This window comes from Brassica napus, chromosome A1 (genome assembly GCF_020379485.1).
Source record: "Brassica napus cultivar Da-Ae chromosome A1, Da-Ae, whole genome shotgun sequence".
NCBI lineage: Eukaryota > Viridiplantae > Streptophyta > Magnoliopsida > Brassicales > Brassicaceae > Brassica > Brassica napus.
This window is the reverse complement of record NC_063434.1, coordinates 23,460,904-23,603,933: the sequence shown is the minus strand read 5'-3', so window position 1 is coordinate 23,603,933 and position 143,030 is coordinate 23,460,904. Positions and strand designations below refer to the sequence as shown.

Genomic DNA, 143,030 nt, shown 5'->3' with positions numbered 1-143,030 from the left:
ATTCATTATCTTTAACTACACATCATTCGAATAACTATTTGTACGCAACCTAGTTTTAAAAAGTCGAACTAGATTCCACCAAACATGTTATGTGGAACTGGATAATGAATCTTTGGCGGAAACAAATGACTTATGAAAGATGAACCTGGCAACTGCAGATATCAAAAGGGGCATCCTCTTCAAGAATCTTGTCTAGTTCTACCTGAGATTGACAACAAATGAAGCTTTGACTTCCCTGATAGTATCATGACAAGAAACTAAAATCTAGGAGCTTATACCTCAAAACAATCACCACATAACAAACGGGAGGGAAAGCTGAACTTCTTACGGCGTTGGTGATGGTCTGCGTCCCCATTATAACGCGTTCGACAATCTTCAATCTGTCCCACATAAAATCATTACACATATCTATATATAGAGATACAGAAAAAGAACACATACCGAGCCTTCAGCAATATCGATTCCAACATAGTACCCGATCCTTGCCTTGTCCCACTTGATCAAATCACCACCCTGGCAGATGATAAAGCAATCAGTCTTAAGAAACATGAACACAACAAGAGTACAATAACCTTCCCACAGGCAAGGTCTAGAACAGCATCGTCAGGACGAGCATAAAGCTGGATCAACACACTTTTAATCTGTTTCGTTTTTGCAAAGAGAACAACAAATAATCAATATATATCATTGAAACAACAAAGAGCGGAGTGAGTCATCAGCAAACCCAATTGTTAAGTTTCTTCAAATGAATGATGGGACTAGCTTCTCTCTCTTCCAAGGTTTGGTTGGTTCTTCGACTGTAATTGTTTAAGGTGAGTTTGGTCTCGGTGAAGTAAACAATACTAAAAATGGGTCGAACAGAGGCGTTTATTAGATTTCGAGATGATGTTACAAAGGTGGAGAAAGTAAAAGCAGGCCGGAGCTCGTGAGAGCTTAAACCGGAAAAGTACAAATAGCAGAGAGATGATTGTACGGATGATAAACCCTAATCTCGCCGCTAAGTTTGTGTAGCTCAGTGTTCATGATCTTTCTCCTTTGCTTTCCTCTCCTTTTATACTCTGTTCGATTACCTTAACCTAATCTCTTTTTACTGATTGGGCTTTGTCGGCCCTTCGGGCCTGATTATGAGGCGCTCGTTCCGAGCCGTTTAGTCGATCAGCCTCGCTTCGCTTGCTCTCCGCTTCGACTAACGGCGCTTCCTGGTTAAGTTGAAGCCTCGAGAATCGGCTTCTGCGCCGACGTCGACTCGGTTTGCTGGATTGGGCCTTTTGTTCGATGGGCTTTGTGGATGGGTTAAATCCATCCCCAACAGTAAGTCCCCCCCCAGTTTATTGATGGTCGAGCAATCGATCCTCGATGAATTTGGTGTCTGTGGTTCGGAGAACAAAAGGTTCAACCCGAGCAAGCGACTGACCGTTGAGGAGTCGACCCGTTCAATCGATACTTCTCGATCGAGAGAGTGGATTGACGCGTCCGTTTTTCACGCGTTGCGATCGTGAGATAAATGCTTACGGGTCGAGAAGACGGACCGGCGCATCTGTCGACCACGCGCCTGATATCTTGCATATTTGCATTGTTTTATCCATTCATCCATTAGCATTTTCATCATATAGATTAGGATTTAGCCATGTCTAGGTTGCATTTTGCATTCATTGTCCTCATTAGGTGTTGGAGTGCCACATGGAGTTCTTGGGGACATTTGGATGCATTTGGAGCTTAAAGGACGTGAAACAGGTGATCATTGGACGAGCAGAGCATGGGAGCGAGGTTCCGCAGCGACGTCATGAGGTCGCTCCAAAGCACCTCTCAGAGCGACCTAGCTAGAGCGACCCCGTGAAGTCGCTCGCCATATTCATCCCGTAGGAAGCTAGAGCGACTTGCCCAGAGCGACGCACCGAGGTCGCTCGCATCTCACACCCTTCTCGGAGCGACCTCCCAAAGCGACGCACCGAGGTCGCTCGCATCTCACACCCTTCTCGGAGCGACCTCCCAAAGCGACACCCCGAGGTCGCTCGCGTCTCTATGGCGAGACGACACGAAGCGAAGCCTGGAGCGACCTCTCAGAGCGACCTACCAAGGTCGCTCCCGATCCAGAGCGACCCGTTGGAGCGACACACCAAAGTCGCTCGCGACCTCTCGCCCGGACACACCAAAAATCGGCCCTGGAGCGACTTCCCGGAGCGACACCTGCAAGTCGCTCCGCGTTATTTTGCTGCCGAAAATCATGATTTCTTAAGGACCTTTTTGCAATTTATTTTGGACGTTTTGCACTTGGAAAAACCTATGTTTTAAACATCTTTTGTAGCCACCAGTGGCAGATTATCTTTTATCTTTTGATCTATTGAGAAATACACAAGAACTCTCTTGAGAAGTTCATCTTTTGGATTTTGATTGTTATGTTCTTGTGTTCTTGTTGATTTCTTATCTATTTCTTTACATGATTAATCTGAAATCCAATATGGGTTTAAGAGGAATCATGGAGATTAGTGAGTAATCACCTTTTGAATTCATGGGTTAGGGAGATTAAGGGTGATTAGGTTAGAGCTAGGATGTTTTAGTGTAGATCATTCATATTTCCTTGCTAGTAGAGTAATCATAATGCATCTTCTGAGTTGGCCACTCAGTTGTTGATCCTTAGGCATTTCTCACCCGAAAGGTGTTCGATGAAATGCCCGAGACAACTCTCCTAGGCTTTTAGTATACTTTGCCAAAGACATTTGTTGTTAAAGATGCTAAGATAGCTAATAGACTTGTTAGTAATGATTGCTTTCATATTATTCAACCAAAGACATTTGATGTTTGAGATATGTTAGCAAATGAGCATTCATCTAGACATAGAGCTTGCTTAGAATTGTGTCTAGGCTTAAGGTTGATAGTTTGATTGATCATTTGCCATCCTTAATTCGATACTTGATCACCCAAGGTCTAATCCCTATGCCCATGAGTTCTCTTTTCCCTTAGTTAAGAAAGTATCATTCTGTTATTGCATTCTAGTTTAGTAGTAGTTTAAAACCCATCGAAATCATTGGTTGCACTTAGATTAAGTGAGTACTTGCATTCTCAGTGCTTTGATATCCCTCAGAACTGGTTCGACAATCTTTTATACTACAACATTTGTCTTAGGAGCCTTGAAAACTCCTAACATCAAATTGGCGCCGTTGCCAAATTCTGAGTAGATTTAAACATTGAGATTTAGTCACTTGCTTGAGACTAAGTCATTTTTATTTTCTTTTGTTACTGATTCTTCTTCACCTCCCTTTAATCTACAGGTGTATGCACTTGAGGAGCAGGGGTCCATCAAACCTAGTTCCAAGAGCTGCAGATATCAGAGCTTTAGAGAGAGAGTGTGCTAGAAAGAGAAGAGAAGAAGAGCAACAGGCTCACTTGCAGAGATTGGATACTGATATGGAAGACAAGATCGACCTTCTCATTGCTGAAAAAGCCACCCAAGAGCAGCTGAAGTTTGTTGGTAACTCCAGGCAGGAAGATCCACTTGCTGTCAATGAGGTTGAGGGTTTGGAAGGTCAGGAAGAGTTGTGCTTCATCAACAACAATGGTAGCTGGTACAAAAAGGAGCCCAACTTTCAGTACAACAACTACCAACAGAAATCCTATCCCAACAACCAACAGAGTGGTTATCCGCCTAGAAACAACCAGCAAGGCAGCTATCAGCCTCAGCAAAACCCCTCGTCTGGCTCCTCTGCTCCTCAAGAGAGCAGCACTGATACCTTACTGAAACAAATCTTGGAGTCTCAGACTAGAAGTGAGAAGCATGTTGGTTATGAGTTGAAGAACCTTCATACCAAGATTGATGGGAGCTACAATGAGCTCAACAACAAATTCTCTCACCTTGCTTCTACAGTCAGGAATTTAGAGAATCAGTTTGCTTCCATGAACACTCACCAGAATCGCCAGCAAGGATCTCTACCTGGAAAGTCTGACCAAAACCCCAAGGAGGCCAAAGCTATCACCCTTAGGAGTGGTAAACAGTTACCTCCTAAAACCCTCACCAAGGATGCTGAGAAACTAGGTGAGGGGGTTGCCATCAACATAGATGATGAAGTGGTGATTGTTGATGAGAAGATCAATGACGAGATCTTGGAAAAGATAGTAGAAGCCAAAGGTAAAGGAAAGGTTGGGGAAGAGAAGAAGACAGTAAAAGATGGTGAAGTTGTTACTCCAGCAAGTGAAAGTTCTTTTGTTCCTCCTCCCTATGAACCCAAACTACCATTCCCTGGTAGATTCAAGAGGCAGCTGCTAGAGAAATACAAGGCTCTGTTTGAGAAGCAAATGAGTGAAGCTCAGGTTGCAATGCCCATCATCGATGCTTTTATGTTGATTCCTCAATACAGCAAGTTCTTGAAAGATGCTGTAGCTGCAAAGAAGAAGGAGATGGAAGGCATGATGATTCTTACCCATGAGTGCAATGCCATCATCCAGAGGCTTGATGCTTTAGAGAAATTAGAGGATCCAGGAAGCTTCACACTACCTTGTGCTCTTGGACCTATGGTATTTGAGAAAAGTCTCTGCGATTTGGGAGCTAGTGTCAGCTTGATGCCTTTGTCTGTTGCAAAGAAGCTTGGATTCACCCAGTTCAAGAAGTGTAGACTCTCTCTGGTGTTAGCTGATCGTTCAGTGAAGTATCCTGTGGGCATCTTAGAGGACCTCCCTGTGAAGATTGGAAGGTATGAGATACCTACAGATTTTGTGGTGCTTGAGATGGGTGAGGAGGCTCAAGATCCATTGATTCTAGGAAGACCATTCTTAGCTACAGCAGGAGCTATTGTTAATGTGAAGGAAGGCACGATTGATCTCCATTTGGGTAAAGAGAACATCCTCCACTTTGACATCAAGAGGAAAATGAGGAAACCAACTGTGTTCGGGCAAGCCTTCTACATTGAAGAGATGGACACCCCTGCTGATGAGCACCTTGAAGAGTTACCACCTGAGGACGACGAGGAGGGAGCATCTCCCTCTACTCATTCCATATAGAAGGTAACCCACCACACTCCCTTGTATATACCATTTCATTTTTGCATATTAGTCTTCTTTTCGGTATCTCTCTCTCTACTTGACGACACAGAGACTGTGTCACTCAAGTTTGGGGGAGGTACCAAGTATTTGATCATGTTTGCTTTGATGTTGTTTCATTGAGTCATGCATGGCATACCTATTTGCATAGATAAAAAAAAAAAAATCAATCATTTAGTTTGCATCATTTGCATTTTTAGGAGAGTCTAGAGCATATAGGTTGCATTCACTTGCATTGGGAGCAATGATTTGAATGCCTTGTAAAGAACACTACGTTGCACTTGACTAGCTTTTGCACCTCTCAAAAAGACTTGTATGTTTCGAGCCTTGAAAACTCTTCCTGAAACTTGTTGATTGCTGAAACTCAGTCTTTGAAGCCAACTACAACCTTATTAGAAATGAATGAACTTAATGCTTCTTGCTTAGGGTCCCTTGTGTACTGAGTCATGGCTATACACACTGGAGTTGTCACATCTTTTATGCCAATCTTTTTGACAAACTCTAGTGGTAGACCACTCCCAAAACCTTTCCTTCCTTTTAAGCTTTCATTGTTTGATGAGTGAGGCCTTCTTCGGAAAGTCTTACATGCGCATAATGTTGAGAGTATCGGGAACGACAATGCTTGATCTTCATTTTTGCTAGATTGGACACTCTTTTGTCTAGCTATAGGTGGGAGGGTGAGTGTTGTGATCATGATTTGGGAGAAATGAAAAATAAAAAGGATAGACTCTTTGTGCTTAAGTGAATCGATTTTCTGGGATAAGTAGAGAACCTCTAGCTCTAGTTTTGAAAAGTCTTGGCCCCCAACCTAAAAAAAAAAAAAAATAAAAAAAAATAAAAAAAAAAAAGAAATAGAAAAAAAAAAAAAAAAAAAAAAAAAAAAAAGAAAAAGGGGGGCTAGCAAAGTTGTTAGGAGCTAAGAAATGTTTTGAGGTTGTGAAAAATCCCTTGTAGATTTCAAAGAGAAGGAGTTAAAGTTCTTAGGATCTTTTGGTGAGAGATGTGAGTAGGGTTTGACATTGGGAAATGATTGTGTGATTTGTATGTTTGGGAAAAGGGTAGAACAATGGAGATTGAGCATTGTATGCATGAGTTGGTCCCTTTCTTAGATATATTATGTGCAATGTCAAGGCTACTTGTTTTGAGAGTAAACCACCTTAAAGATCATATGTTTTGAACCTCTTGAATCACTTGAATAAAAGCCTTCCCTTACCCAACCAAATGACTTGGACCAACTGACCATTTGCAAGAATTCACCTGATGTTTTGTGCTTAATGAATGTGAGAGTTGGTTGATTTGAATGTGTGGATGCTTGATGATGAGTGTAAGAACAAAAAGAGTTAAGATAGGCCTAGAGAAGCTAGAGTGTAATAAGAGAGTGTGCTAGTTGTGTTTCTTTTGGCTATGTGCTCCCACCTTCAACCTCTCTCCCTATGAGTTCTAGAAAGTTCACTTGTGGACAAGTAAAAGAACAAGTTTGGGGGAGTTGATATCTTGCATATTTGCATTGTTTTATCCATTCATCCATTAGCATTTTCATCATATAGATTAGGATTTAGCCATGTCTAGGTTGCATTTTGCATTCATTGTCCTCATTAGGTGTTGGAGTGCCACATGGAGTTCTTGGGGACATTTGGATGCATTTGGAGCTTAAAGGACGTGAAACAGGTGATCATTGGACGAGCAGAGCATGGGAGCGAGGTTCCGCAGCGACGTCATGAGGTCGCTCCAAAGCACCTCTCAGAGCGACCTAGCTAGAGCGACCCCGTGAAGTCGCTCGCCATATTCATCCCGTAGGAAGCTAGAGCGACTTGCCCAGAGCGACGCACCGAGGTCGCTCGCATCTCACACCCTTCTCGGAGCGACCTCCCAAAGCGACGCACCGAGGTCGCTCGCATCTCACACCCTTCTCGGAGCGACCTCCCAAAGCGACACCCCGAGGTCGCTCGCGTCTCTATGGCGAGACGACACGAAGCGAAGCCTGGAGCGACCTCTCAGAGCGACCTACCAAGGTCGCTCCCGATCCAGAGCGACCCGTTGGAGCGACACACCAAAGTCGCTCGCGACCTCTCGCCCGGACACACCAAAAATCGGCCCTGGAGCGACTTCCCGGAGCGACACCTGCAAGTCGCTCCGCGTTATTTTGCTGCCGAAAATCATGATTTCTTAAGGACCTTTTTGCAATTTATTTTGGACGTTTTGCACTTGGAAAAACCTATGTTTTAAACATCTTTTGTAGCCACCAGTGGCAGATTATCTTTTATCTTTTGATCTATTGAGAAATACACAAGAACTCTCTTGAGAAGTTCATCTTTTGGATTTTGATTGTTATGTTCTTGTGTTCTTGTTGATTTCTTATCTATTTCTTTACATGATTAATCTGAAATCCAATATGGGTTTAAGAGGAATCATGGAGATTAGTGAGTAATCACCTTTTGAATTCATGGGTTAGGGAGATTAAGGGTGATTAGGTTAGAGCTAGGATGTTTTAGTGTAGATCATTCATATTTCCTTGCTAGTAGAGTAATCATAATGCATCTTCTGAGTTGGCCACTCAGTTGTTGATCCTTAGGCATTTCTCACCCGAAAGGTGTTCGATGAAATGCCCGAGACAACTCTCCTAGGCTTTTAGTATACTTTGCCAAAGACATTTGTTGTTAAAGATGCTAAGATAGCTAATAGACTTGTTAGTAATGATTGCTTTCATATTATTCAACCAAAGACATTTGATGTTTGAGATATGTTAGCAAATGAGCATTCATCTAGACATAGAGCTTGCTTAGAATTGTGTCTAGGCTTAAGGTTGATAGTTTGATTGATCATTTGCCATCCTTAATTCGATACTTGATCACCCAAGGTCTAATCCCTATGCCCATGAGTTCTCTTTTCCCTTAGTTAAGAAAGTATCATTCTGTTATTGCATTCTAGTTTAGTAGTAGTTTAAAACCCATCGAAATCATTGGTTGCACTTAGATTAAGTGAGTACTTGCATTCTCAGTGCTTTGATATCCCTCAGAACTGGTTCGACAATCTTTTATACTACAACATTTGTCTTAGGAGCCTTGAAAACTCCTAACATCAGCGCCTAATTGGGTTTAGGCCCAATTAGGCCTTATTAGGCGTAATGATGGCGCCTTGATCTCCGCGCTTATCTTTTCTTATAAATAGCTCCCCCCCTCTCCACTTCTTTTCATTTCTCTCCGCAGCGCTAAAGGTACTTTCTCTCTCTACGCTCCTTCTCTCTCTTTATCTTTGTTTTTAGATCTGCGATTATCCGAGATGTCGTCACCCCGTCGTTTGACGCGAGAACAAAAGGGAAAGGGGGCGGTATCTTCTCGGGATTCTGACGATACCCATCACGAAGCGATGATGGATTCGGAAAATATGAACTTATCGCAGCGTCTCTTGGTCTCGGAAGCGAGGGAACAGTTCCGGGGCGATGACGACGGTCAGGAAGCGGTCGACACCTCGATTGTTCCGATCAGCTATTATCCCGGGAACATCTTCGCCGAGGAGAGTCCAATGGAGGTTTGGAGAATTCGACCTTCGGTCGTCGACGGACAAGATTGGTCCAACGTCGAGAGGACGAAGTCCACCGTGGAGTCGGTGGAAGCTATCCTCCGAGATCTCAACGCACACGGGGTCTCGTTCATCATTCCAAAGCGGGACCAGAGGCCTTGGTCGCCTCCGAAGGGATATCAGTGCATCTACGAGTCGTATTTCAGGAACGACACGAAATTATGGTTCCCGATTCCTCGAATCGTCACGGCTTACGCGTTCCGCAGAGGAGTCGCTTTGAGCCAGTTGATGAACGGTTCTCTCCGGTTGATGGTCGTTTTATCGGTGATCGCGGCTGAGGCGGGGACATCGATGAGTGTGAGGTCGTTTGAGGAATTGACTTCAGTTTCGATTTCCGACGATGGGCTCGTCTCGACGAGAATGCGCCCAAACTATAACGTGGTCACGGGTTATCCGACCAAAACTTCAGACTGGCAGCGCTCGTACTTCTACGTGAAGTCGAACAGGTCGGCGTTCGAAGAGCCGCCGAAGTCTGGTTACCGCGTTCTCTGGAATGCAGAGATGGGTACTGCACGCTATCTTATGTGACGATTGTGGTGTGTGCTCGTCTAACGCTTATATTTTCTTTTTGTAGTTGGTCATCCGAATCTCGCTACGTACCCCGAGGATTGGAAGGAGAGTGCTCGGATTGTCGCGTTGCAGAAGCAAGATCACTGGGAGGATTTTACTCGGGAGAGAATTCAAAGATCTGTAGAACGGATTGCGAGTCGTAAGTTCTCGCTCCTCCTTTATGTTTCCTATCAAGCGAACAAAGTCTTATTGGGATTTTTCTTTGTTTTTCGCAGAGCGTTGGGTTTCGGACTTGCTTCCTCTCATCAACCGATCGACCCTGAAACGGTTGTCTCTTTTTACCCGAGCCGAGCAAAAGGAAATCAATCAAGCCCGAACAATGAAGCAATTGCCCGATCTGAGCCTTATTACGGCGGGGAAGATAGGTGCCAAAAAGGGTACTGACGGCTCTGCGGGAGTCGAGATTACGGACGTCGTCCCCGTTATCGCCGAGCAGGCGCCCGCTGGCGGTTCTTCTCAGGGAAAGGCCTCGAAGAAGAAGAGAGGCAAGGAGACTCGGAAAGAGTCTGACGAGATAGGTCAAACCGATCCGGATAATCCCTCGAAGAAGAGTAGTAAGAAGAGGAAAGCCGCGGAACCACCTGTGGAAGACGTTCCCAGAAAAAAGAAAACGAAGAAGCAAGACTTCTCCGCGCCCCGACCATCCTCGGTTTGCGAAGAGGAACTCCGAGCCTTGGTCCCTGACGCTACTCCCGAGGTTGGGACCTCGGATGATGACGAGAATGAGACCATCGCTTTGCGTCGGAGAAGACGAGAAGGCTCTCAGCAGAATCGCGGAGCCTTAGTGGGTGATCAAGGCCTCTCTGAGACTCCGAGGGAATTGCCAGCCTCTGAAAGACCGCGAGTCCCTCTGAGGGGCGATTCTTCGGCTCATATCACGGAAGGTTCCGAAACCCGTGTGTCCGGCCGTCCCAAGGAGACCCCGGAGGATGGGTTTAAGTTCGAGTTCAGCCGAGAACTCCCGCTGGCCTGTTACCCGGAGGATTGCGCTCGCTTGCTGCGACTAGTCAAAGGCGGTCCTGACTTGCTTCCTTCAGTGGGGGACCTCATCTTTAAAGATGAGTATGAACATGCTTCTTGCTCGTCGGTAAAGGTACGCGGTTGCTTGTTTCCTTCTTTCCTGAGCCTAAAATTATTTTGGCTAAGTCTCTCCTTTTTTTTTTTAATCAGAGTCACGGCGACTGGAATGTTTTGATCGGGAAGTATGACTCGGCCCTTAGGCGGGCCAGAGAGCAGATCCGCGAGAGCGAAGAAGCCAAGAAGAAAGTGGAGGAGGCTCTTCGGGTGTCTTCGCAAGAAAAGACTGAGGCCGTTGCTCGGGAGAGGTCTCTCAGGAAAGCGTTTGTCGAGACGCGAACATCTGACGCAGCTGAATTGCAGATGTGTAAGGAAGCGATGAACAACCTCGAGGTTGTGGTAGATAAGCAGCGGAAGGAAAAGGTCGACCTAGAAAGGAGGATAGCCGCGGAATCGCTTAGGCATTCCGAGGAGATGACCAGGCTTCGGAAATCTCGTAGGTACGAGGTTACGCACGAGAGGATTCGCGTGTTGATCGCCATGATTGCTAAGGCTGAGAAACGCTTCCATAGGATTTCTCTTCGTGAGGATCAACGGGACAAGTATGACGATGCTAGGTGCCTCTACAGCCAAGCCTTCGGAACGAGGAAATGTCTCGAGCAGATTAAGGCCTCAGGCGTCGAGATCCCGCAGGAAACCATCGATTTCTTCGCTGAGCAAGAGAGGCACTATGAAGAGGAAGCAGAACGCTTGGAAGTAAAGGAAATTCCGGCAGAAGACCTTCGCCTCTCCCCGTTAGTGTTGGAATCCCGGTTTCTGATCGAAGAGATTTGGCGTCAGCTCGACCCGTTTGGATCGAACATTGGTTTAATCGATTCAGAGGCTGCCATCGCTCTTCGTACTCCCCTCGCCGACCGAAATCCCCAATCGGCAGACCCGACGGAGAAACCTGCTCAAACGGCCGTATCGTCCAATCAGAATATCGACCAAGGCGTCGATCCAACGGGGCGAACATCAGAGGGACCGGTTGTCCAGAAAGACGGGGCTGTGCCTACCATCGTGCTGACTGATTCCTCTGCAAAGGCGTCGAAGAACGCCAGCTCGTCGGCTTCCTCGTCAGAAGACCCGGGGAAGGGAGGCGACCTTCCAACCGAGACGCCAGCCGCGAATGTTACCGAGGCAATCCCAACGAAGTTTGGCCGCGTATCGGGTCCCGGAGAGGGTGACGGCAGTGGCGACAAGGATCTTCCTGTGGTCGATTGATAATCCATGTTGTTTGTTGTAACTTCTTTTACTCTTTTTTTTTGTTGCCTTGATTCCTCGGAATCTATGAATTCGGCATTCTGTAGAAACTTTGAAATTCCTATTAAGTGTTTATTTGGCTTCGAATCGTAATTCGTTTCTCATTAAGTTGTTCCTGACAACCTTGTCCGTAATTGAATATCAAAGATATATAACAAGAAAAAACAAGGCAAGGAGTTTTAACGAGTTTCCGAGGAAAAGGTATCTGGATGCTCCGCGGTAACCGAGAGAGATTTGGTCGGCCAACTCATTATTCTCTGATTTGCGATAAGATCCAGAAATTTCGCTCGTGAGTCGGTCAATGCCTCAAGCATCGGTGACGCGGGACTCTGTTTTTCCCGTCGTTTGATATCTGATCAGGATATCTTCGACCAAGTGGGATGAGTGCTCGTGCGCCGCTTTCGAGTTAAGGGGCTAGCATCATTTGATGGGTCTTTTACTCGGGAGAGTGAGACGAAATGTGTTTTTGTTAGGTTGGGGCTGGACCCCGTAGAGGGGATGCCTACGTACCTCCGGGGAGGATCAAGCCTTTCGTAGTTCATTTTGGTCCAAGTAAAAGTGACTTGGTAGTCATTTACTTGGACGAGTAGAAGTGACCGTAGGGTGCATCTACTCGGGTTTTTTTTTTTTTTTTTTTTTTTTTTTGGGAGTAAAACGGTGATGTAAATCATTTTACTCGTTCCGACAGGTTACTCGTTTTACGAATAGAAGCGACGAAGATGCATGGAGTTCCAAGCTCGTGGAACTGCTTCTCCGTGGGAAGTCTCGAGTCGGTATACTCCTGGTTTGACGACTCGAGTGATCTTATATGGTCCTTCCCAATTTGCGCCGAGTTTTCCAGCGTTGGGTTCCTTGGTGTTCTCAAAGACTTTTCTCATAACCAGATCGCCGAGCTCGAGGGGACGCGAGCGGACCTTTTTGTTATAGTAGCTCTCGATTTGGTTTTGGTAGTTTTGGATTCGGAGTAAGGCTTGGTCGCGCTTTTCCTCTAGCCCGTCGAGGGCATCTAGCAGCATTTCTTGATTAAGTTCGACATGCTGAGGCATCTTGGACCGGCGGAGACTTGTTACATTGACCTCGGCTGGAGCCATTGCTTCCATCCCGTAAGCGAGCGAGAAAGGGGTAGATTTTGTCGCTCCTCGGGGGGTTGTCCGGTGCGACCAGAGCACGCCGTCGAGTTCATCAGCCCAATGTCCCTTTTTGAGATCGAGGCGCTTCTTGATTCCGTCGATGATGATCTTATTCGAGGATTCTGCTTGTCCGTTTCCTTGAGGATACCTCGGCGTTGAAGGGCTTAGTCGGATGTTCCACTTATTGCAGAAATCTTTAAAGTTTCCGGACATAAACTGTGATCCGTTGTCCGTCACGATCTCGTATGGCAGGCCGTGGCGACAGATAATGTTCTTCCAAACAAAGCCGCGAACCTCCTTCTCTGTAACCTGCGCGAAGGCTTCTGCTTCAATCCATTTGGTGAAATAGTCGGTCAATACCAGCACGAAACGACGTTGGCGAGAATTCGGCATTGGTCCGATGATATCCATCCCCCATCGCATGAATGGGTAAGGTGCTGCGGAAGTTCGCAGTAGCTCGGTTGGACTGTGGATACTCGGAGCGTGTCGTTGGCATTTGTCGCATCGTCGGGCATATGCTTCGCAGTCGGTATTCATAGTTGGCCAGAAAAATCCCAAGTTCCGAATCTTCAGGGCTAGTGACCGACCTCCGGAATGGTTTCCACCTGCTCCTTCGTGAGTCTCCGCCATTACTAGCTGCGTTTGCTCGGCAAAAATGCATTTCAGGAGGACCTTGTTAGCCGTTACTCGGTGGAGTTCTCCTTCCATGACGACATAGTGCGCGCTGCGCCTCTTTAATCGTCTTGCGGCCCATTTATCCGTTGGAAGTGTGCCCGCGGTGAGATATTGGATGAATTCAGTCCTCCAGTCGGGTAGTAGCTGATCTTGGTCTATCATCTCGGAGTCGTCGTTGGTCTCTGATAAGGGCGTTGTTTCGGGTTCTGTGGTGACGAAGTTAGCCGACTCCGTCGAGATGTCGATGCTTGGCTTCTCGATTCGGTGGATTGGAATAGTTCTTTTGACTTGATCGCGTAGCTTGCTTCCGAGTGCTGCGAGCGCATCCGCACAGACGTTTTCTCCACGAGGAACCTTGGTGAGCTCGAAGAATTCGAATTCTTTAGCCAATGCTTGTACGACTCGGAGATAAGCATCCATTCTGTCGTTGCGCGCATCGTAATCACCGCTGAACTGACTGGCGACAAGCTGTGAGTCGCAGTATGCACTGAGTCGCTTTGCCTTGACTGCTTTGGCGAGGCGAAGGCCCGCGATGAGTGACTCGTATTCTGCTTCGTTGTTTGATGCTGGGAAACCGAAGCTGAACGACTGTCGAATGAGCTCTCCCGATGGGGATTGAAGCTGAACTCCTGCTCCAGAGCCTTTGTTCGTCGAGGAACCGTCGACATGCAGGATCCATGTTGAATCCGAGGTTTCCAAATCTTGAGCGAGTTCCGGAGATAACTCCACGAGAAAATCGGCGAGGACTTGAGCCTTAGCAGCGGTTCTGCACTTATAGGTGATGTCGAGCTCTCCGAGTTCGATCGCCCATTTGGTAAGACGGCCGGCTCTGTTCGTGTTTTGCAGGACGGTTCTGAGCGGCTGGTCGGTGAGAACTTCTACCGAATGTGATTGGAAATATGGGCGGAGTTTCCTCGCTGATTCGACGACGGCCAGGGCCATCTTTTCGAGTGTTGGGTACCGGGTTTCTGGTCCAGTCATCCTCCTGCTCATGTAGAAAACAGGTCGTTGTTCTCCTCGGTCCTCCTTGATTAGCACGCTGCTGACTGCGGCGGACGAGACCGCAATGTAGAGGGATAAAACGTCGCCTACATCTGGTTTCGCCAGGATAGGGGGGGTCGTCAGGTAACATTTGAGCTGACCAAAAGCCTCCTCACATTTATCATCCCAGACGAATTTTTTGTTTCCTCGGAGGAGATCATAAAAAGGGAGACATTTATCGGTTGACCGGGAAATGAAACGATTTAGTGCTGCAATTCGGCCTGTCAGTCGCTGGACTTCTCGGCAGTTTCTTGGACTGGGTAGATCGAGCACGGCCGATATTTGCTTAGGGTTCGCTTCGATCCCTCGCTGCGTCACTATGTAGCCTAGGAATTCTCCGGATGATACGCCGAAGGTGCATTTGGCCGGGTTTAGCTTCATCTTGTACGCGTTTAGGATGTCGAAACACTCCCGTAAATGTACCAGGTGGTCGTCTGCTCGGATTGATTTGACAAGCATGTCATCAATGTAGACTTCCATCGTTGTACCGAGCTGTTTGGCGAACATGCGATTGACAAGCCGTTGGTAGGTCGCACCGGCATTCTTCAACCCGAAGGGCATTACTTTGTAGCAGTACGTTCCTCGGTCGGTTATGAACGACGTCTTCTCTCGGTCATCAGGATGCATCATGATCTGGTTGTATCCCGAGAAAGCGTCCATGAACGTGAGCATTTCATTGCCGGCGGTTGATTCGACAAGCCTGTCGATGTTCGGAAGCGGATAGCTGTCTTTCGGGCAAGCTTTGTTGAGGTCAGTAAAATCGACGCACATGCGCCACTTGCCGTTCTTCTTCTTGACAACGACTGGGTTAGCAAGCCACTCCGGGTAACGAACTTCTGCTATCGAGCCCGCGCTTAACAATCGCTCGACTTCCTCGACAACTGCTTTGGATCTTTCGGGACCCAGCTTTCGTCTCTTCTGTCGAATGGGCTTGATATTTGGGTCTACGTTTAGCTCGTGAGTCGTGATGGACGGGTCGATTCCCTTCATGTCGGTCATCGACCAAGCAAAGGTAGACAAGTTTTGCTTTAAGAAATCTGTGATAGTGCGCTGCATCTCGTCCGACAAGTAAGCGCCTACTCGTAGCACTTTACTTGGGTCCGATTCGTCGACTGGGACTTCGAGCACCTCTTCCTTTTGTGGGCAGATCTTGCTTACAGGAGGGGAGATCGAGTTGACTAGTGATTGAGATCGCTGCAATTTGACCGTGGCGATTAGGAGATCTCGCGCAGCCCGTTGGTCTCCTCTTACTGTCTTAACCGTACCGTCCGTTCCCGGGAATTTAACGCACTGATGATACGTTGATGCGATTGCTCGCATGGAGTATAACCATGGGGTGCCTAGTATCACGTGGTAAGGAGCCTTGGTGCTGACTACCGAAAACTTGACCATCCGAGCTACTCCCTCAGCTTGTACCGAGAGACGGATAGTTCCCATGATCACTTCAGAGGAGCCGTTGAAGCCGGTGAGAGTTCTGGAAGATGGTTTCACGTCTTTTAAGTCGATTCCCATTTTTTCGAGAGTTTCGCGAAAGATGATATCGACCGAGCTTCCGGTATCGATCAGTACTTTGGTGACGTCATATTTGTCAATAGCCAAAACGACAAGAAGAGGGTCGTTGTGAGGAAAGTTTACTCCGAGAAGGTCTTCGGTCGAGAAAGAGATTGGAGGATCAGCTGGGGACTTCTGTGGCCAGCGCTGCGAGGTGTCCACCATTCGTCGGTGATCTTTGACCGCTCGTACAGAATCCCCGCATGGTGGAGATCCTCCCATAATCACGTTGATCCGCGGCCTGGTATTCGATTGCTTCCTGGTGAGAAGAGCTCGGAGGTCTTCGCTTTCCTTCGGCGGCCCGGCTTTTTTATGGTCTAACTTTGTACGCAGATCACCGACTCGCGCATTAAGTTGATCTCGTAGGTCGACGATATGGTTATCGTCGGTAGTTGCCAGCGAAGATCCTGGGCTCAGCGAACGCTTACTTCTTTTGGCGGTGAGCTCGACTCGGAGATCGGAAGATCCGGGAGTCTTGTCGTTCGTCGCCGTGGTCTTTCGTTTGAGAAGTACGCGCAAGTCTAACGGGTCGAGGGTTTCCTCGAGATCACTCTCTTCGTCTGATGAGGACTCCGGTTGGGCGCGAATAACTTCAATCCTTTGTCTGGCTGCCGGCGGATCTTCGTCGGCCGAGGCGTCACCATCGTCGCTTGGGTGTGGGATTTGCTCGGCATTCCTTGGCCTTTGGTCATCTTGGCGCGGTTTAGCCGGATTTTTTCGCTGATTTTTCCTGTCCTTGTTTCTGCTCCAACTGTTCTCGCTTCTAGGCTTCGGAGGAGGAATCTTGATTTCACCGCTTTCAAGTGAGGAGAGGAATTGCGCGAAAAGTGTTTTGCATTCTGAAGTGTCGTGGCCTTTTACACCGTGGAGTTTGCACGATTTAGTAAGCCCTGGTGGGGTCCGAGAAGATCCCGCTGCCGAATCGACCTGGGCGACCGTGGCTGGGGCGGTTGCTCGGGGGGATTCGTTTGGAGGATCCGTTTCCCGATGAAAGGTGTTCCACTTCTTCCCGTTTTCGTCAACAACGTAGAGGAGGCCGTTCTTTCGGTTATTTTTATCGCTTGGGGCGTGCTGACGGGGTTCGACGTGAGCCGTGACGGCGTTCTTAGGAGCTGATTGCTTCGCCGGGTTGTGCTTGCTCAAGATGGCTTTAGTGTCTTCTTCCATGCGTATGAAGTTATGGGAACGAGCAACGGCATCTTGCAGCGTCGTGGCGGTGCATCGATAAAGATCTTCTCGGAACTTACATTCCACAAGGAGATTATTCCTCAAGGCATCAACGGCAATGTGGTCCGGGATGTTGATCCTTGACACGACGGATTTAAAGCGCTCCATGTAATCACGAAGATTCTGGTCCTTCGTTTGCTTGAGGTTCCAGAGGGTCGAAGCCGTTGCTTCGCGCTTGGTGAACATGATGTAAGTCTTGAGGAAGGCCGAGGAGAGCTCTTTGAAGCTTCTAATTGAATTCTCTTCGAGTCCCGAGAACCAGGTTAAGGCTTGCTCGTTGAGTGTTTCAATGAAGAGTTGGCAGTATCCCGCGTCTCTTTCGTCGGGGGCAAGTCTGGCCCTTGCTACCGCAATATTGAAGGCTGTCAAATGCTCGACGGGATCTCCTCCTGGTTTGTACTCTGGAAGGCGCAACTTGTCCATCTTTCGGAGTTTAACCTCCGTCAGTTCCTCGGTGAAAGGAGTACGCGATGTTGATGCGATGACACTGTCAATCTCGGGTACTGCGCTCGTTGCTTGGTGGATCCTTGAACTCATTTGTTGGAAATTTAGTTTAAGCTCGGCGAGTTCTCGGACGGTCGATGGATCTGACGTTGTAGGAAAAACATCGGCGGCTAGGGTTTCCGCGAGTTGGAGAGTAGGATCGACTGGGTTCGTCGATCGTCCTTCCGCCGGAGTAGGGGGGTTTGTATTGAAAAGGTGACGACGAAGCGGTTGAGAGTTACCGGTGGAGGCGCTAAGAGCAGCTACGATAGCGGCGAGTTGATCGTTCGTCGTCTTCTGAACTTCTTCTTGATGAGCAAGTCGGGCTATGACTGAACTCATGAACTCCGACGAGAGGAGGGGAGGAGGCGTGAGTGCCGGCTCCTCTCCGGAGGTATCAGGGTTCGTACCTCCGGTGGTCATATCGGTCTAGAAACGCTAGGTCTGTTCTGCCCCACGGTGGGCGCCAATTGTTTAAGGTGAGTTTGGTCTCGGTGAAGTAAACAATACTAAAAATGGGTCGAACAGAGGCGTTTATTAGATTTCGAGATGATGTTACAAAGGTGGAGAAAGTAAAAGCAGGCCGGAGCTCGTGAGAGCTTAAACCGGAAAAGTACAAATAGCAGAGAGATGATTGTACGGATGATAAACCCTAATCTCGCCGCTAAGTTTGTGTAGCTCAGTGTTCATGATCTTTCTCCTTTGCTTTCCTCTCCTTTTATACTCTGTTCGATTACCTTAACCTAATCTCTTTTTACTGATTGAGCTTTGTCGGCCCTTCGGGCCTGATTATGAGGCGCTCGTTCCGAGCCGTTTAGTCGATCAGCCTCGCTTCGCTTGCTCTCCGCTTCGACTAACGGCGCTTCCTGGTTAAGTTGAAGCCTCGAGAATCGGCTTCTGCGCCGACGTCGACTCGGTTTGCTGGATTGGGCCTTTTGTTCGATGGGCTTTGTGGATGGGTTAAATCCATCCCCAACAGTAATGATCAGCTACTTTCCTCGCAAAGTTCTTTGTGCTCTCCTCTTCATCATACTCTGAATCTCCTCCTGATGTCCTCAACCCCAAACCAAAATTAAAAAAAGAATCTGACTTTTTAAGCTTTACAAATTATATTAAGCAAAATATTCCAAACCTAAAACAAGTAATCTCTTACAGTGTCAGAATAAAAGCTTGACACACCCAAAAGAAAGGGAAACAACATTCAGTGGAATCGATTCGAACCTGGAGGGTTGGGTTTGAATCTGGAGGAAGGAGGAGGAGTAGAGGTGGAAGGAGATTGGGAGAATCCTCGTTTCATACCAGATTCAAAGTAAGCAAAAAGCCCCTTTGCTTCCTTCCTATATCAATCAATATCTAATTAGCAGCAGCTGGTATGGTTTGATGCTTCTCCAATGATTAGAAACCCGAGAGAGAGAGATGGAGTTTGTATTTGTTTCAATTGAATCTTCAAACCTTCGAATCAAAGCAAAACTGGTTTATATTAGTGTTGTTTGTTTCAGCAGCCGTTGTTCGTTTCGTAAATGCAGGACATTGCCGCAGACGCAGAAATTAGATTTAATTACGTTCGTTTGGTTGCCGCAGACGTAATTTTCATTTATTTCATACTTTAATTTTATGAATTTTTAAAATTATATTTTAAATAAATAAAATATTGTAAAATTTCATATTTTAATTTTATGAATTTGTAAAATTGTAAAATTGTAGATTTAACAATATTTTTTATCATAAACAAAAGCTAAATAATACATCAAGTCTTAAATAAATAAAACAAATATTTCAAATATCACATAGAACTGATAATCAAAGTTATAAGCAAAAAAAAAAGTCATTAACTAAAACATTTAATACGGTAAACGACCTCTACCATATTCATCTGTGATGCTCTTACGCAAAGCTTCCATCGCTCTATCACCGATCGGCTCATATACAATATGTTCATCATCATCATCATCATCATCACCTTCTTCTCCTTCTTCATCACCATCAGCTCCTTCTGCTTCTCCTTCTTCATCATCATCACTTTGCCATTGTACAAAATCATGATCTTCTCGATGTGAATCACGTATGAAGTTGTGTAGCACCATCGTCGCTGTCACGAGCTTAATCCACTTGACCAGACCATACTTTGGATGCTTACGATCCAAAATCCTCTATTTTGCTTTCCATACTCCAAATGTCTTCTCAATCACTGATCGTAATCCTGAATGCTTTCGGTTGAACAACTCTCGTGCACTAACTGGTCGGATATCCCGAGTCAACTAGATAATATTTTCCAGGAGGAGGATGTGGGAAAGAAGCCTCATTCCTCGCACAATGAGTCAAGACCTTTGTATTATGTGCTCTACCAGGTACACCGAGATATGCGTATATGAACTTCATGTCGAAGTTACATATAGCAAGAACATTCATTGTAGGATCTTGCTTTCTACCTTTATATGCTTCTGCATTTTAACTTGGAGGGCGAACCGGCACATGAGTTCCATCGAGTGCTCCAACACAATCTCTGAAATGAGGCCAATACCGATCATCATTCCTCAAAACAGGACTCACTCTTCCAAACTCGCCTTCTTGTGGTCTTAATGTATCATGCGCAAACTTGAGAAGAGCACTCAAAACTTCATCAAGCTTCCTTTGGACCGTATCCACTGATCTTTGATACTTTGCAGCAATATCCCGCTTCATCTTATCTTGACCAACAGTCTCGAGAAACATCACCACAGATTCTTCAAGGTATACATGGTGAGTCTCTTTCAATCCATATCGCTCAGCTAGCATCTTGCACAAAGCTTCAAAAGTCCTTTGATTCATTTGAAGAATGTCCTAACATTTAACCTCTTTGTTATAATAAGTCTCTTTGTTATTAGGTCGGCTGATAAGAAATCTGTTGGCTATGTCTATCTAGAATAATATTTAACCTCTGGTTCGGAGATTGACAAAGGAGTATATATTTTTTTTTACTTTTTGAGAAATAGATTAATGATAATCTGTCTACAAAAAAGAAGAAGGGCAATCGGGATGGATTAAAAAACAATTTCAATCATCTGAATCTCTATCTATCACCGTAATTATTGTCATCATTTCTTTTACTTATTAACCAAATATATAATATTCATTTTCATATTTTTGCCATCACATTTTTCAAACGCAACCACCATCTCTTTGATATTTAGGTTAGAATTTATATTTCTAGTTTAATAAATAGAATTTATATTTCTATTTAAGTTTAATGATTAATGTTTTGGGCTTAGTGTATGTAAAGTTTGGGTTGATGTTAGGGTAACTATTATCTCTTTACCTCCAATCATACAATTTAAAATTTAAACAATATGTACTATGTTATTTTGTTTGTTACAATTCTATTTTAATAATGCTTCATATATTATGTACTATGTGCATATTTTGATATCCAGGTTAGGCTTTATATTTCTTTTAGGATTTAGTGATTAGTGTTTTAAGTTTAGTTTATTGAAAGTTTGGGTTGACACTGGGGTAAATATTACATCATTTTCTCTACTATAATTCGTTTGTTACTATTATATTTTAATAATGTTTGTTGTGTCATCAACTTAAACAGACTCAAATTAACTCTGTAAATATTTTAATAATATTTTATATTATATACTATTTATATAGTTTGACATTTGGGTCAGAGTTTATATTTTTTTTAAAGTTTAGTGATTAGTATTTTAAGTTAGTTTATGGAAGATTCGGTGTTCATCAAACTATTTAATAATTTTATTAATATGAACTATGCCATTTAACATATTTTATTCTATATATATAATACCATCACTATCATCGAGAATGCTATAACCACCACAACTCTGACAACACTTTTTCATTTAAGTGACATGGTATTACCGTCAACTGCCTTTGGAAAAGAAGAAAAACAGAAGGAAAAGAGAAAAAAATGTTCGAAGATCTAGTTACGTCAACATCAATGCTATATTCATAATTTTGCTCTCAAAATTGGTTATTACATAAATTAACCCAAAAATAGATAAAGATATAAATTTCCCATTTTATGTAATACTCCATCCATTTTATTTTGATAGATTTATAATGTTTTCATACGTATTAAACACATGTTAATTTTCATCATTTATACTATAAAATCATTTGGCAATTATGCGAGTAATATATGTCATCCAACATTTTCATGATAAAAACTGTATTAGCTTTTATAAAACAAACTAGTTTTATCAAAATGTGTATATTTCCTAGTATCCCATAACTGCCCTTCTTTTCCATGTCTTTTCTGTCAAAGGATATTTCCAACCCATAATATTACTTTAATAACATTGTTTACAAACAAAAAAATATATATTATTTTAATGCAAAATCATATTATTTACTTATTTCAGCATTAAAATAGTGTCATCAAACACAACACCAAATTTCACATCAAAACTAAACTTTTTTTTTATATTAGTAAGTTTATTTATTTTTATTATATTCTAATATATAAAATTTATTATGTAACTATCAAATGCTAATTACTTGTGAAAACGGAAAATTTACCTACTAATTTTACTTGTTCATAGTGAATCACTAGTTACAAAATACAGCCCACTAGATAAAGAAAATAAAATAAATTGTGGATATAAAATCCAAAAAAATATCCTATATGAAAATAGAATCAAGTTTTTATTATAAAGAAAATTAGATTATGTATGTATGTATGTATGTATGTATGTATGTATGTATGTATGTATAAGGATACAGTTGAATAAATCAGAATCTAATCTAAAATCATATGTCGGTTCTGCTTTCTTCTACGAAACGTATTCCAAAGGTTGTTTATACACATTTTTTTTGCATTATTATTTTCAACACTACTAAAATATCCTTACATAATTGACAAAAGGAAAACTAACTTTCTCAGGAAAACCTTTCAGTTTTACTCACGAACCAACTGAAGGGTATTCCGGTCAATATAGCGTATAATGCGCATCCTCAGAGTCTTTATAACAAACCGTTGATCCTTATTTTGATCCAACGGCAGCCACGTCGATCCTTGTGATTGTTTTCTATTGGACGAAAATCACTCAGCCTCTTTACGCACTAGTATATAATAATAGATCCACGAGAGTCTTTGCGTCCACTGTATAATTCCCTCTCTTGGCATTCAAAGTTTTTCATTACTTCGTCTCTCTAGAAATGGCCGGCCGTGGAAAAACTCTCGGATCTGGAGTCGCCAAGAAGGCGACGTCGAGGAGCAGCAAAGCCGGTCTCCAGTTCCCCGTCGGCCGTATCGCAAGATTTCTCAAGAACGGCAAATACGCCGAACGTGTAGGTGCCGGAGCTCCGGTTTACTTAGCCGCCGTTCTCGAATACCTCGCCGCAGAGGTAATTAAGTACTAAGTTCTTTAGATCTGTATGTGGATCAATTTGGTTAAACCGTGGTTAAAACCGGTTTGGGGTTTGTGAATTTGGGGGTCTGTGTAGGTTCTCGAACTGGCTGGAAACGCGGCGAGGGACAACAAGAAGACAAGAATCGTGCCGCGTCACATTCAATTGGCGGTGAGGAACGATGAGGAGCTGAGTAAGTTGCTTGGGGATGTGACGATTGCTAACGGAGGTGTGATGCCCAACATTCACAACCTTCTTCTTCCCAAGAAGGCTGGTGGTGCTTCCAAACCTTCCGGTGACGACGATGAGTAGATCAAGCTCTGTGAGGATGGTTCAATGTGTAGCGTTTAGATTTAGATTAGGTCGTTGTTTTATCTCTTCTGTTGTGTAGAAGTCCTTTTCGTTTTGAATGAAATCATGTGATCTTGTTATGTTTTGACTCTCGGTTTAAACGAACCCACATGCGAATTTTAATTCTCAAACCAATAAACCCAAATTTGATCTCGATCAAAGATGCTAACTTTGTGAAATTCAGATTAAGAGACCACAACTTAATCTCTTGTTCTGTATCTTATAATCTTGGTTTCCCACAACGGTTGTAGTTTGTTTACTTTTATCAAGTCTCAACTGTATTGCTTTTTTTTTATTTATATTCAGTTGTTGATCGGTTCTTTCAACAACTTCTTTTCTTCTATGCTGATATGATCTGTTCAAAACAATGATTGCCTGACCTTCCTAGGTAATCAACATAAACTCTCTCTGACTGGTCTTAAAGATTTGATTAATCTTTAACTTGTAACAAGTTTCTTTGAATTCACCATAAAAGAGATATAATCTGGTAATGTGTAAGGCTAAATCTGAGTAGTCCTGCTCTGGCTCAAGATCGTTAAGAACCAAGGCGTGATAGGCTAAACAACAACTATACATTAGATTGTGCATTTATCTAAGATGAGAAGAAACAAGCACCCACGATGGAAATAGAAGCCAGGGACGATTGAGCAACATCAGATAGCATTTAATACACCGCAACAGTCTCTCAAGGCCTGTTCTTTATCAAAAACACCGACCCTTTTATAGGGATCTCTCTTAATCCCAAGGAACAAGAACACACTACACATTGGACAGTTATCAACTACTTCTTCCCAGTGATATTAGAAACCAAATCCTTAAGGAACTTAGCTGATTTGGTGATAGGTGAGTTCATAGCCATCAAGTTATACAAAACAAGCTCAACTTCCTCCATAGAAGGCCTAGCTTTGAACTGCGAGACCACTCTCAAAGCCCCATCCCCTTCTTCCTCTTCAACGAGAACGTTCCATCTCTCACCACTCACAACACCGTCCCTCACACACTTAAAGATCACTCCTTTCCTCTTGCTCAGTATCCCCCTCACTTCCAAACCCGTAAACGCGTAAACCACATCAAACGAACCCACGAAGTCGTCTCCAAAGCTCTTCTCCTCCTCGAACAGCCACCTCGGATTGATCATGACAACAGGCTTCGTGGCGAAAGCTTCCGTGGATACCCTCACGTCTTCCAGCTGCGATCTCTCGGGAGCCATGAATACCGCCACGTCAGCAGATTTTAAAGCTCTGTTGAGTGGTTCTGAAACGGGAGACATGGCGATGTGGTTGGTGTTGTCGGAGCGGAAAGCTTTGACGGCTGGTTCGATGAAAGAAGGGTCTGGCCAGAGGAAGAGGAGCTTGACGGAGTTGGAGCCTCTTCTCGAGATGGGCATGTCGCTGAAGATGGAAAACGCGAGCTGGGAGAGAGAGGAAGGCGAGTCGTCGTCGAGGATGGGGATCTCGAGACGGAACCGGGGCTGTTTGAGTTTCTTGAGCTTTGGGGAAGCGAGCTTGGGGTTGTTGAGGGGTTTGAGGAGACAAGAAGAGAGGCAAGTCTTGGCTTGGAGGATGGCCTCTTCTTTGGAGGCGGGAGGAGAAGAAGGAGAAGGGAGAGAGGAGCAGAGAGGAGCCAAGAAACGAGTTCTGGTGGTGGATTCTTTGTTGAGCCGTGGTGAATGGCGTGAGAGTGATGTGGGGAAATGAAGATGTGAGATTCTGGACGTAGGATGGTTTGATGAAGGAGGTGATGGGTTTGGAGTTTTGAAGGTCTGTGAATGGAACTTGAAGAGAGTAGAAGAAGCCATGGCTGCTGACGAGAGAGGACGAACAAGAAGGAAGAGGATAAGGTCATTCAAATAAGAATTTCGCATGTACGAAGTTATCTCACACGTGTGGATTTAAAAAACATATTCAGTAAATTAATGTTGATATTAATTGATAAAAACTATAATAAAAAGATATACTAATAATTATGATTCTAAATAGGCAATTGTCAATAATAGCACCTTTGAAGTTTATGTCTCAAAAATAGTACTAGAAGGAGAAAGTCACAAAAATGATATTCATTAAAGGGTAAAATATCCCTAATACCTTTGGTTTAAAATTAAATAAACAAACAAAAATAAATAAAAATAAATAAAATAAAAATAAAAAAATGAAAAAAAGAATTTTTTTTTTATATAGTTTCAGATTATATGTTTTCAGATTCGAATTTTTATAATTTTTTTTTTCAAATTTTTTTTTTCAAATTTTCTTTTTATAATTTAAAAATACTTTTTGAAACTGTTTTTAAAATTTTTTATTTTTTATTTTAGTTTTTTTTTTTTATAAAATTTTAAACCCTAATTCCAAAACCCCACCCCTTAACTCTAAACTTAACTCTAAACTCTAAGGTTTGGATTAATTAACCCAAGGGGTATAAATGTATATTTACCTCTTTAATGAAACCTATTTTTGTGACTTTGAACCTTGAGTGCTACTTTGGGAACATAAACTTGGTTTAGTGCTATTCTAGTCTTTTTCTCATTCTAAATCAGGTCAGTATATAATATATATAATTAAATAAATAATCAAATTTAAATAATTTATGTAAATATATGGGTTCAAATAATATCATAAATTAATATTTTTTAAAAATTATATCTAAAATATTTACATTGTAAGGTATAAAAATACATTAAAATCAATCAATTTAAAATTTAAAATATATATAAGATCGTGGAAGTAAATGTACCTATCTATTCTATTAAAACACAATCATATTCAATTGATAAATGTTTGGTCCAATTATTTACAATCCACTTTTTAATAATTAACTTACACTATTTAACATATTAATGTATATATATAAACGCGTTTAAACTGCCACTTAATTGCAAACTATGTATGATTTCATACTCACTCAGTTAACGTGAGTATGATTTCATATAACAACTTGCATAGGTAATGGGTATATGGGTATGGTTATACAAACTTGCCTAAGTAAAAATATTACGTACGGGGTAAAAAAATTCTTAAATTTGATATCAAAATCAAAATGTATTAACACAACATTTATTATTGTGCCTGACTATCTTACACAATATTGCATCCGTAGTGACATCGTGCAATAATAATTGAAAAAATTTGGGAGAACGAATACGTCCGACAATGACATTGAAAAAAACTGTAATATAAAAAAAAACATACGATATAATGAAGATCAATTCTTGTGGGGGGGGAAGGGGGGAATGCAACTTAAAGGCTAGCTAGTTTGTAATACAAATATGAATCGAAACTGTAAAGTTTGCATAATCTATTAACTTTTCTATTGGGCGACATTTCTTTTTACTACGTACTGCTTCGAAAATGTTGGGATCACATGATTTAAACTCTAACTAGATACGGACCCGCGCTATGCGCGGATATTGTTATGTTAATCTGCATTTAAATTATTTAGTTTATATTATATGATTTCCAAATTTGTGGTTTTTCTTTTGTGTTATATAATATGTTTTTCTTACATGTATAAAATTGATTTGTATTATAATATTATTTGTAAATGGTGTTAGTTTACAATATATAATGTCTCATATGTACTAATTCAGTGGTTTGGTTTGTATATTAATAGTGATATTATTTTCATTGAAAAAAGAAATAAATTATGTTTATATTTTATATACTTTTTTGAAATCAATCAACGTCAACAAATTCGACTAATTCTCTACAAACCAAACTCATAACTATGCATTTATACGTTTTTTTTGTCAACTGGAGGCATCTATACGTTTTTATATACATTATACCACATACTGTTTTGAAATAATTAATATATTTAATAGTTTAAAACAAAACAAATTTTTTATCTACTATTTAACATCAGGATCAAAATTTATAAAACAAAATATATATGTTAATTTTTATTGAATAATTAACATTATTGAATTTCCTTATGTTACATTTTTCAAAATAAAAATTTAAACATATTTGCCCAGAACATAGTAATAAAAACTTGTATAGCCCATTAATTTGCAAACTAAATAATATTATTTTCTATAATGGATTAGGTCCATTAATAAAACACATTGTGATTATCATTTTTTAACACCATTTTGATTATCCAAAAAACACATTGTGATTACCCTTTTTTGTAACACCATTTGGCTTATCTATAACTAAGCAGAAACATGTTGTTAAAAGAAACAAAAAAAATTAAGCAAAAATATTATAACATATTTTATTCCGGAAAGTAAAAATAGTGTCACCCATTCAACTAATTTATTCTGAAAAAACTTTTGTTTTTGTCGGTGAAGTCTCAAGGGATCCGAAAGCTCAAATCAAGTTCTTCGTCTCTGTCTCTCACTCTCTCTTTTTTTTGTCAAACTTTCTCACTCTCTCATTCTCTATTTTTCGATAGTATGGATCAAGTTATTTACCCAAAATAACAACGAAATCAATTAATATTCTTATCATTTAAACCTTCTCAAGACAACATGAAGTTTTATAGGTCCATCGGGAAGATTCAAGGTTATCACCTTTACCCATCCAGATCTTATACTTTTTGATATTCTTTGTCGTCGTCTTCATCGGCGGCAGCTCTTAATCTCAAGTAGGCTACGAATTGGTTGTCTGACGTCAACAAATCTCCGGTCTGGCAAGACCGTATCTTCGACATCCTCATTGTCTTGTACGGAATTGTTTCCGTCAGTGATGTAAGACCATGATTGTATTGTCTTGTGTAGACCATCAATGAAGATACTATCTAAATAATATCAAATCTAAATAATATAGATGATAAGTTTTTTTTTCGCTTCTTCGAAATACAATGAAAGAAAATCTTGAAAATAACCAATTCAAATCAAAACTAATGAATAAAAATGGGAAGTTGATAGATATCGAAGCTTGAAATTTAAGGGAAGATGATCAACAGTTCATAGTCTTAGGGTCTGACTGGTATAACCGCAGCAGTTGCGGTTGTGGGAGTTTGCGGATGCGGATGGTTGCGGTTTTAAGAGATTTGTACGACTGGTACTACGGTTAGAAATTGATGAATTTGCGGATACTTATGACTGGTTAACACCAAATACAACAGCTGTTAAATAAAAAAAAAACAATATTTACATTTTATATAATTATAAAAATATTAAACATCATAATATTATAATAAATTTAAAAAATTATATTTTAATTTTTTTAAATTATAGAAAATATTTTTATTTTTAAATTTTATAATATAAATTAAAATATAATAAATATATTTTAGTATTTCTATTATTTCAATTTAAAATTTCTATTTCTATTTTTATTTTTGTATTTATATTGTTTAAAAAAAAATTATCCTCCCGCAACCACTCGCAATCGCAAACGCTAGCTGGAACCACCGTTTGAATTTAGGAGGTATAAAGCAGTTTGAAGCAGTTTAGAACAGTTTGAATGATTGTTACAAAACGCCAACAACTGCTGCTAACCGCAAAAACTACGTTTACGGGCGGTAGAGGGGAAACCAGTCATGCCCTAATCTATACGGTTAAGGAAAATTATTTAGTGTAGATTTGATCACATCAGCTTCAATGTAGTTAGAATATTCTGCCTAAAATTATTGAATGTAGATTTTTTGTTAGATATACAGATTTTGAAATTTTTGAAAATACAAATTTACCAATGTATGTATTTTTATTTAACTAACATATTTTTCATTTAAGTGTATTACTTTAGCTAATATTACAAACTTATACGATGAATAGGTACGATTCGTACGAAATATAAAGAATTGTCTAACTATCTTATGTACCAAAATGCACCTTTTGTATTGTTACTGATGAACTGGGTGTAGAATTACATAATTCTGGACAATCAAGCTTCCTTGCTGACTATTTTATGTTCATAATGGTAGGTTAGATAATGATAAGCATTTGATGGCGCTGGTGCAGTTCGTGTATTGAAGATAAGTAAATATGATTAGTCTATTAAGCTAGGTCAGAGAGGAAGAGATGAACATATGCTTAGCTGCAGTATTGTTTGGAATTGTTGGTTTATTGGTTATTTATGAAATTTGTATTATTATTGTATCAGTAGAAAACCGAAGTATGGTTCGTGTAAGTTCGGTTAGATTTAAGTGACTCGGTTGATATAATGAATAATTGTATCAAGCGTATAATATAAATGGCACAGATTTAAACAGACCATGTATTAGAATATGTCCAAATTTAAATCACAACTTTCAACAGTAGATAAAAAATAGGACTCTATTTTAATAGATTAGATATCTTCTAGTTTTGCATATTGTCAACCCCTAGATTTTAGTTTTATCTATTTTTGTTTTTAATCAGCTTTCCACATTTGCTTGAGACGTGTATTAATATTAATGCTCCACTAACCAAATGTTTACTCTTTTTCTTTAGAATCATCACCAAAACATGCAAGCAAGTCTAGTGAACTTCCAATAATTTTTTTTTCCCAAAAAAAAAAAATTCTTTGATTGACGTATTTACCTTTCTAAAAATAGTAACAAAAATTGATTTGTAAATAACCAGGTTTGTGTATAGTAAAGTTGAATGAACTTATGTCTACCTCATTTGCAAACAACGCTTTGATTTCCCTGTCCTTTTCTTTTGAAGAAATTAGCTTTGAAACGGTTGTATAATATCCAAGTGACATCTTCTATCTGAACAGCGCTTAAAAAAATCAAATGATATAGATTTGAGCAGAATATAAAAAATGAACAGAAATATAGTAGTCACAAACCTCTATTAATTTTTGCTGATACACTGAAAATTGGAAGAAAAAAACTGAGGAAGAATATGAAACATGGAGAAGAAGGAAGAGAAAAGCAAATATATATAAGTTGAAACTGTTTGATTTTTTGTGCCATAATTTGGGAGTTACATATGACGTTAAAGTGATCGTGGAGATTTGAGAAAATGTAGGATCTGAAAACTAAAAAGTCTGTTTATTTATCTTATATATTAAAACAGAAGTCACAACCTTGATTCATGTGTGATTTTTTTTTAAAAATAGACCTAATGGACCTATTCATAGAAATTAATACTACATTTTAATTCAGACTAATAATAAATAGAATTTTTAAACTATTTTAATCATAAGATCTTTTGATATCTTTTCATTTTAAATATAAATATATTTATTTTAAAGTCTAAAAAATCTGTTTGAAAAGATTTTTACAAGATGTTCATTTTTGAAATTATATTTAAATATTTTCACTAATTTCAAAATTAGTTTAAAATATTATTATACATTAATATATTCAGTTATATAAAATGAAAAATAAAAAAAATCTATAATATTTTATTTATTATATAATCATAATCAATCATATTAAAATAAAATTATTATATTGAGCTAAATAAAATTATTATTTTGAGCTAAATATAATAAAATTGCATTAAATTTATATATTTATATATTTTATTTTCGTAATTATAAAATATTTATGTTCAAAAATAAAATCTAATATGTTGGTAAGATGGGTTAACATTATCAAACTATATAATATATGTATAAAAATTAACATGTATTTCTTTAAAGTTAATAATATAAAATCTTTGTAACTACTTTAATCATAATATATTTTCATTTTAAATATAATATATATTTATATATTATATTTTTAAAATTCTAATAAATCTGTATAAAAATATTTAAACAATAACTTAATGTATTTTAAGTTATCGTTTAGAAATGAAAATAAATAAATTATATCCTATTTTATCTACTTTTATAGTCATGATCATGTTAAAATATAATTATTATACTAAAATAAATATGATAAAATTATATTCAATTGATAATTTATAAATTTTAATTTCATAAATATAAACTATTTATTTAAAATATAATATGATGATAGAACGGTTTAAAACCAACAAACTATATAATACATGTCTAAAAATTAACATATCTTACACTTTTATATATACAATAATAAATTATCTAAAATGAATAAGCATAAAAATATTGGTAAAAAGAAATCCAGTTTTGAAATACGGATCAGAATTTAGCCTAAATTAAATACAAAATATTTATTAAATATATTTTCTCATGAATATATTAATTTGCTTAATAACTAAATGCAAATACAATAAGATAAATATATAATAAGAAATGACAAATACATAAGGTTTAAACAATTAATTAATTATAACATGTAAATTATAAAATTATTGTATTTGAAATAGTTATATAAATATTTAAGTATATGATTAACATTAAAAATATATACCACTTATGTTCTAAGACAATAATTTATGTATAAAAATGTGAAAACAAACACCCGTGCGGTTGCACGGGTCAAAATCTAATTTTTTTTGTTAAAATCATTGCTCTCACAATTGATTTATTTTTTTGTTAAAATTAACGTAGCTTCAAATTTCTGAAAAAAATAGAAGTGGACAGTTAATATTTAGACTGCAGAAAAATAAGAGATGCAAATAAATTTTCAATTATTTTTATTTTTAATTGTTTTGAATTTTTTTTCCACATGTCAATATTTGATTTGCCAGTCGATTTGTCCTTTAGTATATAGAGGATAAATCAAAATATTTTTTCTTGGTCGACAAGAAACTACATAAACTCTCTGAATTAATAATTGCATAAACTGATAAATACTTTAATTTTAACATTATTGATTTATTGTGTACTAGTGTTTTGCCCCGTAACTAAGATATATTCACTGTGACTATCTTACACCATAGTGCACCAGCTTTCAAATGAGTTACTCTCTCATTAAGAGAAACATATTTGGTTCACGATCGAGACGGAGACTTCATAGTAATTTGTATGAAATGAATTTAGGGTATTTAAGATCTGGGTTCTGATATCATGTTAGATTCATGTTTAATTATGGGCTTCCAACTTAAAACTAATTGGAAGCCCATAATTAAACATGAATCTAACATTCAACAACCTCATGGTAGTCTAATGCAAGAAGCACCTTTGTAATTCCCCAGTCGTGTAGACTCATTAGAGCCCGTAAAATTCGTATATATTTATTTACAGCAAGATCCAAGCTTACGGATATCAAATCAAAAATGTGTAGTAATTTTTTTCTAATTTACTGGTATGGTTTTTTTATTTAGAGTATCTCCAAAAAAACTCTTCTATTTTAGAGTTTGTAAAACTCTAAATTTGAAATTTGAATTATCAAGGTATTCTTCTAAATTTGAATTTTCAAGGTATTCTTTTAAATTTGAAGTTTCAAGGTATTTTTTTCTAAAAGCAAAACTACAAACCTAACTTCAAAATTATATGTATTTTACACTATGGTCTTTATATTTGTTATAATTAATATAAATCCAAAAAATTATAAATATATAAAATATTACAATACTACTAATTAATAAAATCTTACATTAAATATATAAAATTATAAATAGAAATACATAATTAAATATTAAATTACAAAAATACCATATTATTTCATAAAATTATTTCCGTCACGCTCCATCTTTGGATACACAAAAAGTTTTGGACAATATTTTGGAAATTTTGAAGGTTCCAGAGCAAATTTACCAGACTATTAATGTTGTTGTAATATTTAAAATTTTCTAATAATTATGTCTTCATGTATCTTATTTAAAAGTTTTTTTATTAAGTTTCTTTTATAATATTCTTGTTTTCTAATTATAGTCTTGAAATATTGTAAATCTTATTTTAATTTTTTATCTAATTTTATGTGTAAAATGTTAAATCATAAAAACAAATTTGAAATATTTATGATTTATAAAAAAATAAGGATTAAAACAATAAATGAAAAAATACTTAAGAATCATAAATGTGGTATATACTTAATTATAAATATCAAAATGCAAATAAAAAGATGAAACTTCAAATTTAAAGTTTCATTCCTAAAACCTCTAAATTTGAAGTTTTAAAATCTTCTCTATTAAAAGAGAAGTACAATTTTTATCTACTATTTAGAAGTCTACTATGACCATTTTATTAATTACATAATATGACATAATAATTAATAGGAATATTAATAATAAATTAATTTTAACTATAGATTTGAATTTTATTTTCAGTTATAACAAAATCTGTTGAGAAAAATCTAACAAAATCCTACTAAATTTTTAAATAATTTTTATTAAATATTGCATTAATTAATTTCGTAATTAAGGAATATAATGCTTTCATTTAAATAAATTATCATCTACCACTAAAACGGGTTCAAATTTGTTAATCATTTCAGATTTTTTTTATACAAATGAAGTTATTAACATATGTTAAAATTTATTTCTATAGCTATATATTTTCAAAAATCATATGTTGAAGAATATTTTTTATTTGATTATTTCAAATTATGAAAACTCAAAAACGTAATAAAAAAAGGTAAAATGTATAAAACAAACCCATACATTAATAAAGTAATAAGAAAACTAAACAATAAAATTAAAGAATTATAAAATACATAATACTAAAATATAAATTGTATATTTAAATTTATATAATAATATCAAAATTAAATATTTATAAAATGAAAATACACCCGCACGATGTGCGGGATAAACTCTAGTTCTCTTTTGAAGAGGAAAAAATTCTATATTTGAAATTATAGAGTTTTTTTGGCAATGCTCTTTGGCCCACTAGATGTATTATTGATAAGACACATATTTTGAAGTTTTATTATTTTTTTTTTTGGTCTAAATGTTAAGATTTATACCATTTTTAAGAGTTTACAATGTTGTGTAAACACAACTTATTACAAAGAAGGAAAAAGAGGAAGAGGGAGCAAAGAGAGAGCAATAAAAGGAGAGTAGCATTAACTATAAGGGGAAAGGAACCAAAAGTACAACTCCAGCAAAGATGGTGGGGGAGCGGAGACAGTGGGTCTTGAAAGAGCCAGCAACCTATCTCGCACAGTACGATCCACCACTCGGAACACAGCCTCTTGAGTTGAAGACACACCGGTGAAGATTCTGGCATTACGCTCACGCCAGATGTTGTAAATGATCACTTGATTAATGAGCTTCATCACCGCAACCGCTCGCCGAGCATGAGGTCCAGGAAAATGCTGGCAAAGGACCACGACCGCATCAAGTGTAGCCGGAGGAGTCGCCAAAAACCTGCCACAAAAACGAGTCCAAGTAGCAACTGCAAAAGGACAATCAAAGAACAAATGGCTAATAGACTCATCCGCTACAGAGCAGAGAACACAACCTGGTTGAACGTTCAAACCCCAAGATATCAACCGATCACGCGTTGGGAGCCTACGAAGGAAGGCTGTCCAAGCGATAAACGAACAGCGAGGAATTTCCTCTCTGAACCAAGCCACTGAATGCCACTGAACTAAGGGACTTGGTACACGCATCCTCTCCCAAGTTACCTTAGATGAGAATGTGTTTCCAAAAGCGCCAGAACTCGTTCTCCACAAGTATGTATCACAGCCATCGGTTGCAGATGGAACCGGCAAGGTAGAGAGAATAATCTGAAGGGTGGTTGCATACTCAGATCGAGCCGGAGGGAGATTCCAGTGGTCGTTGGTAACTGCTTGAGATACTGTTGCATCAAGCGGAATCCTAAGATCACGGGGGCCTGAAGTACCAAAAAGGAGGTGTAAAGGACCCAACTCTGTCCAATAATCATACCAAAACAAAGCTGTGGTTCCATCTCGAACAGTACATCGAAGATAGGTATGAAGTTCTGCTTTCATCTGAAGCATACTCCTCACAGTCTTTGAGAACCTTGGCGAGTCATTCACTAGCCATAAACTTCTACCCGCAAATCTATTACTCGTTATCCATGGAACCCACAGAGACCCTGAGCCATAAAAGAATAGCCACAGTCTTTTCAGCCGGAAGACCTTTTCGAAGTCCTCAAGATGTCTAATACCAAGACCCCCCTCTTTTTTTGGTCTGCAGATATCCTTCCATGAGACCCGCGCCCTGCAGCAGAAATTGTGCTGTTCTTCCACAGAAAACCGGAGCATAAGGAGTCAACCTTAGCGTAGAACCATTTTGGCAATACAAAAACTGAGCTCCAAAAATTTACCATACCATATATTACCGAGGAGACCATCGTTACTTTCCCAGCAAAGGATAAGAATTTTACTGTCCAGGAATGAAGCTTTGATGTGATCATATCTATGAAAGGTTGAAGGGTGGCAGCTGATATCTTCTTTGGACTAAGAGGCAACCCAAGGTACCTAGTAGGGAACTCTCCGCGCCGAAAACCCGAAAGATTGCTCAGGAGAAGAGCTTGATTATCTGAGTAGCCTCCATAGAAAATCTCTGATTTGGACTGGTTTGTGTCAAGGCCCGACCACTCCTTGAACTGGTTCATAACATCCCTGATCCCAGCAGTTGAGTCGCTTTCCCCATCAGAAAAAACTAATAAATCATCTGCGAATAAGAGATGAGTGACCTTTGGAGAAGAGCAAAGCGGATGCAGCCTGAACATTCCATCAGTTTCGGCCTTATCCAGTAAACGGGAGAGAACTTCCATGAGCATAATGAAGAGATAGGGAGAGATCGAATCTCCTTGGCACAGTCCTTTCTTACCCTCAAAAAACCCTGCGAGCTCGCCATTTATAGCCACCGAGAACCTAGGCGAGGAGATACATTCTGTGATCCAAGTTATAAACATAGGGGGGAATTGCTGAGCTTCCAACACCTTTAAAACAAAATCCCAACAAACCGTGTCGAAAGCCTTACGGATATCAATTTTAATCATAGCACTTTTAAGACAAGAAGCCTTGTTGTAGTCTTTGATAAGTTCTGTAGCCAGTAGGACGTTTTCCCCGAGGCTGCGACCTTTTAAGAAAGCAGCTTGGTTGGGACTAACGCATTCGGTGAGGATCGGCTTGAGACGGTTGGCAATGATTTTAGATATAAGCTTGTAGACAATGTTGCAGCAGCTTATCGGTCTATAATCAGTAAGAGCGCAGGCTTCAGGCTTTTTCGGAATAAGAGTGATTGCTGTTGTGTTCAAGTCCCTGAGAAGCTTGCCATTGCGAAAGAACTCCCTGACAGCACCGATAATATCCGCCCCCACTATGTCCCAAGATGCTCTAATAAACTCAACAGAATATCCATCCGGACCTGGACTCTTATTTAATGGCATTGCAAAAAAAGTGGCTTTTACCTCCGCTGCTGTAACTTCCCTCTTCAAATAATTCTGTTGCAGCTCAGAACAGCGGAAAGGAAGTAATGTCCTCAGATCCTCCGACGATACTGGTGAAGAATGGAGATCAGTAGCCCCTAAGATACCTTGGAAATATTCTGCAGCATGAGCTTTTATCTCAGCCGTGGAGTAGAAGACATGATCATTAGCATCCTTGAGGAGATGTATATGATTTCGTGAAGCATGGCTGGAGACAGTCCGGTGGTAAAAGGGTGTGTTCCGGTCTCCTACATCTGCCCATCTAACTCTAGAGCGCTGTCTGTAGAACTTCTCCTCTGCCTTGAGTAGAATATTAAGCTTATCTCTCTCAGTATGCTCTTCTCGAGCCGTCGGAACGTCAGGGGTAGTAAGCAGAGCTCTCTGAAGCACATCAACCCTATCTTTCTGTGCTTTAACCCTCTGGGAGATACCACTGAAATGTCTCTTGTTAAGCCTACGCAAAGGCCTTTTTAACAGCTTAAGAGATCGAACCAGCTTGTATTGATCAGTCCCGGTAATCTGACTGCAGTCCCAGGCGTCCCTCACTATCCCTGCATACTCAGGGTGATCAATCACATGATGAAAAAATTTTAATGGTTTGATAACCTGTCGTCTGATTGAAGGGACCCGAAAAAGGCAGGGGGCATGATCGGACTGAGACGGATCCAAGAATTCAGCATAAGAGTCCGGGAAAGCAGAAGACCAAGTTTGATTAATAAAGGCATGATCAATTCTGGTAGATATAGGGCTATCATCCTGACTGTTCCTCCAAGTGAAAGGAAGACCCTTCGCCTGCGCTTCAAACAGTTGAGCGTCCTGCAGAGCAATGTTCGCTTCATCCATACCCGAGACATCAACTTGTGAACTGAGATGGTTGGAATGGTGAGAGGTACGAAGCATCTGGTTAAAATCACCCACCACTGACCAAGGATGAGAAGAAACCGGAGAAGAGTCTTGCAACTGAACTAGGTGGTTCCACATACACCTCCGATCTTCCACCAAGTTAAACCCATAGATAAAAGTAACTGTCAAAGAGATGTTTTCCGAAAGAATAGATACCCCGCATGTGACTGATTGAGCTGTAGCATCGTAGATAATCAGAGTAACGGTCGGGTCCCAGACAAGTACAATACGACCCGAAGCATCCTCTGCATGATTAACAAAAAAATTCCATCCCCTTGGAATAGCTCCTAATACTCTCTCCTTATTACCCTCCAAAATATGAGTTTCCAAAAAAGCTCCGAAAAGTGGCCTATGGATATTAATCCAATCTTTGGTCATCGTGTGGCGTCTTGCACTATTCAGTCCACGCACATTCCACGCAAAAAACATAATTTATAATTTTAATGACGTTTTGTAGCCTTGCGGCTACTCTTCCTGTTTTTAACCAGGATAAAAGGGTTGTCTCGATCCTGATCTCCATCAGGGTCACAAAGTTCCTCTGATGACAATACCTCTGAAGCAGGCACACCAGCCGCAGCACCAGAAGCGTCCTCATTATCCACAGCTACCTCATGAGCCGCAGCACCAGCAGCGACCTCATTTTCCGCATCTACCTCATGAGCCGCAGCACCAGAAGCGACCTCATTGGCCACAGCGACCTCATTAGCCACTGCGACCTCATTAGCCACTTCGACCTCATTAGACACAGCACCAGAAGCTTCCTCATTCGCCACAGTCACTGCAGCAGCAGCAGTGTCATCACCAACCCCAACCGGTACAACCTGTGCAGTTACGGCAGCTACAGCTACAGCCACAGCCTGGTCAGTTTCTGGCTCTTGGATCCCCTTATGACCCATCGTATAAGACTGATCAGCAAGAGATTCCTCCAACCCAGTCTGATAAATTTCCCCTTCCTCCAATTCATCTCTATGAGAGTCGTGAACCACGGGAGAGAGTGGGCCTCCTATCTGAGCATCCTTATGCTCAACGTTTGATTCAGCAACCGCGGGCATTTCCTGTGAATTACGAATGATAGGAACGTAGCGAAGAGAACCTTGGTTGGATTTCTTTACGGTGGAACGACTAGGCCTGGATTTTGAGCGTCTTCTTGATGTTTCTTGAGGCTGAGTCCGAGAATTTGTCTTAACATTAACACCGTCAGGTACCCCCTCAGGGCACTTAGCTTGTTTATGTCCAAACTTGTTACATAAGTGACACTTCACCGGTAGCCATGGGTATGAAACATCAATCACAACCTCCCTTCCATTAGTGAAGCCAGATACAATCTTATCTGTAAGAGGTGCTGTAAGATCAACCCTTACGTACAACTTGGCCACCTCAAAATTTTCCTTGCGTTCTGTTTCCGGTGCTAACGAGTCGGGCTTGCCTACTGCGGTCGCAATGCGACTGAGGCTTTCCCGGTTGAAGAGCAGATAAGGAACATTTCTCATCTCAACAGGAACGATAGCAGAAGAGAGAGGCGGTTCGTCCGGCGAGTAGTCAGGGGCCCATGGCGCGACAAACATAGGGAGACCCCCAATGTTCCAACAGGTACGAGACAGAAGAACCTCACGCGTTTTAGGATTAGTCACTCGGAGGAGATAGATACCTTGTCCAATGTTATGAACATAGATCCTTGGGCCTGTTCTTGCCCACACCGCATTTACTATGCCAATGATTTTCCCCATGGAGCGATAATCTCCATGAAAGCGAGCGTAGATGAAGTCCTTGAACTCCAGCTTCGCGGCTTCGATATTCTCATCTGGAATAAGCACGAAGGGAGCGCCCGTTACGTGTTCTACCGGCGTTCCAAGCTCCTGCAACTGAGCAGAGCTTTTAAGCAGCGCAGCAAATGTCTTTGCTTCCGGTGACGGTACGGTACTTCCGGCTGGAGAATGAGCTCTAATCTGAGAACCTTCAGCGAGCGAAGGATCAACCGGCGGTAAGGATAACTGACTACTTGTCGGTGACAGCTCCACCGTAGACATACCTGGCCCCGCAGAGGAACCAATCGGAGAACTAAGGCTCTGGAGCCTAAGATTCGTAGATCCACCAAAACCAACAGGAAGGGGAGCCATAGAAGGAAGAGCTGAACCAAGGATCATAGATCCAGAAGCAGCTGCGTCACACTCAGAAATAGTGACGAGAGAGGTGGTTCTTATCTTCTTCTTAGCCAAAGAAATCTTCTTCACAGAGCGAAATAGAAGTCGGGAAGAAAAGCGGAGAGCAAACGGCGGACGATACTTTTTCTTCGAACGGAGCATCGCGACATGGGAGCGGAGGGGAGGAGCGGGGGAGAGGAGAGGAGAGAGAGGAGAGTTGCCGGCGAGCAGGACGCTCTCCGACGGCGGAACAACGGTCGACAGTCGAATCGCCTTAACGGTCGTCAAGAAAGAGAAAAGTCTACCAGATTAGGAACAAGTTTCCAGAGCTCAACTTAAGAACTTTTTATCTAACCATTGTTTGAAGTTTTATTATTGATAACATATAGCATGTGATGTGATCAATGATGAGAATCCTGAACTGAACGTGGGTATAACTTTTTGTTTTGCAATTTTTTTTTTTGTTTGCTTGTTATAGTTTGTTTGGTTCAGTTGTTTGAGTATTAGCCATTGAGATTTCATGCAACTTAGTTGATGATTGGTGATTAACTTCAATGTGTTTAGTCAAATTGGTCCAACTTTAAATTATTTTCTCCATAACAACGCATTGTCAGTAAAATGAACATCAATCTAAAACCAACTCCGATGTTGGACATATTGTTAATGCACACCAAACTCAATCTCATTCCTAATGCAAATCTAAAATATACTCAATGGTTAAATCAAGTTGTTCTTGTTTAACCGAAGATAGATTCATATTAGCTGCACCAAAAAAGTGAAAGGATGGAGAAAGAGGCATACACGGTCCAAACTTCTCTCTTGTACGTATGATCAACAAAGTAAAAAAAATCATTTCATGATTGATTCCTTAACCATATGTACCAATAAGTAGATATTTCCCTTCACAGACAAGTAATCGTAGATTCCTATGAAGAGTGGCATCATGAACCCTCCACAAACTAGCGCTCAAATCGTAGATTTGTAATTTTGACAAGAGACTTCTCTACTAACACAGGATTTATTTATTTGTTTAAGGTATTGATGTCACACTTTTTAGCCCAAGGCATGTGATAAAGCAAATCCATGTCCAAATAATAGAGGCAAATAATACAACTAAGGTCGAGTCAGATTTGTTCAAAAAAAAAAAAAAAAAAAGGTCGAGTCAGATAATTCACACGTGCGAACCGCGTATCCCACGCACGTGCCGGCATTACAGTAACAACAACATCCTCAAGATCCCATAGAATTGATTAATCAAGAAAGAAAGACGCAACCTTTATCGATCCCACGTCTTTGGCTCCAGTTTCTCGGATCTGGTGGGGATCGATCGTACGTAATCAGAGAAGATCATCGGGGGTGAAAATGGAGTCGATACTGGCACGGGCCTTGGAGTATACTCTCAAGTATTGGCTCAAATCATTCACCAGAGATCAATTCAAGCTTCAAGGCCGCACCGCTCAGCTTTCTAATTTAGGTCCTCGACTTCTTCTTTAGTAGTTGGGTTTAGGGAAAGATTGTGTCTTTATGAATCTGATTGAGTTTGTGTGTGTGATTGCAGACATTAATGGGGAAGCTATACACGCCAGTATGGGTTTGCCTCCTGCCCTTAGTGTCACCACTGCCAAAGTTGGCAAATTGGAGATCATGGTTTGTTCTGTTCTTCTGACTCTTTGCTTATCTCATTTATTTAGCTACTCAAGGAACATCTCATTGGAGCTAGTTAAGGAATCTGTAGCTTTAGGATTTATTCTTGAGTTGATTTTGTTGGAATTAGAACTCTCTAAAGTCTAATCATTGTGTATATCTCTCTATACCTTTTACTAGATATAGGTTTAGGATTGGTAAAAAACATATGGCTTTGGGTTTAGGATTGTACAATTTTGACTATTTGGGCAGGGACTGTCGGTGGGATTGTAATAGATCTGTTGATTTTGATGGGACGTGATCCATTTTCCAATTGTGCCTGATATGTAGATTCAAGATTCTGAGCAAGTAGTGACATGGTTTGGATTTGTGACAGTTTGTCAACGAAAGATGTAATTGTGATAGCTAAGTGGATAGGTGGGATATATAAGTAATCATATTTCTTTCGAGTTTGACACAACATGCTATTAAACTGGAAAGTTGTTTTGTTTCTGTCATCTCTATTGTTCTCCACAAGCATTGATTTCTTTTTTTTTTTTTTTCACTCTTCTGCTCAAATAGCTTCCGTATGTGAGTAATGTGCAAACGGAGCCTATAGTTGTGCAGATCGATAAACTCGATCTTGTTCTTGAAGAGAATCCTGATGCTGACGTGACAAAGGGTCCAAGCAGGTAGGGGAACCCTGCTTCGTCTGTTTTGCTTCTACTCAGTCTTCATTGATGCTTTCATTCCCAGAAATTTATTGAGCCTTTCATTTTTTTTCCTTTCACTTTCAGTTCTCAGTCTCCTACCGCCTCTGGAAAAAGTAATGGTTATGGATTCGCTGACAAGGTGAGGTATCTCTGCTACTTGGTCGATATTTTCAAAAATATACCAATAAAAGCACGGCGGCAATATTAGTTTTCTACTGATTCAAAATAGTCCAGCCTCTTCTTGTTGTTATTTTGTGATTGATTCCTGCAACCGATAACTATCATCATTGTAGTACCATTTGCCACTATATTGGCATATTGCTGATTATGTTTTGGCCAACATCTGTTTGTGTGTCTTACTAAAAGAGCGAGACCGAAATTGAAAAATTGAAGTTATGGGGTTTTTATCACTTTTGTGGTTTCGTAGGTGGTTTGAGCATTGTTCATTTTCGGTCTTTCTTTTACATATGGTTGAAGACTAGTTAAGCATATATTCCTTTTGTTTTCTTGGAGCAATCTTGTCAATTTGCCAGTGTCTTTCTTCGGGTGTAAAGTTCTATTCATTTTCGACGCAGAGGTCCTCAGTGCAATTATATTCTTTCTTTATGTTTTTCAGATTGCAGATGGAATGACTTTACAAGTTAAGGTGGTGAACCTTCTTCTTGAGACTGGTGGTGGTGCTCACCGTGAAGGAGGGGCAGCCTGGTAAGCTGTTTTTACTTATCCATTGTCTCTAGCAGTTAGAAATATAGCTTTACGTCTATGGGTGTTGGAATCTCGTTACTTTGTGTTCTTTGATGCCTTACTTTTAATCACTTCAGTTAATTTATGAGTTTCACATTCGACCTGCCTTGTTAATACATTTGGATTGTTGCTATTGTATGTCTAAGCTCTTATACTTTGTATCTAGGGCTGCTCCACTGGCATCTATTACAATACGCAACCTTGTTCTGTACACCACTAATGAGAATTGGAAGGTGAGCTCTGCGAGCATGATGTAGTAAAATCCTCTTCTGGAAGAATTAGTATTTCTAATCTGAATGAATTATTGATTGCAGGTTGTAAATCTGAAGGAAGCAAGGGACTTCTCTACTAACACAGGATTTATTTATTTGTTTAAGGTATTGATGTCAATTTCTTTGCTAGTTGTCCTTGATACTACTATATTCTTTGATGGCTCAAGATTGGGCACTCCATGTTAGCAAAAAATAGTAACAAATAATCGATATTCTGTATGGCGCTTGCTTTCCATTCTGATTATCTTCTTTGAAGAGACAATTTTTTACATTTTTTATTTTTCTACCTGTGACGCATATACTTTCCATGTCAGAAACTTGAATGGGAAGCTTTATCAATTGATCTCCTGCCACATCCTGATATGTTCACTGACGCTAATTTAGCTCGTTCTGAAGAAGCAAATCTGAGAGATGATGATGGCGCAAAACGAGTTTTCTTTGGCGGAGAACGCTTTCTAGATGGAATTTCTGGCCAAGCGCATGTAAACATTTGTTTCTGAATTGTATTTTACTTGCATATTTAGCAGGCTGCTTGAAGTCATTTAATATTTTGGTGTGCAAATTGTTAACCCTGATGGTGCCCTCTTGTTTAGATCACAGTTCAGAGAACAGCACTAAACAGTCCACTTGGGCTTGAAGTCCAGTTGCACATTCCAGAAGCTGTTTGTCCAGCGTTAAGTGAACCAGGTTTGAGAACACACTCCCTCTCTTAGTTTTTAGAATGCTGGTTGGTGGATATGAATAACTAAGCCTACCTATTATTCTTGGGAATAGGGTTACGCGCTCTTCTCCGCTTTCTAACTGGAATGTATCTATGCCTAAACCGAGGAGATGTGGATCCAAAATCTCAGCAGGTCTTAAAATTTTATATTCCATGTGGATCTTTAAAAAGGAAAAGTTCGATATGAAATCTTTTTTTTCACTCTTTAATGGTATGCCTCAAGCAGTCTGCTGAAGCAGCAGGACGTTCTTTGGTCTCTGTTCTTGTGGACCATGTGTTTCTTTGCATTAAAGATGCCGGTGAGTTTCTGTATATGCTTAAACTGAAAATATCATTTATTTGGCTGGGTTCAGAGTCTGATTCACTTGTTAGTTAAGAGTGCAGTTTTGCATGGAACCATTACTCTCTTCTTTTTTTTTGGTTTAACTTTTTACCACTCTCCATGGCGTTTCAGAATTCCAACTGGAACTACTGATGCAATCACTCCTCTTTTCTCGGGTATGTTCTCACTGATTTTTGGATTATTAGCTAGTAACTTTCATGATATCGTTTCCTGCCAGTATATGCATTGAAACAGTTCTGAAAATCGTAAACCAAATTTCAGGAACTTTTGGTTGTATGGTTTTACTGTATGCATGTATAAGTGTAGTATGAGTTGGAACATGAAACACACATTATCTATTGGATTCTGAACGAAGGAGTTCCATAAGTAAAAGATCCAGACTAGACTTGCTCTCTCATTAAAATTTCTTATAGTAAATATAACTATATTTCTCTTCCATTGATGGTTTATGTTCACTAGAAAGTTAAATCTCCTCGTGAGAATAGGTGCACTTCATTACTCTGAGAATCTTGTTATATGGCTCGGAAGTCTGACATCGGTAGCCATATATGTTTGCAGGCCTGTGTTTCGGACGGAGAATCAGCCAACTATTTGACTAAGATTTTGATTGGTGGTCTATTTTTAAGGTAAATAGCTGGGACCAAAATCTCTGATTAGAGTGAAATGTGTAAAGCCTTAATTAAAGATCAAACTGCTTCCTGACATTATGAGCACTTTGTAGTTACTGTTGATCTTCAGAGAATTATGTTTTTTCTTAGTTGTGACTTACCCTTTTACATACTCAAAAATCTTAGTTTCTGATGACTGTTTCGAGACTTTATCCTATTACCTTTTGTTACCTACATACCCAAAAAATTGCTGGATAGTATATTCTGAGACTCGAAACAGTTTCAGTTATTATGGAGTGTGCTCTTTTCCCTTTTTCATTTATTTGTTTGACATACATTTGCTAGTTAGGTGAACTATTGCTTTATGTTTATAATATTTGATATAGTTTCATGTGCATTTGTTGTTTCACAACTTCGAATTTAAAGTTCTTGCATAATTGCTCATGGTTGAAATTCAGGGATGCTTTTTCCCGCTCTCCTTGTGCTCTTATCCAACCATCTATGAAAGCTGCTGCCGAAGACCTTGCAGTTCCTGACTTCGGTATATATAATTCTGAACTGTATATTACAATAAATTATTCTTTTGTGATTTGTTGAAACATCTTCATACTGATTTATTTTCCTTCATACATTTGGGGCAGCCAAGAACTTTTGTCCTGTCATATATCCATTGGACAACGGGCCGTGGCAATTAATCCAGGATGTACCCTTGATCTCCTTACACTCTCTTCAGGTCAAGCCATCCCCAAAACCCCCACACCTATTCTCAAAGACGGTTATCCAGTGCCAACCACTCATGGTATGTTTGTGTATATCAAGAAAAATCCAAATCTTCTCTTTTCAACAAAAGTGTTCACCATTCTCTCTTGTGATCTTTCTAGGTTCATCTTCAGGAAGAAGCTTGTTTAAGGATCTCTTCTTTTTTGGCTGATGGCATAGTTGTGAACCCTGGTGATGTTTTGCCAGATAATTCCGTTAACTCTCTTCTTTTCACCCTCAAAGAGTTAGATGTCTCTGTTCCATTAGACATGAGTAACTTGGAAGACTCAGCAATCAAAGAAGATCTTTCAACAAAAAAGATCTTCTCTGGAGCAAGGCTTCATATTGAAAACTTATCTTTTGCGGAATCTCCTACCCTGAAAGTTCGGCTACTAAACCTGGAGAAGGATCCTGCTTGCTTCTCTCTATGGCCGGGGCAGCCTATTGACGCCAGCCAAAAGAAATGGACAGCTGGAGTCTCACATTTTAGTTTGGCTTTGGAAACATCTCCCAACTCTACTGAACATCAGAACTCTCGACCGGAAATGGGTTTATGGAACTGTGTTGAAGGAAAAGAGGTGTGTATAGAAGTTGCTATGGTTTCTGCGGATGGAAAGCCACTGATTACAATTCCTCCTCCTGGTGGTATTGTTCGCATAGGAGTTGCTTGTGAGCAATACATTTCGAATGCTTCAGTGGAGCAGTTATTTTTTGTGCTGGACCTCTATTCTTACTTTGGTAAGGTCAGTGAAAAGATCTCAATTGTTAAAGAAAGCAAACGCCAGAATACTGCTTCTTTGACTGGAGGGTTGTTGGAGAAGGTTCCTAGCGATACAGCTGTAAAATTAGCTTTGAAGGATCTGCAGCTGAAGTTTCTCGAGTCTTCTTTTACTAGTACTCAGGACATTCCACTCGTTCAGTTTCTTGGCAAAGATCTTGTTGTGAAGGTAACTCATAGAACCCTTGGAGGCGCTATTGCAGTATCTTCCAACGTATACTGGGAAAATATTGAGGTAGATTGTGTAGATACCGAGGTACAACAAGAACATGAGAATAGCTGTAATGGTGACTTAGTTGGCTGTAATGGGTCAACCCCATTGAGGCGTGTCTTTTGGATTGTCAACGGAAGACATGATGGGCATAGTGGCAGCAGTCTTGTGACGCCGTTTCTTGACATAAGCATAACCAATGTGATTCCCCTCAGTGAAAAGGATATGGAGTGCCATAGTTTAAGTATCATGGCTTGTATTTCAGGCGTGCGTCTAGGAGGAGGAATGAACTACACTGAAGCTCTTTTACATAGATTTGGAATTCTGAGCCTTGATGGTGGTCCAGGAGAGGGACTGTCTAGAGGGTTAGAGCATTTATCTTCTGGACCGTTGTCAAAACTTTTCAAAGCATCTATTGTTGATGACAGGAAACAAGGTATTGGAATGGAATAGACCTCTTTATCATTGGCACTCTTATCATGTTCAAAAAGTATCAAATATGCAGATTTTTCTCGTTTACAGCTTCAACTCTGCTAACCTTTATTGCTAACATATGCATCTAGATGGAGCTCTAGGAAGTCGAAGCGGAGATGCTTTCGCACATTTGGGAACGCCAGATGATATTGATGTCTCCATTGAGTTAAGAGACTGGTTGTTTGCTTTGGAGGGTAGAGAAGGTGTGGCAGAAAGGTGGGAGTCTATCGATGATGAAGATATTGGAAGGGAAGAAAGGTGTTGGCACACGAATTTCCGTTCTTTCAGAGTAATAGCCAAGAGTACACAAAAGCTTGTGGATCCAAATGTGACAGAGACCAAGAATGATGCTCACAAATTTCCTGTAGACTCAATTATTGTAAGTATCTCTGTACACCTTATTTTCTCCACCGCTTATTTCCTTTCCTGAACTTTCTGAGGTTAATGATAACAATCAGAGCTGCCTTTATCTTCCTGGTGTCTGACAAAATTACATTCTTATGTACAGTAATGACTGTCAACATTGAGGTTACTGAGCCTTATATATTTTATTTGTAAAATGCATTATAGGTCAATGTGGAAGGTCTACAGACACTGAAGCCTCAGATGCAGAAAGAAACCATTCCAAATGGACATCACGAAAATGGTCACCTGCCTGGAGGAGTAAACATTGAAGCTAACATTGTGGCATCTGAAGACAAATCTGGTCATGATGACACGTTGAGCTGGGTGGCAGAAAGTCTGAAATTCTCTGTTAAACAACCTGTAAGTGAAGCTGAGCTCATTGATTTCTTCTTTATATATAAGCAGATTTTGTAATAGGCTTTTTCCAACTTGTTCTTCCTCCTGCAGGTTGAGGCCGTGGTTACAAAGGACGAGCTGCAACATCTGACATTCTTGTGCAAATCTGAAGTTGACTCGATGGGTAGGATAGTCGCAGGCGTTCTACGCGTGCTGAAGCTTGAAGAATCTGTTGGACATGCAGCTCTAAATCAACTAAGCAACCTTGGTACACTGATCTCAAACTCACCTGCTTCTATATCAAGAGAATAGGCTTAACTCACCTGCTTCTATGTTGCAGGAAGTGAAGGTTTTGACAAGATGTTCTCCCCAAAAGCAAGTAGAGCAGACACTCCCAAAAGCTCACCTTTTGGTGCAGCATCAGATTCAATGAGGGAAATTTCTTCACGTGCAGACCTGGAATCTACCATTTCCTCCATTGAAGAAGCATCAGCAGAGCTAGAGGCCAAGTGTTCAGCTCTAGCTTCTGATCTCAGCGATTCAGAATCAGAAACTTCAGCAAAACACATCAAAGACCTGAAGCAGAAACTCGAGAGCTTGCAGAGCTTGATGGCTAAACTACGAACCCAAATCTAAAAGTGAAGCAGAGGAGCTAATTCTTTTATGTATATAGCATATACGGAGACGTGAGAACCACTACTTGAAGCGGGAAAGTTTTGTATTTTAAATACGTCCAGAAACTATATTTGTGTATGCATATGAGCAATGCTCTGTTTTTGCAGTTGCCCAAAAAGAAACTCTTTATGATAAAGTTTTGAGATTTACCAGAAAAGCTCTGTTTTTTTGTGTGTGTACGTTCTTCAATGAATCTGCGTGGCAGTTAATAAAAAGGATAGTTTTACGTCTCTCCAGTGATGGCTGCTTATGGGGAGAATCTGATTGTTTCGAAACCATACTTATTTGACCCTTCCTTGTACATCAAGGCTCTCAAACTATGCAGCTGCCAAAACGTCGAGAAACAGTTTGTGTTGATCCATGGGAACTCTGTGACAAATGGGTTTGTCTCCAATCTCCAGTTGAACAACAGTTTGTTGAACTTGTACCTAAGACAAGGAGATGTGAAACACGCACGCAAACTGTTCGATAGAATGCCTAAAAGAGATGTTGGTTCTTGGACTGCTATGATCTCGGGATATTCTCAACGTGGATACCACCGGCGGGCGTTGCTGTTGTTCAAAGAGATGCGCCGGGAACCTCTTAGGGCTAATGATTTCACTTACGGAAGTGTTTTAAAGTCGTGCAAAGATTTGGGATGCCTGAGAGAAGGTATGCAGATACATGGTTGTGTGGAGAAGGGTAAATTTACAGGGAACTTAGTTGTGAGGAGTGCATTGCTTTGTCTTTATGCTAAGTGTGGGAAGATGAAGGATGTTCGTCTTCTGTTTGAGTCGATGAAACAAAGGGATTTGATTTCTTGGAATATAATGATCAATGGGTATGCTGTCTCTGCCTGTGCAGATACTTCCTTTAGTCTGTTTCAGTTGATGCTTGCGGAAGGTAATCTATACTTGTCTCTTCTTTCTACATATATCCAAACCTTTGACAGCTTCTTGTGCTGTGTTATATGTCAGGGAAGACGCCAGACTGCTTTACCTTTGAGGGCCTCTTCAGAGCTTCTATTCAAGTTAAGTGTCTTGAAATGGTTAGTGAATTACACGGATTTGCGATCAAGCTGGGTTTGGAGAGATCACATGAACTGATTAGGTCTCTGATTGATGCATATGGGAAGTGTGGTAGCCTTGTCAATGCCAGGAAACTGTTTGAGGGACCAATGAGAAGAGACTTGATCTCTTGCACTTCTCTAATCACAGGTTTTGCACAGCAGAACAGCTTCACAAGTGATGCTTTTGATATCTTCAAAGAGATGATAATGATGAGAAATCAGATGGACGAGGTTGTAGTATCTTCAATGCTTAAGATATGCACCACCATCGCTTCATCATCCATTGGAAGACAGATCCACTGTTTCGCCTTAAAATCCTCCCAAATCAGATTCGATGTTGCTTTGTATAACTCTCTGATAGATATGTATGCAAAGTCTGGGGAGATTGAGGATGCAGTCCTTACTTTCGAAGAGATGGAAGAGAGAGATGTGAGATCATGGACCTCTTTGATTTCAGGATATGGAAGACATGGGAATATCGAGAAAGCAATTGATCTTTTCAACAGAATGGAGCAAGGGACCAAACCGAATGACGTCACGTTTCTTGCTCTCCTCTCTGCTTGTAGCCACACAGGAGAAACCGAACTTGGCTGGAAGATTTTCAACACAATGATCAACAACAAGTATGGTATCAAAGTTCGAGAAGAGCACTTATCTTGCATGGTAGATATGCTTGCACGCGGTGGCAACTTAGAAGAAGCGTATGAACTGATAAGAAGTGAAAACGGCATTACAAGTCTTAGCTCATCAGCATGGGGAGCTTTTCTTGATGCATGCAGGCGTCATGGGGACATGCATCTCAGTGAAGTAGCGGCCGCGCAGCTTCTGAGTATGGAACCGAAGAAACCAGTTAATTATATTAATTTGGCAAGTGTATATGCAGATACTGGAGACTGGGACAATGCTTTGAAGACTAGAAAGCTCATGAAAGAGTGTGTTTCTTGCAATAAAGCTCCTGGATACAGCATTGTGTATTGATCAGAATACATCTCAATAAAAGTTTTAAAGATGCAATGTTTTAACACCAAAGTGAAGTTATTGAGTCTATAAATAGCATCTTAAAGTTTCAGGGAATAGTAATAAACTTTCCCAAATTGTAATGTGATAAATATATATGAGTTACAACAAAACAATATTATATCTTCTTCCTCCAGGCTCCTAATCCATCAGTTCTTAGAAGACTCAGTTTACTACTTGGTGATCACGTCCCAACGCCATATGGTCCCGTCCTCGCAGGCAGCAAGAATTGTGCTACAATGTCATTGAAAGGATCAGTCATAAAATCAATGCATTGGTGAGAGAGAAGATGAATATAATATACCTTCCATCAACGGACATAGCGGTTTGCCTGATCACACATTTGGATTGATTGTGTGACAGCCTATTTAACAACAGAGAATCATGTCAAGAATACAAAAAAGACACCAGAGTGAAGCTTTAATTATTTGATTTAAAGACCAAAGATTGTGGTTGAAGACGGAAGTGAGACTTACTTTGTAATCAAAACAGGAGGGCAACTTTTCAAATCCCAGACATAAATCTTTCCTTCCTGATTCCCTGTTAAGTGATAAATGTTCCACAAATTTAGCAATAAGATATTTAAATTTACAGTTTAATGCACAATAGTATAGAGCGAAAGAGCTTTCTGATCACCTATTGCAAGAGAACTTAATTGGAAGTCGCATGAAAACTTGATAAACCAGATGTCAGACATTGGAACCGGGTATCTTTGTAGAACATCTGAAGTACCCTGCAAACAACAACAACAACACAACTTCAGTCTTGTAACATTTGTGATTCAATGAATGAAATGAGTTACTAACCTCTCCAGGAGAGTTCTCTTTCAGTTGTGGTTCCCACAACAAGATCTCGTTGTCCACACTCTGAAACAGATATATAAGAGTGTAACTATAGCTTATTCCACTAAAAGAAATCATCTTTATCTTATCATTGACTAACTAACCTTTGAAAGGATAAAATCACCAAACCAACGGTTACAATCTACATAGTTTGTATGAACTGAAGCAGTAAATACCTACACACACACACACACAGAAGTAATATTATCAACAAACTCCATCAATACATTGTTACAAGACGAATAAAAAGAAAAAAATACTTACAGGGAATTGTACAAACTTTGTGGGGAACTTTGATGGATCATCCGTCCATGTGTATGACTTCTCAACATAAGTCCAAAATTCTGAAAGCAACCAAAGAATAAGATCATACAAGCCGTATTTCTTAAAAGGTTTCAGCAAACGTGGTTACCTTTCATTGACCATATCTTAATAGTGGTGTCCATACCACAGCTAGCAAAACGGTAAATCTCAGTGGGATGAAAGTCCTAAAAAGTCAAGAGATGGTTATACTTTAACAATTAGATAACATCCAGTGTGTTTAAAAGGGAATATAAAATACCACATTGGTAAAGGTGCTTACCACACTTAGAACTTCGTAACGATGACCTCCGGCTCCAGCAAATATCAGAATACATATCCCAGTTTCAACGTTCCACAACCTAACAGATTCATCCTGATCCAATCAAAACGTAAAGAGCTCTGAATCGTCAAGACATGATAAAGAGAAACAAAAAAAGGACAAGAGGGATACCTTGCTTGCAGTAATCACAAGCTGAGGTTTCATAGGTTGTGTCCTGATTTCATTCACTGAATCCCCGTGGCCCACAAGGCTCTGCACATGTGAGAGAGCACAGATTATACAACATACAACATCATTGTAAAGCTAATAAAATATGCAGTGATGATACCTTATGAATCGTTTCATTGTTGACGTCAATGACTCGGATTATGCCTTTCACTCCTCCAGCCGCAACAAATGGGTTCCCCTTAACGCCACACGCCCAGCTTACAGTGTAAAACGACTCCTCCTTCTGATCTCCAGAGCACATACCCAAATAACCTCAATGAAACTTTTTATTTAATGGAAAAGCTAGTAAATATATATAATAATATTTATACTTGCTTACATCTTCATCAGAATAGGATTGCAATGCAGATATGGCACCATCTTCAAGACAATTGTACAGCGTAATCTACATCATAAGAGAGACACACCAATGGCAATAATGAGATCCATGACTCAACCAAGATAGAGCAATCAAGTTTATTAGATAATGAAGCCATAAACTCAAGCTAGTCTTAAAACAGATAAAGCCTTAAACTTTCAAAAAATCTTCAACAGTAAAAAGCTAATTACAATCAGCTATGTGTATCATCAAGCAAAGTTTTTTCAGACAAGTGAATCGACAACATCCCAAAACAGCAATCACAAACCCCAAAATCAGACAAATAAGGAAGATTTTCTATAAGGCAAATCGAATCTCCACCAAAGCCTAAACAGACACAGAAGAGCAAAAAGGAGAAGACTTTACCTTATTTCCACCAGCGGTGACGAAGACATTGAAGAAACGAGAATCAAGGAAGTTGAAAACAACAGCATACAGAGGCTTCTTCCCTTCTTGAATCCTATTGGTCACTTTGTACGACTTCTTGTTAGATGGAGTCAAAGACCCAACAAGTGATTCGTTCCCTAAAGCTATCTTCGACATTTTTGAATCTCTCTTGCACACTGTTCCGTTTCTTTTTGTCTAATAAGCTCATGCAATTACAAAGTCTTTGTAAGTTTCGATAGTTATGGGTTTCCGAAGTTACTGTTAATTTGGATTTGACCTTACGACCAAATTTTATTCTTGACCAGACAACCAAAAAGATAGCAAAGTTTGGTAAGAAAATCGGAATTGATATTTTACCAAAAAAAAAATCGGAATTAATATAGTATTTAGAGAAAAAATATCTAAATTAGCACTAAAAACTGACTAAAATAATAGAATTTTTATGTATAACATATTTAGATTAGGATAGAATATCTCTAAGTTGGAATGATATATGATCTATACTATTAAAGCAAAATCCTTCTTATGATTATGTCCCTGACTTTTCCAATTAATTACAAAATTTTCCATTAATTTTTTTTAGTGATTTTTCCAATAATAAACCTGATTTTGTTGGTCAAAACAATAAATTAAATTTGTAAGGGCAGTAGACTTGGGCCTATTAAAGTAAAATAAAATATATGTTTGCTTTGCTTTAAAACAATTATTTGAAATGATTTAAAACAGAAAGTATCTAGAACCGAAAAATTCAAAATTTTTATATATCCATACCACACAAAATATCAATATATTCAATCACTTTAACCAAAACTCAACTTCATATATAACCAAAATTGTTCATATATTTCTAAACTAAAAACCACAACCAAACTGAAATCGAAAACTAATAAAAGCAAATTAGAATCGAACGAAAACCAAAAATTTTTATAACGAAATAAATTAGTTAACAAACAGTTATATCAACAAATTTGTCAACAAATATATTCCTGCGCTTTGAAAGCGCGGGTCAAAATCTAGTTTGTAATTAAGACAACAAGAATTGGCCAATCTACAAGTTTTGATTAAATTCGTTGAATATGGAATATTGACTGCATATACATGTTAATCTTGTAATTGGTAATCTTGATAACATTTTTTTCCATTGAATACTATTTTACAAATCTTTTTAACAAGATATTTTTTTTATATTAAAAGCTGCTTTCCAAAAATACAACGTCAGAACGAGTTTTTAAATGAAAGATTACCAATGGTTGTTAGCTCCAATGTAAAACTGAAAATCTAGACCATTGAGTGGTTAGATATCAAGTTTTAAGTAGTTGCCTCACTACACAACATTAGGCTCAATCTTAGTTTTGATCCAAATCTCTATCTCAGATCTATTCTTTTTTTTTTTATGTATAACTTAGAGTATCCAGCGGGCTGAGGTTCAATCAACTAATTTTCTGGGGTCTATTTGTCTGCGTCAGAAAAACCGTAGACAGACCTGATTGATCGCAATGGAAATTAGACCCATATTGTTTGACCATACATGTTTAGTGTCGTGGAATTGATTTGAATCTGGATCGCTTAATTCACTGAAATTCGCCTACCACTAGATTATCCATGTGTATTTATCTCAGATATATTCTTTCCATCTCTAAGGGAAGATAAATCCTCTATATATTTTATTATAGTGCTTAAATGGCAAAAGAAAAAACTGTCAAAATCTATCTCTCGTAAAATCAAAACATATTGAAAATAAACTTTTAGTTATTAAACATTTCAATTATTTTTGAATTTAGAGAAAACCACTCAAAAAATATTTTAACATTTTAGATCCTCAACTTACAAACAAGTAAGACCAGTCCTGATGAAAACTCCAAAAAATGCATTCGAAAGTTGGTGAAAGGGATATACTTTGAGTTGAAAGGATATATCGACTAAAGGATAATGATGATTTTCACAAACGTATGCAGAAGGTCTAAATTGAGGATAACTTCTAGAACCATAAGCGTCAACTCACAAGGTAGTTAAGAGAGTGTTGCTTTCGGGATCACTTGTCTAAAATATTATAATGTTCCAAATATGAACAAATAATTCAACAACATAAAATATGATTTTTTATTAAAAAAGGTTGAATGTTTTGAAATGAAACATATTAAAAACTTAAATAAAACATTACAAGCTCTTGCATGACAACCTAGAAAAATGTAGAAGACAAACTAGAAAAATACAAAATTTCAGTGATTTTTTGCATGCGAGAGAGAAGCTTTCCTTGCATTTAATTCACTAATTTTTGTCAATTTTCTTGAGTAGCAAAGAAACCACTTGATTCTAATTCTTCTAAGACTTTTAAATTCATAAAAATGGGTTGGTTTTGATGTATAACTTCTTAGGCCTTTTTCCTTATCAAAACACAAATCAAAACCATCATATTCAGCCCAAATCGTCCACACACATAACTAAAGCCTTCATTTGATTCGTTTCTGCTACTGAATAAGGTTGCATGAAGTCCCCTTCTATCTAATGCTGTTTATTTTGGATGAAAATAGTTAAAATATGTAGTCAATGGATTTTACCACCATAAACTTGTAAATTAATTTATAAAAGTTCGTAAATACCAGAGTTTTTTTATAAAACCATTAAAATGAATAAGTTTTTTAAAATAAAAAATATATAAGAGATTATAAATCTATACTATACTAAAAGCAAGATATGAAGAGATTCTAGCCTGTCCACGTCACTTATTAAATTCCTCCAATCACAACATTTCATTAAAACACGTCAGATGGGCTTGAGTTTATTGAGTTATGTTTGGGCTTCGGATGAAACCAAATGAGAAATGTCACCTCCGAGGATCTCAGCAGCCGCTACCTTCAGCAGCGTCTTCCACCGGGATCTGACATGGGCCATCAGAGATTGCAGTGGCAAATGCAGCGATGGGCGGAGGAAGATGGAGTCAAAGTCAAAGGCCCGCGATGAAGGCAGGGTGGGTGGGAGAAAGTGGTGACATGTTCCTTAGACCTATACAGCCTCCAAATCCCTACTCTAGGAGAATCGCTGGTTAAAACCGAAAGGATGACTCACTCTTTTAAGTTATCATCATCTTCTACTACCCGAGGGTCCATGGTCATTTGGTTACAACTTTATGAATAGAATCAAATCACGAACCTAAAAGTTCCTAATTTTCCCTTTTCTTACCTTAATCACGCGAAACCCAGAACAATCTAACCAAAAAGACTCGACCTTTCGACGATTGCAGGTCCGTAACAATCGCAAATGAAACGCGATGAAGAGAATCAGATAACGAGAACAAGATGAAAGCTTTACATTCTCTACCAATTGATTATAAGAATTAAGGTCAACAGAGGACATACACAGATGAGGAAATGCGATTACACCGATGAGGACGATGATGATGATGATGATGATAACAACAACATTCAAAGTTCTTCGGATGGCCCACTTTGTTTCGTTGTTCTTTGTTGACTTGAGATGGCCCACTTAAAAATGAAGTATAATTACTTTTTTATTATAATTAAGTCAAATGTGCATGTATTTTTTTAACATTTATCAAATTATATGTTGATGTTTTTTAAAACAATATTAGAAAATAAAGTATGATCAATATGAAAGTTACATGTGTAAGTAGCTGATACATTTTTGAAAGCTCATGTACATATATCAATATTTACAATAATTAAAATATTTTAAAAATTCTAAATAATTGTATGCCTTTGATTTATTGAATGGAAACCAAAATTTATTTGAATAATCTTAAAAATGAGAATTCAGATTTGCTTTGGTATTTTGATTATGGTTCTATTAAGTTCCACAAATATAAAAACATAAAATTTAAAAACATATTAAATATTAAGAAAAAATAACTTTAATAGTGATAAAATATAATATATCTACCTCATTAAACTATTTTGTAACTATTTGATCAAACGATGTTTATTTTAGAATTTTTTTAGTTTTTTTAAATATTTCTTAAAAATAAGCAATAAAAAATTGTGATTGTATTTAAACTAATATTATATAAGTAAAATATAATTTATCGATATTTTTTGCTGTAACTGAATCATATTATAGTCAACTAAATTTATGAAACTCTTAAAAATAAGCAGTAAAAAAATTCTGATTTTATTTAAAATAATATTATATAAGTAAAATATAATTTATCGATATTTTTTTGCTGTAGTTGAAAGATATTATAGTGAACTAAATTTATGAAAAATATATAAAAAATTTCAATAATACTAATTATAAAATATTTTTAGATAATTAAACATATATTAGTTTATGTTACTTAATTATTTTGTGTAATCATCTAAGAAATATATAGGTATATAAAAATATTTTTATTAATTTGAACTTTTTTGTATTGTTTAAATTATAATTTAGAAGAAACAATATTTTTGTTTCTAATATCAAGATTATATGTGTAAATTGTTTTTAATGAAATCATGTTATATAGAAATTTATACTTTTCATCTAAGAAAATATAGATATAAAGAAAGTATTTTATTAGTTCAAAATAATATTTTATGTTATTTAAAAATATTTTTTAAATGTAATATTACTATTTTGTGAACTTTCCTTTCTTTATGAAATCATATTATATATACATATATTTTCGTTTCTCAATTCTTCTTTTTTTCTTAACTTTATAAAAAATTATTTTTTATTCTGTGTGTATATTTTTAGAAATTTTTAAAAAAGGAAACTACATAAAATAATAAATAATAATATTTTAAATGTAAGTTAATTCATTAAGGGTATCAGTGTAATCAAACATCGTGAGAATTAACGTGAGAGCGACACATAGAAAACTGACTTCTCAAGTAATATTATTTTTTTGCTGTAATTGAAAGATATTATAGTCAACTAAATTTATGAAACTCTTAAAAATAAACAGTAAAAAAATTGTGATTGTATTTAAAATAATATTATATAAGTAAAATATAATTTATCGATATTTTTTTGCTGTAATTGAAAGATATTATTGTGAACTAAATTTATGAAAAATAAATAAAAAAATTCAATATTACTAATTATAAAAAAAATTTAGATAATTAAACATATATTAGTTTATGTTACTTAATTATTTTATGTAATCATCTAAGAAAATATATGGGTATATAAAAATATTTTTATTAATTTGAACTTTTTTGTATTAAATCAACTTCTCTCAAAACAAACAAATCTCTCGCAATAAGCAAATATACCTCTGAACATCCACAACACATATATCATATTTTTTAGATTAACTAAACAGAAACCCGCCCGTAGGGCGGGCCAATCCCTAGTACATATAAAAACATTTTATAGCCTTTCTAATCACTTATAAAATATATTATAGTCAGTTGTAAGAGTTCTAAAAACAAAGAATAAGTGTTTTAAATTGTTTAAAATTATATTTAAAACCTTTTAATCATTTAACCTTAGAAAAGTTTAAATGATTTTACAAGATTTTATAAATTATTTTATAAAATCTTATCTTTCTTTGTCAGTATAAAATCGTATCTATTTTAGTAATAAAATGCTTCAACTATTTTTCAAAATTTCCATCCAAAATAGACGGCATTGTAAGTTGAGGAGTTAAAACGTTAAAATATTATTTGTAAAGTTTTTTATTCAAAAATAGTTTAAGGATTTTATCAATAAAATTCCATCAGATAATAATGGGAGTTTCCGGTCACCAACATCCGCCGCTCCTTGTCCAGCGACGAGTTCACAATCACGAACTCCTACCTCTGCTCGTCTAAGTAAAGCATCGCCGTTGACAAGTTACACCTCTACTTTGACAACTCCCTCTTTCAGCTCTCCACGCAGCTAAGACAACCAGTCCTCCACTATCATCGATGAGTTTAAACTTATCAGGCTCGCTCTCGACGAGCTCGAACCCGTTACCGCGACACAACCTCTGCTTCTTCTCTAGCTTGTCATCACAAGTTTCTACCTTCGTTCGTCCAAAGATGACCTCGTCATCATAAGCGATCCACCTTTGCTCGTCCAACAACAAATTAATTAAAAGTGCGAGCCGGGCATAGCCAAACGACGATCTACACCTCTACTTGTCGACGAGCTCGACAAAAGACCAGTACAATCTAATCCCAAACCAACGAGTTTCAAACAACTTTGGATATATGCTGAAAAGACAACTTCACTTTACCAAACCCGAGCTCACCATTTCCAAACCAGACGACCTATGTTATGCTCTCTTGCCGACCTAATTTTTACTCAAAAGAATTAGAAGAATTCACCAAGATTCAACATTTGGCGAACTAAAGGGGGGGGGGGGGGGGGGTATTGTTGGAGATGAGCTTAGCACATGCCACTAAAAGCTAAGCCCAAAATCAGGCCCGGCCCGCTAAACAACACATGGTGACTTCACTAGAAGATAAAACGTATTTTACTATAAATAAATGACGTCAGACTCAATAATGAGATGGTCAGAGCTCGCCCTAGACGACTTAAGACCCAAAAAGACGACCAAAGACCATAAATAGATATACTTGTTTACACGACCTGTATAGACGAGCGTCTCTAATTCTTGTAATTGACCGAGTTTGTTTACTTTTGATTATTAATACAAAAATCTCCACTCTTTTACATCTTTTATTTACATTACACCAGCGACCGGATATGGAACTTACAATACTTCATAGTTCATAATAAAATCACTACAAGCTTGAGTAAGATATTAACCATATGTTCTGATCACTGTGTTACAAAAAAAAAAATTGGTTGGAACTTTGTATTTTTTCCGCATAGCTTCACTACATTTGTAAGAGCATCTCGAAAAAGGAACTCTATTTTAAAGTTTCCAAAACTCTAGATTTGAAGTTTAAAGGTGTTCTTCTCCAAAAGTAAACCTTCAAACTCAACTTCAAAATTATTTATATTTTATAATATGGTCCTTATAGTTGTCATAATTAATTTGAATTAGTAAATAACTAGCACATATATAAACATATTATAACAATATTAATTAATAAAATATTCTATTAAAATATAAAAATTTAAATAAAAATAAATTAATTAATACTCCCTCCGTTTCAATATACTTGATGTTTTAGAGAAGTTTTGTTGTTTCATAATAGATGAAGTTTGCATAAATCTATGTAACTTTAACTTTATCAAAAACCGTGTAACCAATTGGATTTTTCTTATTTTTATTTATAATTAAATAAACTAATTTTATATTGTAATTTAATGATGCTTTTGATAAGAAAAATAATTTTTCTTAATATTTGTGCATTGGAGTAAAACATCAAGTAATAAGAAATAGAGGGAGTATTAAACTTCAAAAAAAATATCATATTATTTCATAAAATAATTTTCGTAATGAATATATGATCTATTAGTGCATTTCGAAGTAAAAATGACTCTTCTCATTTTACTTTGTAGATTACGAGCTAAAAGGTGTTGAAATCGGATAATATTAATACTTGTAAATACATTAGACCGAAACAAAAAAGTAAAAGATAAACATAAAATATTGCTAAAAGACTAATTTATTTTTGATGATATTAATACTCGTGAATATATTCGATATGAACAAGAAAGAATTGTACGAAAAAGACATAAAAAACAACAACAACAACCATCTTCAGTTACACAAAAAAATTTGGACAATATTTGAAAATTTTGAAGGTTCCGGATCAAACTTACCTGACTATTAGTGTTGTTGTAATATTTAAATTTGTGTAATAGTTATGTCTTCATGTAATTTCTTAAAATATTTTTGTTAAGATTTTTTTTTTGTATATTATTGTTGTCTAAATCTAGCTTAAAATATTTTAAATCTTATTTTTAAGTTTATTAAATTTTATGAGTAAAATTTAAAATCTGTAAAGAAAATTTAAAATATTTATGAGATATAGTTTTTTTAAAGATTAAAACAATAAACTAGAAAATATTCATGAATCATAAAGGTGATGTGTGATTGTAGGGACCAAAATGCAAATAAAAATATGAAACTTCAAATTTGAAGTTTTGAATAATGAAACTTCAAATATAGAATTTTACTCTTCAAAACTTCAAGGAGAACAAAAAACTTCATATTTGAAGTTATAAAGCATAGATGCTCTAAGTTCGCCTAAACATAAGGCTAGGCCTATAAAAACTTTAAGATATGGCCCTATAATTGACTGTTCTTTTCATATATTTTGCTTTTCGACTAGTCGTTTTTTTCCTTCTAACTTGAATATCAGAGATTCAAGAAGAATAAATTTCGTTTTGTTCTTTCAAAACTATTTTGTATTTTCAAAAACACTTTCAAAACTATTTTGTAAATACATTGGCGAAGAAAATCGTGCCCTCGCCCTTACAAGAACCCGTAATGTTAGAATTATCCATGCTCACCAAAATGCCACACAACCTCCTCCATTTCCTCCATCCCGACATGTGTTGTTCGATATTGATCTATAAATCCTTCCCAAAACAACAAATTCAATAGCTTTATAAGTTGTTGATTCCTTCCCAAGGGTAGGGGCAGAAGTACCTTGATAAAGGATTGAGCACTTGGTTTGGGATACAAGAAACAATTGGAGGAGCTGGATAAATTCTTTTATTTAAAGCTGTGATACTTGATGTAAATAAGCTTCTTTGGTTGAATAAATTTTACATTCATTCAAAAAAAAAACTTTTGTACCAAATCTACCAGTCTTACTCCAAGTAGATTTAGTAATGATTTAAAATACACCAATGGGCCACCACCAGAAACACATTAAAATCTTTACAAAGAATATATAACTAATAAAAAATTCCAAAGTAAATTATTTAATAAATAAGTATTTTGTGGCAAGGAATGAAGGGATATAATTTTATTTCCAAATTTGATAAAATCGTACAAGATCTATAAATAAATATACTTCTTCCAATCAAATTAGCTACATAGTTTTTTTATAAAATTATATAAGGGAAAAGAGCCTCTTGGTGTAAATTCTCATCTTCTCTTCAGTTTTCTCATGTTATTTTCATGGTTGGTCTTACAGAAATTTTACCGTTTTTTCATATTTAATGATTTTATTCGAAATGAAGCTTAATTTGTCATTTAGCAATCATGATTTGTAGATAATCACATTTCTCATGCCTAACTCTTGTCTCTTAATACCCGCGTCTATATGAATATAACGCCCATATATTTGTCTATGTGTATATATAATTACACCAAAGCAACACACGATCTCTACAAGATTAGCGGATCGATAACATTCAGATCTGAAAAACTAAGGCTAAAACTAAAACTTGTGGATCGATTTTGCATAGTCAGTCATCTCTGTAAGTGTATTAACACATACCATTCATGCTCATTTTCATTTGTTAAGTTTGTTTATATTGTTCTCCGAAATTTTTTTGTAGATTGAAAATTCACATGATTATTTTCTAACAGTTACATGTATTTTATTGATTTTTTCTTCAAATTTCCATAGAGAAAATGGAGAAGGAATTTGATTTAACACTGAGGTTAGGTTTGCCAAGTCCTACTGTTGAGACACATCTGAGCTTAAACACTCTCACCACTGATCAGGTTTTATTTCATTAATATTATTCTTTTCACTGATATTGATTGATGAAGCCATGAATAACATGAAAAATCACACGCACAATTTTGTAGAAGTGATTTTATCGCTGTAATTCTGATATAATTCAATGAAATTTTAGTTGGAAAACATGAAATGTCTGATGAATTAACCCTAGAGATCTATTGACACCAATCACCACTACATAACATTTGAAAAACATGACTTGGTAAATGTTTATCGTAAATCTCACACAGAATTTTCATTTGAATAATTTCATGTATATTCATTGAACTCATATTAAATTCATTAATCTTTGTTTAAGAAAAAAAACTAACCCCACACTGTTTTAGAGGTAACAGTTGCAATTTGGAGGAAAAAAACATTTAATCCTTGTCATCATTTTCTTTTTACAATTAATACCCTTTATAACAGTGCTACATATGGACAATGATTACATATATATTATGCATTAAATGCTAATTAATTAAAAAAATAACACCATAATAGGGGAACAACGTCGACGGTAACCGCCGAGACAACAACGACAACGGTGATATTCGTGGCCGCCGTCACATTCTTAACAGTAATGTATCGACTAACGGCCACGAAGGTGGGAGAAAGAGCGTCGACGTCAACACCAGATACTACAACTTAATCGTCAACCACTTCGCCGGCGTCGGCAAGGCCTTGAACTTTAAACCTTTACCGATGCAACCATCTCCGGCTCCTGTGCCGGAGACTCCTACGGGAAGTGACTATGTGCTGATTGATGTCCCTGCTAAGAGAGCACAACGTAACTCTTTAGCGTTTAAAAATGCTGTGGACGCTCACGAAACTCTAGGGCGGCGTTGGGGCTGCAGCGGCGCCTGTACAGCAGGAAGGATTAACGAGATGAGGAAGTGTACAAACATGAACTGCAAGGCAATTAACACTCCTATGTGGCGAAAGGGTCCTCTTGGTCCCAAGGCAAGTTCATTATCCAATCTCAAAATCTTTGACTTATTAACCAAGTTCGAATAAGTTTAAGATAATAACTGCGCAGCTTAAACCTAAACTTTTAAACTAAATGAATGTTGATTGGTTAACTAATGTGTTTCAGAGTTTATGCAATGCTTGTGGGATAAAGTTCAGGAAGGAGAAAGAGAGGAGATGCAATGGAACTGAGTGATCGTGCTTGTCTTTGTATTTGATTAATACATAAACAAAAGGAGAGAAACAGACTTATTGTTAATTAAGCATTATATGTCTCTGATTAAGCTTTTTGAGAGGAAAGCTAAACTATGGAGATTTAAGCATATTTATTGAAATGTCATTCATTTTCAATATGTTTTTTTTAACACTGGGTAACACATTACATTTTTCAATATGCTAAATGTATGAATTTGCAGCTTTTTAATGAAAACAATAAATTTTTTTCCATATACCTACATTATTAGAGTTTTAACAAATTATGCTAAATAAAGGCAGTAACTCTTCAAATAAAATACCATCTTGATTTTTTTTAGGTTTCTTCGATATGTTTCTATTCGTTGTTTCGAAATCGATCTGTGCTTCCGTTTCGGTAATTTTATGGTACAACTTTATGTTTGTTTTATTATTCTTTGTCGTCTATCTTTACTAGTTATCGGTTAGATTTCTTTTGTGATCATATATTTCCGGAAAGATTTCGATCTTTATTGGCTTCTAGTTCCGGAAACAACGTGTTTTTATTAGTTTATATACTACTTGTTTTAATAGAATTTTTAGATGATAAAAAATATTTCTTTCGTTTCAAAATGTTACATATTTTAGATTTTCACACTTTTAAATAAAACATATTAAATTTGAATATTTTTTGTGATTATCGCTTTCCCATAATTTTAAGCTAATAAAAATCCAATAAGTGTAATTAGTTTTTTTTTTAAGTTTACAATTAGTTAATAAAACATGCATTAAAAATAGATTTTTTTTTGAAACAATTTTTTTCCCTAGAATATATAACTGTATATATGAAACGGAGGGAGTACTATTAGTTATTCAAAAATACAAAAGCATATTCAATCATAGAGAAATACTATATATCAATAATTTTAAATGAATGTTTTTTTTTTGAAAAGAACATATCCGAAATAATACATATTCGCACGAATTTACATGAAATATCATTGGTTCATTTAGCTACTTTTATCAGGTTTCTGTGTGTGTTTTTTTTTCACAGCAAGTTTCAGTTTTACAGTAGTTCACTTCTAGTGATGAATTCATTCTTCGTCATAAGTCATTTAAAAATTGAAATATTGATGTAAAAAGAAAATCATATTACTGATTTTGATACAGACAAATTTCAAAAATGTATTTTTTTTTTCTTTTTTTGGTTAAACGATTTTATTAATTCAAAGATCCAAAGCGAAGGATACAGAAATTAAAGAGAGAGCTGATTTGGATAGCCATCAGCAAGTACATTTCCCAAAGGAAATTTGATAGAGGTGAAGGATCGACTCTACACGCGGATGTCATGGATGATACTTAAGGCCATCGCCTCCGCAATTTAAGGCGAGGCAGCATGAGTTCTGCTATCAAAACCTTGCCTGATACCTGTAGAAGCTTGTATGAACCAACGTAGTCCACAATCACAAGACAAAGGATTCCAAGCAGCATCAGAGTAGATAATCTTTACATTAGCATTCATGGCAATAAGATTTTTCGGGTCAGCTTTAATGGAAGGGAGATCTGGTTTCTTCTTCAATTTGATCTGTTGGTAGTCTTTATTTTCTCAAAATACATCCCATAGCACTGATTTACCGTTTCCTATCAATTTTAATGAATTCAAATGGTTTTGGACGGTTAGAATTATTCTACAAGGATGAGATTTACATATTTTGAATTCTGGTTATCAGGTTATGTATAGAAATAAATAGTTTCAAAGTAAAATATATTTGATATTATTACAGCTCTATGTATGACTGTACGTTTACTAGAAAGGAACGTTATTCTTCTTCTTTTTTGAGCAATAGAGACGTTACACTGGTTTTCTTTGTTTGTGTTCGAGTTGTTGCATATATTAATGGTAAGTATCTAGCCCACAGCAAGTAGTTATAATTGCAAAACCAGTTACATTGGTATTAGAGAAATGTTGTTTTTACTGGCGAAATCGACAGTTAAAATAATGATATTGATTTAAGTACATTGATAGGAAACGGTCATTTTAAAAATCAAAGTAACAAATATTTTATTTCTTCATAAACAAAATGAAATTGCGACATATGAACACAATTTTCCTAAGCAGCACCTTTATTCTTCTGTGTTACAAGAAAAAAAGAAGATAAAATGCCTCTCTAATTCAAAGCCTACCCCATAAACCAAAATAACAATCCTATCAGAAGTTAATCCAATAAACATTTGTGTCCACTTTATAAAACATGCTTGCTAGTTACTACAAAAAATGAAACCATAGGTTATAACCCAGCGGTTGTGGTCTAGTGGTTGTAGGATCGGGAGCGAAACGGCCAAATCTGATCGCACCCTGAGTTCAATCCATCGGTAGAAATTTATACAAAATTTCTGGGCCAGCTGGCTTTCTGAGTTTAATGGACCGATATTTCATATGATAGGGGTACGTACCTAACGAGGCACCACATCCCATACCAGCTAGGTATCTGAGTTATCGAAAAAAAACATAGGTTATTGATGCAGCAACATCTACACCGCCTCAACTTTAGTTACCTTATTTCTCACGTTTTCTTTGTTTCCTTTTCAATAAGTCTTAATGCTTTGTTTTCCTTTTTAGAATAGGAAAGATTATCATAAGTTGGTTGTGACTTTGACGATGGATCCCTATATATTGTGTTTTGGTTTTGGCTTTTAGAGATAGACTTTTGATAATTAATAAAACTAGCTTTGGCTTTATACCTTGAGAGAGATTTGATTCAATTCATCTATTTCGAGAAGCCTTGAACAAGATTCAATTAGATTCATCTTCTTCAAGTAGCAGGTCTCTAGCGATTTCTAATCAAAATCCCTAGATTGAGCTGAACTATCGTTCTTACCCGCCATAAAGTTGGTATCAGAGCAAAACAAACCCTTCCGCAACCATGCCGCGCACACGCAAAGAAACACAAGCCAAAATTTAACAACACACTATGGAGCATATGCAAGAGCAACTCGGTCAACTCACGCAGGCCATGCAAGCCTTGGTCGCTAACCGTAATCCCGCTCCAGTCGAAGAACTTAATAACGGTGACCTAGCTGAAGACGAGGAAGATGCGAACCCGTTCGCTGTTCTCGGCCGCAACTGACCTCGTGATCATAATGCACAACCGTAATGCACAACATTATGGAGCATATGCAAGAGCAACTCGGTCAACTCACGCAGGCCATGCAAGCCTTGGTTGCTAACCGTAATCCCGCTCCAGTCGAAGAACTTAATAACGATGACCTAGCTGAAGACGAGGAAGATGCGAACCCGTTCGCTGTTCTCGGCCGCAACTGACCTCGTGATTATAATGCACAACCTTCCGAAGAACGATGGGAATGGCGCTTTAAAACAGAAATTCGGAATTCAGCGGGGGACCAACTGCAGAGGAATTACTTGATTGGATCGCAACCGTATAAGAGATTTTGGAATTCAAAAATGTTTCCCTTGATCAGTGTGTTCCTGTATTAGCTATGCGTTTCCGCACCAGAGATGCCGCTTGGTGGACACAGCTTAAAGCAACCAGAACCCGTCTGAATAAACCAAAGATAGCATCATGGGACAAGCTGAATAAACACCTCCGCAAGACATTCCTACCATACAACTATGATCAGCTTATGTTTCAAAAGTTGCAACACTTACGACAAGGAAGCCGTAAGAGTATGCCACATAATTTTTCTTACTGCTCACGAGGATTGATATCAATGATTCTGAAAGACAAATAGTGGCTCGCTTTATTGGTGGCTTACGACAGCAAATTCAACACACGTTGAATTTATTCAACCCTCTCACGATCTCAGAAGCTCATCAACAAGCACTTACAGTAGAACCTCAAAACAAGACAATTTTTTCTTGGAACTCCACATGACAACGATCAACAACCACAACCTTCCCGCCTGCAACCACAAATCCTACTCCTACGGACACAACTGTTGTTTCCGTGGATCAGACTTGACTTGCCCGAACTGGTACTCTTCGCTGTTTCGCCTGTGGCGAGTTTAAATATGTAGAAATTGAAATATTTTCCCATAAATCAAACCATACTTTCTTTTTTGTTTAAGTCTTTTGTTTAAGTCGTTTGCTTCCTCTTCTTATCTTATTGTTAGGTTGATTTGCTGAATCTTGTAATTATGTTTGTATTTGATTTCCCAGAAAAACCAGCATGGACACCTGAGCATGTGCGCTTTTGATTGGTTTGAAATTGGAAAGTTTTGGTCTGAAATAGGCAAGAGTTACAATGCAAAATTCCAGAAAAAGCTCGTTATGAATTGGCACGCAGATGGTTGGCGCTTATTTAAACCGGGTACTACCGAAAATCACTAACCATGATTCCAACTTAACCGACAACAATGTTGACTCCAACCTTATTCATGTTTTATCGTTATTCAATGGTACGTAGCCCATCTAAACTTAAATACGAACATAAACACATCAAACGACGTAAGATGAAAACCTCACAAATATCTATGAAATTTGACCGCAGTTGGAGATCACCGCAACGGGTATGGAAGTATTCGTGGTCAAAGCCATAATGCTCGTGACCACATACATTCCTTGAACAACTTGGCCAAACACAACACACTCGTCGTCCAGATCCGAATTCGCCTTTGCGTGGATCATGAACTGAGATCCAGTGCTGTTTCGACCACGGTTCCACTTGGAGAGGATACCTGGACCGGTGTGCTTCTTGATGAAGTTCTCAACCTCGAAAAACCTACTGCCGTAGATACATTCGCCTCTGTTTCCTTTCCCTCCGTCAATGATATCTCCTCCGGCAATCATATAACCGGGATCGACATGGTGGATGATTGATCCTTTGTAATGGAGTGGCTTGCCAAGCTTCCCCGTGCATTTCTCGCCAGTACAGAGGGCGCGGAAGTTCTCTGCCGTCCGCGGGGTCGTGTCGGCGAAGAGCTCCATCACGATCATACCAGCCGGTTTGGCATCCACCGTCATATAAAAGAAAACCTTAGGGTTAGCAGGAGCCAGGAGATGGAACAGGGGATCCATCAACGGCCGGAGGTGGCATAAGTCGGCCAACATGGTTAACGTCAAGTGTGCACACACCACCAGACGCAACGTTAATTATGATGTTTCTGTCGGTTTCATTAAAGCGAACGTTCCTTTCCATATTCAGAGTAATTTAGGGCTGTTTCTGCGAGGAGACGAACTAGTTCCATGCAGTTAAGATGGAAGTAGTCTCACATTATAATGAAAGGTTTGAATAATCAAATATATCTCCCTACTTTCATAGGTTTTTATGGCTTTTAAAGCTAGCTAGATTTTTTAACCGCGCTATGCGCGGATAAGATATTATATGTATTTTTCAATTCTGAAAAAATAATGTATAATATTGTATTACATTATTTAAAGAATATAAAATAAGACTACATAACATAAATATATTTTTTAAATTTTCTTTGTGGAAATCATTATATTGTCTGATTGTTGTACTTGATTCACATATTTGCATAGTTATATGTGATAGATGAGTAACTATATTTTTATTATCAGTAAATAATATATTTATTATATAATATAAGAAAAATAAAATTATTTACTTTTAAACCAAACTTGTCTCATGTTGGGGACTCAGTTATAAACATATCATATCCGAATGAGACATTTTTATAGTTATCAATCTTCTTAACAGTCAAGAAACAAATCTGAATATCAAAACAATATCTCATACGATCTCTTTGTGGAATAACTGCTCTGAAGAAATTGAATTTATGCATCAAAAAGGACTATAAATAGATGTGCAGATGTGTTATCTAAGTCAGCTTTACAAAATACTATTCATAGTTCATATATCATTTATGTCCATCCTATTTTTTTTGTCCATCTTATCTTAAACAACTTGAAATAACTGATGCTAATTAATAACTTGATTTTAACCCGCACGTTCGTGCGTATATTTTTTCATTTTATAAATGCATTAGATATTATAACAAATGTTTTAAATATAAAATTTTCATTTTAGTATTATATATTATGTAACTCTATAATATTATTGTTTATATTTTTTTATTCAGCATTATTCATATATAGTGATTTTTAATGTTTATTTCTTACTAATATATTTTTGAGTTATATACAATAAAATAACAATATGAAATAATCAAATAGAAATTTATACATTTTGTTATAATACATTTTTAAAATTTTAATTTTATATTATAGAAAATAAATATGTTCAAGATAATTTATATTTGCATGCAATGTTTAAAAAATATACTTTAACATATATTATTTTAGTATTTTACAGAATTTAAGAAAAACAAAATTGTTTAAATATTAAAGCCCTATTATTTTAGTAAATTTTATACATAGTAGCATCTATCATATTATTTTACTAAATTTTATTGATATAAGATATTTTATGGATGCTATGATATTAAGTTTTTTTTTTAATTATATTTTCAAAATATTCGATTGCTTTAATTTTTACAACATATATAGTTTGTTTTTTTTCGTGGTGCATTTCAAAAAGTTATTCTTTATTATCTGTGATTTAATATTTTATAAAATTTGAAATATTATCATTTGAGTTTGAATATTTATTTTCAAAATTTATATTTTGTCAAGTACACTTTGAAAAATTACAGTACTATATTTGAGTTTGTAAGATTACATTTTGAATTTGTTTTTGTTACTACATTTAATACATTATTTTATAATAAAACATATTTAAATTTTTGGTGATATTTTCTAAATTTTCTCAACAGATTTTGTTATAACTAAGAAAAAATTATAATTAAAATTTGGTTTGAACTACTACAATTTCATAGTTTTCTAATAACATTCTAATAACATATTTTTAAATAGTATATGAATTAAAGGTTATTATATAATACTATATCTTTGTATATAAACATTTAAAAAATTATATTGTCGAGAGTTTCAAAAAAAAAAAAAGATAATATATAGTTGTAGATATAAACGTTTAACATATCTTAATAAATTTATTTTTTATATAAAAATATTATATAGTTTACAAATTTTAAATCATTTTAATGATGAGTGATAATTTATTTAAATGAAACAATTAAAAAAATAAAATTTGTTAATTTACCTATTTAATATGATTTTATCATATTTAATTCTTATAGAACTTCTATTTTTATATAATACTGAATCTAATTATATAATTTATTAAAAAATAGTATATAATTTTCATTTTATTTTTTATATTAAAATTTTAGTTAACATTGATTTATAACAATATTATATTATTAATTACAAAATTAATTAATATGTTATTTTATAAAAATATTTAAATTTTAAGTAAGATTTTGTTAGATTCTTTCTCAACAGATTTTGTTATAATTAAAAAATAAAATTCAAATTTATTGTTGGTTTGTTATTAATGTAAATAATCAAATATGTCATATTAACTATTTCTTTAGGTGGTCCCACTATGACTTGCTAATGGTAGATAAAAATAGAATCCTAAATTAATAGATTAGATAAGATTTTGGCTGGAAAACAAAATCAAATTTGTCTAATTATCGCTTAATTTGTCTAACTGATATATATGTATTTCTCAATTCTAAAAAAATAATGTATAATATTGTATTACATTATTTAAAGAATATAAAATAAAACTTCCTAACATAAATATATATGTTTTAAATTTTCTTTGTGGAAATCATTATGTTGTTTGATTGTTATACTTGATTCACATATTTGTATAGATGTTTGTGATAGATAAATAAATATATTTTATTATCAATAAATAATATATATTTATTATATAATATAAGAAAAATGAAATTATTTACTTTTTAAACAAAGTTGTCTCATGTTGGGGATTCGGTTATAGACAGGGGCGGACCCAAGTGAAGCAAAGGTGTGGCATATGCCCCACTCTCATTTTTATTTTTGCTTAAGTATTTAGTGTTTAATTTCTTATATATCCTAATCTATGTATCTATTACATTAAGTGCCCCATACAATATAACTTTCTGCGTCCGCCCCTGGTTATAGACATATAATATTCGAAGGATACATTTTTACAGTTATCAATCTTCTAAACAGTCAAGAAATAAATCTGAATATCAAAACAATATCTCATACGATCTCTTTGTGGAATAACTGGTCTGAAGAAATTGAATTTAGACATCAAAAAGGACTGGGAATGATGTGCAATTGTGTTATCTAAGTAAGCTTTACAAAGTACTATTCATAGTTGATATATCATTTGAGTCCATCAGTTCTTAAACATCTTGAAATAACTGATGCTAATTAATAATAAGCTTTTGGCTGGCAAAAAAAATCAAATTTGTCTAATTATCGCTTAAATATTTTATTAGTATTGTCTAAGAAACTTTCAATTGATATCATAGTTTAATTTTTATTAGTTTTTTTTGTTAATTTTAGAGTTTTTTGTATTTAAAATTTTTTTTCTATATTAAGCTTATATTTCTTTCACATAATATATATATGTCATAAAAATTACCATCAAATCAGTTTTACTTATTTATTATTTTGTTTTTAATGAAAATACACTTTTTAAATAATTCAATTTAAAATAAAATTATATATTTCCTCTGTTTCACATTAAGTGTCATTTTATATTTTCAAGTTTGTTTCATTATAAATATCGTTTTACATTTTCAATGAAAATATTAAATAAAATTTCCAGTTTTTACCTTTAGTTTTAATTCATTTCATTAATTAATAAAATTAAACAAAATAATATATTATATAGGAGTAAAAGATGAAAATTACTCCATCTGTGTGTAAAAAATTTAAACGAATCTTATGAAACATAAGGAGTATTACCATTTACCCATTTGGTTCATTTACAAGGTACAACGTCTTTGATCTTTCTTTCTTTTCCCTCACCTCTCTTTTTTGAGAAAAATATGTTAATCATGTGCCCCATAAGGCCATAACCAATAAGATGCCTTCGACCCTGGTTCTGAGCCAACACAATGCTGCATCAGTCTTTGAAGTTGGGATAAGAGCAAACACATTTTCTGGATCTGGCCTAAGACAGTGAAGAAACATTTACGTTTACAATTACGTCGATAAAATTGTAACATCCCGAGTTGTGATATATGGATAGACTTAAGAGAATTGATTTGGCTACCTATGTCACCAAAGTTGAATTACCTTTTCCGTCACACCTCCGTTTAGAACTCCAGAGTTAAGTGTGCTTGGACTGGAGAAGGATGGGTGACCTATCGGGAAGTGATTCGCGATACCGTGCGAGTGAGGCCAAAACACGAGAAAAGGTCGGATGGTGATTGCAGGGTCAGTAAACAATGATTTCGAGCCTTTGAAATAATTAACGGACCGATAGTTGGAACGGGATGGGGCCCACGAGCCGAGAGAGCGAGTGATGCAGCGCATCTTACGTCTTCTACACGTTTATTAAAGAAACATATTTATGGGCTTTCTTTTGGCCTTTACTAATTATTGTCGGGTTTTAACTTATTCGTTAAGTTAAGGTTTTTTTTTTCTATTTAAGAAGCAATTAGGCTAATTTGTAAGACAGATTTTGATATATTTTAATTCTAGAGAGATTTTTCTGAAACTCTTGTTCTTGATTCGATTAAATTCATCAAAACAGGAAGCCGGTTGATATATTGTGTTTTTGACACATTATATGTATGTTTTCTAATTGGTTTTCAATTCTTTATCGAGTCTTCCTAGTCATTTTCGAGTCATTACAGGTCTGGAGTTGCATTGGATGAGAGATGCACCAGTTAGAACAAAAGATGCAGAAAAGAATGCAATCTGGTGATTTTCACGCAGAACAGTCGACCGGAGCAGTGTGAGTGCATGCTTCAGCGACAGAGATAAAAAAAAGGAAGTTTCCAAATATTTTGGGATTTTACCTAGGGCTTCCCCCTTTTTCTCCCTGCCGCCTGTGGCTTCCATATAACTTCTTTTTATGTTTTTCTATAATATACTACGCTAGTTTTTACACAAGAAACCATTGGAGACTTTTGTACTTGAAGATTTGCTACCTTGAAAGGGTAAAAACTTCATCTCTTTCACCTTGAGAAGATTCCTGAACCCTATCTTATTTATTTATTGATTCAACATGTGTTCTTCATATAATGTCTCTGTGATTTCTCTGTTCATGACTGAGTAGTCGCTTGTTAGGTTCAGGGTGTTAGGGATCATGGATCAATGAGTTAGACACAAATAGGATTTTTATTCTTTGATATCTCTATCTATTGCTAATCTTAATGTTTGTGTTAAACTGGCCATTCAGCATCTGATTACAGGTTTAATCTAATCATCAAAAGTGTTTTAGGTTGCTAGAAAAAGCATAGATAGGCGATTTGTCCTTAACCAACGAGAGCTGATGTTAAGGCAAATCGTGAACCAATTGAATCTGAACTCAATGCTTGTCATCATTCTCTAATCCAAACGAGAGTTTAGGCATTAGGATTGCTTGATAAATTGGTAGACACCACGAGAGTGGGTTTATCTATTCTTGTTGTGCAAGTTCTAGATTGGCTCTTATTGCCTTCCTGAATAGTTGTGTAGCTCATGATCCTAAGGATCCCGATGAATCACCCTGAACCTAGCTCTCTTAATCATCTGAAAACCTTTAATTAATCTTGTTACTTGCTTGTCACGAAACCCTCAAATCTTAAAACTCCCACATTGTTTTAGCTTAATATTGATCTCATAAAGATAAAGTGTAATTGTTGGTCTATGTGGATTCGATCCTAAAGTGCTCCGGTCTCAAGTGATTAATCCTTTGATTGAGCGAAGCAGGTCCCAAGGAGGATTATCAAATCCCTTGGTTGAGCTGATTATCCAGTTCATATGCTGCGCCAGGTTGGTATCAGAGCCAGGAGCGGAAGCAATGATAAACAGCTCAACCAAGGGGTTATGAAAACCATGCTTGGAACCTGCCAGCTCAACTAAGGGATTCTAGGAATCCTCGCTTGGGACCTGCTTTTTGATTGATTAATTTAATCAAATCAATACAAGGGATAGAGAATACAATTCTCCCAAAAGCCAAAGCTCTTTTATTAATCAAATCAAACTGAATACAACTTTAGGCTTAAATGTATATTTATAATAAATCTTTAAATCTATGAAAGTCCTAATCTTAATTAAAATAGGAAAACTACTAAAATATAGAAAATACAATAAGAAGTAATTATCTATGTAAACTAATAAATAATAAAGATATTTGGATAATTTTCAAATATCTTGCTGCATCAGCGGGCGTGGATGGCTCATTAGCCGTGGACGGTCGGGGCGTTACAAGTGGTATCAGAGCTGGTTAGCCATCTCAGTTCTGACCTGAGAGGCGTTTTGAGACCTGTCGTGGGGTGCAATGAGGATGTTGTGTTCTTTGAGAGGGGTGAATTGTAACATCCCGAGTTATGATATATGAAAAGACTTAAGAAAATTGATTTGGCTACATATGTCACCAAAGTTGACTTACCTTTTCCGTCAAACCTCCGTTTAAAACTCCAAAGTTAAGTGTGCTTGGCTGGAGTAGTGAAATGATGGATGACCTATCGGAAAGTGATATGTGATACCGTGCAAGTGAGGTCAAAACTTGGGGAAAGGTCGGATGGTGATTGCAAGGTCAGTAAACAATGATTTCGAACTTTTAGGAAAATTAACGGATCGATCGTTGGAACGGTATGAAACCCACGGACCGAAAAAGCGGGCGTGGGTGGCCCATTAGCTGTGAGCGATCGGAACGTTACAAAAATATATAAATATTTACATAATGGGTCACATTTACAGTTATTAATAGCACTATCTATCATCACTTTGATAGATAAAGTGGTAAAAAGTTAACGTATAAACATTAATGTTTATTTATATCTCAAGTTTGATTCCCTCTTGTGTTTTCTATTTATGAGTTTCTCGAGTCACATGCACTTTTGAATATGAACATTCATTCATTCATTTTTAATAAATTTAACATTTCAAAAACAAAACGGAAAAGAAAATAAATTTTAAACACTTTTCGGAAAATTTGAAAATGCGAAATTGTCAAAACAATTTAAGGGTGCTAATAATAGTTCCACCTCCACTTCAAGGAAGGTAAGAGACTAGAAAGTCTCTTGTTAGTCTTGTTAGTCTCCATACACATGTAAAGCCGATCACTTCAAGAGAAAAAATAGCCAATCATATAATTGACCTTTTACAAACCAAACCACAACAATTTAAGTTTTGTTTTCTAAAAGACAGATTGAAATCAGACGTGGATCGGAGACTCAGATTGTAGCATGAAGGCGAGTCTTCGTTCCTCAAAGGAGTACTCAATAACTTCAGCCTTTTCAGGGAGAAATCTTGCATTGTTGTTGTTGTTGAGTGGGGTTGGTGCAGTTTGCATGGGGACAGAGATTGTTGCTGGTGTTGATGGGATCGGAATCATTGCTGCTACATTCTTTGGTGTTTGCATCATCATCATAATCTTCTCCTCTTCCAAATTCTTGATAATGTTGTTGTTCTTGACCGGAGTTGCAAATGAGGATATCTCGTTCACTGCGTTGCTTTTCGAGCTTGGAACAAGTTGCTGTGGCGTTGCTATGTTGGCCTTTGATGCAACCACCGTGGTCGAGATGGGTGAGAATGGTTTACGAGTTAGCGGAGACTGTAGCTGTTCACAAGGATCCATTGACTGTTTCCTCGAGGGAAGTCCAGCAACATCAAGCCCTCTCCTTCCTGCAGGAGATCAATGCAATTAAGAGAAGCACCCAACACTATGGATAAGCAATTTAGTTCCATTTTTATTGTTAAGACAAAAGATTACCAGTTGATAAAGCTCCTTCGGCTTGGCGTTGATCTGCTTTCTTGTTAGGTTTAGGAGTCTGATGCATCCCTGCACCTAAGGAGAGTCTTCGGCTGGTTGCGGCACCACCGGTTGACATTCTTGGAGCCTTTTTGCCACCTAGGGGTTTTGATGGGCTCGGTTTTGATCCATAGAGCGCCTCTTGTTCTGCTATGAGCTGTCCTTGGAGCTTCTTATGATCCTTTAAAATGCAGAAAACATGTAGTTAGTTTAAGAAGATTGTATTTGCCAAAAGTTTCTGATGGAAACAAAGTGAAGTACATACCCGTTGGCGACGGTGTTCTTCTTCTCTTTCCTGCCTCAGTAAGTTATACTCCTCAAGCATGGACAAAAGACGAATCTAGACACAGAAACAGAGGACTACAAATGGTCAGCGATGACATTATAAATAATTGTCAACTGAGAATTTATAGAGAAGTCATACACCATCATAGAGGAATTCAATTCCCTTCTCTTGTTCCCAAACTATTGTCTTCGAAGCCAGTGCTTCTACCATTACTGGATGAATGAAGATGAAAAGACATTATTACCATCATAATCTATTCAGAGCATAAACATTTGTGATATGTTGATTAACAAAGAGTAACTTACCTGGAAGTTTGTTAACAAGATTACGAGCTTTCTCAGCACGCTTGAGAGTAAGATGAGCTCCTCGTCCAGCATTGTATCTGTTATCGTCCTGTAGAGTGGAAAAATAAACAGAAAATATCAGAAAAAATGACTTTATAAATGTTTCTGTGATTCCGCGGCTCTAACCCTGTTGTATTCTTCAAGCCAGCTTTCCTCATCGCAGGCAGACAACCATTTCTCGACCTTCTCAAGTATCTCTTTCCTACTTAAAGCTTCCTCTTTGACCTTAGATATATGTTGCTCAAGATGCTCCAGGACCAGTGTGGCGTCCACAATACCAGATTCTATGGCTACTATAGTCTGATCCATAGCACTATCTGAAACTGGTAACATGTGGGTCTTCCTACATATCTCCTCTAGCTCTGATCTCTTCTTCATAACAAGTTCTTTCATTTTGCTTGCCTTTACCTCGCCCAATCGGACAACTTCTGCCTCAACCTGTATATGGCAATGGAACTCACGGTAAGGTTTACTGACATGCACATTAAAAAAAAAACTTCCATTTACTTGTAGCTTGATTATAGAGTTAACAGTGTAAGCATGAAAAATTCTCAACAGCTTACGTATTTGATGAAGTCTTGAGAGAGACTATTGGCTTGAGTTATTTCATGTTCTGATGCAGCTATATTGCAGGTAATGTGCTGATACTCTTGCTGCTCTTCTATGGGTGTATCCATCAAATTCCAGAGCTCTAACATGGTTGTTGCTAGATCTTGAAGCTTCATAAGAATCCAGTAAGCAACTATGAGTGACAACAACATCAAAGACAGTATCTAGATAAAACTCGCAAAAGCAATTATATCATTTACCTTCTGCATTCTCTGTATCTTAACTTCCCTCAGCTTTTGAACTGCAGCATCCAAGGTGTCAATGGTATGATCACTTAAGCTTCTTGGTCCCTCTGGATCAGTTAATGTGGGATTGACTTGGCTAACAACCTCATTGAAGTCCATACCAAGTACTGAACAATGAGAATATAGAGTACACAGGTGCTTCCGAATAGTCTCCACTCGATCACTCTGAAGGAAACAAAGTAAATAAACAGATAACCCAAAAAAAGAAAAAGAAAAGAAGAAGCCAAGTTCAAATGAAATTTCACCTTCTCCTTCTCAAGTGCTTGCAGATGGCAGTGTAACTCCTCAAGCTTTCTCAGAGACAAGTCGGTCTCATCGATGGGTGGTTTGGGGAGAACAAGTTCTCCTTGACCTTTGATATCATTAGTGATATTCTCAATTTCTTCAAGGACAAATAGGAACTGGTTTCTTCTCTCGGTTTTCCTCTTTTGCATCTCTTCCAATTCAGGAAGAATCGTCCCAAGCTCTTGTTTCAAGCTCCCAAGGCTTTGATCAGACTGTCTAGTATTATGCACAGGGCGCTCCCCCATTGCAGAACAGATGGCAGCAAGCTCTGCTTCAGCATCAGCAATAGCTTGTCTTAGCTGAGCTCTGCATCGATTAGCTTGGTCAACTTTTCTTCGGTAAACTTCCAAGCATTCACGTTCAAGCTCAAGCAGCATTTTATCTCTATCAGTTTCAGTTTCTCCAACTTCATCCCAAATAATCTGTTTTTTTAAAGAAATAAAAAAAAACAAGATCTCAATACAGATAATAATGATACGAATAGTCTTTTTTTTTTTTTTTAAATTATCAAACTCACACCACCTGAAGTTCGTAAAGGAGAGATCCACAGGTTGTTTCTACTTGAAGAATCGGATCTTTTGCCATTTCGAAATGCTTCTTCTGCCTGTAAAGGAAACCTTAACTAACTATGTCATTCCCAAAAAGGAAACTGGAGATTCGCTAACCAATTGAATAAGTAAGCAATGAAATCGACTATGTAGAATCGATTGGACATCTAAAATTAATCAATGAGAGAGAACGCTTGCCTGAAACTAGAAATTTCTCGTAGATTGGAAGGAGATCGATCCGATTTTGGATTTTCGAAATAGAAAAACAATTTGAAACCCAAGATTGAATTTTCTGTAGAGAGAAGAGAGAAAAAGATGTTAAAGGTCGATGAGAAGAGAGAGAGTGATGATGAGAATAGATTTGGAATTTCCGTCCGTTACCGGATCCTTTTTGAGCTTTTGAATTTCAAATATTGGGTCCCAATCGTGTGCATCGCGCTTCGACTCGACAAATAAATCTAAACCGTCAAATTATAAATCTTTTTGAGTTCATTCTTTTTTTTTTCTTTAGAGTTCAGTTCATTCGATTGAAAACAAAATCGAAACAATATATTGGACACTATAAATGTTTTTGTATTCATTTAGAAATATAATACGGACCTAATTAGCTTATTGTGCTTTTTAATAGGGCAATTGTCAATAATAGCACATTTTGAAGTTTATGTCTCAAAAATAGCACTAGAGGGAGAAAGTCACAAAAATGACATTCATTAAAAGATAAAATATCTCTAATACCATTGGTTTAAAATTAAATAAACAAACAAAAATAAATAATAATAATTAAAAAAAAAATAAAAAAAAAAAGAAAAGATAAATTTTTTTTATAGTTTCAGATTATATGTTTTCAGATTCGAAATTTTTATATTTTTTTTTTGAAATTTTTTTTTTATTTTTTTTATTTTTTTTTTCAAATTTTCTTTTTATAATTTAAAAATATTTTTTGAAACTGTTTTTAAAATTTTTATTTTTTATTTTAGTATTTATTTTTTATAAAATTTTAAACCAAAATTCCAAAACCTCACCCCTTAACTCTAAACCCTAAGGTTTGAATTAATTAACCCAAAGGGTATAAGTGTATATTTACCTCTTTAATGAAACCTATTTTTGTGACTTTGAGCCTTGAGTGCTACTTTGGGAACAAAAACTTGATTTAGTGCTATGTTAGTCTTTTTCTCTTTTTAATATACAAATTGTTTTATTATTTTTTAGATTTTCATTTTTTTAAAATTAACATTTTTAAATTATTTATAAAATAATATAATTATGTGTTTATTTATACAGTGAAAATAGTATTAGAATGATATATATATATATATATTCTGAAAACATAAATAAAAATATTAAAATAAATAAAATATCAAATAAAATATTTTTATAAATTAGAAAGTCAGGGTTATAAATGTATTTTCTCTTTAAAAATGAGAATAAAAATGGTTAGTATAAACATAAAAGGTGGTATTATGAATGTAGTATTTTTGACAATTTCCCTAAAAAATTTGGAAGATTTGCTCAAGTTATGTACACATTAACTCAATTTTAATTTTTTCATGTTTGTAACATATTAAAATATATAATATGATTTATTATAATAGAAACTGTTTATTTCAAAATTAAATCAACTAATATTAATTGGATAGTTTATTTTATAGTATTAAATTTTAAATTTAAATATGTTTACATGTACATTGATTTATTTGTGTGTTTATATTAACTTTACTATTCTAGAATTAGATGGTTTAGAGTTGAGAGCTGGGAAATGGTTTTTGGAATGTGAAATTTAGAATTCTAATAAATATATAAATATATACATAAATTTTTTATTTTTTCAAAAATAGTTTCAAAAATAAATTTTGAATTTCAAAAAGAAAATTTGAAAACAAAATTTGAAAAAAATTTGAATTTTTTTTTACAAAAATATAATTAAAAAGTTCGATTTTGAAAAATTTTAATTCAAAAACATAAAAATTATATTTATTTATTTAAATAATTATTTATTATATATATATATATATAGTAATGGTATAAGAATTTTTTGCCTCTTAATGAAGAAAATATTTTTGAAAATATTTCTTTAGTGATGATAAACATAAATAATGACACCAACAAAGTAGTAAACGTGAAAATTTTCCTATTTTCTGATTATTTCATTAAACACACAAAATTTTAGTTTATTAAGATACATTTTAAAAAGAAAAATACCATAGGATAACCCTACAATTTTTTTTAATCACAAATATAGCAGACAAGAATTAAAATGATCAAAATAAATTTTATCAAAGAGGTAAAAGTCACTGATATCTTTATGACACTATGATAAGCTAGACATTTACGAGGGTTTTTTCGGTGTTGAGGATTTATGAAGAAGTGGAGATGTGACTAAAATAAGCTAGACAGTTACGAGGGTTTCTCGGTCGTCCGAATTCAAAAGGTGAAGATTTGTCGAGCTTGACTTCAGTCCACGTCTGATGTGCCTTGATATTGAAATGAGTTAAACAAGGCGAAACACAAGGGAAATCGGTTCGTGATCAATTAAAGCCCAATTCGTTTCAGCGCGAGTGATGAAGTCATTATAACGACATGTGAGTCAATGTCTTCCTCAGCCAGCAACCTGAAAACAAAGAATATTTCTGCTAGAGAGAGAGAGAGAGAGAGAGAGAGAGAGAGAGAGAGAGAGAGAGAGAGAGAGAGAGAGAGAGAGAGAGAGAGAGAGAGAGAGAGAGAGAGAGAGAGTTATCTCAGTGAATCTTGTGAAGAAGTCTTTTCAGCCGCTTCATCAAGGAGAATACGATTGACGGTTGTGTGATTGTGTATCTATGTGAAGATAGCAAGCATGAATAGGAGATTGTGTCTATACTCTAATATTGATTCCTAAAGCTGGTAACTATTGATATTTTTGATCTCTTGTTAGGGGTGGGCGTTCGGGTACCCGTTCGGGTTCGGGTCGGGTATTTCGGATTTTCGGGTATTTCGGTATAGAGGTGTAGAACCCGTTCGGGTATTTCTGTACTTCGGGTCGGGTTCGAGTATTTTAAGTTCGGTTTCGGTTATTTCGGATCGGGTTCGGATATTTAGATTTTGAAGAAAAAAAAATGAAAATTTTCATTTCTCAAATTTCTTGTATTTAAATATATAACTTTTCACTTAACTATTTTTTATTTTTAATAGATTGCATGGTTAATAGATTTGGACATAACATTTTCAAACTAAAAAGACATTAATTTGGTTATTGTTTTTAAATTTTGGATGTAACTTTTTGTTAATTGCTGAAATAAATAGTTTGACATGCATTTTAAGCGAATAGCAAATCATCTTCTACGTAATTGTATGTATATCATATGAATTTAAAGTATGTGTAGTATCAATATAAATATTTTATATAAAATGAAAGATGTAAACTATAAATATAAGGTTAATTATCATATGTTCGGTTATTTTCGGATATCCATTCGGGTTCGGATATTACCCGTTCGGGTTCGGATATCCAATCTCTCCTAATTCAATACCCGTTCGGATATTTTGCTACTTCGGTTCGGATTTCGGTTCGGGTTTTTCGGATCGGGTTCGGGTGCCACTTCGGATTTCGGGTAAAATGCCCATCCCTATCTCTTGTTGTAGGTTCTAAAGCTAGATCAACCGAATGGTCGAAGAAGCTTAAAACAAATCGACCAAAGAGATGATCGGCTGCGCGATATGAATGGAATCTGGCTTTTAAACCTTAAACAAATGGAAAACGAATGAGATGCTAATGATATAATAAGAATAAAAATGTATAAATGAACAAAGGATAGGATGGATCATGCTGCTGGTCATGTGACATTCTCAGCTTGATCAATTGATGATCGAAGTGGATCGAGATGGTGCTTTGCTTGCTGGTTATGTAACTCTCTCAAGCTTAGCTAATGGGTGGGATGGACGTGATGGATTGAAAGACAACACATAGATCTATGGAAGGGATCTTTAATAAGTCAGATTGATATGAAGTTGTTTCTCACAACACTATAAAGAAAAACCATAGTTTTAAGAAAACTAGAAAACTGGATATTTCATAAATTTTCAAAGATGGGTGTTTTTCAAAGATGAAAGGCAATGTGCGTATGTTTCATAATGTCAGGGGATAGATGTTGTGTTCGTAAAATCTGTGGCTCGGCCAGAGTTTCACCAAACTGCCCACTTTCCCCACACTCACCAACAATAGTGATGATCTTCGCCTTAGCTCACGACGAACTCTGCCTCAGCTCGCAACGATCTTTGCCCACGCTCACCAACAACAGTGACGAGCTCCGCCTCAGCTCGCGACGAGCTCTGCCCCTGCTCACCAAAAAACAGTGTCGAGATCTTCCCCCGCTCACCAACAACAGCTATGAGCTCTGCCCTCGCTCACGAACAACCGTGATGAGCTCTACCCATGCACGCCAACAACATCATCCTCTTTCTCTTCCCTAACATCAATGTTCTCCTGCTCGTCGAAAACATCAACGCTTCTCGAAGTTCACTCCATCTCTCTGTCAAATCCATCACTACGCTCAACACCAAACTCTGCTGCTGCTCGTCTAGATGATGACCTCGCCGTCACCAACATCCACCGCTCCTTTGTCCAGCGACGATTTCACAATCACGAACTCCTACCTCTGCTTGTCTAAGTAAAGCATCTCCGTTTACAAGTTACGCCTCTACTTTGACAACTCCCTCTTTCAGCTCTCCACGCAGCTAAGACAACCAGTCCTTCACTATCATCGATGAGTTTAAACTTATCAGGCTCGCTCTCGACGAGCTCAAACCCATTACCGCGACACAATTTCTGCTTCTTCTCTATTAGATCTACCTCAGAGCTTGACATCACAAGTTTCCACCTTCGTTCGTTCAAAGACGACCTTGTCGTCATAAGCGATCCACCTCTGCTCGTCCAACAACAAATTAATTAAAAGTGCGAGCCGAGCAGAGCCAAACGACGATCTACACCTCTACTCGTCGAGGAGCTCAACAAAAGACAAGCACACTCTAATCCCAAACCAACGAGTTTCAAACAACTTTGGATCTATGCGGAAAAGACGACCTCAGTTTACCAAACCCAAGCTCACCATTTCCAAACCAGACGACCTATGTTATGCTCTCTTGCCGACCTGATTTTTACTCAAAAGAATTAGAAGAATTCACCAAGCAACATTTGGCGAACTAGGGGGGGGGGGTATTGTTGGAGATGGGCTTAGCACATGCCACTAAGAGCTAAGCCCAAAATCAGGCCCGTCCCGCTAAACAAAAAATGGTGACTTTACTAGAAGATAAAATGTATTTTACTATAAATAAATGACATCAGACTCAATGATGAGATGGTCAGAGCTCGCCCTAGACGACTTAAGACCCAAAAAGACGACCTAAGACCATAAATAGATATACTTGTTTACACGACCTGTATAGACGAGCGTCTCTAATTCTTGTAATTGACCGAGTTTGTTTACTTTTGATTATTAATACGAAAATCTCCACCCTTTTACATCTTTTATTTACATTACACCACCGACCGGATATGGAACTTACAATGCTTCATAGTGCATACTAAAATCACTACAAGCTTGAGTAAGATATTAAGCATATGTTCTGATCACTGTGTTACAAAAAAATAGTTGGAACTTAGTATTTTTTCCGCATAGCTTCACTACATTTCTAAGAGCATCTCCAAAAGTAAACCTTCAAACTCAACTTCGAAACTATTTATATTTTATAATATGATCTTCATATTTGTCATAACTAATTTGAATTAGTAAATAACTAGCACATATATAAACATATTACAACAATATTAATTAAAAAAATATTTTATTAAAATATAAAAATTTAAATAAAAATAACTTAATTAATATTAAATTTTAAACAAAATATCATATTATTTCATAAAATGATTTTCATAATGCATATATGATCTATTATGCATTTCGAAGTAAAAATGGCTCTCCTCATTTTTACTTTGTAGATTACGAGCTAAAAGGTGTTGAAATCGGATAATATTGATACTTGTAAATACATTAGACCGAAACAAGAAAGTAAAAGATAAACATAAAATATTTCTAAAAAACTAATTTCTTTTCGATGATATTAATACTCGTGAATATATTTGTTATGAACAAGAAATAATTGTACGAAAAAGACATCAAAAACAACAACAACAACCATCTCCAGTTACACAGAAAAAATTGGACAATATTTGAAAATTTTGAAGGTTCCGGATCAAACTTACCTGACTATTAGTGTTGTTGTAAAATTTAAATTTGTGTAATAGTTATGTCTTCATGTAATTTTTAAAAATATTTTTGTTAAGATTTTTTTGTATATTATTGTTGTCTAAATCTAGCTTAAAATATTTTAAATCTTATTTTAAAGTTTATTTAATTTCATGTGTAAAATTTAAAATCTGTAAACAAAATTTAATATATTTATGAGATATAGTTTTTTTAAGGATTAAAACAATAAACGAGAAAATATTTATGAATCATAAAGGTGTTGTGTGATTGTAGGGACCAAAATGCATATAAAAATATAAAACTTCAAATTTGAGGTTTTGAGTAGTGAAACTTCAAATATAGAGTTTTATTCTTCAAAATTTCAAATTCAAAGTTTTTTTTAGAATAAAAAACTATATTTAAAGTTATAGAGTGTCTTTTGGAGATGCTCTAAGTTTATCTAAACATAAGGCTAGGCCTATAAAAACTTTAAGATATGGCCCAATAATTGACTGATCTTTTGATATATTTTGCTCTTCGACTAGTCGTTTTTTTCCTTCTAATTTGAATATCAAAGATTCAAGAAGAATAAATTTTGTTTTGTTCTTTCAAAAGTATTTTCAAAAACACTTTCTAATAGTAAATACATTGGCGAAGAAAATCTTGCCCTCGCCCTTACAAGAACCTGCAGTAATGTTAGAGTTATCCATGCTCACCAAAATGCCACACAACCTCCTCCATTTCTTCCATCCCGACATGTGTTGTTCGATATTGATCTATAAATCCTTCCCAAAACAACAAATTCAATAGCTTTATAAGTTGTTGATTTCTTAGAAAGATAAATTTTGTACCAAATCTACCAGTCTTACTCCAAGTAGTTTTAGTAATGATTTAAAATACACTAATGGGCCACCACCAGAAACACATTAAAATCTTTACAAAGAATATATAACTAATAAAAACTTCGAAAGTAAATTATTTAATAAATAAGTATTTTGTGGCAAGGAATGAAGGGATACAATTTTATTTCCAAATTTGATAAAATCCTACAAGATCTATAAATAAATATACTTCTTCCAATCAAATTAGCTAAATAGTTTTTTTATAAAATTATATAAGGGAAAAGAGTCTCTTGGTGTAAATTCTCATCTTCTCTTCAGTCTTCTCATGTTATTTTCATGGTTGGTCTTACAGAAATTTTACCGTTTTTTCATATTTAATGATTTTATTCGTAGCGAAGCTTAATTTGTCATGTAGCAATCATGATTTGTAGATAATCACATTTCTCATGCCTTAGTCTTGTCTCTTAAAACCCGCGTCTATATGAATATAACACCCATATATTTGTCTATGTGTATATATAATTACACCAAAGCAACACACGATCTCTACAAGATTAGCGGATCGATAACATTCAGATCTGAAAAACTAAGGCTAAAACTAAAACTTGTGGATCGATTTTGCATAATCAGTCATCTCTGTAAGTGTATTAACACATACCATTCATGCCCATTTGCATTTGTTAAGTTTATTTATATTGTTCTCCGAAATTTTTTTGTAGATTGAAAATTCACATGAATATTTTCTAACAGTTACATGTGTTTTATTGATTTTTTCTTCAAATTTCCATAGAGAAAATGGAGAACGAATTTGATTTAACACTGAGGTTAGGTTTGCCAAGTCCTACTGTTGAGACACATCTGAGCTTAAACACTCTCACCACTGATCAGGTTTTATTTCATTAATATTATCCTTTTCACTGATATTGATTGATGAAGCCATGAATAACATGAAAAATCACACCCACAATTTTGTAGAGGTGATTTTATCGCTGTAATTCTGATATAATTCAATGAAATTTTAGTTGAAAAACATGAAATGTCTGATGAATTAACCCTAGAGATCTATTGACACCAATCACCACTACATAACATTTGAAAACATGACTTGGTACATGTTTATCGTAAATCTCACACAGAATTTTCATTTGAATAATTTCATGTATATTAATTGAACTCATATTAAATTCATTAATCTTTGTTTAAGAAAGAAAACTAACCCCACACTGTTTTAGAGGTAACAGTTGCAATGGGGAGGAAAAAAACATTTAATCCTTGTCATCATTTTCTTTTTACAATTAATACCCTTTATAACAGCGCTACATATGGACAATGATTACATATATATTATGCATTAAGTGCTAATTAATTAAAAAATAACACCATAATAGGGGAACAACGTCGACGGTAACCGCCGAGACAACAACGACAACGGTGATATTCGTGGCCGCCGTCACATTCTTAACAATAATGAATCGACCAACGGCCACGAAGGTGGGAAAAAGAACGTCGACGTCAACACCAGATTCTACAACTTAATCGTCAACCACTTCGCCGGCGTCGGCAAGGCCTTGAACTTTGAACCTTTACCGATGCAACCATCTCCGGCTCCTGTGCCGGAGACTCCTATGGGAAGTGACTATGTGCTGATTGATGTCCCTGCTAAGAGAGCACAACATAACTCTTTAGCGTTTAAAAATGCTGTGGACGCTCACGAAACTCTAGGGCGGCGTTGGGGCTGCAGCGGCGCCTGTACAGCAGGAAGGATTAACGAGATGAGGAAGTGTACGAACATGAACTGCAAGGCAATTAACACTCCTATGTGGCGAAAGGGTCCTCTTGGTCCCAAGGCAAGTTCATTATCCAATCTCAAAATCTTTGACTAATTATTAACCAAGTTCAAATAAGTTTAAGATAATAACTGCGCAGCTTAAACCTAAACTTAAACTAAATGAATGTTGATTGGTTAACTAATGTGTTTCAGAGTTTATGCAATGCTTGTGGGATAAAGTTCAGGAAGGAGAAAGAGAAGAGATGCAATGGAACTGATCAGTGATTGTGATTGTGGTTGTCTTTGTATTTGATTAATACATAAACAAAAGGAGAGAAACAGACTCATTGTTAATTAAGCATTATATGTCTCTGATTAAGCTTTTTGAGAGGAAAGCTAAACTATGGAGATTTAAGCATATTTATTGAAATGTCATTCATTTTGAATATGTTTTTTTTTAACACTGGGTAAGTACATTACATTTTTCAGTATGTTTTTTTTTGTCATCAAATACAGACTCATATTGACTCTGTGAACTACTCCGGTAGATCTTGATCCATGTGAATGACAAACAATAAAAAAATTTCATATATGAATTTGCAGCTTTTTAATGAAAACAATAAAAAAATTTCATATACCTACATTATTAGAGTTTTAACAAATTATGCTAAATAAAGGCAGTAACTCTTCAAATAAAATACCATCTTGATTTTTTTTTTAGGTTTCTTCGATATGTTTCTATTCGTTGTTTCGAAATCGATCTGTGCTTCCGTTTTGGTAATTTTATGGTACGACTTTTATTTTTGTTTTATTATTCTTTGTCGTCTATCTTTACTAGTTATCGGTTAGATTTCTTTTGTGATCATATATCTCCGGAAAGATTTCGATCTTTATTGGCTTCTAGTTCCGGAAAGAACGTGTTTATATGCTACTTGTTTTAATAGAATTTTTAGATGATAGAAAATATTCCCTTCGTTTCAAAATACATATTTTAGATTTTTCACACTTTTAGATAAAACACATTAAATTTGAATAATTTTTTGTGATTATCTCTTTTCCATAATTTTAAGCTAATAAAAATCCAATAAGTGTAATTAGTTTTTTTTTTAAGTTTACAATTAATTAATAAAACATGCACTGAAAATGTAAAAAATAGATTTGCTTAAAATAATTTTTTTCCCCAGAATATATAACTGTATGAAAAGGAGGGAGTACTATTAGTTATTCAAAAATACAAAAGCATATTCAATCATAGAGAAATACTATATATCAATAATTTTAAATGAATGTTATATTTTTTTTTTAAAAGAACATATCCGAAGTAATACATATTCTTCGCACTACGAATTTACATGAAATATCATTGGTTCATCTAGCTACTTTTATCAGGTTTCAGTGTGTGTTTTTTTTACAGCAAGTTTCAGTTTTACAGTAATTCACTTCTAGTGATGAATTCATTCTTCGTCATAGGTCATTTAAAAATTGAAATATTGATGTAAAAGGAAAATCATATTACTGATTTTGATACAGACAAATTTCAAAAATGTATTTATTTTCTTTTCTTTTTTTGGTTAAACGATGATTTATTAATTCAAAGATCCAAAGCGAAGGATACAGAAATTAAAGAGAGAGCTGATTTGGAAAGCCATGAGCAATTACATTTCCCAAAGGAGGGTTCAAAGGAAATTTGATAGAGGTCAAGGATCGACTCTACACGCGGATGTCATGGATGATACTTAAGGGCCATCGCATCCGCAATTTAAGGCGAGGCAGCATGAGTTCTGCTATCAAAACCTTGCCTGATACCTGTAGAAGCTTGTATGAACCAACGTAGTCCACAATCACAAGACAAAGGATTCCAAGCAGCATCAGAGTAGATAATCTTTACATTAGCATTCATGGCAATAAGATTTTTCGGGTCAGCTTTAATGGAAGGGAGATCTGGTTTTTTCTTCAATTTGATCTGTTGGTAGTCTTATTTTCTCAAAATACATCCCATAGCACTGATTTACCGTTTTCTATCAATTTTAATGAATTCAAATGGTTTTGTACGGTTAGAATTATTCTACAAGGATGAGATTTACATATTTTGAATTCTGGTTATCAGGTTATGTATAGAAATAAATAGTTTCAAATTAAAATATATTGATATTATTACAGCTGTATGTATGACTGTACGTTTACTAGAAAGGAACGTTATTCTTCTTCTTTTTTGAGCAATAGAGACGTTACTACATTGGTTTTCTTTGTTTGTGTTCGAGTTGTTGCATATATTAATGGTAAGTATCTAGCCCACAGCAAGTAATTATAATTGCAAAACCAGTTACATTGGTATTAGAGAAATGTTGTTTTTATTGGCGAAATCGACAATTAAAATTAGAGATGGCAATTCAGGGGCTTGCCCGCGGGCCTGGCCCGGAAATGCCCATTGCGGGGCGGGATTGGGTAAAGATATTATGGCCCGTTTAGTTGCGGGTCTTGCGGGACAGGACCGCGATGGTACTGGGCCGAAGCGGGACGGGCCAAAGCGGGATGCGGGGAAACATTGAGGCCCGCTACAGTTTTCTCGTTTGTCTCTTTGGTGATTTACCGATAATAGAGCTAAACGGTGAACAGGTGATGACGATAGCGATTCTTGCTCTCTGTGTTTCTTCTTCTTCGATCGAGTGATCGACGACGACAAAGCATCTTCTTCTTCTCCTCTGTACAGTAGATCGACTTGCATGTCCAGAGTTATTTAGCTCGGGCCTCTCTGTTTACACGATTTTAGATTTCTGTTCGTCCTTTCAAAGGTAAGTAATCTTCTTCCTTGTTCTGTCTCTATCCCTGTGAATGTGTTCTGTGAATCTTCTTAGTTAGATTATGTCTCTCTGCGAAAGTGTTTTTTCCTAACAGTGTAATTATATATATATATATATATATATATATATTGTGTTGTTATGTTTTGTTTATGTATTAGATGGCTTGGTTGTATAAGCGTTGTTCTCTTTTTGTTCTGCTTACTCTCGGTTGCTAGTTATTAATTAAAAAATTCAACACAACTTTACTCTTGGTTGTTTCTGTATTGTTCTGTTTTTGTTTCGGTATTGATATATATATATATATATATATATTGTCGTTCTTCTTTTGTTTCTGTATTAGATGGCTTTGTTGTTTTTTAAGTATTGTTCTGTTTTTGATTCTTGTTGATAACACGGTTCAAGCACTCTTGTTATCTTGTTTGATAACAGACTGGTCTTCTTTTTTATTAAATATCGCTTACACTTGTTTTGTTTTTCACGCATGATCATGAATTCATGAGTCGATACTTGTTTGATGGAGTGATGTTGGACAAGGAGAGGAGAGACTGATATTATTCCCTTCTGCCTTCGGGTTGCTTCAGGACTTGAGGTAAGACTTTGTTCCAACGTTTAATAGGTAGTATTGTGGTTTGAATTCCCTTTAGTAACCAATGCTTGTAACAAACGTGTAATGCTTGTAGCTTGATGATTTTCACCAACTTGATAATATATCTCTAATGCTTAACTCTTCTTCTTACAGGTGTCACTGTCTATTTTGATTAATATATGCTGAATTATAAGTGCTTATAACAAACGTAACCTATGCTTATAACTTGATGGTTCTGAAAAACTTGATAATGTAACAATTGACTGTTCGGGATAGATTTACGTTTTCCCGGTCTTAACTCTCGTCCCTCTTTCTTGCAGGTGACACAGGTCCCAAGCCTTGATGAAGATTGCTGGCCCGCGGGCCGACCCGCATACCCGCTGCTATAGGGCGGGTCGGGATTGGTCATAGGTTTCAGAGACCGCAGCCCGCCGCGGTACGACCCGCAGAGACTCGAATGAAACTGAGCCCGCGACGGGGCGGGTCATTTGGTTGCGGGAGAGCCCAAATGCCATCACTAATTAAAATAATGATATTGATTTAAGTACATTGATAAGAAACGGTCATTTTAAAAATCAAAGTAACAAATATTTTATTTCTTCATAAGCGAAATGAAATTGCGACATATGAACACAATTTTCCTAAGCAGCACCTTTATTCTTCTGTGTTACAAGAAAAAAAAGAAGATAAAATGCCTCTCTAATTCAAAGCCTACCCATAAACCAAAATAACAATCCTATCAGAAGTTAATCCAATAAACATTTGTGTCCACTTTATAAAACATGCTTGCTAGTTACTACAAAAATTGAAACCATAGGTTATAAACCAGCGGTTGTGGTCTAGTGGTTGTAGGATCGGAAGTGAAACGGCCAAATCTGGTCGCACCCTGAGTTCAATCCATCGGTAGAAATTTATACAAAGCTTCTGGACCAGCTGGCTTTCTGAGTTTAATGAACCGATATTTCATATGATAGGGGTACGTACCTAACGAGCCACCACATCCCATACCAGCTAGGTATCTGAGTTATCGAAAACAAACATAGGTTATATACTTATATTAGCCTTGACAAGAGCTATGTACTCCCAAAGATAAGAAATAGCCATTCACAAACCATATTCACTTGTTAGTCGCCAGAGCTTGCTCATTCGGTGTTTCCACCATTAATGTTATCTTCCTTGTTGCTTTCGATGTTAGGAAAAACTTTCTACAACTTTTTCATTTTATATCACTGGACTTTTGTTTAGCTTCATTTATTTTATTGGTGTTGTCTGACAAACTTGTGAGACTTATTTTGATGCCAAGTCAAAATCGGATGAAACTGCTTCGGTTGTTTTCTCTACTGCACCATTGTGCTTGTCAGCTATATATGCAACAACACTAGAATCCCAAAATCATTAGCTTAACTATATATACAATTTTGAGAATTATTGAATATTATGTACTTTCAATAATTCTTACAAGCTGCTTCCGAAAAAAACACTTGTAATGATGTTCAAGTCAAAAACTAAAACGAATATTATTTTTATTTTAAAAAATATACATACATAAAATGAAAAATATTATTAACAATTAATGTATAGCATAGAAAGTTTCATCTCTCCAAGCATTTATGAATAAAAAATAAATAGAGTTATAGATTTATGAATTACAGTTTAGACAGAAAGCAATTATAAAATGTCAGATGAGTAAAAAATATATAGATAGATTAAATGTTTATTTAAAAAAGTATCTAAATTTTGATATTTTACTTATTTAAAGAGATATGAATCCACAGAAGTATTAATTATATAAGAACTTGATTAAAATTAGAATTTTTATTAACTGATATAGTGAGTTGCTAGCTTATCAAACATTAATTTGTACAAAAATAGTATTTATTTGAGTTATATTTTTTATTTTCTAAAATAATTATAAAAGTTCTATAGATTTCTTCTTCATTTATTATTTTAGGGTTTTAGTGTATATCTTTGTTCTTGCAACTTAATTTTAATTATGTATCAAGTATCATCTAGAAAATTGTGTGGCAATCATAGAAAGAAAAAGAAATAGATGCATGTATATATTTGGACCCGTCTACTTCCTCCTCAATCAGGGCCGCACAATTAAAATGAAACCCTCTTCATTTCACATATAATGGATATGGAAAATGATCAAGAGGTTCTGATGCCAAAGAGTAGAGGGAAAAGGGAAAGATAAAGATGACGATGTTTTTGCCAATGAGATATCAATTATCTTCTGTAGTGAATGATCGACATTGGTGCATTGTGTTTTCGTTCAGCCAAACCGTTTGGTTGAGGAGTATGAAGACAGGAGATCATCTGTTTGATTCCACATTTTGACAGATGATTCATGAAAGCCTTGTTGATAAACTCTCCTTCACCATCACTGAAACTGTAATATCTTTTGTTGACACTGATTTTCTACCATACTTTGAAAGCGAAGGAATACTGAGAAGAAATCAGACTTGAGCTTTAAAGGATAGAACCATGTGAATCTTGATTTATTGTCAAACAAAGATTACATAGTACTGAAACTCTTGAGAAGACATAACCGGACATGGACCCCATAAGTCACAGTGTATTCTCTCAAGTGGTCTATTTGTAACAGTTTCAGAAACTAAAAATGGAAGCCTACTACTCTTCCCTACTTGACACACATCACAAAGAGTCTTGGAGCTTGTCTTATTGGAAACTATCGCATTTTTTCTTGAAAGATGTTGAAGAATGTCCTTGTGAGGATGACCCAACCTCTGATGCCAAACCTCATCACTTGTAGCTTGTTGCCGGTTAGAGTAAAAAACTTGAAACCTTGCATCCTTCAACATATACAGATCCTTAAGTCTTCTTTCTTGTGTTATCACTGCCTTTGTCACCTTATCCTTTACAAACACATGATCAGAATCAAAGGTAAACTCACAAGGATAATCTTTTGTCAACTTAGACACTGATAATAGATTCTTTGTGATTTCAGGACAAACCAAAACATCATCTAAAGGCAGCATTGTACCTTGTGGAGTGTGAAGAGCAATAAAACCGACATGTGTGATTGGAAGAAAATCACCATTTCCTACTATTACTTGATCATTACCTATATACGGTTCAGAGGAGTGTAACTGAGACGATTTGTTGGTGATGTGTGCAGAGGCAGCTGAATCAGGATACCATTCTTGACCAGACAGTTGCTCTTGATTAGATAGTCTCATGGTTGTCAAGGCGTTGTGAAGGTTGTCTAAGACTTGGTAATCCTGATCGAATCTGTTGTAGCACTTCGCCGCTAAATGACCGTATCTACCACATATCTGACATGTTCATCTGCTATTCGATCCAGACGAGCCACTGAACCGCTGCTGGAAACCTCGACCACGTGTAGAGTATGAGCCTGATCCTCTGAAACCTCCTCTATTAACAAAGTTACCACGACCACGAGATGAGTATCCACGTCCGTTTCTGGTGTGAAACGCTAGGTGAGGGCTTACTTCTGCTGGTTGATTGTAGATATGTAGCTTGTCATCGAAATTTATGAGCTTGAAAACTGCATCTTCGAAGGTCATCTGAGAAGGGGAATCCACAGAATGCTCGATGACAGTGCAGATAGACTCGTATTCTTTTCCAAACCACTCAATGCACCGTAAATCATCTCATATTCTGTCATTGGACAACCGATAGAATCCAACTGGTCGCACACCGCTTTGATATCACTTAGATACACGGCCATGGTCTTCTGCTGCTTCGACATCCCTTGAAGTTTTCTCTGAAAATCCAACTTTCGGGTTGCAGACACACGGTTGTACTTCTGACGGAGACAGAACCAGACTTCCTGAGCAGAATGGAGACCATAGACTGAACGCAGTGCTTCCTCTGTGAGAGATCCAAACAACCACGCCATAACAAGTTGATCTCGTCGAACCCACTTGACAAACTCAGGGTTAGCCGCTTCTGTAACCACTTCGCCGTTGGTTGTTGTAACAGTAGGAGATGGATGAGGAGTGGAACCATTGATGTAGCCACTGGCTAGAAAGAAATGACTCGAACTGGGTCTTCCACAAAACATAGTTTGTGGAAGATAACTTGAATGTTACGCACTGTGAAATGCTCAATGAAGGAGCAAAAAATGTGTATGTGGTTTCTTCCATGGCTCTGATACCATGAAAGTATCACAAAGCTTTGAAGATGAAAACAACTTTTAATTTATTATTGTTTTACGACTTGAGAAACAATTATAGAGTCATCTGTCCTTTTATACATGAAATGAAATCTTATCCCAATGCTGACATCAGCAAATGATTGCACATTGATTCAAGGCATCCAAATTTGTTGGTGGTAGAGATTCCTTTAGCTGTCATCTTTTTACACTCTTGACGGCAAGGAAGTTTGTTGTTCTTTTGACTGTGAGTAACATTAGAGACTTTTAACGGCTATTTCAGAACCTAACCTTCTGATTGAGTTGGTGTCTTCCCACGAGCTGAACCTTCTGCTTCAGTTAAAGTGTTTGGGGGCACTTAGTCTAATAGCATGAGCCGGCCAACAGGGATAACTTTAATTGTGCACACACCACCAGCCGCAACGTTAAGTATGATGTTTATGTCGGTTTCATTAAAGCGAAATTAGTTTCCATTTTCAGAGTAATTTAGGGCTGTTTCTGCGAGGTGACGAACTAGTTCCATGCAGTTAAGATGGAAGAAGTCTCACATTCTAATGAATGGTTTAAATAATCAAATATTATCTCCCTATTCCATAGGTTTTTACAGCTTTTACAGCTAATTTTAAACCAATTAAATTTGAGTGAACTCTTTAAATTTGTGTGTTCTTCATGTAAATGTGGCTATTGTATTTTTTTATTAGCTAAAACACACAAATATTTAACATAGTCATTAATAAATTGGGGTAAATCAAAATATAAACCAGTTGATTTTTTATATTGGATATTGTTTTACCAAAATGCTTATCAATTGTAGTAAAAAAACAGCAATCAGATTATACAATTAGTGGAATTAGCTTCAATACCTACTAGATTCTGATATGTGCTTTTAGAACTCATAGTTTTTGGAAGATAATTTAATATAATGAAACTTATAATTTTATATGTTTTATCGAATTTTAACTTTCAAACTTTATATTTTCATTTCTGTGTATTATTATTTTATTTGTTTTTCTTATTGAATTTTTTTTTCTGGTAGAATAGACGTGGAAAAAACATAACCTATTGGCTAATACCACCCGTCCAGTTTATACAACATCATCGGTGAAGACGGTTTTGATGACCTTGACAAATAAGTTTAGTTGTCTCGAAAAAGGTTTTTAACAATACCTTATATTATCTCAAATAAACATTTTTAAGTTTTCGTCATAAAACTCAAAAAAAAAATGATCAAAATAGCACTTTTTTGTTTTGAAAATTTTAGTTTTTATTTTTTATTTTTTAAAATTTGAAAACTTATCCCCAAAATTCTACTCTTAACTCTAAACCCTAAGTTTAGATTAGTAAACCTTTGGGTATAAATGCATATTTAACCTTCAAAAAAAATTATTTCGGTCATTTTCTTGTTTGGAATCTATTTTTATGAAAATAAAGGGCAATTTAAAGGAATTTCTCTATCTCTTATATCTAGAATAATTTATTTTCATTTTCTATGTGTGTGTGAGTTTGATCGCTTGTCCGCTTGTCAATTGAAGCACTGCCATGCTCTACTACCACCGAGCCACTTGCAACAAACCCGTTTGCTTTCAAGGATAATGGGTACTCAGATTCAATGTGGTTCAAGTGAAACACATCACCATTGTTCAAATCATCAAATTACAAAGGCTGATAAAAACATAACAACGACAGTACTTAAAATTAATTCCAAGTTATATATGTATAATATGAGAACTTACATTGTGTTTGTCCCCAAGTATGGGGGTGTGTAAACTAAAAGAAGCTGATGATGAAAGAGATTCACCCAGCCAAGACCAAGAGAGGTTTAGACAAAGAGACGTCCCCAAAATACTACATGGTAGAGTGAATGTAAGAACACGAGATAAAAATAACCAGAAGATGGAATCTACTACCAAGGCTTAGAACCACAAGGAAGCATCATGCTGCTTTTGATGCATACCATCCATCGTCCCAGCTACTCCTGGCATTGACATATCATCTCTGTAAACGAATGAGGCCATATCGAACGGTGCAGAATCATAGACATCCTGAAACCTGTTGCTTCTACTGTTGTTTTGCGCAGCTTCAAAGTTGTTGTTGTGAGTGGTGTCGTAGTTGAACCCATTGTTGTTCCCTTGGAAAAACATTTGGTTGCTGCTGTTGTTGTTGTTAGCTCTGTTTGGGATGTTAAACTCTTCAAAGAAACTTCCTTCCACAATGTTTCCTTGGAACTGATTCTGGACCATTGGTTGAAGCAGTGTCACGTTTTGATTCTCCACAACCATAGAAGTTTGGTTGCTCTGGACGTTCCTGTCGTACATAGACATAAGCTCGGAGATCATCTTCTGCCCATCTTCAGGAACTCCAATACCGGTTAAGTCAATAGGTTGGTCCACTGAGTTCACCGGCCTTGGCTGAGAAAATCCAACGACAGGCTTAACTTCGTTCACATGGAACCTGGACGGTCCTGCTCCATAAAGTACGCAACTGTCTCGGTGTGGACAACCTAATTGATGGTTGTCTCTTGAGCTCCTGTCCAAAAACCCCCTGCTGATTTCGCTATGGACACATCCAGGATTCTCACAGGTGAAGAAGACCGTTCTATCCATTACAGCGTTCAAGTCTCTGTCAGGCTTCCTCTTCCTCATGAACTCTGATGAGACTTCTTCCTTCACAGGCTTCACCTCTTCCACTTCATAACGAGTCTCCTTCTCAAACCCTTCAACGTCGTACTGACCACAATCATTCATCAGAAGCGAGCAGCTCCCACCGCCTGTCAAAGAAGAAAGAGGAGGGCAAGACTCAGGATAAAGCTCCCGAGCCAGGGCCTCTTCTTGGTTAACAATAGCAAGCCAAGTAGCACTCTCTTTAGCAGTCATCTTATCCTGCAAACATTTAGACTGCCTCACGAGCTTCCGAATCTTACCAACATCAGGAAACATATGCTTAATAACCGCAGTCAAAACGCCCACTTTCCACGCCTTCTTCAAATCATGAGGCTTCTTGTAAGGAGCAGGACCTTGGTCTTTCGCCAAACCGAGCTGACACCACCAGTCCTCTTTCCCGTTAGGCCACCACGGAGGAGGCACACCTTTCTCCAAAGGAAACCGTCTCTGAGGAGGGTCACAATGCTGCATCAACGCAGACAAAAGCGACCCAAGAGTCGTGTCCTGAAGCTCTTGCAACGTGTGCGGCGTAGGTCCAATCAAACCGTTATTTTCACAAGCCCCAGGGACGTTGTTATCCGCTTGGTACTTACTTATAGCAGCAGGACCGTTACGGTCAAACCTGACTTTATCTTTCCACCACTCACGGAGATTATCGGAAGCCCCGGTGACAGGCTTCCCGTTCTCGGGTATGATACCGTAGACAAAGCCTTGAGCTTTGCAGACTTCCATCATCTTCAGCATGTACTTCAAGATCCCGTCTTGCGCTCTGGACATTTTCTTCCTCCTCGCTTGCTCCTGAGACTGTCTCTGCTTGGCGGAATCATAATCAACTCCTTGTTTGCTGCTCTTGTTGTCCTGCTCCTTGAGACGTTTGAGACGCATCTTGTCTCTCCACATCCTCCTCTCGAGCTCGTCCACATCGATCTCGTCGTCATCTGTGTAGTCGTCTTCAACAATAGAATCCGGTTCAGGGTGTGGTGCGGGACAGAAGTCGAGTTCCCCGAGAGAGGACGAAGAGTACAAGTCCATGTTCCCGCCTAACATTCCCATCTCGTTAAACATCATCGTGAGTAAAAACAGAGCCGGTTAAACCTAAACCAGAGCCAGTAAGAGAAGAACCGGTTAGTACAAAACCAAAACAGTCAAACCATAAACTCAGAATTAGAAAGAGGTCAAACAATATATGAATTCGATTTCCATAAAAGGGATGAGATTGTCAACTTCGAACAACTCAAGATTACGGAACATCGAGTAAACCCCCAGATATAGAAGGGATCATCATTTGTGAATAAAAATGAAAATTTGACGATAAATATTTAGAATATTTAGAATATTTTTCCTATAGATCAACCATACTTGATGAAGACTAAACAATTAGTATTTGTATCATCCTAGAGAGTAGTAATCTGCAGACTCATAACACATCGATCTACCAAAACCTCCCATGTAAAAGATCTATCTAACTACCTATAATCGTATATCTTGAATATCAATAATCGATTGGAAGAAAATAGTTACCTGGAGATATAAACAAGCAGCCCAATAGAAAAATATGACAAAAAAAAATAAAATATATGGATTTCTCCTCTTTTTGGTTAGATTGATTAAACCCTAATTCATCATCCTCTGAAAAGGTTAGGAGACGAGAGAGAGAGAGATGAAGATAAAGGAGAAGAAGAAAAGTCGACGAACGATCACGTGTGTGGAAAGCGACTTGCGTTTCTTTGTGGAGTCTCTCTGTCTCTGTACATCATGGAGACACAGGGTATTTATATATTTTATTTTAAAATTTATTTTAAAGACATCATTTATTGACCATTTATTTAAATAATTCCGAAAAATATATAACAAATGCGCCTCTTGACTTTTTTCTCACTGCTCCTCCGTTGGGGTTACTTCATTTCTCTTTTTTATATTACGCGGTGTGAGTTCAACTGTTTTTTAACACGTATTATTAATTGCTTCAAAATTAAAATACGTTTATTTATTTCTCTCCATTTTATTATCAAAAATAAATATTTCAGTTGTCCTTTTTCTGGTCAAACATACTTCTATTATCCAATCCTCATTTAAATAGGTAGAAAATAAAACGTATGACTTTTTTGACATCATGACAAGAGAAAACTTACGTCGTCATCGACAACTATTATCGATTAGGACAAACTTTCAATATGAAGAGGTGTAAGAAAACATTTTAATAAGTTTTCGAGCCTCTTGATTAATTAATTAATTATTATATAATTATGATTGTCACGTTCTCCGATACATTTGTCAGAAACGAACCAAACAGAGTGTTAAATTTTATGCTCTTCTTTTTGCACTTTTTCTAGTGTCTATAATCAATTGCAAACAAAAATATTCAAAAAATAAAAATATATTTAGATATAGAAATGAAACATATTAAAAATTTTATAATTCAAAATATGACACAAATCAATAAAATAATATTATTTAAATTTTTTATATATATATGATTTCGTTAGAATTAAAGCTTAATAGTTATATATTTTTACATATTATATAAGTATACATAAATAATTGTATTATTTGCTTTATGTTCACAATAATTATCTCTATGTATGATGTTATAAAAAAGTTATCTTTATGTTTTCTTAATGCCTTAATATATTTTGTTAATATATAGTAAAATTATATATAAACCACATTTAAACTTTATAAAACGTGGAATATTTTATATACGATAAATAATATAATAAAAATAATATAAAATTTAAATTTCAAAATGTAACTAATATATATATACAATAAAAATAATTATTATATTAAAAATATTTTAAAACAGAAAAATCCAAAAAAAAAAAGAATTTAGTAAATTAATAATTCTATAAACTAATAAAATATCATAGTTCAGATTTTTTTAACATATAAAGTTTTTACTGTAGTATAATACAATCACTTAAACAATATGAGCATGATGACAAAAGTTGGGCTGTAGAGATCAATGAGGTTGAAATGGTTGGGATAACTAGGGCTGAGATATATAATTTCTATGGGTTCTTCACTAACTCCAGTTTGTGTTGCATTACTCTATTGACATCTCGTTATCCACCTGAAAAGCATCATACAAGGATTCAGCTAAAAAACAAAAAGTTAAGATGATGCCGCAAGGGAAACTTTAAAAGAGATGCATTATAAGTGGAGAAGCTCGCTTCCATTTCTCTTTATCTTTCTACATGGTTCCATATAAAAGCGACGGTTATCATCCATGCTAATGTTAAGTTCACTTATATGGCAACACGTGAGATAAAACTTTAACCTCTGGGAACTCTCTTTTCACTGTGTTGCAAGCTTTGCTGCGAATGAATGCACATGAATAAAAAGGAGGATGACCTTCAAAGACCTGAGCACTGAACATAGTTTCCAGGAAGAAGTCAACACTTAAAAGAAACAAAGGTCAGATTAGCCACAAAGAAGGTAAAGATCATTCACTTATGTTGTGCAAATAGGGGACATGAAGGTCTCAATGAGATCATTCAAGACAGTTCCATACTTGGTGTTGCTGTAGTTATAGCTGGACAAACCAAGGTTTCTTTAATCCTTATTTGAACATTACAAGACGAATTGCATTTGATTTTTCTTTACAAACACCAGCTCAAAATCTTATGCTTTAAGGTTGAAATCTCATTGAGGATGCTCAAGGCAGGAAAGCCCGTCCTTCAAAGTGACTTGTCCACTTCATTTATACTAAAAGACTGCATTTTTAGCTTCCTTTTGGTTACACATTTCAAGTAGCAATCACATTCTTCACTAAAATGTGATTGCTACTTGAAATGTGTACCAAGTTGAAACACTAAAGATTTTTTCTTCTTGATATGTTGCTGTCATGGATCGTTTCGCACAGAAGGCAGCTGCTGCGGTGTAATTAAGTTGATGACTGCTCTTGTTTGAACCACCTTGGCATTTTGTTTAAGCTCCATGGATCCTTAAAAAATGAGAAACGTATAGTTCTGCAAGCTCCCCATGCATTCCTATATGGGCTGTGGCTGAAAATTATCGTTTTGAACCAGGTTTTGTTGAGGTAAATGCTACGTAAGGGTATTCTTGGCATTGTTGAGAAACTACACTGTTCTTCAAATGTGTGGTGATTAATTTTGGCAGTTGAAGAAACTGGGGATATGATGAACAAGAGCCTCGTCTACCATACGTGGAAGGTGCTCGTGCCGTTGCTGTTCTTGAGGCAATGCTTTAAAACTTTTGGTAAGTATGATCTAATACATCAAGAGACCACCAAAGCTTTGATGAATAAAATTTATGAATACATTATTTGTAAACAGTCCTATATATTATCGAGAGCTTTCTTAAGTTTATAAAATAATTACAATAAGAATTTCAAACAGATTAAAAGATCTAAGTAAAAGGCATCAAAAGCAAGCACATGAATAAATTAGAGAAACAAAAAGAACACTCCAAAGGATAGGCTGAGATGCATTCAACTCATCAAAGCATGTGCTCAAATCCTCCACCTTGATGACTTGGGACTCGACCAACTCCAACATTGTGAACCAACTGTTGCAGCCACCTCCTCGCGATTTGATCCTCCTGAAAAGAAACACAACTCCAACTTTTAACTAAGCCATTTCATACACGAACAAGTTCAAAATATAGCAATGACTTACGCGAAGACAATTGCTGAAGGTTCCATCTCGTAGAGAGTCAGGGAGACAGCTTCCGAGTGCAGCACAAGCCCTAAACAACACTCAAGTGAGCCAAGAGAAACTAATGTGATATATTAATCTCTGAGTAAGGTTGTTTTGAGCTAAAACAAACCTTGGGTTGTCTGATAAACGGAGGTAACAACGAATGATATGCTTAAGAAGGCGTGGAGAAGGCTGCTCCACTAGTGACTGAACCATATTGCCCAAAACTCGACCAACAGCAAAAAAACGCTCTGCTGTTGTGCAGATGTAATCCATCCCCACATCATCTAACAAGATCTTCTGAACTATGAATGTCGCAACCTAACAGCATGTTAATTAACAAGGCGTTAGTTAATGCACATTTTCCACGAGTTCTATGAAACTTAACAATCCTAGCCTAGAGCATTCTCATACAGTTCAGTAAATAGATAGAAGAAGAGCTGAGACTCAATTTTGGGTAGAGAGTTTAAAAATGGGACCAGCAGCCATTTACATCTCAGATGAGTTTTGTGATTTTCAAAAAGTAGAAGGAAAAACTCGAATGAGAGTATATATATAACTGCGCAAAAAATGTTATGGTAAGATAAGAGGCTTACGGTTTTGGACAGCTCACTCCCCATCTCCATGGTGCGAAGGCAGAGAGGAATAATTTCCGTTGAAAGAAGGAAGCTAATGACCTCTGTATCATCAACCTGGTGTAGAGAGGTGAAAGAAGGATGCCAATGACCTTTCTTATTTCATACACTAACAGAAGGGGAAAGGGAGGGGATGGGTTTACCTTGACAAGAGCACCAATGACACCTAGGCTAGTAAGGCGCAAGTACTCAAAAGGTCTAGACTTACTCGTTGTATTAAGGAAGGGGTAAAGGTAGAGTGGGATGTGAGCTGCAAATAAAGAACAAACAAGGTATAACAACAAACTCATCAATAAACACGTGCATAAAAACTGAACCATAGAAAGAGATAACCACCAACCATGATAGACATCCCCAATGGTACAAAAACATTAAAATGCATAGCCCAATTAAAAGAAGGAAAACATTACCCTTGAGAAACAACATTCTCGTGTCGGAATGAGATGCCACACACTGCAGAGTGAGATAAGGCAAGACGAATTGTATAAGATTAGGCAAATAGATGAAACATGAAATGTAACAGAATCATTTGACCTGAAGAAGGGCAAGTGAATTGCAAACACGGTTGGACTGAGCAGGAGTCAGATTCGGAGGTGCAAGAACAGAGTAGATCGAAACTATCTCCTGCAATCAAGTGTAGATGAAAACTTTCAGTAGACACTCTTACCAAAGAAAATGTATTGTATTCATACCTGTAATAAGGCAGCAATGGTTCCAAAAGAGTTCCACAAGAGAGGCGCCAAATCCTGAAACAGTTCTCTTTTCTACAAAAAAGAACAACAATAACTGATTCAGACAATGAGATTGTCAAAAGCATAATGCGATGTCGGTAGAAATAGAAACCCTAAGCTATTGTTCTCCAATCAGACCAAACAAACAAAAATAAAGACAACCCATACGAAGTGAAAGCAAATGTGAGATTAAAAGGGAGAACCTTGGAAAGCTCGAGGAGAGCATTCTCTCGGAGTTCGGGATTGCTGAGATCGAGAACCAACTGCTCCGCGGAGGCCAAGTTCCGATCTTTGTTCGCCGGAGCTCCGGCAGAATTGCTGGGACCACCGAAAGGAGTGCCCATTGAGAGAGATGGAGGTAGATTCGCCATTTTGTTCCAACCAGATTCGATTAACTTTGTTTAGTTTTTTCTAGTAACTAGCTTTAGTCTAAATCTCCTCTTCCTCCTTTTTCTCGAGTTTGAACCATTCGGTCTCTTTCTTCTTTCTCACTGAAATTTGGAAATGACAATTACGCCCTTTCCCTAAGTTTTCTTGTTTTTTTTTTGTTATAATTTTATAATACCAAATTAAGTTTTTAGTTTAATTATTATATCCATAAATTAATATATATATAAATTAATCAAAAATTATAGTTTTGGTGTAGTCCCAACATTATTTGTTTATAGAAGTTTCACTATATGATGTTTTAGTTTTTTCCTTATATACAAATTCATGATGTTCTATTTATAATTAATGCAATTTACTTTAAAAATAAAATATAAATCAAAATGTAGAAATGTAAGTGATTTTATTTTAGGGCAAATCTCCAAAATAGCACCTTTCTAAGTTTATATCACAAAAATAGCACTCAAAAACTAAAATGACCAAAATAGCATTTATCTTTTGAAAAATTTAAATTTTTTTATTTTTCAAAATTTGAAATTTTATTCCCAAAACCTCACTTCTCAACTCTAAACCCTAAAACCTAAACTCTAAAACCTAAACCCTAAACTCTAAACCCTAAACCCCACCCCTTGAGTGCTATTTTTGTGACTTTTGACTTTGAGTGCTAGTTTGGGAATAAAAACTTGATTTAGTGCTATTTTGGTCTTTTTCTCTTTATTTTATTAGGAATCAAATAAAACTTTAAACTAACTAAAAGTAAAACTAAAAAGTAATAGACAAAAGTAAATATTTAATTTGTTTAATATATGTGAACAATCTTAAACATCATACATTTGTATTCAAAGGGAATATGTCTTAGTGTTTTTTTAATTATCCATGGGTATTCTAGCCTCCACCGAAGTGGATCTAGAGTAGCCACATGTTAACAATCTACGTTATCGGTCCACATCGATCCTTTATCCATGGTGATGCCAAAATTTTAATTCTCTAATGGTCAGGATTCGGACCCAGCTGTTTTTATCGTATTGAGCTTCACCCTCAAGATAAGATCCGATTTTATGGTATAATTAGAGTAAAATAAAGTATGTGAATTTTTTGGCCTAGTAACTCTAATTTTACTCGTGTTATCATGTTGCGAAGGCCGTTTAGGAGAGATATATTATAGAGTTTGTAGGAAGGCTAAAGCTTCGGGTAAGAAGATGGTTTGATTTGGTCTACGCCTGTGTTGTAAAAGACAGTTGAGAGCTTTTATGTCTGAACACATAGACTCTGTGTGTATTCTCATGGTTTATCAGTGCATTAACAAGAAAAGATTTTATGACATTTGTAAGAAAAATTGCGTATGTTGAGTAACGCAATGGGCCGAAGACCCAGTTGAACATGAAATGAGTTAGTATTCAGTTGTATTTTGCCATTGTCCAGGAGCTCATCCTTTTCATGAGTTAATTGATTAAAAGGTCTTATAAAACACATTCTGAATTTTATAAGTTAAAGAAACACATGACTTTGTTTAGATATCAAGTTTTCGTTTCTTTTATTAATAAGATATCAGGATTTAAAAAGTTAAATTTCTAGAAGTTAGAGACTGAGCTTTTTGTACCTTTTTGGACAAAGAACTTATTGTACCTTTTTATAGAATTTTATTAAACTTCTTTAGAAAATAGACTGTCTATATAAAAATATTATTTTTTAGAAAATAGACTATTTCTATATAAAAATGCCATCTTCAAGTTATTTATTGTATAAAGAATAATGCAGGACATTTTAAATGCAGATTCGACTGTAACTTTTTTCTCATTCAACACATTTTTTGCAGATCAAAAACAAATGATTAAAAAATAAAAAATCGGCATGCAGATTTAAATTGCACATAAATGTTTTGATCTGCAACTAAGGAAGAAAAAGAGGTTGTACACTTACAGATCAATAATATAAATTTATTTATATTGGCTATTATTTATTAATATATAGTCTACTTTACTAATTCATGTTATTCACATTGAAACTTAGGCTTCGAATGGTAAGCAGATCAAGAAAACGCAGATCAAACCCAAAACGCAGATCAAGCAAAATAAATGCAGATCAAACAGAATAAATGCAGATCATGCAGAACAAATGCAGATCTAACTGGTTAAGCTAGTTTATTGAATTAGCGTATTTAACCAAATCTTAAAAATAAATTTGCAAATTAAATATCTAAAAAAATACAAATTCTTATCAATTATTATTTTTTATTAATTGAATAACTACAAAAAAGATTAAACATTATATAAAAGGTAAACACAATTAAAACAAAAAAAACAGTAAAAAAATATCACTCTAATAAATATATTGAAACTTAAAAATTATATAAAATTCATTAAATGATAAAGAGTATTACTTGTCCCTTTAATTATTTTTATAGTACAAATAAGATCCAAAGACGTTAATTAGGGTTGGAGATAAAATCATTTTCCTGAATTTTGAACCGAACCCGAACCAATAAACTGACTCGTACCAAGTTTAAAATGTAAAATAACAAATACCTGGATGTGTTTTGTAGGGTGTTATAAAACATATCCAAAGCGAAAGTGTTATTAAACCGAACCTCAACGGGTGAAAAATATCAGAAAAATTGATCTAAATGTCCAAATTTATATAGAATATAAATATTATAAAATAAATATATACTTAACATATTAAATTTTCTATTTATTTTGCTATGATATATATCAATAAATATTTAAAATTTAAATAAGTATCTTAAATACTTCATTCTATGCAAATAACTATATATGTTTTATGTTTTTCTTTTAAACTTTAGATTTTATTTTGGGTATATCCGAACTGATTTAATATAATCTGAATCCTAAAATTCTTTTTCATATCATTTTCCTCAGCCATAAAAATAATATTATTTTACTTATGTTAAATATTATCAATTATAAAAAAAAATAAACTATAACATATATGTTTCCTTAACTATACATTATATAATTATTTAGTATAAACATATATTCTTAGATTATATAAAAAATAATATACATGAGTATTTATTATTAAAAATTATATAAAATTGTGAATATGTAATCTACATATTCATAATTTTCTATTAAAATATTTATAGAATATATAAAATATGCTTATAAAATTCGTTTAAAAAAAACTACTAATAAAATGAAAAGATGGAACAATATATTAAATGTACTTTTGAAATGAAATATTATGTGAATTCAAAAGTGAAAGAAATAAATTAAATGAATATATTTATTGGTAGAACGAAAAGAAAAAGAAAAAAAACAAAACAAAAGACAAATGATTCTCATTGGCCCTCAGCATGTTTTTGGTGTCTTTCCCTTTCTCTCCCGCAGATCATTAAATCAATGACCAAATTTATTCTGCATGCAGATTTTCAAATTTTCTTTTGTTCTGCATTTGAAAAATTGAATAGAAAAAAAATTGCAGTTCAATCTGCATTGGTAATGGTCTGCATATGTACTGCATTTGGACTGTGTTACATTCATAGCCTAAATAACTAAATCTTTAAAACAAAATTTAATAATTTTGTTTTATAAATAATTTATTTTATAGAATTTAAATAATTTTATAAAACATTTACTTAAAAGTATATATTCAACATATTCATATTTTTATATATTATGTTTGCAATAACTAGATATATATATATATATATTATTTTTGTATTATCTATTTTCTTTGCTTTACTAAAAATCATTTATAATATTTACATTGATAGAAAACATATATATTATATTATATTTTATTTTTATTCTTGTTATGAGTAATATAATTAAAATAATTAATAATTTTTATAAATTTTTATTTTCTAATATTTTGTAAAACTTATTCTAATGAATATATCTATGATGTTTGGTAATTTAAATTTCATTATTAATAAAAAAGAATTTGTATATTTGGTTTATATATTTTAATTATTATTTTCTAACATTTAATAGAATATGATAATTTAGTAAGTTTAGTTGATAAATAAAGATACAATTGTTTTGAATAGTGTTTGAGAACCAGACTGGACTGGCCGGTCAAACTGTAACTCATCCATCTTCATGTTTCGGATTGCTCTAAAAATCGAATTTGAATTAAACCTTCAAATCTCGTAAAAACCGATAAAACCTGTAATTTGGACTATAAAAATAATTAAATGGAAAAGGAATACTCTTTGTCATTTTAATGAATTTTATATAATTTTTAAGTTTTAATATATTTATTAGAATTATTTTTTTTTGTTTATGATTTTTTTGTTATAATTGTGTTTAACTTTTATATAATGTTTAAACTTTCTTTGCATTTATTAAATTAATAAAAAATAATTGATAAGAATTTGGATTTTTGTTTTAGATTTAATTTACAAAATTATTTTTAACATTTGGTTAAATACACTAATTCGATAAATTAGCTTAACCAATTAGATTTACATTTGTTCTACATGATTTGTTTGATATGTATTTGTTTTGCTTAGTCTGCGTAATGGGTTTGATCTGCGTGCCATTCAAATCCAATTTGTGAGCTGTAAGGGCATCTCCAACCATTAACTCTATTTTAGTGTCAAAACTACACTATTTTAGTGTAATTTCAACACTAAAACCAAGGTCTTCTCCAACCATAAAACTAAATTTCACACTAAAATTATTTTATAATATTATATGTATTAAGTTTTTTATTTATCATTTATTTAATTGAATGTTTTAGTAATAATATAAGTGAATAGTGTTTTAGTGAGATGAATAGTGTTTTAGTGTGGTGAATAGTGTCACACCAAATTTGGTGTCAAATTTTAGTGTTACACTAAAGTAGTGTGATTTTTGCAGTTCCATTGGAGAGGATTTGGTGCAAAAATCACACTAAAATAGTATTTTGCAGTCCCATTGGAAATGGTTATCCATCAACTCTTTGGAGTTCGTGGATGATTACTAAGGACATCTCCAATCATTAACTCTATTTTAGTGTCAAAATTACACTATTTTAGTGTAATTTCAACACTAAAATCAAGGTCTTCTCCAACCACAACACTAAATTTTACACTAAAACTATTTTATAATATTATATGTATTAAGTTTTTTATTTATCATTTATTTAATTGAATGTTTTAGTAATAAAATAAGTGAATAGTGTTTTAGTGAGATGAATAGTATTTTAGTGTAGTGAATAGTGTCACACCAAATTTGGTGTTAAATTTTAGTGTTATACTAAAATAGTATGATTTTTGCAGTTCCATTGGAGAGGATTTGGTGCAAAAATCACACTAAAATAGTGTTTTGCAGTCCCATTGGAGATGACCTAATCAGAAGCAATAATTGTAATTTTCCTGACATGTAATAACACCCGCAACAACCTGACCTACCAACTATGATAAACTTAACAAGTATAATAAACAGTGGTAAGAGGAGAAACTGGAATAAAATGTGAACTTGTTGGTCTTAGATGCGAGGCTTGTCAAACACTAAGCTGTTATTTGTTTGGATAGACAAAAATAGGGCCATGTCTTAGGCTTTATTAGAAAACTCAGAGCTGAATTAGTAGTCGGCATTGTATTTGGTTAGGTCTCGGTCCAAATATCTCTAGATTAAAAATAGAAAAAAAAATAGTCAAAGATATTTGTGATCTGGCAACAACCACCGGATTCAAACATGAGTATTAAATCCTTTTTCGACATATTCCTAATTAATAACATGTCTTTATTTGAGGTATTTATGGTAGGGTTCTTATCATAATATAAAACTGTTTTTTAACTTTTAATTAAGAAAAATTAAGAATTGACTTTTAAATAAAAATTTTAAAAAACAGTTTATAGTTTTTTTAGTTAAAGTTAAGAGATGGTTATTATATCACATGAAAAACTCTACTCTAAGAATCCATGATAAACATGACCTCATATTTTATCATTTATCAATACCAAGAACAAAAGATGTCTCGTTGTAATTTTGTTTCATGCACCCGTCGTTTAATACAAAACCGTCGGTGCTGAATTAGATGCAGACTAACTTGCGATTAATAATGTAAATTATGTAATATATAGCCATTCGTTAGTCACAATGAAAATTATGTAATAGTAAAATGATTGGAATGAGCCGTAGCTTTATATTTTTTACTGTAGAATTTGAGCTGTAGATTTATTTGATGTAGATTATTTTACTGTAGTTTTGTAAAGCACTATTTTTTTGTTTTTAAAATAAAGTTTTCTACAGTCATATTTTAATTTTGTAGAAACTTTTTTTGTGAACTTTTTTCTAAAAAAAAAATTAATTAATTGATATATATGGTTTTAGACTAAATTTTGGCTGTCTAGAACATCTACCACCCAACCAATCACCATCGTAATACATAACCATTCGTTTCTATCCTGTAATCCCAATCTTAGCCAAAGGCAAAACCTCAATAATTCATTTATTCACAATATCAAATATTGTCAACGTGACTACAATTATTTGCGACTCGAAGACAAGCGTATAAAACGATTAAAATGCAAAGGATATCACTACGTGGCGTCTTGTAGGTGAAGCTTATCCGAACCGGCAAGTCGCATCGGAAAATCTAATCGTAGCTTCAATTATTTGCATGGGAACTCTCCCCCACTTTCAGTTTCTGTCTCTTTTCTTAATTTGTCTGCATGCTTTTCTATTAATATCTCATGAAAGTGCTTCATATTGTAATTCATGTATGCGTGTGTTTTCTACATATTTGCGTCCATATAATTGCTATAACCCATGGGCTATAAGTATAACTAGTGTTTTAAACCATTTAATCCCATGTTTCAGTAAACAAACCCATGTGTTAAAAAGTTATACACTTTCCAGTTAGGAAAGTAAATATTTCCAAAGATTATTTATTATTTTTATTAATTAAATTTAGTATATTATTAGCATGTGGGAAAATATAAAAAACTATCTTTCAGTAATGAAAATTGAAAATGAAGAGAATATCAAATATGATTTAATTTTAAAATCGTTTTGTAGTATTCATTCCATGAATTAGACATTTGTATTTGTTGTTGACTACTTTATTAGTGTAGAATTTTCATGATTAATGAAGATTACACGAACACACCACTACCATTGTAAATGTCTAATCATATACTCACAAAATCGAATTACTATTTGAATAACTTGTGCGGAAAAAGACATCTACAGAAAAAGCCATGCATTGTCATTTTTCTCAGTTTATCAATATTATTTTTAAATCCCTTTTTATTATTATTCGCTATTTATATGCCATAAGACGTTTATCTTCTACACTCACCATCATCACAAAACGATGAAACTCAATGTCGTCGTATCACTCCTTCTCCTTCTAATCTCAACCGCCACGTGTTGTCCGCCGTCAGACCTCCGTGCACTCCTAGCTTTCCGTTCAGCACTCCACGAGCCATACCTCGGCATTTTCAACTCATGGACCGGCCAAGACTGCTGCCACAACTGGTACGGCGTTAGCTGCGACGCCGTCACTCACCGAGTCGCCGACATCAACCTCCGCGGCGAGTCAGAAGACCCAATCTTCGAGCGAGCTCACCGAACCGGTTACATGACCGGCCGCATCTCTCCGGCGATATGCGACCTCGCTCGCCTCTCCGCCTTAACAATCGCCGACTGGAAAGGCATCTCCGGCGACATCCCCAAATGCATCACGCGCCTCTCTTTCCTCCGTACTATAGACCTCATCGGAAACCAAATCTCCGGCGAGATTCCGAACGACATCGGGAGATTAAACCGGTTAGCTGTTTTAAACGTCGCGGATAACCGGATATCCGGTTCGATTCCGAAATCGCTAACCAACCTCTCCAGCTTAATGCACTTGGACCTCCGTAACAACTTAATAACCGGTTTAATTCCAACTGATTTCGGCCGGTTAACAATGCTTAGCCGCGCGTTACTAAGCGGTAACCGAATAACCGGTCGGATCCCCGAGTCTTTAACCAAGATTTACCGGTTAGCTGACGTTGATCTCTCCGGTAACCAATTATACGGTACAATCCCACCGTCTCTAGGCCGTATGTCGGTTCTCGCGACGCTTAACCTCGACGGGAACAAAATCTCCGGCGAGATACCTCAAACTCTGATGACGTCATCGGTGATGAACTTGAATTTGAGCAGGAACTTGTTGCAAGGGAAGATACCAGAAGGGTTCGGACCAAGGTCTTACTTCACTGTTCTTGATTTGTCGTATAACAATCTCAAGGGACCAATCCCGAGTTCGATATCTGGTGCGTCGTTTATTGGTCATTTGGATCTTAGCCATAACCATCTCTGTGGGAAGATCCCGGTGGGGTCGCCGTTTGACCACCTTGAAGCGGCGTCGTTTATGTTTAACGACTGTCTTTGCGGCAAACCCTTGAAGGCTTGTTTAAAAAATTGAGTCTGTAAATTTTCTTTGTTTAGAGGTTACTTACCATATTTCTATAATTCTATGATTATGCGTTTTAGAAAACGTATTAGTGTGCTCAGCTCTGAGTGTGCAGTGTGCTGCGTTATGTGGTGTATGATGAATTATTATCACGACCGGCTCTACTTAAAACTTTTGTAAGTTATATCCGTAACATACAAAAAATATAATTTAGACATCATATCTAATGTACGAACGTTAAACTTTTATAATTAAATCGATTACAAAATACAAATAGATAGCATCAGGCAGGTAAGATCATTATTTATTAAAACAAGTAAACTAAAACGATTCTTTGGAAAAAAGTGAAAACGATTCTTATTTTCTTTTCCATTTTTATCATTTGCTTGGATGAAATTTTATTTTTGAAAGACCACTTAAAAATGGCGTTCAAAGAAAAAAAAGAAAGACTAGTTATAAATAAATAGCATTTTACCAGAGGTGACAAGAGTCAAAACTGGGAATATCCAGAATATGGTATCTATATCGAGTTACCGACATACCACACCACACGGATACGGTTCCATACCTTTAAGAGTCATGGCAAATGTATTTTCATACATATTATATACTATAAGTACACATAACAATGAATGAATTCACTAGGGTGTTTCAAAAAAAAAATCAAGTTAGTTTTTGAACATTTACTCTAGACCTAGAGATATATTTAATGCGAGAAAAGTACTAATTACATGAAGAAGAAAAAGGAAAAATAAAGATAAAAACATTAATAGAAAGTGGCGTGGGATAATAAATAATGAAGGTAGTAAATGGGCAGAAGCATTGCACGTGAAACTCTGTAAGCATTTTGCGGTGAGTGTGACCTCAGGACCTGTCGCTGCTTCACTATGGGTCTATTCTGTCACTTGCATTCACCTCTTATTGTCTCAATATTTATTTAATACTAGGTGGACCGCCCGTACGCATGTACGGATATTAATATTAATATTAAATTGATAATTACATATTTACAACTATATAATACTTATGTTACATGTATATAGTTAATATAAAAGATTTAATGTTACATGTTAAAATTTATAATATGTTCATATGAACAAAGAATACATTAGAATGTTTAGAAAACTATCACATTAAACATTAATCTTAAAACATCAGAAAAATATAATTGAGAAAAACAAATATTTCACACATAACTCCAATAAAAAAAATCAGCCATGAAATATTAAAAAGAGATTTGAATTACCTGAGATTTATTATCATTGGTTTCATTGTAACAGCAGAGATGATTTACGGTTTCCTTATCTAAGCCTTGAGTCAGAAAATAGGTAATTCTAACAAAAATATTTAAAAATGTAAAAAATCCCAAAAAGATAACAAATTATATAATTGATAGGACAACACCAATAAGTTTTAAAGTTTTTAAAAAGCTTTGAGATTACCTTTGCCTCTCAGATGTATCGAAGAGGATCACGCACAATAAATAAATTGTACTTGATTAGCATACACATCTTATATTATATTCTTGATAAGTAATATAACTTTATAAAAAAAAATTACCTTTTTCAAAAGGGATGATCAGTTCATGGATAAACATAGTCGTCTATTTTTGTTAATTGAATCACTACTGATGCAAAAATATAGATAGAGATACAACATGTAAAGGAACATAACAAAAATAAACGGAGAAGAAGAATCCTCCATAAAATTACCAGTAATGGTGTTCCCGTCTATAAGTTACTTATTGATTATCATACACCTCCGCAAGATCACAAAAGTAGAATTTAAATTAGAACGATCAAAAACATATGAAACTTAAAAGATAGATGCGTGAAACTAATGGAAATGTCGTGATATTTATATAGCAAATTAGTTTAAGTTTCTAAATGACCTAGTTTTCAAAAGAAGCTATGAGATAATATCCTCTAATAAATTTTAATTCAGCTATGAGATAGAATATCTTCTAATAAATTTTTTAAAATATTATGATTATAATATATGCATATTTTTGGTAGTTCAAATCTTGCTATATATATATATTTAAATATTAAATGCATGATATTAGGAAAGAAGACATCTCGTCAGTTGATTGCAATTGGTTTTTGATAAAACAAATCCCACTATAAAGATTTAAATAATAGATAATAAGGAAAGAATAATGAATTTTAACGTTAATATCCCTCAACTAAGTTTGTTTTGGGTAAAAACCTTCAAACTAAGTATTTTACGAAAAACTCTCTAAACTAATTTTATTTAATGAATTAAACTCGAACATGTCATAATTACTATTACTACCAGTAAATCTTTAGTTTAGGGGTTTCTACACTAAGTAAACATAGTCTAGGAATTTTACCATTAAAAATGAAAAAATACAAAATATTATGATAGGAGGATAAATTTTAAAAATGCATTTTAAAAATTAATGTATAAGCTTCTATAAATAACTTAGAACCTCTTATAATAATTTTAAACGTCTGATTTTTATAAATGTATTTATAATTTTATAAATGATTTATAAAGCATGCATTGAATTATTAGACATTAATAGTTATTATAATACTTTATATACAAATATGATTCTTTCTATACAAATATAAAATCATTATATCAATTCAAATAAACACTTTTGTTTATTATTTTATGTAATTAATAAATATATAAAAAATTGATCGCAGTATTACTCTTTCATAGTTTCAACAATTAGTTAACATAAATAATTATTTCTAATATCCTTTATATATTAAAAGAGAAGCATTGTAATAAATGCATTCACATTATAATAGACACGTGTCAGCCTCACAATGATTTGATAATAAATATGCTAACGCGTTCATACTATACTCATAAATATGTTCACACTATATACTTTTTATTTTTTATTAATATAAAACTCACATATATGATTCCAATAAAACTCTCGAGTTTTTGGTTCAAATAAAAATAGATAACGAATCAAAAACCAAACTATATATATTATTTTTATTGTTTACAGATAAAGTTGAGCAAAATATTCATAAATTTTAATTCGATTCGTTATCTTTTCTGATTTGAACAAAAAAATCTGGATATCCGTAACTCTACGAAACAATCAAATACTAAAATACAATATCCAAAAAAGAAGCAAATCACAAATACCAATATTTTTAGGAACAAATATCTAATTCGAACTATTATATGCATATATATATACATATATGTAAATAATTATATATATATATGTTATATATATATATTATACTTGATATCAGTTTTACAATATTTTTATGAATTAAATTTATTATATTAGGTACTAGAATTTAAAAAGTTAAATATTGTTTTATTTTTGTAATAAAATGTTATCGTTAAATTTTTCAATTATTTAAATTTTTTTAATTTTATTTACGGATCAAATCGGATATTCTTCAAAATTTTAAAATATTTCGGATATCCGAGTCACCGAATATCTAGGTGGCTAAACATCAAATCGATACAAATGCTTCTAAATACCCAGATATTCGATATGTGTCCACCCCTATTTACAAATACAATTTTATTTTCTTTATATGAAAAAATGACTAATGTCAAGGTCTTTTTATTTTAAATTAATTTTAATTTTTTTTTCATGTATTATTTTGAAAAAAATGTCATTTAATATTAATTAACAATATCTTTATATATTTCGCAATTATTTTTATATATTTTTTACATACACATACATATGCACCTTGATGTGAACACTCTGTAACTAAGCATTTACCACAACTGAAGAATCTAATTTTTTGAAAGTTGAAATATTTTTCTTAATGCTTCTTTCACAATAGACCAAATTGTAGTGAAATGATTTGTCTTAATAACTTTCTTTTATTTTTCTTAAACTATTATCTGTTTTGAAACTATTGATTCGATATGACGAATATTTAAAATTCATAACATGAAAATAAACAAATAATATTAATTTCTGGTTTTTATCAATAGATTAAAAACCAAAAAAAAAACTTAAAACCGAACTAATATCCAGATTAAACAGATTTAATGTCTTTTTATTAAAAATAACGAAACTAATAATCACATTTCGCGCAAGGCGCGGGTTATTACCTAATTATGTAGATTATTTGGAAAGTAGTATTAAATTATCATTTCCTTTTAGATATAATTATAATAAATAAAATTAAAAATCATCGGTCAATCAAATTATAACAATTTGAAGAGTTTATTTATGATCAACACGTAATAAAAAATCACGTATGTGACTTATCAATCAATATATATTAGGATTTATATTTTTATAAATAATTTATAACACTATATAAATAATTTAAAATTCTGATAAATTTATTCTGTAAACGATAAATAATTTTAAAATCATATTAATAAACATGTTTAGATTTTTTAATATTTAAAATAGTTATTATATAATTATATTTGAATACAATTCATCAAGTAGAGTATAAAACTATTATAATTATCTTATATAAAAATTCGTTCATTATATTTATAATTTACCTATAAGCGACACGTCACGAGAACTTACTAAAGTGACTTTTCTTTTAATATATAGGGGGTTTTATGTATTTTTGTAGAAATTATAATATGTATTGGGATCTTATGAGTCCAAAATAGTTGGGCCTGTGGATGATCCAGATTTGGGCTTCGCCTCGATACAATGATACAAGAAAACTCTATCAGCTAGTAAATATACATAGTCATAAAATTGTTCTTTGCTTACCGTTATAATATGTTTTGAGAGTTAGCTTCTAAATTACAAATTGTTTTTTTTACTTTATTTAGAAGTACAAAGCCGATGAACATGAGCACACATTTGAATCTAAAACAAGTAGCAAGTTTTGATGAAGCATCAGTTTGATTTACAGATTTTTGATGAAACACAATTTTCGTTTGCAAGAATTTTGGTACCTATTGCAGATGCAGCCACATACTAGAATGGTCAACAAAAACAGATATTGTTTATCTCAGACTAAATAGTACGTTTTGATTGATATCTTTGAATTTGATTATAAATTTAGAACTTCATTGTTCTATTATATCCCAATAATAAACACATTCACATATATATATATTCCATTAATATAATTTACAGAAACATTACAAAGAACTCAACATGATGGTAGAGAAGAAAACAAATTCATTGACTTTCTCATAATGCAAAAAAGAAAAGAATGCAATAGTGAATATATAGTACATTTTTACTGATCTAAAATTTAATTATGAATTCAAAACCTCACGACTCTATTGCATTCACTTATAAACATTAACCAATAATTCAAAACATATATTCTTCAAATATTTAACCAGTTATCGAGTATTATATATAATGCTTCCTGAAAACACATACATAGTAAGTGAATGCAAAGATCTTCCGTTTGACTTTAAAGGAAATAAAAGTAAAGATCAAGTCTGGTGAATGTAAATACCAAATTAAGAAAATCACACTTTATTTCCATCAAATTCATCATATCTATCATTGTTGTTTGGTTCTTCTTTTTTTTCTTTCTCAGTTCTGATTTTTAAAGAATAGTATATACTATATTATTTCTTTCTATTTATAACTGATTGATATTGTTACTGTATAGATTGAGCAGGTTGGATTACTTGGATGAATGAGTTTGTAGAGAGAAGAAAGTCTGTATTTGTGACAAATTATCACATCAACTTAGCTAATTATTACATAGTTAACTGATGAGTATTTCCACTCCAAATACACCAAGAGATTTTTTTTTCCTGCTTTTAGCTTTGTTAGTGGCTTTGGTCATAGCCAATACTTTATTTTAGACAAACAACACACCCTAGACTAGTGTCAACTACCAACTTAAACCATGGCTAAACACGCCTAGTTATCATTTCGGCCTAAACTTAAACTGTAAATCAGTCACTAACAACAAAGTCTAATAAGTATCGTTTAGAAAACAATTGATAATACTGAATACTTAGTGTCATGTTGACCAAAAAAAACACCTGATAGTTAAGATTAAACAGGTTTTTTTATTTGTTTCTAAAGTAGTAATAATGGCTATCAATTTTTATCAATTTTGCAATGGTAGCCAATCTAAATTCAAGAAAAGAAAAAAAAAAACAGAGGAACAAAAAGAAAAAAACACCCGACCAAACATCAAAAGGACACAAACAACCATTGTACTTGAAAATATCTCAGACCTATGAAATCAGACTGCAGTCAGCAATCATCACGGGCCTGGAAAGCTTGTCCCTAACATGTTCCTTTGAAATGATCCTGACCACATCCAATCCTTCAACAACTTGGCCAAACACGACGTGTACATCGTCAAGTTCCCGGTTCTCCGTCAAACAGATCATAAACTGAGATTCGTTGGTGTCAGGACCACGGTTGTTCATGGAGATGATACCCGGACTGGTGTGCTACTTTTTGATGAAGTTCTCATCCTCAGAAAATTTGGGGTGGTTCAAATGCTTTTTAATAAAAAAAATTCAAAAACGTTTGGATACTTTTAATAGACTTTTGAAGTGTATAGATATATTTAGATATGTGTATATAAAATTAACATAAATTTTTTATGTATTTGGATATTCATTTGATTCTCTGTTTGTTTCGCTTTGATTATTTTGGATATAGAAATATAATAAACATTCAGATATTTGAGGGTTTTAGTTTAGATCCGGTTTAAAATATTTCAGTTTTATTTCGGTTTGGGTCTTCAATTCTGTTTTTTCCTAGACCTATTACGAACTATAATATCTATCATCTGCATAAATACCTATTCGGCTCTAGTTACTTTATTTTAGGCAAACGGAACATGAGAACAAGAATCTCTTAGAAATCAATGACTAAGGTCAAATTCTAATAAGAATTTCTTAAAGGAAAAACATGATAAAATACGGTTGCACAGAGTTTTTAATATGTTTCTGCAATAGCAAACATGATATCATTATTCAATGGTAGCCAATCAAAATTCAAGAAAAAAAAACAGAGTAACAAAATTAAAAACGCACCAAACATCAAAACAAGCAACCATTGTACTTGAAAATATCTCAGATCTATGAAATCTGACCGCAGTCAATCACCACGGGCCTGGAAAGCTTGTCCCTAAGAGGTTCGTTTGAAATGATCCTGACCACATCCAATCCTTCAACAACTTGGCCGAACACGACGTGTACATCGTCGAGTTGCCAGTTCTCCGTCAAACAAATCATAAACTGAGATTGGTTGGTGTCAGGACCACGGTTGTTCATGGAGAGGATACCTGGAACGGTGTGTTTTTGAAGAAGTTCTCATCCTCGAAAAAACTACCGCCGTAGATTGATTCGCCTCCGCATCCTTTCCTTTCGTCATTGAAATCTCCTCCGCCAATCATATAATCGGGGAAAATATGGTGGATGATTGATCCTTTGTAATGGAGTGGCTTACCCTTCTTCCCCATGCCTTTCTCGCCTGTACAGAGGGCGCAGAAATTCTCTGCCGACCGTGGGGTCGTGTCGGCAAAGAGCTCCATCACGATCCGACCAACAGGTTTGCCGCACACAGTCATATCAAGGAAAACCTTAGGGTTAGCCTTTCCTGGAGATGGATATGGAAGTTTAGGGTTTTCAGATTCATATTCCTCCTTAACACCACCAGCTTGAGGTGGCACGGGTAGGCCAACAGGGTTAAGCTTAATTGTGAATCCACCACCAGCCTGAGAATAAACACGGGCTTCATTAACGTATAGTCTACGGTCAATCTGTGGTAGGAGTCCGCCAACAGGGTTAATGTGAAATGTCAACTCACCACGTACTGGAACGGTAAGCCTATAGTCTGCTACTGTTGTGCGAATATTAACTTCCATTTTCGGAGAAGGAATCAGAGAAATATTAGGGTTTATGGGAGGCCTTCGTCGTATGGCACCAAGTGATAAGTATAAAAAGAAGAAAACAAATCGCGCAAAATGATATTCTCTTGATTTTAGGAGGATTGACCGAAGAATTTCGTTTCATTTTATATATATAAATGATGATAAGATCTCGAATTATAGGTGAAAGCACCGTGTCCTAGTGGTAAATGTTTAAAGGCTTATTCTACATTCAGGTATGGGGTTCAAACTTCAAACAACGCAATTTCTACAGGAAGAGGTCTGGGTTTCAATTCCCGGAGAAGGCGAATTATGCAGAAAATTAGAGAAAATGATTAGAAAAGATCTTCAGCATGGTGCAAAGAGTACCATCAGGAATTGATTTCATAGGGCTACTCAAGGTGATGCAGTCACGCGTGAATCTTCATAAGGCAGTTAGAATTGTCGGAAAAAAGATCTGGAATTATAAATTACCAAATCTGGTGGTATTTTATTGCTATGTTTAAAATACTTCTCTACATTTAAAATGGTAAGACCTTCTCCGAAGATTATGTGAGATCAATATTTACATAGGATATATATTTTTCGACTAAGTTGTTAAGATTAACCTAAAATTTTGTTCACAAATAATTTAATTATTTATACAAATTATGAATATACATTTTGGAAATATCATTTAATTAAAGAAGAGGTTTACTTTTCTTTTCGACCTCACTTTAAAACCTAATCGACGTTGTCCTTTGTTAGTCATAAACGATAAAAATATTGAACTTGCAAAGATTTGGTGTGTGAGCTCAGATCTTTTTTATTCATAGTAATTGACAGGGGCTGTCTCAAACTTTATACAGACCCTGTTCAAAAAAAAGACCCTTTTTAATAACTTGAAATAATTTAGTTTTTTTTACTAAATATCATTTTAATATAAATAAATACAACAATTTAATTATTTTATATCTAAATAACACAATTTTCTAGTTTTCAATGCAAAATCATCAAATTTGATCATTCTTCTAGCTTTTTCAGTTTTTTTTACGTTTATTATTCACAATCAGAAATTATAATCTATAAATAAAATAGAATAACAAAATCTGGATAATAGTTAGACAAAAAGCTATATACTCTTTGATTAGGTTATGTACTCTTTTTTTGCTTGTCGACAGAAGTTGTAGGCTATTTTTTTTCCTTTTTTGTGCTTGCTATTTTTTATTTAAAAAACAGTGAAGAAAATATATCTTGTTCTCCCTATTTATTATCACTAATTGAAAATTGTTTCCTAAACATAATCAAATTAAAATACTAACTTTCTATACTACCATTAAATATTCAAACACACATCAACAACTATTTCTTACTTTCCAAAATATATAATTGATATAAATACTAATTACTTCCTAATTTATTGAAATTTAATTTTATATTTATTGGTTATAAATACGAAGACTAAACTTAAAATATAGTTATTCTGAATTTTGTGTAAATATATGATTCTAAATTTATAACTATTACTAAAAAAAAATAATGGACCCTCTAAAATTTTGGACACTGTTCGACCTCTCCACTTGCACGTGCTAAAAGACTTAATGAAAATTAAGCCTCGAGGATTTGTATTTGAGGGGATTGCAATCTTTACCTTTCCAAACCCCCTCCCCCCCCTCCCATTAAAAAAATATATATATATATACTCATTTAATAATCTCGGTGGGAATAAACAGAACTCTATTACATATTAAATTTGGTGTCTTTCTAAAAAGAGAATATTACACCATAGAACAGTTTTAAGTTTTCTATAACACAATAGGAAAGTTCTTGCTACTAGAGCAGTTTTTTCTAACTAAAACCCACTTTCTACTTATATACTAATTAAATAAGCTAACTAACCATAAAGTTAACCAACTAAACTTTTAAAAGGCAAGTGGGTTCTAGCATCTTTCTCTCTCCCTTTTCGATTTTACTCAAATTCTCTTTTTTAAATCTCATACGAGATGCTTTTAATTTTTCAAGTAGCTTCACATCTATATCACTAATCGATAACCCAACGGCGGCGTTCGAATAGGCAAAATGGCAGCGAACAATACTAAGAGGCGTACAATTTGCAGGGAAGAAAATCAAAGAAAAGTAAGAGCAAATTGTTGTCGTAGATACGAATATTGATGAATTTGAGTTCTGGATTCAAGAACTGTGAAACCCTGGATGATGAAAGCTAAAGAAAAATTGATTCTTTTGGTGTTTGTAGTTGACGGATCAAAAACGAGTTACAGTCCGAGAGCTCTAATTCTCCTCCTCCTCTCTGTCCTCAGCTCCTCCGTCCAAGATGCCAATGAGCTAAAAATCCCCAATTTATGCAAAATTTGTAACCCTAAGAAACTTGCGAAAAAGATGACATAATTACGGTTATGCCATTAGTGAATTAATTATTTAAAAAAATCGCGTACACATAGAGATGTGTACATATGTACATTCTAAGTGTACATGTTGATGTTTGTGAAAACCATTAAAATCACCAATATATTATGTACACCACTTTCATCTTTTAGTTAGTGTCTTGTTTCATATTGTCACCTGTTACCAACAAACAACCAATTGGTTGCATTTAGATTGAGCCAAATGACATGTATTCTTGGTGCTTGAAATCCCCTAAAATTTGGATTGACACCTTAAGTACTACAACTACTGAAGGATTAGACTTATCCCACATCAGTAATATTGCAACAACTCTCAAAAATATATTTTACATTATGCAAATGTACATTTCTTAAATAATATGTACACGACATAAATGTACAAAATCGACAAGTACATACATGTATAATATACATATTATCTTTTAACGGATATTTACATGTACACATATTGTTGAGACACATGTTACATGTTCAACATGTTGTAAAATTGTGTACATTCGTTAGTGTACATGTGTAAATTAAAGGTTGGTGGAGTACATGTGTCTAATAAATGTGGTAGTGTACACGACATGGGTGTACAAAATCACAATGTACATTTACAAAATCACATTATACATAAATTTATATGTATACATATATAAGGACAAAAAAAATCAGAATGGACATATGATACATTCCTCTTGTTGGAGAAACAGTTCTTTCTTATTTTGTGAAAAAATTGTATGTACATTCAAACTGTACATGTGATTCGTTGTACATGCGATTCGTTGTACATGTGGATATTGTAATTGTATGTACTACATATCATGTACATATGAATCATTTATTTTTTCATTTTTAATGAGTGGCATTTTCGTAATTCCAACTTCATCTTCCCCAAAATCAATTAGGGTTTTCTGCAATTTCTCTCTATGGCCGCCAGCCATTATTCTCACCTTAATCATCAGTTTTTTTTTTCATTTTTCTTGCTTATTATACTTTTAAACTTGTAGAAATATTATATAAGACACGATTTCAAGCTCTAAATTACTTTTTTCTACAACAAAAACGTAAATCTTGCTTCTTTTTTAATTACTGTCACAGTGCGAGATGGATGAGTTGCAGAGCACGGCGTAGAGGAGGAAGCTTGGTCGTGTTGATCCATGGCGAAGGAGAAGATGAAACACAATTAAGGTTCGTTGAGGTTCATCAGGGTCACAGATGAGCAGAGCCAGACCTTCACGATGAAGAAAAGCTGTGACATATATGACCTGATGCACCATGGAAGTTCTTGAAGAATTGTGTTTTTATTTTATGAAATTAGTCAACTGAAAAAGAAACAAGATCTGAAAAAGATAACACGATTGAAAAAGAGAAAAAAAATAAAAAAAGATGAAAAAGCAATAGGTCCAACAGATTATGCTCTAGTTACAATTTAGTTAGTAATGAATGGAATAGATTAAGAAAAAGTGTCCTAAGAGTTGAAACTGGCTTATAGTGTAATAAAAACTCAGAAACTGTCTCTAAATGTAATTGTCTCTTCTAAAAACCTATATTGACCGCGTGCGAATAGGTTTCTTGGTGGGTGGCGAAGTCTTGGTGTTAATTTAGATAAGCTAGCTATTATTATCAAATGAAAACGAAATAAGAATTATGTAACCTAAAATCTCACTAACATGATTAAAGATGGATGAAAATTAGAAAGAAATATGAAGAGAGCCACATGAAATTATCAGGTTTTACAAATAAAATAAATTTCTGTCTAGGTAATCTCTTGGGTTTCTTGATATATAAAGCATTAGTTTTAGTTGTTTAGAACTACTTTGGGTCCATAACAAAGGTGAAATATAAAAAAAATTTTGGGCTTCCCTAAATGCCTTTTCCATCTTTCAGTCCAGATCTCAGGATCTCAAGTTGGTTCGTCTTTTCATCGGAGAATGCTATGGGCGCTTTTCTGTTTTCCTTTTTAGAGCTTAAGGATCCTTGTGATCCTTGTAAAATTACCTTACAGTTTCAACAATAAATCATAGATGAGAAAAATCTAACAATTTGGGCCTGGTGTAAATGTAAACCAACAACTTGTTAAAAAAGAATCACAACTACACAGGTGTTGTTAGCTGAACCAATATGGGGATAGACATCCTCTAGTGCACCACATACATATCAAACTGAAAAACTGATAAAGCATATGTGAAATTGTGATCCATCCTCATTTTTGTGTATGTATCTTAGAAAGTAGAACCCCAATTTATAATTGTATCAAGCCGATCCATGTATATTGATTTCAGTTTTACCTTGCTTTGATTTATGAAAAAAAATAACTAAACAAAACAGAAAAAGCCGAAAAGATTTTTTTTTATAACTTGGCTAGCAGTCAAGGATCGATTATCCACGGGTGTGAGAATGTGGGCCTGGGGAGTACGAGCCTGAAGAATCAAGAGACCATGTGTTTTTTGCATACTCCTACATGTATGGTTATATGGTTACAGATCGTAGGTTCTTTATTGCGTCTGGCTCCCACACCGGATTGGAATGAGATTATGACTAGGATCCTTAGCCCGAGGCATGATAGAGTTACTTCTATCCTACTGAGATTAGCTTTCCAAGTGACCATTTACTATATATGGCGTGAGAGGAATAAACGAAGGCACACCCAGAAAACTCGACCAGCACAGCAGTTCGCGAAATTGATTGATAAGATCATAAGGCAGACGATATTATCAACCCGCTACCATGAGAAAAGAGGACTACAGGGGTTGCTTCAACGCTGGATTAGCGCCCACTTTGAAAAGTTTTTGTATATAACCATTCTTTATTCCTTGATTATCAATAAATTTAATATTTCATCAAAAAAAAAACGAAAAGATGTCAGAACCAAACACGAAAAATTATTTAGTATTTCAAGTTTATGGACAGAAGTGTTAAAGAGTAGGGTTTTAAAATGTTCTATTTGGGCCATAACAAGATTAATACAAACCAAGATCATTAATTGACCGATAATCAACGATGTGGTTACTGGTTACACCGAGACTGGCTTAAGAGAAAGATTCAAGAGAAACCGTACATGGCCAAAATGATTTATCTTAAATTTAATGATGAGAAAATTACCTAAGATAAGCCCAAAAATATCATCATTAGCTAATATGACTCCTCAAAATTGAAATTACGTAGATAACCTATTTATTTGTTTACTTTTTCACTAATACCAAAATTACCCTACTACAATTTTGAATATTGCTTAAAAATGACTTAATACTAATTCAAAATATTATTTTATTAAGTATTAAAATTTTAATCAAACTACATTTCTATTTTTTTTAACTTACTTTACAGTACACATAATAATTATATTGTTTTTTAAAGAGGTCAATAATAATTATATTGTTTAATCTCACATACTTTACTTTTGCTCCAAATCGAAGTCGTCGTTTATCTCTCTGTAGTTAATCTCACATATTTTACATATTTCATCTGATAAATTCATATGGTGGTTATCAAAAAAAAATTATATATGGTTCATGCAAGTTATTAAAATATATAAAACTAAGCAAACATAATTATATTTAGCCTTATGAATGAGAGGCATATTTGCGTTTACTTAGTTGGCAGACTTGCACAATGTCTATATGTTATTTGTAGACTTCAAATACAAAACATGCCTTATGTTTAGTCGACATAAATACAGAAGACTTTCACGAAGTCTACAAAAACATTTGGATTTAACTAAGGAGGGTCTATTCAACTAAGAGTTTCAGATGATTTATATTAAAATAACAAATTTACTGTTATTTAAACGAGAATTTTAAAAATCACTTTAAAATCCAGTGTTATTAAATTTGTCATTTTATAAAACACTCTGAAATCTACTGTTAGTGGAAAAAAATTAAATTAAAAATTTAGAGTGCTTTAAATATTTTAAGAGTGTTTGAGAGAGATTTCTTAGTTATAATAATGAAAATCTAAATCCCATGAAATTCTAGAATTGTTTAACAAAAATCACACGAAATTATAATATTCACCTAAAATCATCTAAAACTCACTAAAATCAAATTATTTTAGATTTCAGATTTCAGATTCAATACACCCCCTAAGTCTACCTATGATTTGGAGACATAATGTAAGTCCACAAGCTCAAAATTTTGGAAACAGACAGAAATTCGTAGACTTCAAGCTAGTCTACCAAACATCCATAAAACAAGAGTAAGTTTGCGAAATTGATTTCTAGAGTCTACCAAAATATTTTAGATTTCATGACTGTCTACCAAGTATCTGTAGACTTATATTTTGATCTGCCAAAAACTTGTAGATTTTGTTAAAGTCCACTGAATATATGTAAACTAAACATAAATCTGAAAAAGTAGTTCTTAAAGTCTACCACATTTTGAAGATTTGCTAAACGTCGGTTGAATGTTTGCAGACTTAACACAAGTCTACCTATGCATTATGCCAAACCAGAGCCATCTCAAATTAATTCTAGACCATGTTAAAAAATTTTATTAATCGTACATTTTATCAAGTAATTTTAAAATTTAATAACTTTGTCTAACTTTTTTAATTGTAAGTTCTAAATTTAGCATTATATCTAAAATTTTAAAGTTTCTTACCATAATTTATTTATATTTTTTTTTTTAAATTAAATTTTTTATTTTTATATTTCGGGTCATGTTCAACCGCTGCACTTGCGCGTGCTATTAGACGGCAATGTGCCAAACACACACACTTCAAAGTCCTCTGAGCCATTTTTTTTCAAAAACATGACAGACTTTGTGTGTTTATCATCTTCTACGACAACAAATTTTCTCTGTAACATGGATCTCAATAAATCATGAATCATGAAATTGAATGTCTGTTTTTGTTCTTTTATTGCCATCATTTTTTATAAGTAAACTGATGGTAAAATCGAGTTATAGGATAACTATATATGATGGATTTGATCTTTGATGCTTTTCTGTTCTCTTTTTAACAAGTTAGTACTTAAAAATTAAATGGATGAACAAAAAAAAAAAACTATAAACCAACGACATTGATTTTCAAAACAAAAGTTTTCATTTTTTTAAATTAAAATTGTTTTTCTTTTTTAAAAGACTACTGATTGTTTTTAATGTTTGGTTTATTTAAGTTGATTTATTTCCTTTTAGTTAATTTTGTTTTCTAAAAATAAGCTAATTAATGAGAATATATTTGTAATTAAAGTATTTAATATTTGTGGTAAATAAACTCAAGGATAATATTGTAAATTTGTTTTTGAAAACTCGACAAATCTAGATAGGTTATTCTAGCTATATTTCATATTTATAGGGTTATTATAGCAAATGTCCCTTTGGTGATTCATATATTTTAAAAATTGTTGCATTTCTTTCACTGTAACTAGTTACCTTTTTCAGTCATGTGTTTGTTTAAACTAGTTAGAAAAAATTTCCAATACACAAATTTTGTCATGTGTTGTGTTTAAACTCTCTTTAATTACTCAAAAAGAAATCCGGCTAACCTGTGATCCAGACCTCAGTGGAAGTGTTCTGGTGGTGTGATGATTTTAAAAAAAAAATAATGGAGTTGATATATCAGGATCTGACTATAATATCCCATCCTATTTGATTTCTTTGAGATCGATGTTTTCAAATGTGACATATATTTGAAATGTGTAGATCGTTTAGTTTAAACAATTAATTATATCAATTTTAATGGAGATGATTATGAAAGACCCAAGTACATAAATGTAGATATGAATATTATTTTTACATTAAAATATGTATTTATGGTTTTAAGAATAGAATATAAGATTATCTTCTTTAGAATACGCAGTTGTAAAACGCACTATTAAGAAATACAGCCTATTCCATTCGTTTATCTAGTCCTGAAATTCTAAGATATAGACAGTAAGCAATCCCTAGTTTTATCGGATTAATTCTGGGGAATTAATTATTTGCTGTATTTTTCTATTTATTATAGGGTTATCGGCGTAGATGATCATGGGGGTAGCGTACCTTTTCCGGACCCATTGATAGATAAATAAGTATGGTTCTACGTCGATTATATCTTAGAGAACAAAAACGTATTGTTTGACAACAAAATCTTAATAAATTAGAGTACTAGTTGTGATTGTTTGCCCCAAGAATGAAATAATCTTTCATGTGATTCCTTGGTTTTCTACATTCACGAACATCTATATCTTCCTTGTCTTACTTGATTTGTAAATATATTAATGGCAGTAGAAATGTGTAGGAAGTGTCCCTATATCATATTACGGTCTCTTTGGTGAGGAGAATATACTGATTGAAGGAGAGGGTTTAGACTTATGTTAAGTGTAACCCGAATCACGTGAGTCACGTGAGAACTATATGTAAAAGGCTGTGATATAAAGCCTTATCTTCTTCGTCGTTTTCTTTAGAGTAGAGAGAAACTGATCTGAGATTGTAACAGATCATGTAGACGACTGAAAGAGAGAGGAGACCACCATTGTAGACCGATGAGAGCTCAAGTTTGAGTTATTGTAGTGGATTGCTGGCTGTGCCCAGCCCCGGTGATGTATAGCGGCTTCTCCACATTGGAGAAGTGCGGTGAGCACCGGGTAAACAATCTTTGTGTCTTAAGTTTATGCTTGTTCCTTCTTGTTCTTAAATCGATCTCAAATCCAAGTAAATTCAAGCTAAGGAATCCTAACAAGTGGTATCAGAGCCGTGGTTTTCGGCTATTCTTGGATTTGGTGACGACGCGAGCTCGGGCGGAGCTGAATCGGCGTATAAGGGAAGATGATTCACGGGAAAAGAATCTCGTCGGTGTAAAGAGCAAGATCGACACGGAGGAATGAGAACATCAATCGAAGGATATTGGCTTCTCTAATCATCACAAGTCCAAAAGAAGTATCGGATGTGTTATTTCTGAAAATGGCGTTTGTGTGTTGGTGGTAGACGACGACGTCGGACTAGGAGAGAAGAAGAGTCGAAGGATCTTGGATTCTGCAATCGTCGCGACTTGAAGAGTAATATCGAAGATGTTCGTTCCGAGAAATGCGACGGTCCAAGAGAACGGAAAGATGGAGATGATCTTGTCTGCTCTCGTCGAAGTTACAGATGTTGAAAGACGTCAAACTCGTGATGAAGAACTTCATCGATGAAGATGATTTCAGGATTGTGAAATCATGGATTGCTAAGTTAATCACTCTACTCTCTCGGTGATGAAAATCTATGTTATTGCGAGAAAGAAAGGATCTCACAGGTTCTTTGAGATGAAGCAAGAATCAAAAGATGAGGTTCAAAGAATAGAGGATAGAGTTTTTCAGAACAAAAGGATAGAAGAATGGTGTTTGGTGGAGGTATTGCACCGGCAAGGTCGTATGTTGATTAAAGGAAGGCAAGGCTCAACATATGAGGGATCACTTATGGATTCGAAGCATCATTCAAGGGGCTCAAAGTTGTACAGAGATTCTCAGTTCCTGCTGCAAAGTCACAAGGTGGTATTGTGAGGGTTTCATATCAAATGCTTCAAGGTATAAATGGATAAGTGTACTCAGGGATCAAGCTTAATGGAACACATGGTTGCGTATAATGATTCTACAAGGTAATATCAGAGGTTGATGTGTTGTTTGTCTGGCTGCAAAGTATTTGTGGTGGATTGAGCTGTGTGAATCATACACAATCAGTGTTCACACGTACTCACAGAGCTAGCTGTTGGAATGGGATTCTTCGGTCTAGGGGACGCCTTAGGTTTCAGAATCTTATGTGTGTTAATGGCTGTTTTTGGAAAAATCATTTAAGCTGAAGGATTCTGCAACGAGAACTGCAGGAAGAGTATGAAACAAGATCAGCGGAACAGGTTAATAAAGCGCAGGTTAATGGCTTTGGAGGATTCAAGGTATACGTTTTTTTTTGAGAAGTGGCTCTGTGTTGGTTCAGTCACGAAGGTAAAGATCAGATTACAGGGATCAAGGTTCAAAGAAGCTATTTCGTTAACTGTGGCAGACAGTTAAGTTCATTTGATATGGACTAAGTTTGATGAATTGTTGTTGGTTGTATAAGTGACATATGATGGATTAAATCAGATGGTCACTTAAAGAACAACAGGAGGGTGCTAAAGAATTGAGTCAAGAAAGGTTTTACGGGAGCACAATAAGTCATCAAGTCAGTAGCAGATGCTGAGAGAGTTATTCCGCAAGTTGAAAGCATCTGGAGCAGAGACAAATTCAGTGTGATCATTCACTTCGTGGCTGTGTGAACAGATGTTGTTTGTGGTAGTGACATCTGGTACATTAGAGAAGTTCTCTAAGTGGAAGACGCAGGCTCGTGGCTCACTCAAGGAATTTAGGCAGAGAACAAGAGGTGATGTTTTCTGGATTAAACTGATGGAAGATCAGTGATATAGAAGGAAAAAGGATCATCAGTGTTTCTAGTGATTTGAGGTTTTACTAATGAGGATGGTGGAGCATTGGGATCACTGCATAAGACATTACTTTTGATGTGTCAAGCGTAGAGGGTGTACTGGCACAAAATAAGATAAAAGGAAGCTTGACTGCTCTCAGGGTGACAGGATCTCAAAACAGTTCAGAGAAGCCACAAGGTATTCATCTCGGATAATGTGCAGTTTTATCTACAATGGAGATTAATTGTTTCTGGAAAAGGAGATGAGGAATTCTGAAAGTAGCTTCAGAGGCTACAGGTTCTGAGTGGTTTCATCAGAAGGTACAGCTAGGAGAGTCAAGGTGTAAATGACTATCAAAGGGAGAATGCTCAGAACATTCAAAACTGGTACGATTGAGTGGAGCAGTGAAGCAAGGCGAGGTTTCTGTAAGGTCTACTGTTATAAACATATATTTTGAAGTGGCTGCAGTTAGTAGGACGTGTGTATTACAAGATCTGAGGCATAATCAGCGGCATAACAATCTGATATACAAGCATATTCATGAGTTTCAAAGCAGGATGGTTTAAGTTCTGAGATTTGAAGCTAAGTGTGAAGAATCAAAGTGAGGTCTGAATGGGTTTTGCTACAGGTGGAGTCTTGTTTCTACATGGTTTGTAGGGTACATCAACAGGTGTTTTTTGGCTTCAATGGGAGCTAGGCTTATTTCAGAAGGTCTCGTAAGTTGATTAAGTTTTATATTGGTATTGAGGTCATGATAATCAGCTTGCAAGAGTTATCAGGATTCTGGTTGGTTCAGTGTGGTAGATGAACAGAAAGTCAAGTGAAGATTATTGTCATCATCAGATTAAAGCTTGACCAAGGGTATATACAGATGGAGTATAAGGGTTCAGTGGTTATTACATGATGAGGAGTGTGTAATCAGCCAATTATACGTCACTACAGAGACGTCACTACAGAGACGTCAAGGCAGTTATCATCAAAAAGGGATTACATTTCAGAGGCGTCACTACAGGGAGACGTTAAGGCAGGTTTTACAGAGAAAAGAGAATACTTAGTTCAAGGTGGAGCTGTCTGCAGATGATCGAGTTGTACAAGGTTCAGATGATCAAGAAAAAACTACAGCTAAGAAGAAAAGGAACTAAAGAAGTGTTATGTGGAATTCTCAAAGGCAGAAACTGAAGGAGACAAAGAGCAAAGAATTGTGAAACTGTCTCAAGGGTAATGCTTCAAGTAATGTCAGCGACTGAGGTGCTTAATGCAGGGACAGTCAAGCGAAGGTTAAAAATATCAGAGGCATGGTATTTTTTTTGGAGCTGATGGGCAGAGAGTTTTCTGGTTTTGTCTGAGAAAGTGAAAGGTACATGCACCAAAGATTGGTGGGGTTGGCAGGTCAGCGAAGTATAAGCTTTTGCTATAAGAGAATTGTCTCAAGGATTTTCACAGGAGGTGTGAGTATTAGACAAAGATAAAACGCTTGTAGGTTCTAATCAAGTGTGGAAGCTCAGCATATATCATTCTGAGGAAGAGATGTCAAGCCTAGAAGAGGTTTTGGTTCAGTTTTAGTGGAAGCTACTGGTACATATCTCTTTACTCAGAGAATTGAACAAGGAACTTGTATTAAAGGTATTCACAGCAAGGTGGAGTTGTGAGGTGTGGTACAAGTTAGTTTCAAGGCAGAGTTGGCTAGAAGAGGGTTTTGTTCAGTATGGAAACATGTATGGTTCTTGTATTCTGCAGGGATTTAGTGTTAATTGATTCCAGGTTCAGGGCAGATAAGGTGGATCAAATGATTCGACAAAGGGACCAAGTTTGCAGACATGTAAAATAGATTGCAGGACACTGCAGCAGCAAAGCGTCTCAGGGAAATTGCAGAATTTGTAAGTCTGAGACAGGGATAAAAGAGGTCAGCAGGAGGCTATATCTGTTGGATGAAGTTCTGGTAGTGGGGATTAGTTTGAGCAGAGATTCTATGTATCGAAAGTCTTCTTAACTGGGTGAGTTAGGCGGCGTGTTCTGTTGGTCACAACGGCGGTGCAGAGTGATGTTCATGTTGAGAGTGTTCATTGTAAATGAACGTCTCAGGTTAAGCAGTGGGTGTCTACTGGTTATTGAGGATTGATTCTGATTCTACGAGCTTCTGGTTTGAGGCAATGGTGTTTCAGTTTCCTCGGGTGTTTCAAGTTAATTTCACAATCAGTTTTCTGGGCAGAATAGTTGGTGATCTTCAAGTCAAAGCAACAGGTGTATAGCATTGAAATCAAGTTCTGGCGTGAGGTTTGGTAACCTTAATTTGCAATAACAGGTTACAAAAGTGCCAAAAAGAAGGATCAATGGAGAAGTTGAGCACTACAAGAGGCTGTGAAGTGCAAGGAAGTCAACTAAATATGACTTGAGAAGGTTAATAGCTCGGGAATGGTGGTGTTTACATATCACAGCTGGAGTTCAGTTGGTTCTTTCAAGTCTGGTTCATTGACGATTGATTAAGTGTTAGAAGACTGAGGTTGTTGAGGTCAGAGCTGCGGTTTAGAGGAGTCTAAAGGGAGCAGAAAAGAAGTCTACAGGTTGTCTCAAGTTGGACAGAACAAGTTGCTTGGACAAGTTTCAAGAAGCGTTGGAGTTGAGTGGTGGAGCTCAAAGATATGAAGCTGGATGAGCTTTATTCAAGGAGATATAAAGCCTTCATGGTAGTATCTCATGGAACTGCAAGAATGCAGAAGTATGCAAGGAGTTGCAGAAAGTTGAGCGGGTTTGCTCATACAATCAGAGGTTGAATCTGAGGATATCCACTAGAACAAGGTGTGGGATAAAGGGACAAGGTGGAGATTGTAGGAAGTGTCCCTATATCATATTACGGTCTCTTTGGTGAGGAGAATATACTGATTGAAGGAGAGGGTTTAGACTTATGTTAAGTGTAACCCGAGTCACGTGAGGCACGTGAGAACTATATGTAAAAGGCTGTGATATAAAGCCTTATCTTCTTCGTCGTTTTCTTTAGAGTAGAGAGAAACTGATCTGAGATTGTAACAAATCATGTAGACGACTGAGAGAGAGAGGAGACCACCATTGTAGACCGATGAGAGCTCAAGTTTGAGTTATTGTAGTGGATTGCTGGCTGTGCCCAGCCCCGGTGATGTATAGCGGGTTCTCCACATTGGAGAAGTGCGGTGAGCACCGGGTAAACAATCTTTGTGTCTTTAGTTTATGCTTGTTCCTTCTTGTTCTTAAATCGATCTCAAATCCAAGTAAATTCAAGATAAGGAATCCTAACAAAATGGAACGAGCGTTAAGTTTTATTTAAAGTTACGAACTACGCTATATATAGAGTTATAAACTTCAAAACGAAGATCAGGATATACATAGATATACTACACATATAAGCTTTATTTAGTAATTGGGTCTATGCATAGATAGCATTTTTGCTGATCCAAGTTTTGGTAATCTTAATGGAATTCTACATATATCAAATGTAAATGAGTGAACCATTTTAAATTATACTACTTCCTACATATATCAAATGTAAAGTTTTTTTTGGTTGTAAAAGGTATGTTCAACAAGTCATTGTTATGATCAAACAATAAAGAACAAGTTATTGTTATTATTTGTGACTAGAAGAACTATAAATGTACGAAGACCATCTCCTTGAAACATTCGAACCGAATATCATTCCAAATATTAACTATTGCAACCACTTAACAACAAACGCTAAACGCCACGCCTGTACCTCTCTGTCTGTATACATACTTCATTGTACATAGTTATTAACCTATAGGTCCTTTATGGGGATCATTCAATATACTACTATTATGCACATATATTTATTTTTAAAGCACTCCTTAAAATATTAGGCGGCATCGTGTTTTTACAACGACATAACCGTTTGTATACACCTAAATCTTGTATCTATATATATATGCCTTTGTTTCTTTTTCCATTTCAACTTAGCTTATATATGTGTGTCGTTCGATCTCTGTATAAAAATACCCCTTACATTTTCTCTTACTTGAACCCTACATAGTTCAATTGTAATCATACATGTGTTTTTCTCCAAAACAAATCCTCAAAAGGATAAAATTTAATCGAGACTAGTAGTATAGTATGAGCAATTTAAAAGAATAAATGGAAAAAAGGAGACTCATCTCGAGGCGACACGAGCACTTTTCCGGCTATTCCTCCCACCACACACCACACTTCACGATGGAAATTCTACAAAGCCTTTCTCTGGATTCCCGTGACTGTGACCTCTCTTTGAGGTTTTTACTTCCAAGAAATTATCACCGGGTGTCGTGATTTTAACGTCTATGCCTCACTTTTTAATATTTTTGGGTAAAATTTTAAAATAATAAACCCCATAATTTTACGCTAATTTTACACACATTAAAGTTAGAAGCCAGGCTTCAAACAATCAACTGGCACCATGTTGACGTTTATCTGCATATACACATTTATCTGTAAACGCAAAATGATTTTGTGGTTGTGTTGTGATTAACAAGATAAAACGATAGCATCATGTCAAGTATGGGAGATGGATAAATTCGAGCGGCTCTTTTTCCCATTTGATCATATAAGTAAACACTTGCCTTTAGACCATCTTCATCCCATTCCATAATTTACTCCAAAAATAAAATGATAAATTAATAGAGTAAGAATAAAAAATAAAAAAACTACTCTAAAATAGAGTAGTTTTTTTATTTTTTATTCTTACTCTATTTCTCACTCTATTTTTAGAATAAATTATAGAATGCAGATGAAGATGTCTTTAGGGCATCTCCATCTCTACTCTGTTTTTTCCTCTAAAATAGAGTAAAAGTGAATATGAAATAAGAAATGCTCCAACTCAACTTCATATCTCACTCCATAATGAAATTTAATCCATAAATGGAGTAATTTTTTTTGGTTGTTCATCACTCTATTATAGAGTGGAAAATAGAGTAGGGTTGGAGCAATTTTACTCTATTTTCACTTTTACTCCATTTTGAAGGAAAAAATAGAGTTATATATTGGAGATGCTCTTAGAATTGTGCATACGCCTCATAATGGTGCCTACATATATGAGCAAGACTTAGCACAATGTTTCATGCATAAAATTCAACAAGGACATAAGGCGTAGTTGCAATTAATATGCTTAGAAACACGAAGTATTAGAATATCAATGAGTTTAATTTTACTATTATATTAATCAGTTGTCTTAACTCATTATCTTTTTATTTCTTCTGACTGGTGAATGATTCTACTTATTACTTCACTACATTTATGGGTTAAAGACCTATAAAAGACTCTCTATTTTAGAGTTTCCAAAATTCTATATTTGAAGTTTCAAGCTCTTCTTCAAAAATAAAACTTTGTAATTTACACTATAGTTTTATATTTCTCATAACTAATATAAATCCATAAAATTTTATAAATAACTAGCACATATATAAAAATATTATAAAAATATTAATTAATAATATCTTACACGAAAATATAAAATTATAAATAGAAATAAATAATTAAATATTAAAATACAAGCAAAATATCAAATTATTTCATAAAATTGCTTCCGCAATGCTCCCATCTTCGGTTACACAAAAAAATATTTGGACAATAAATTAGAGGTTACGGAGTAAATTTACTAGACTACTAGTGTTGTTGTAATATTTAAATTTGCATAATAATTATATTTTCATGTATCTTTTCAAAAAGTTCTTTATTAAGTTTCTTTTGTAATATTCTTGTTGTCTAATTCTTGTTTTAAAATATTGTAAATTTTATTTTGAAATTTTTTGTTTAATTTTATGTGTAAAATTTGAATTTATAAAAATAAATTTAAAATATTTATGATATACAAAAGTTTTAAAGATTAAAATGATAAATGAGAAATACTTAAGAATCATAAATGTGATGTATAATTAATTATAAAGACCAAAATACAAATAAAAAGATGAAACTTCAAATTTAGAATTTTGAGTAGTGAAACTTCAAATATAAAGTTTCACTCCTTAAAACTCTAAATTTGAAATTTTGAAAATTTTAAGTTCTTTTTAGGAGAGCAAAAAACTCTATATTTGAAGTTATAAAGTTTCTTTTGTAGATGCTCTAACCGGGATATTTTTGGTACTGTCGTGAGATGTCAGTTTTGAAGTCCAAAATCATTTTATTAGCCTTTTTGACAAGTTTATAATCCTTTCCTAAAATGATCATTGTTTGTATATAAACTTAATGGTATACTAGAGTATGATCAGCACATCCGTGCGGGTGTTATTTTCATTTTTTCATAGATTTTCGAATATTAATTGTACAATCTCATCTTTTCTGGTTTGTCTTCCTCTTATTAACTTCATAAACAAAATTTTGATGTTTATTGATCAATGACATGTTAGAGTTTCTCCCTTTGGATATCTATGACTTTGTCTCTTAGTGAGACTACAATTTTAAATTAACTTCCAAATTATACTGCCATGTTTACATATTTAAACTATTCAGTTACGAAAACTTTTTTAAATAAAATATCATAAATATCAAAACCATAGAAGAAAGATGTATCAGAATGTTGTTTCTAAATATTTGTTCATATTTTTCATGTCTCCACTTTCTTTCATCTCCAAATTCCATATGATTTGAAAATAAAGTGATTAATTTTTTTTTTTGAAAGTTGTTAGTAATGACACGTCTATTTATTAATTTGATTGAATGAAAGGATTAGAGACACACTTCTAAATCTTTTGATAAACGTTTAACATTTTTGATTCGTATTCCAATCAATATTTTGAAAAAAAATATATTTCAAACCGACTCATGGTATAAAAATCAGATAAAAAATCACCCAAAATTTAAGTAAGTACTATTGACCAAAAAATCAATATGTTGAAAACACATCCTGCAACATAACTTTATCACAAAATTTTGCTTTTATGTTTTATATTTGTTTAGGAAATGAAAGATTCCAATCTTTTGTATTTGCTAAATATTAGGTAATCTGGTGTAGCACATACGATTTTTGAAGGAAACAATATTTATTATGTATTTTGTAATTTTATTTATTAAAATGATTTATGATTAAGAGTAAAAAAAGAGTGGCATTCACTTGTAATTTTGTAGGAAAAGTTAAGATTATTTCAAATTTATACTCCTATTTTAATAGTTTAGATTGTACTTTTCAACTTACAAATGTGTTTTCGATTTTAAAATATACCCGAGAAAAGAGGTATTACACTTTATAGGTGTATGAAATCATGAGTTAAATTTTTAGGAAAATATTTTTTGAATTTCATTATCATAAAACTATTTTAAATGTAAAAAAGGGCCTACATACAACAAACCACAAATTAATAGATCGTCTAACTTGTGACTGTTTACGCAACTCTTTTAAAAAGATTTTTTGCAAATCTGACAAATCTGATCTCCATTTTGGAAGAAAGACTGGAATATATAAGGGGTGTTAATGGGATATGAATTTGTATTGATTGTTAAAATTCTCAAATTCTATTGTTATTGGTTGTGGATTTTAACATTCTTACTAAAATCTAGCGTTATTGGTTTGATGATTATTTAATGACTTATAACATCTCTTGTTATTTAAAAAATCTGGTTTTTAATGTTTCTAAGTTTCTATCAGATCAAATGTTATTGAAAATTGAATTCTAGATAATTTTACTCATATGACAAAACTTCAAATTTTTTGCATATTTTGTTTACATTTTTAAAATCCTTAAACTAGACCAATTTTATAAACTTTTTAAATATAAAAAACTTTTTATAATTCTTTCCAAATTTAACAAATCTTTTGATTTTTATAATCAACCAACTCTATAAAAATTCTACTCCCACTAACCTTCCCGGGCCTATAGTGAAGTTAAAATCTAATCAAATATATGATTGTTAGTGTCATTCATATTTATTATTAGTATATCTGCATTTCGTCTAAAATATTAATTTGGTAACACATTTATGGGAATATAAATAGGTAAATTTAAGAGTGTATTTACTGTAAATCTTACCAATGCATGATATCTTATATATTAAAACAGAAATCACAATATTGATTTATATGTGATTTTTAAAAAAAATAGATCTAATGAACCTATTCTTAGAAAGTTATATTACATTTAATCTCTAATCTTATCATTTAAATTTTGGGTCTACCAAAAACTTTTATTGAGCTATCAATAATTGAATTTAAACAATAGATGATTCATTGGATTTATAGATAATATAAATTAAATAGATATAATTTAATGTTGTAATACTATACCTCTATATGTTAATTATTTAAATATTTGTCGATGTTAACCTTTAAAATTATAAATATTTTTCTTAAATAACAAAAATCATATTATCTAACAATGATTAATCTTTACTACCTTAAACCAATGAAAAAAAAATTAAAACTATATATTTTATTTTAAATATTAAACATAAACTAAATGTTTAATTATTAACTCGATAATATAAATCTATAAAGCGAAAAGTTTAATTTTTTAAAAAAATTCTAAATTTGTGAAATGTTATAATATCTTTGAATATGACAATATAACAATATTTTACTAATCTTTATATATATAGTTACAATTTTAATAATGAAATAATAATCCAAATATATATATATATAGAGGAAGATACAAATACATGTGAAAGTTTGAAACAATTTGTTCAATGAAAAAAATATATCGTAAACTTATTATGTTTTAAAAATTGATAGACACATATATTATAATATATATCAAGTTAGAATTAAAACAAAATATTTATATAAAAATAAATGAAAAAAAAAAATTTGCGCGGTTGCATTGATCGATGTCTAATTTTGATTAAAATAATACTCCGTTCTTTGCTCCTATAAGTCCAGTTAGTTTTTATACTTTATTATTAAGATTATATAAATCCATAAATTTAATACTATTAGCCCCAAACGTAATTGTAATTTGTTGACTATTTTTAGTAGATTGAATTGTAATTTTGCTATTTAAACTTTTTTCTGACCCAATTTGTACCAATGGATTAATGAAAACCAACAAGTTGACCAAAAAAAAAAAACAACCTTCTGTTTTGTGCGTCCAATAAATATATTTTATAAGAGTATATAGTTCCTTGCATTTTTATAATATATAAAAATCAAACATAATGATGCTCTGTACCTTTTAAAGTAACTTGTATTGTTTTTTTTTTCTTCTAAATAACTGATATTGTAAGTATCTAAAAAACTGAAACATGGTTAACAATTTTTTTTTAACAAATTTGTCCAGTCTATCGGAATCGATTGGAATTACGGTGTAATAGCAACATCAAAGATATGACATTTTTAAATATGAATCAATTTTGAAAAAGTAGCATACACACATACTAAACCGATTAGAGTTTTAGTGAAATCAAAAATCAAGACAGCATATAAACCGAATTTATATGTGGCATTAATTAGACGAATGATTCCAGTTTAATTTTTGATGATCAAACGCAAACCAAAATAACATGTAAGATCATTTATAAATCTGAATCGATTAGGGTATCTCCAACCCCACTCCATATTTTACTCCAAAATTGAGAAAATGGAGTGGGAAATGGAGTAATGAACAAAAAATAAAAGGATTACTCCATTTATAGAGTAATGCTTTTATTTTTTGTTAATCACTCCATTTCCCACTCCATTTTTTCCATTTTAGACTAAAATATGGAGTGGGGTTGGAGATGCTATTAGAATTACGCAAGTCTTACATACTATACCGGTTAGTGTTTTGGTTAAACCAAAATCACAAAGCTAACAAACCAAATTAATATATGTCATAGATTAGATTGGCAATCTCAGTTTGTCGTATAAAACATCAACTAAATCAAATATTTAAAAGCATTTTTAAAAATATTTCTCAGATAATTAATGTATGTAATCGTGAATACCATTTTTAGAAAATACAAAATAATCCTTAATATAATATTCAGAGATAAAAAAAATTTTAATAAAAAACACCCGTGCGGAAAAACAACTTTTGGTAATAGAAGAACAATTTTTGCACGGAAGTGCTGTCAGGTCTGTGCAAAAATAGCCAGGAGAGTGGTAGGCTCCAAGGTCTTCAAGTGTCAAAGAAAAGCCCTTTCATCAACCACCTTCTCTTCGCTGATGACACCATGTTCTTCTGCAAGACTAACGCGCGAAACTGCGAGACACTGACTGGAATTCTCCGCAGATACGAGAAGAGCTCAGGGCAGTGCATCAACTTGAGCAAATCGACAGTAACTTTCTCCTCTAGAACCCCGGGGGACATCAAGGACAGAGTCAAGCGAGCTCTAGGTATAGAGCAGGAAGGTGGAATGGGCAAGTATCTAGGCTTACCAGAAACCTTTGGTAGAAGAAAGCGTGATGTGTTTACAGGCCTAGTGGATAAAATCAGACAGAGGTCTCAGTCCTGGACTACACGCTTCCTCTCTGGAGCAGGGAAGCACGTTATGCTGCAGTCGGTTCTCACCTCCCTACCTACTCACTCCATGTCTAGCTTCAAGATCCCGATCTCCCTCTGTAATAGGATCCAGTCTATCCTCACTCGCTTTTGGTGGGATAGTGCGCCTGATAAGAGAAAAATAGCGTGGGTTGCGTGGAGCACAATGGCGCGACCAAAGTTCTTGGGGGGTTTGGGGTTTAAAAACCTTGAGGACTACAATGATTCTCTACTGGCAAAACTCAGTTGGAGAATTCACTCCAAGCCAAATTCTTTATTGGCTCAGGTGTTGAAAGGCAAGTACTTCCCTGATTGTTCTTTTCTTGAGAGTAAAGAAATCTCTGGGTCTTCCCATGGCTGGACAAGCATATTGGCCGGGCTGAAAGTTTTACATAAGGGAGTAGGTTTTGTAGTAGGGAATGGGCACGATATCAGCGTCTGGTCAGACAACTGGCTCTCAACCTCCAAACCAATGGCGCCAATAGGTCCTCCAACCTTTTCCAACCAGCATCTGATGGTCCAAGACCTTCTGGAGCCAGGCACCAACGAATGGGACCTTCAGAAAATCCGTCAACACTTACCTCATTATGAGGAGAGCATCAGACTACTCATCACAAGCGTTTCAGCCCCAAGCGATCGAGTAGTCTGGTTACCTGAGTCCTCAGGAGAATATACCACAAAGTCAGGGTACAAGAGAATCTTTGAGGAAAATAACGATCTAAACCCTGATTTTGATTGGATGAAACTTGTTTGGAAGCTCCACATACCACCAAAAATCCAACACTTCCTTTGGAGATTACTTAACGATGCGTTACCAGTGGGAGAGTTACTAGCGATCAGGGGCATTAATACAGATCTTCATTGCAAGCGTTGTGGAGAGGCTGAATCCCTTCACCACCTCTTCTTGCAATGCCCTTTTGCAGTGGAACTCTGGCACCAAGCCCCTGTTTCACCGCAAATTCCAGATAGCTTGAGTATAGAGAATCTAAAGGTTTGGTTGAAAAGAACTGTGTTTTCTCAGGTGTTACCTCCTGTAGGTTTAAGCTCTTCACCTGTGATACCATGGTTACTTTGGAATGTGTGGACTGCAAGAAATAAAGTGGTGTTTGAAGGCAAAGTTTTTCAGGTTACTGAGGTCATCTCCAAGTCCATCGCAGATGCAAGAGAATGGGAAGCGGCTAATCTCCACCAAGAACTGAAGCAAACGAAGAAATCTGGCCCGCTGCTGCGGCTCCACTCTGTTCCAATGTGCTGGACTGATGGGGCTTGGCAGGAAATCTCAAAATCAGGTGGAATGGGATGGATTATCAAGAATGCGGAGGGTGAAGTACTCATGAGAGGATCAAGCAATCGGGAGTTTGTTTGCTCAGCCCTTATGGCGGAAGCTCTGGCAATTCGAGACGCCCTCATCAAAGCTAAAGAACTCAACCTTCATAGTATCCAACTTTTCTCGGACTCTCAGGTCCTAGTGTCGGCCCTGCGTTCAGGGTTGGACGTGATTGAGATTGCAGGTGTCCTTCTTGACATCAGGAACCTTGCCACTCTCTTCTGTCCTCTTTCTTTTATTTTTATTCCACGCCTAGAGAATCGTCAAGCTGACTCTTTAGCTCGTGCAGCTCTTGAACGTTTAATTGCTGTGTAAACTCTTTTATTTAGTAAGGAAGTAATTGGTTGACAAAAAAAAATCAAAGCTATATAAAAAGAACTTTCGGTGTCAATAGAGTCTTTCTCAAAATATGGTCAATATTTTGTTATCTTTTTATATAACGTAATTTTTTTTTGTGCAATTCAACTATACAAGCCGACTAATTGACTACTGCGGTGACAGCAGTCGACTTAAAACCGCGGTAATACGGATAACATAGTCAAAAACAATACTGAGATATTTATCTCTGTTACTCCTATTATATAGTATTAATATAGATTCTATAATATGTATGTATCATGTATTATC

At 35.2% G+C, this 143,030-nt stretch overlaps 15 protein-coding genes across 17 annotated transcripts in view; 7 read left to right on the top strand and 8 right to left on the bottom strand.

Annotated features, from left to right (window-relative positions):
- Positions 1 to 19,124, bottom strand: part of LOC106346002 (mRNA cap guanine-N7 methyltransferase 1-like) — a 20,444-nt gene extending 1,320 nt beyond the window's left edge. Inside the window, exons 1-8 of one of the 3 annotated variants that reach the window (XM_048737685.1) lie at positions 19,059 to 19,124; positions 18,828 to 18,943; positions 18,590 to 18,652; positions 725 to 804; positions 573 to 641; positions 442 to 513; positions 279 to 380; positions 146 to 202 (exon numbers count right to left, since the gene is read on the bottom strand). In XM_048737685.1, coding sequence (XP_048593642.1) covers positions 146 to 202; positions 279 to 380; positions 442 to 513; positions 573 to 641; positions 725 to 804; positions 18,590 to 18,652; positions 18,828 to 18,903 — 519 coding nt within the window. In that variant the 5' untranslated portion in view covers positions 18,904 to 18,943; positions 19,059 to 19,124. Of the gene's footprint in view, positions 1 to 145; positions 203 to 278; positions 381 to 441; positions 514 to 572; positions 642 to 724; positions 805 to 18,589; positions 18,653 to 18,827 lie in introns of all 3 variants that reach the window. The other 2 variants (XM_048737682.1, XM_048737688.1) reach the window with 2 other exon arrangements.
- LOC106352811 (meiosis-specific protein ASY2-like) lies at positions 9,341 to 11,586 on the top strand. Its single transcript, XM_048737679.1, has 2 exons — positions 9,341 to 10,273; positions 10,351 to 11,586. Exons 1-2 carry the CDS (start codon positions 9,341 to 9,343, stop codon positions 11,458 to 11,460), a joined length of 2,043 nt encoding a protein of 680 aa, XP_048593636.1. The 3' UTR covers positions 11,461 to 11,586.
- A 3,568-nt stretch (positions 19,125 to 22,692) lies between the features above and the next one.
- LOC106345992 (probable histone H2A.2) lies at positions 22,693 to 23,389 on the top strand. Its single transcript, XM_013785232.3, has 2 exons — positions 22,693 to 22,955; positions 23,055 to 23,389. The coding sequence occupies exons 1-2, from the start codon at positions 22,767 to 22,769 to the stop codon at positions 23,268 to 23,270; spliced, it is 405 nt and encodes a 134-aa protein (XP_013640686.1). The 5' UTR covers positions 22,693 to 22,766; the 3' UTR covers positions 23,271 to 23,389.
- A 475-nt stretch (positions 23,390 to 23,864) lies between these two features.
- On the bottom strand, positions 23,865 to 25,170 carry LOC106345983. Its single transcript, XM_013785220.3, has one exon. It carries the CDS (start codon positions 25,105 to 25,107, stop codon positions 24,091 to 24,093), a length of 1,017 nt encoding a protein of 338 aa, XP_013640674.2. The 5' UTR covers positions 25,108 to 25,170; the 3' UTR covers positions 23,865 to 24,090.
- Positions 25,171 to 40,663: 15,493 nt separating this feature from the next.
- On the top strand, positions 40,664 to 48,334 carry LOC106433780. Its single transcript, XM_013874609.3, has 20 exons — positions 40,664 to 40,915; positions 41,000 to 41,088; positions 41,647 to 41,756; positions 41,862 to 41,916; positions 42,394 to 42,482; positions 42,688 to 42,754; positions 42,836 to 42,898; positions 43,108 to 43,275; positions 43,387 to 43,480; positions 43,568 to 43,647; positions 43,741 to 43,813; positions 43,969 to 44,012; positions 44,416 to 44,483; positions 44,924 to 45,006; positions 45,107 to 45,264; positions 45,347 to 46,649; positions 46,777 to 47,066; positions 47,258 to 47,452; positions 47,540 to 47,696; positions 47,769 to 48,334. The coding sequence occupies exons 1-20, from the start codon at positions 40,804 to 40,806 to the stop codon at positions 48,062 to 48,064; spliced, it is 3,594 nt and encodes a 1,197-aa protein (XP_013730063.2). The 5' UTR covers positions 40,664 to 40,803; the 3' UTR covers positions 48,065 to 48,334.
- An 8-nt stretch (positions 48,335 to 48,342) lies between these two features.
- Positions 48,343 to 50,129, top strand: LOC106433781 (pentatricopeptide repeat-containing protein At3g20730-like). Its single transcript, XM_013874610.3, has 2 exons — positions 48,343 to 48,985; positions 49,060 to 50,129. The coding sequence occupies exons 1-2, from the start codon at positions 48,343 to 48,345 to the stop codon at positions 50,127 to 50,129; spliced, it is 1,713 nt and encodes a 570-aa protein (XP_013730064.2).
- LOC106433782 (polycomb group protein FERTILIZATION-INDEPENDENT ENDOSPERM) lies at positions 50,126 to 52,810 on the bottom strand. Its single transcript, XM_013874611.3, has 13 exons — positions 52,546 to 52,810; positions 52,141 to 52,206; positions 51,922 to 52,044; positions 51,765 to 51,845; positions 51,594 to 51,686; positions 51,423 to 51,498; positions 51,275 to 51,354; positions 51,115 to 51,186; positions 50,975 to 51,034; positions 50,805 to 50,901; positions 50,645 to 50,708; positions 50,473 to 50,532; positions 50,126 to 50,402 (listed from the first exon to the last, which is right to left on the bottom strand). The coding sequence occupies exons 1-13, from the start codon at positions 52,720 to 52,722 to the stop codon at positions 50,342 to 50,344; spliced, it is 1,110 nt and encodes a 369-aa protein (XP_013730065.1). The 5' UTR covers positions 52,723 to 52,810; the 3' UTR covers positions 50,126 to 50,341.
- Positions 52,811 to 60,385: 7,575 nt separating this feature from the next.
- On the top strand, positions 60,386 to 63,404 carry LOC106435569 (GATA transcription factor 29-like). Its single transcript, XM_048737652.1, has 4 exons — positions 60,386 to 61,836; positions 61,989 to 62,086; positions 62,589 to 63,047; positions 63,181 to 63,404. Exons 2-4 carry the CDS (start codon positions 61,994 to 61,996, stop codon positions 63,247 to 63,249), a joined length of 621 nt encoding a protein of 206 aa, XP_048593609.1. The 5' UTR covers positions 60,386 to 61,836; positions 61,989 to 61,993; the 3' UTR covers positions 63,250 to 63,404.
- Positions 63,405 to 63,616: 212 nt separating this feature from the next.
- LOC106435565 (peptidyl-prolyl cis-trans isomerase) lies at positions 63,617 to 68,545 on the bottom strand. Its single transcript, XM_013876474.3, has one exon. It carries the CDS (start codon positions 68,290 to 68,292, stop codon positions 67,714 to 67,716), a length of 579 nt encoding a protein of 192 aa, XP_013731928.2. The 5' UTR covers positions 68,293 to 68,545; the 3' UTR covers positions 63,617 to 67,713.
- A 6,689-nt stretch (positions 68,546 to 75,234) lies between these two features.
- LOC106435562 (65-kDa microtubule-associated protein 3) lies at positions 75,235 to 78,743 on the bottom strand. Its single transcript, XM_048737641.1, has 11 exons — positions 78,555 to 78,743; positions 78,331 to 78,412; positions 77,769 to 78,230; positions 77,479 to 77,688; positions 77,233 to 77,388; positions 76,796 to 77,107; positions 76,631 to 76,718; positions 76,464 to 76,537; positions 76,305 to 76,379; positions 76,001 to 76,220; positions 75,235 to 75,912 (listed from the first exon to the last, which is right to left on the bottom strand). The coding sequence occupies exons 2-11, from the start codon at positions 78,391 to 78,393 to the stop codon at positions 75,443 to 75,445; spliced, it is 2,130 nt and encodes a 709-aa protein (XP_048593598.1). The 5' UTR covers positions 78,394 to 78,412; positions 78,555 to 78,743; the 3' UTR covers positions 75,235 to 75,442.
- A 6,835-nt stretch (positions 78,744 to 85,578) lies between these two features.
- On the top strand, positions 85,579 to 91,174 carry LOC106435568 (GATA transcription factor 29-like). Its single transcript, XM_048737634.1, has 5 exons — positions 85,579 to 86,051; positions 86,204 to 86,301; positions 86,802 to 87,260; positions 87,395 to 90,571; positions 90,889 to 91,174. The coding sequence occupies exons 2-4, from the start codon at positions 86,209 to 86,211 to the stop codon at positions 87,464 to 87,466; spliced, it is 624 nt and encodes a 207-aa protein (XP_048593591.1). The 5' UTR covers positions 85,579 to 86,051; positions 86,204 to 86,208; the 3' UTR covers positions 87,467 to 90,571; positions 90,889 to 91,174.
- Positions 91,175 to 96,375: 5,201 nt separating this feature from the next.
- Positions 96,376 to 99,147, bottom strand: LOC106435571 (protein ETHYLENE INSENSITIVE 3-like). The gene is made up of 2 exons (XM_048737632.1): positions 98,891 to 99,147; positions 96,376 to 98,464 (listed from the first exon to the last, which is right to left on the bottom strand). The coding sequence occupies exon 2, from the start codon at positions 98,435 to 98,437 to the stop codon at positions 96,623 to 96,625; it is 1,815 nt and encodes a 604-aa protein (XP_048593589.1). The 5' UTR covers positions 98,438 to 98,464; positions 98,891 to 99,147; the 3' UTR covers positions 96,376 to 96,622.
- A 2,467-nt stretch (positions 99,148 to 101,614) lies between these two features.
- LOC106435563 (CCR4-NOT transcription complex subunit 9) lies at positions 101,615 to 103,878 on the bottom strand. The gene is made up of 9 exons (XM_013876472.3): positions 103,600 to 103,878; positions 103,358 to 103,429; positions 103,200 to 103,289; positions 103,076 to 103,118; positions 102,809 to 102,915; positions 102,627 to 102,722; positions 102,161 to 102,351; positions 102,010 to 102,079; positions 101,615 to 101,932 (listed from the first exon to the last, which is right to left on the bottom strand). Exons 1-9 carry the CDS (start codon positions 103,765 to 103,767, stop codon positions 101,831 to 101,833), a joined length of 939 nt encoding a protein of 312 aa, XP_013731926.1. The 5' UTR covers positions 103,768 to 103,878; the 3' UTR covers positions 101,615 to 101,830.
- A 7,010-nt stretch (positions 103,879 to 110,888) lies between these two features.
- On the top strand, positions 110,889 to 112,358 carry LOC106435572 (DNA damage-repair/toleration protein DRT100-like). Its single transcript, XM_013876480.3, has one exon. It carries the CDS (start codon positions 111,053 to 111,055, stop codon positions 112,148 to 112,150), a length of 1,098 nt encoding a protein of 365 aa, XP_013731934.2. The 5' UTR covers positions 110,889 to 111,052; the 3' UTR covers positions 112,151 to 112,358.
- A 5,808-nt stretch (positions 112,359 to 118,166) lies between these two features.
- LOC106435567 (peptidyl-prolyl cis-trans isomerase CYP19-1-like) lies at positions 118,167 to 120,440 on the bottom strand. Its single transcript, XM_048737622.1, has 2 exons — positions 119,353 to 120,440; positions 118,167 to 118,510 (listed from the first exon to the last, which is right to left on the bottom strand). The coding sequence occupies exons 1-2, from the start codon at positions 119,932 to 119,934 to the stop codon at positions 118,289 to 118,291; spliced, it is 804 nt and encodes a 267-aa protein (XP_048593579.1). The 5' UTR covers positions 119,935 to 120,440; the 3' UTR covers positions 118,167 to 118,288.
- Between the last annotated feature and the right edge of the window lie 22,590 nt (positions 120,441 to 143,030).

Bases quoted from the DNA above. Each gene is read 5' to 3' on its own strand.
- LOC106435569 (XM_048737652.1), top strand. From the start codon at position 61,994: ATGGAGAAGGAATTTGATTTAACACTGAGGTTAGGTTTGCCAAGTCCT. The intron at 62,087-62,588 runs GTTTTATTTCAT...ACACCATAATAG, and splicing joins ACACTCTCACCACTGATCAG to GGGAACAACGTCGACGGTAA. The intron at 63,048-63,180 runs GCAAGTTCATTA...AATGTGTTTCAG, and splicing joins AGGGTCCTCTTGGTCCCAAG to AGTTTATGCAATGCTTGTGG.
- LOC106433782 (XM_013874611.3), bottom strand. From the start codon at position 52,722: ATGTCGAAGATAGCTTTAGGGAACGAATCACTTGTTGGGTCTTTGACT. The intron at 52,045-52,140 runs GTAAGCAAGTAT...TCTGGAGATCAG, and splicing joins AATCCTATTCTGATGAAGAT to AAGGAGGAGTCGTTTTACAC. The intron at 51,187-51,274 runs GTAAGTATTTTT...GTGTGTGTGTAG, and splicing joins CAAAGTTTGTACAATTCCCT to GTATTTACTGCTTCAGTTCA.
- LOC106345992 (XM_013785232.3), top strand. From the start codon at position 22,767: ATGGCCGGCCGTGGAAAAACTCTCGGATCTGGAGTCGCCAAGAAGGCG. The intron at 22,956-23,054 runs GTAATTAAGTAC...GGGTCTGTGTAG, and splicing joins TCGAATACCTCGCCGCAGAG to GTTCTCGAACTGGCTGGAAA.
- LOC106435562 (XM_048737641.1), bottom strand. From the start codon at position 78,393: ATGGCAAAAGATCCGATTCTTCAAGTAGAAACAACCTGTGGATCTCTC. The intron at 76,538-76,630 runs GTAAGTTACTCT...TCATTCATCCAG, and splicing joins TCTTGTTAACAAACTTCCAG to TAATGGTAGAAGCACTGGCT. The intron at 76,221-76,304 runs GTATGTACTTCA...TGCATTTTAAAG, and splicing joins AAGAACACCGTCGCCAACGG to GATCATAAGAAGCTCCAAGG.
- LOC106435565 (XM_013876474.3), bottom strand. From the start codon at position 68,292: ATGTTGGCCGACTTATGCCACCTCCGGCCGTTGATGGATCCCCTGTTC.
- LOC106435571 (XM_048737632.1), bottom strand. From the start codon at position 98,437: ATGATGTTTAACGAGATGGGAATGTTAGGCGGGAACATGGACTTGTAC.
- LOC106433780 (XM_013874609.3), top strand. From the start codon at position 40,804: ATGGAGTCGATACTGGCACGGGCCTTGGAGTATACTCTCAAGTATTGG. The intron at 43,814-43,968 runs GTGAGTTTCTGT...ATGGCGTTTCAG, and splicing joins TCTTTGCATTAAAGATGCCG to AATTCCAACTGGAACTACTG. The intron at 47,067-47,257 runs GTAAGTATCTCT...AATGCATTATAG, and splicing joins TTCCTGTAGACTCAATTATT to GTCAATGTGGAAGGTCTACA.
- LOC106345983 (XM_013785220.3), bottom strand. From the start codon at position 25,107: ATGGCTTCTTCTACTCTCTTCAAGTTCCATTCACAGACCTTCAAAACT.
- LOC106433781 (XM_013874610.3), top strand. From the start codon at position 48,343: ATGGCTGCTTATGGGGAGAATCTGATTGTTTCGAAACCATACTTATTT. The intron at 48,986-49,059 runs GTAATCTATACT...GTTATATGTCAG, and splicing joins TCAGTTGATGCTTGCGGAAG to GGAAGACGCCAGACTGCTTT.
- LOC106435563 (XM_013876472.3), bottom strand. From the start codon at position 103,767: ATGGCGAATCTACCTCCATCTCTCTCAATGGGCACTCCTTTCGGTGGT. The intron at 103,119-103,199 runs GTCAAATGATTC...CTCACTCTGCAG, and splicing joins ATTCACTTGCCCTTCTTCAG to TGTGTGGCATCTCATTCCGA. The intron at 102,916-103,075 runs GTAATGTTTTCC...CTTTATTTGCAG, and splicing joins GAGAATGTTGTTTCTCAAGG to CTCACATCCCACTCTACCTT.
- LOC106352811 (XM_048737679.1), top strand. From the start codon at position 9,341: ATGTTTCCTATCAAGCGAACAAAGTCTTATTGGGATTTTTCTTTGTTT. The intron at 10,274-10,350 runs GTACGCGGTTGC...TTTTTTAATCAG, and splicing joins CTTCTTGCTCGTCGGTAAAG to AGTCACGGCGACTGGAATGT.
- LOC106435567 (XM_048737622.1), bottom strand. From the start codon at position 119,934: ATGGAAGTTAATATTCGCACAACAGTAGCAGACTATAGGCTTACCGTT. The intron at 118,511-119,352 runs GTATCCTCTCCA...ATCAAAAAGTAG, and splicing joins TCAAAAACACACCGTTCCAG to CACACCAGTCCGGGTATCAT.
- LOC106435572 (XM_013876480.3), top strand. From the start codon at position 111,053: ATGAAACTCAATGTCGTCGTATCACTCCTTCTCCTTCTAATCTCAACC.
- LOC106435568 (XM_048737634.1), top strand. From the start codon at position 86,209: ATGGAGAACGAATTTGATTTAACACTGAGGTTAGGTTTGCCAAGTCCT. The intron at 86,302-86,801 runs GTTTTATTTCAT...ACACCATAATAG, and splicing joins ACACTCTCACCACTGATCAG to GGGAACAACGTCGACGGTAA. The intron at 87,261-87,394 runs GCAAGTTCATTA...AATGTGTTTCAG, and splicing joins AGGGTCCTCTTGGTCCCAAG to AGTTTATGCAATGCTTGTGG.